This window comes from Vanacampus margaritifer, chromosome 2 (genome assembly GCF_051991255.1).
Source record: "Vanacampus margaritifer isolate UIUO_Vmar chromosome 2, RoL_Vmar_1.0, whole genome shotgun sequence".
NCBI classification, from domain to species: Eukaryota; Metazoa; Chordata; class Actinopteri; order Syngnathiformes; family Syngnathidae; genus Vanacampus; species Vanacampus margaritifer.
Window position 1 is genome coordinate 51044167 of NC_135433.1, and position 144179 is coordinate 51188345.

Here is a 144179-nt window from a genome sequence, read left to right on the forward strand (position 1 = left end):
GTAAACACTCACCACTCTGGACCATATAATGTGCGTTGCCAAAATGTCACTGGGACTGTGGTCAACCTCTACCGCAATGCTGAATAAAAGCTCAACCCCAGCAGAGTGGAGCAGTGGCAGAAACAAACAGCTGCACAGAGAATAGCAGTTATAAGGGAGGTGGCAAAGTGAATGCACAACACTGCCAGGAAGTGTGTTGTTTTTCTCTGTTTATCCATATTCCCATGGAGACTGGCAAGGAGGAATAGAATTAAAATAGTCTTGGTGAATACCAGAAAATTTCTTCACGTCATTATTATCAATCATGGAAAGGGGGGGATAGGCTTCAGCTTTCGAAGTTGTGTCAGGAATATGATTATTTAGATGTACGATTTTGTTAACCTCTGTTTTAATGGGAGGACTCCTACGAGGTCTAAACATGATAACAGGGTTTGTCGAACTGCCAAAACTACAATAGCAAAGGTTCAACAAACATGGAGATGGGGGGCCTGCTTTTATTTGGAAAGTCCAAAATCTGACAGTTGCTGCTGTAACTTTCAGCTTGTCCCATCAGGGGTCGCCATAGCGAGTCAGTTGCATGATTTGTTTGGAACCGTTTTTATGTCGGACACCCTTCCTGACGCTATCCACCATTACCAACAACAACAAAAAGTCTTAACCTTCATTCTACAGCAAGTCAAAGGTTATCTCAAGGTCTGTGATATTTCAAATCCCAAATCAAGTCATCTTATTAGTGCAGTCTTACTTGCAGAAATCTGGTCTTTAAAAAGAGAGCATTTTTCTTCAGAAAGAAAGCATTAATAATAATTTAAAGTCAACCCAATTTTGTTTGTTTTTGACAATAATATGTTCTATGCAGCCCCACTAGTCTAAATACTGTATGTTATTGTCGTGGTTATTACTGTGTTAAAATCCAGCTGTTTTTATCCATTTCAGGGAGCGGCCATTTTGCCACTTGCTGTCGACTGAAGATGACATCAATGTTGCTCAGGTACAACCACCAATCACAGCTCATCTTAAGAAAACAGGTGAGCTGTGATTGGTCGTTGCCTGAGCCCTGAGCAACCTTAATGTCATTTTCAGTTGACAGCAAGTGGCAAAATGGCCGCCCCTGTATTTTGCTTCATTACTCATATTCCAAAAATGTAATATTCATCAGAATGTCATGTTTAGACTAGTGAGGTCACATATAACATATTGTCAAGAAATGTTTAAGGTTGACTTCCACTTTAAGGATAAAAGGAAATTTAATTAATTAATTTATTAATACTAATCCAACATGGTGAACGCACTGACGTATGGCTTGGAACGGTCCACTGGCTCAAGGCGGTGTCTGAAAAGAAAAAAACAGGACAAGAAAACCGTTCTTTATGTTAGATTTCCAAAGGTTTTGTGGTTGCAGTGGTTTGTTTTATGAAATGGGTTCTAATGGCTCTTCGGTTGCCAACCCCAGTGTAAAATGTCCCTTCTCACTTGTGATGTGCCAGCGACAGGCTAACCTCAAAAAGTTCTCAAATGTAGTTTTATTACAATTCATTAATGAATATTTTTTTTAAACTCATATTAATGGTTGGTACTGCTTTTAACTTAAACTTACTTCATTTTAATGTGATGTTTTATTTCATGTGGGGTACTGAATATGTTTTAACTTTATTATTATTATCATTATTATTATTATTATTATTATTATTATTATTATTATTATTATTATTATTATTATTATTATTATTATCTGACATTTACTTCATATTTAAACCATATGCCATTTACTGTTTTTCTTTTTTTTTTATTGAAATAACTGTTTTGGTCAGTGTCCTCTTATTATGTACATGTGGCTCAAGATTCATTACCTGAACAACACTGACCCTAAACTTTGAATCATATCAAGCTAAAAATATGCAAATATACTAAAGCCTGATTAACTGTGCGTGTTTTCTTTACACCAAACTGTCAAGTCTTCATATCTCAAGTCAAATCAAGTAAGAGTCTTTAACTCCCAAGTCCAACTCTGGCCTCAGCTCTTTTATATTTTTGTCATCACAACAGTGACTCGAGTTGACAAGAGTCCAAGTTGCAAAGACTCAAGTCCCCAACTCTGGCCAGTACCATGGTGACACTCGATCATCCAGCTAGCGGCTCTACAGTATTGATGGAGCAAGCTCATGTTACTGTTTATAGAGTGTGTAGTGCTCGTTACAAGTTTTGCATTATAACACAGAGATTATGTTGGGCTTTATTTATTGGCAGAGCCTTAGCGTGGGTTGTCAGCGCCAGTGGTGAGTCAAGTATTTGCACCCTCTAACTAGTTGCCCTCTTAGAGGTTTCTTGGCCCACCAGTCCAGCTTTTAGCTCTTTTTACCTTTTAGGGCCACTGGAGTTGTGGCTCGTGTCCAGCAATGTGATTTGAAACAAGTCCCTAGTATACTGTACATGTTTGCTCTTTTGGAACGCTACAACACTGAAATGTAAATAATGATTACATTATTTCAAATAATACTCAAAGTTAAGAACCAGAGTTTTCCTGAAACCATTTTACAGGTATGTGCATTATTGAACATGCCAAAATTTAGTTTTGTATAAATTCTAATACAAAAAAATGACTTGACATTGTCTCATCTGACATGTGTAAGCAAGTGATTTGTTATTGATGCGCTGCTGTCAGCAGAACAAGAACTAAGATGAGTTCCTCAGATGCGGCCAGAAGATTGAACAGAAGCCAGAGCAAAGCATCCCACTTGGCTTGTTTTGTCTGAACGCGGATACAATCTACACCGATGGGGGCATTTGTTTGTGTCTGTGTAGTTGGTTGACAAATAACAAAGACCAAACAATGATTCCGAGACAGGTGCACTTTACTTTCTCTTTGCATTGTGCGCAAAAAAAAGTCAACTGCAACTACTCTGCCAGTGGAGCAGAACCAAATGTTATCGTAGTGAAACAGATCAAAAGGACAAAGACTGCTTCTTAGTTGGGCTTGTTTACATAGTACAAAAGGGCTTATTGTTGGAGGAAGTGTCGTTAAATCTTCTTGATACTTTTTCTGCTAACATCTGCCTCAATGCTGCGCAGTGTTGTGCTAATTTCAAAGACAGCAGTATGTGTTTACTTAGTTTTTCTTTACAACAGCTCTTTGCTTAATTCTAACAAACAGTGCAAAGTGCTAACGAATAACAACGGTGTTTTAACCCTTAAGGAGCAGATAGTTAAACACAAACAGTAAAGCAACACATGTAGACAATAAGGATAACAACATTTACAGGCATATATTCTTCACCCTTAGCAAAAAGGTTTCAACACACTGCACCTTACTTGCTTGTGCTGATCCTGGGTGGCCAAGGCGTGCACAACAGAATGATGTGCATGTGACATGGGCAATTAGAGACCACCTTGCACAGCAGATCCTGCGTCCGGTGACCCCACCCCAGACTCCGTCAAAGAAGCATCAAACAGCTGAAACTTGGGTAACTACTGATCAGAACACTATTACTCCATTCCTAAAGGTATTACACTGGATGTTTTAGGTCATGAATACATTAAAGAAATGCTGATTGAATATCATGTTAATTGAATAAAAACCCAGACTCTGGGCAATTAGTAGTGTCCAGAGTTGAAAGCAAACATGGTGAATCAGCATTTAGCTGTTATGCTGCATGCAAATGGAACAAGCTGACAACAGAAGTGAAGTTTGTCCCAAGTGTAAATGCTTTTAAGTCCAGGTTAAAAACTATGCTTTCCCCCAATATGTATGAATATGATAAAGGTCTTTTAAAACATTTCTAACATAATAATAAAAAATAAAATAAAATACATATTTTTGTGTGTGGCATATGTTCTGTTGGTAATTTTAGTAAGCTATTTTTTGTATCTCTAAATAACTGGAATTATTTTGTTTGTCAATGCTTTTAAATGTTGTAATTTTAATTATGTAAAACATATTGAGTTATACTGTGTATGAAATGTGCTACATAAATAAAGCTGTCTTGCCTTGCCGTGCCTAATGCTAATCCCATCCATTTCAACGGGAAATGATTGTGTGAGATGCAAACATTTTCAGATATGGCTAAAGAATAAAATATGTTATCACATAACTGACCGTAAACCATAATGCAACAGATCGTCTTGGTAGCAACTATTGTATATGAAAAAAAAAATAATATCGAACAATTCCCCATTTCCCAAAAATACATGGCATTCAATGACTATGCAATAATTCCGCCATTCCTGTTGTTCTAAACTACTGAATTCCTCACGCTCGGTAAACATAAATGATATCCGAGCCCTTTTCCCTCCCTGCTGATCCAGAAAGTCCCTTCCTGAGAAGCACATGGATGGCACAAAAGCAGGAATGCAGTCCTAGTGGGAGTGGGTTCCCGGTTCTCCCGGAGGGGAACTACTACGTCACTCGTGCCCATATTAGGTATGAGGACTTCCTCCACAGAAGGCGACAGGATTTCAACGCATCACTCGGGCTTTTAGTGAACATTCACATAATTCGTGTCAATTAAACATCAAAACATGTAACCTTAAACGATAAAACGCTATTATGTGCCATTGCATTTAAAACTGATGCATTTTTGTAACAAAAAAGAGCCAATTGAATTGGGTATAATTCTACTACCACTTCATTTGTCAAAAAAGCTATATTAAACATCTGAACTGTTAAATTAAAGTTATAAATAAAGTAAAAGGTCTGTATTTATGACGAACGTGTCCGCAGACATGCCTCCGCTGAGTGTCGTCTTGCCTACAGGCTTATTTACAGTCGCTTCTTCCCGGCATCTGCGTCACTTGCGAGGGCGTGGTCTCCGGGTAAACTGGCAAATCAGAACGCAGCATTCCCCTGGCTGCAAGCGTGTGTCCATGTCTATATAAAATGGGCACTATGAAGCCGACTGAACACACCTTCACACGCAGCAACGCGTACACGTCGTCACAGGAGTCGGCAAGTTTTTTGGGGGACTTATCAGGCGCGCGAAGAAATCAACAATCAGACTCGGAGGCGCGCGTTTGTCTTGACTTGTTGGACTCTCACTCATTTTTCAGTTGATGTTGGGACACTGTTGACAAGACGAATTGATGCTCGTTCTCTGCTGACTCTTGACATTTGTTGAGACTGTTTCAATAAGCAGCCGGTAAGCTTACTTTCCCGACTTTATGTCCACAAAGATGGAACAGGGTTTTTATCATGATGACTCTTTTCTGTCGGCTTACGGCCACTCAGACGCCGCCATGCACGACTACAAGCTGCTAAAGCAGAATATGAATTTGAACTTGACAGAGCCCTATCGCAACCTGAAGTCGCACCTGAGGGCCGACACGGACCCGTACCAGGGGGGGCAGCAGGACGTTGGGACCCTGAAGCTCGCGTCCCCGGAGCTCGAGAGGCTCATCATCCAAAACAGTAACGGTGTCATCACCAGCCCGACCCCGGGGCAGTACTTCTACAATCGGGGCATCACCGATGAGCAGGAGGGCTTCGCCGAGGGGTTTGTGAAAGCCTTGGACGAGCTGCACAAAATGAACCAAATGCCTCACTCGGCGTCCTCCATCGGCGCCAGCGGAGTTACCACATGCTCGCCAGCGGCCCCAAGCGTGTTCGGCTCGGGATTGCAGCCCGAACCTCCTATCTACACAACGCTGAACGCCTACTGCCCGAACACCGGCCTCTCTTCGTCCGCCTCAAGCTACCCCACAGCCACCATCAGCTACCTGCCGCCCCACCAACATAGCCACGCGCAGACGTCCGCGCACGGCGCTTTCCAGAACCCACACCCGGGTTCTGGACTTCATCCGCAGCGGCTCGTCGCGCTCAAAGAGGAACCGCAAACCGTCCCGGACCTCCTGAGCAGCGACGGCTCGCCTCCCATGTCTCCTATCAACTTAGAGACCCAGGAGAGGATCAAGGCGGAGCGCAAGAGGCTGAGGAACCGACTGGCGGCGACCAAGTGCCGGCGGCGCAAACTGGAGCGCATCGCCCGCCTGGAGGAGAAGGTGAATGGTTTGAAGAGCGACAACGCGGGCCTGTCCAACACAGCCTCGGTGCTCCGGGACCAGGTGGCTCATCTCAAACAGAAAGTCCTGACCCATGTGAGCAGCGGCTGTCAGCTGATGCTCACAAGTAAGATGGAGGCATTTTAAACACAGAGACTATAAAAAAAAAAGTGACTTTAAGGTGAAAACACTGGAGTCATGTTGTGCATATAGCACCGCAACAACACAAGGCAGGGGGCCGTTGAAGACAATCATTGTGTCTGTTGTGCAAAAGACTGATTGAAATGGTACTTCCGGATGCTGGACACCCTTCAAAGAACCATTCAACACTTCACCAGTGCAGCATTCGGACTGGGCAAGAAGATGCCCTTATTGTGGTTTACTAAATGACAGAAATCAATATGTCTTTGTATATTTGCCATTGATGATATTGTCATGATGTCATCAAATGCTGCATATATTCTTTGTGTAAATTATTGTGGTTTGTCCTGGTTGATCCAGGCAAACTAACCATGTCCAATGTTTACAATGTCCTTTTTTTATGTGTGATGTGTATTTAAGTAAACAGTCTTAAAAACATAATGGCAATGTGTTATTGTTCTAAAGAGGAAATATAGAACCATGGCTTACACCGAAACCAACAAACAAACATACAAAAAAAAATGCAGCACAAACAACAATGGTGACATGAATCTAAAATGATATGGATTAATTTCAGTATGCTATTTTTGTTTTTATATACAGAGGGAAAATGTCACTGGAAGAACCCCTCAATGTACCGTATTGATGACCTTTATACAGCTGAGAAAACTTTTGGCCACAGAAAAAGCCCAAGCACTTACTGTAATTTGATGCCATTAAGAGGTTCATTTGTGGGCAACACTGTGGTTAGCACAATTCTGAAGTTTGTGATTTGAATAATGGCTCCAGTCTTTTGTGTGGAGTTTGGCTCTAAATGTCCTTGGGTGAGAATGTGATCGTGATTGCTGAAGGGAACCAAACCACACCCCTCACCCAAAATCTAAATTCAGCTCACTTGTTTTCTTAATAAATCAAGTGGTATAGGATGGATGGATAGATACAGTGAACATAAGACTCCTGCTGTACCCTTGACAACGTGAGTTTAATATAGCCTATTGCCAAGTGCACGTATCTTATACCACTAATGAGCCAACTAAGCTGAATGAGCTGTCAAATATTAAGACCATCCAAAGTCCCTCCAATAGTTCTGAATGAGAGACATATCAAATCATAAATACAAAACAAAAAACATTTAATTCAATATCCAAAACCTATATATGCAATTCATGTCATTCAATTCAATATATGCGATTCAATTTGATTTTGTGTTGCTATGGTTGACACTGCTGTTAACCCCACTTGCATGGGGTCAGTGGTAATTTATTGCATATAGGGGGGAGGCAGATCCGGGTGACAGTGACTGTTAGGAATGCCTCGGCTCTTGAACGCGCCTCACCACTTGGCAGGGTATCAGGCATGAGTGGGCGGCTGAATCCTACATGGAGCATCTGCGTGGATGCTTGGAGAAGCGCACGCATAGCCAAGGACGACAATGGTTGTGTACGCGTCAGTGCACAAATATGCGCGGCAAAAAAAAGGGGGGCTCAAAGGAAGATTATGTGGAGAGGTTGGGGGAAATCCTGTGGATGAGTAATTCTCTCAGACAAGCGTTTTGGGATAAATTAGGATAAGAATAACAGAGGCCTTCAATGAATTATCTGCTGTGTGATGCTCATACACTGAATGAAAACTGAAGGAAAAAACGTGCAACGAAACAGCTTCAGTGACAGTTGGCCAAGAGAAGCCCAGCACATAAACTGACCCGAAAACCGGAGGGGTATTTTTGTTCTACTAAACAGTCTAGTATAAAGATAAGCAAACACTGATGGAGGAGCCTCTGTATACTTAAAAATACACAGAACAACACAAAAAGTTCGCCCTCAACTTATTTTGAAGAGGAAGCTTTTAGAACACATTTAAATATTCCCTTTCCATCAATAACAAGTCCGTTATTTTTGTCTCACATGTGGAAACAGACCGCCCACACAACTTCTCTTTTTCTATAGTTTTCCTATTTTTGTAAAAAAAAAAAAAAAAAGTATAAAGGAAGTTGGTCTACATGCACACTCTGACCAAAGTTGTCGCACAATTAACAGTAAATAGGTCGCCTCGAGCACTTTGATTACGATCAGAAACATCGCACTATCATCTCCCACTCGAAATAAAGCTCAAGTGTCACTTTAGTGGCAATTTACGCACAAGACTGGTTTACGTGATAATAATGCGCACTGAAAAAACAAGCCAACTAAAGCTTCACTGGCGTTCCGCACGCCTCGGCCCACAACCCACACCGAGTGTGTGGGAACATCTGTGATGTGAACAGTGACGTCTGAAGAGCTCTGGGTGGGTTTAGTTTCCTCTCCGTGAGTCCCCTTTCTCTCCCACAGACACGCAGAACCGCACCGGCTGTTGCCATCTGCACAACCAAACATAATGTAACCAAATATTATAGCCTAATCATATTGCAGATCTTGATTTTGGTCTTAGTCTATTTTGATTGCTAAAGTTACGTAATCTGTACATCGTTTAATAATGTACTTACATTTGATCGTAGGTTGATAGTAAAATGAGGCTTTAGGGATGACGGGTGTGATTAAACACACTCACACAGCATAGTATTGGCCCTGAACCAGCATGTATTTAAAACGTGCCCACGTCTGAATATTTAATATCGGACTGTATTGTGGTCTAAAAAAAAAAAGGCATAGCCCTCAAACGAATGAAGTTTTTTTTTGAAGGGATCTATTGCCATCTAGCGGAGATTTGGAAAAATTGCATACCAAATATAAAATTACCGAATCATACAGTATTTAATAATTTACAAAAAGTAAATATAAGATATGACATAATATAACATAATATAATATAATAATATACAATATAACAGATAAGCTGCTATATATATATATATATATATATATGTGTATATTAGTGCTGTCAAAGTTAAAGTGTTAACTCATTGATTAATCACCAAACATTATCGCATTAATCATACATTTAAAACAGATTTATCACACTATTAATTTTGACCACAGATGATCCTTTAGCTTGACAGCGGATGGTTACATTAAAGGTAGAACATGTGAGCAATAAACATAACTACATGTATTAAAGTAAAGCATTTAATAAATGTTTGCGTATTACATTTTTTCCCCATTTTAAATTATGCAAGGAATTAACTGATTAGAAAAAGAGGAGGATGTGCACATGCAGTGGATCAAAACATTTAGAAGTCGTCATCATAACATTAAATGTAGAAAGAATTAACACATAATTTGGCAGGCATTTTTCTCAAAAAATTTCATTCTAAAATGCGATAAATCTGATTTTTTTTTAAATAATCGTTTGACAGCTCTAATATATATATATATATATATATATATATAAACATCCATCCATTTTCTTAACAGCTTGTCCTCATAAGGATCGCGGGGGGTGCTGGAGCTTATCCCAGCTGGCTTCGGGCAGTAGACGGGGCACACCCTGAACTGGTTGCCAGCCAATCGCAGTATATATATATATATTGGTATCATTGCTATGCAGTTATTTCAGTGTATATTTACTTCCATTTGAAGGTTACATCAGGATTTCAAAAACACTGACCTTTCTCCACAAAAGGCAGTCGCAGTTAACCACCTCTAGGTCGCAGCAGTGTGTAAGAATTGACAAGCTTTAAATAAAATATATTGATAATTGATAATAATATTGAAATACAAAATTGCTCTTCATTTTCAGCCAAGCCAAACCTAACCTTACAGAGGCTGCTCTGAATCCCCGAGGGATATGAGATTAATTTAGAAAGAAACAATTGGGATTCAGATGATTGCACCCTAGATGGGTGATCTGTGGATCTTGCTCAGATCTGCATAGCTGTAAATCCATCCATCCATTTTCTTAACCGCTTTTCCTCACAAGGGTTGCAGGGGGCGCTGGAGCCTATCCCAGCTGGCTACAGGCAGTAGACGGGGTACACCCTGAACTGGTTGCCAGCCAATCGCAGAGCACAGAGACGAATAACCATACTCACAATCACACCTATGGACAATTTGGAGTGTTCAATTAACCTGCCATGCATGTCTTTGGAATGTGGGAGGAAACCGGAGAAAACTCACGCAAGCACGGGGGAGAACATGCAAACTCCACCCAGGAAGGCGGAAGGCCGGACTCGATCTCATGTCCTCTGCAGTGGGAGGCGGACGTGCTAACCACCATGCCGCCTAGCTGTAAAACTTTCAACATAAAAGTTTGATACAATCAACCTTTTTTGTTAAATTAATATATTTTACTCAACTCTATGCAAGATGTTTGATTACGTTGAATTTGGTTTAACAACCAAATAAGTAAATACTAAAAGTGAAGCACAATGTGTAGTAGTAGTAGTAGTCTAGTAGTGTTCAAAATTGTATGCGTGTACTGACAAAGCATACACAAAATGTGCTTATTTTTCCTAAGAGGAAAAATGAAGTATCAAATAATGTACAAGGGATCTGCCATATGTGAAGAAGCTCAATCTATCGTAGCTGATGCCATGTTGTTCTTTCCTGACAAAATGCTTCAAACCTTTCACATTCATTTTTTACACAAGGATTGTATTTAGTTTATTTCATCAATTAAAGTTACAAAAATGTGTTGACGTTCAGAAAGTTTTCTTTATTGAGAACATAATGAAAATGACACAAACACCCATTTTAGAGAACTTTCACTTGAAAAAAAAATCTTCACATCTAATATTACCTCAAGGTGGAGCTACATATTGTAATCAGAATAAAAACTTTTACAGGACATTGAGGATCAAGCTACCAGAATATTATCTCATCCTCGCTGTGGACTTAGTCTATAATTGCTGAGCAGATTTGAATTCTGAATATTAAACCTTCATCTTGGTACTAAGCCTATCTTTTCAGTGTCATCATACCACACAAACTTTTTCTCTTTAAAACACTTCATTACACGCACACCGCACGATATGGTATCACAACAAGTTCAGTTTGGAACTTCTGACTACAGCACATTTTCAGAGATGTCACCAGGGTAAGTGACGTTGACATGATTGTCACCGAAGTTCCTACCGTCAAAGAAGATGGCGCACTGTGCAAAAAACAGCCAATTTCAGAGCCACACAAACACAAATAAAGCTTTACTTTGTAAGCCGGAGATAAAACTTCTATGCAGGTAATATTTCATTAGCAACATTCATGAATCGCCATCTCATCATGCTTCAAATCTGATCATGACAGCTGGGAAACTTAACGAGAGAAGCGAGGTCCAAACTCCACTTTTGATACGTTGTTTAATAAGAGCTAGACAATTATCTCTAATACATTTACTCAACCTTCTTCTCTACAGGCCACTTCCACTTCCCTCCCCGTCGTCCACTATAACCGAACGCTTGCGCAGGACAGAATTGCCCTTCCTGATGCTCCTCGTCTGCGGGGGCAGCTTGGTTTGGCAGGGAGATATATACGGAGGCAGCCCAGATTTGGTGGTATCAAGCTCCTCCGGGTCGTCCTGGTGGGCCCGCAAGGCCGAGATCACATCCTTGTCAGAAGGACTGAGGGTCAGGCAGCCACACGGGCGACCACCGCCGGGGCTGCCATTTGCGCTGGCATCTCCGACTTCCTCAGATGCATCTTCAACAGTCATGAAGGCGTCGCCCCACAAGCTTTCACACAGATCTCTGCCATGTTGATACATCTGAGCACAATAATACAAAGAAGAAAAAGGGGACATACAGTACTATGGAAAATAGATTTTGATATATGGATGATTTTGGCCTCGTCGACAGCTGGAGACTTAAAAACCTAAATAAGAAGGAATTTACCTTCTTTTCCGCTGTGTCTTTTTCAAGAATTGATTATTTTCTTACAAATAACTCTATTGCTGATAAAACTGTTACAAAAATACATCCTATTATTATTAGCGACCATGCACCAGTCTCCCTTTCCCTACAAGTTGATTATACCTTTAAACCACCACCGACATAGCGTTTTAACATCTCACTGCTAAACGACGCAGAGTTTGACAAAATAATAAGGAGAGAGTGGGCAGACTTTTTGGAAATAAATGACTCTCCAGACTTATGTCCATCTCTTCTCTGGGAAGCTGGGAAAGCAGTAATTAGAGGTAAAATGATATCATATTCATCTTATAAAAAGAAACAGGATCAAAAATTTGAAAAAGACTTGGAAGATAAAATTAAACAACTGACGGATGAGTACGCAATAAACCCAAATAACCAAATATGGACTGACTTTCAAAATACAAAAATACAATTAGACGATATGCTAACTAAAAAGACAGAGTTTATAATACAACAATTGAGATACAACAACTTTGAATATAATAACAAATCAGGTAAATTTCTTGCAAACCAACTTCAACGCAATCGGGAAAAATCTCTTATAACAGCTATTAAAGGGACAACTGGTGAATGCACACAATCACCAGAAGAAATTAATCAAATTTTTTATAACTATTATCGCAACCTATACTCAGAAAGTAACCAGCCTAACCCTGAGCATATTGAGGCATTCCTCAGTAGCTTAAATATACCTCAGTTAACTACTGAATATAAAGACATGTTAGATGCGCCACTTACTATAAACGAGTTGTACAGTGCTCTAGATAGTATGCCTAATGGCAAAGCACCTGGCCCGGATGGTTATCCGGCTATATTTTTTAAGCACTTCTGGTTAATGCTTGCTCCACTATTCTTAAGAGTAGTAACAGAAATTAAAACTAAGGGTTACATACGCCCACACATGAATACAGCAGCAATTCAACTTTTATTAAAACCAGAAAAAGACCCCACCCTTCCATTAAGTTAACGTCCGATTTCACTAATTAACACTGATATTAAAATTATCACTAAGGCTTTCACATCTAGACTAGAAACAGTAATCTCGACAATCATTCATAGCGACCAAACAGGCTTTATTAAAGATCGGCACTCTACTAATAATATTAGGAGGCTCTTTAACCTTATTAGCATGTCACAGCGGCATGATAAAAAGGCAGTTATTATATTATTGGATGCAGAAAAAGCTTTCGACAAAGTTAACTGGTCCTTCCTCTTTGCTGTTTTAAATAAATTTGGCTTTGGGAAATCATTTATCCACTGGGTGTCAGTATTATATGATTCTCCTAAAGATACAGTTACTACTAATGGGATTATATCTCAGAGTTTTACTCTACACAGAGGCACAAGACAGGGATGCCCACTGTCCCCTTTATTATTTGCAATATTTATTCAGCCACTTGCATTAGCCAGACGCCAGGAAAGAAGGATACAAGGAATTCACTCTGATGAGCGCTGGAATAATCTTCCCATTTCTCTAATAGGACAAATAGCCACCATTAAAATGAAAGTTTTACCCAAAATAAACTATTTTTTCTCAATGATTCCATTTAAACCTACGGCTAACTGGTTCCAGTTGTTGGACTCAGCCGTTACAAAATTTTACTGGAATAAAAAAAAAAAGCAAAGATTAGTCTACTTAATTAATTAATCTACATTAATCTACTCTTCAGAAAAGTAAATCCAAAGGTGGTCTTGAGGCAACAAATTTTATGTACTACTATATAGCTAACCAGCTACAATATATTATTGTATGGGCACAACCCAACAGAGATACTAACTGTTGGCTGGAACTAGAACAGAAGGATTGTAATAACCTCAGACTTCTAGATTTACTCTTTATTACAACATCGATTCAGCGACATAATTGTTTTAAAAACCCAATGATTTCCGCCACCCTGACTGCCTGGTGGAAGGCACTAGAAATTACAAAAGCCCAAGTGGAGCCCTGTGGGCTTTCTCCCCTATGGCATAACCCCGACTTTCCACTTAACAACCAATCGTTTCATTTAGGTGTGTGGGAGCAGAAAGGAATTACACATCTCCACCCTCTCTTCTCAGATAATATGTTTATATCATATACGTCCTTGCTCCAAAAATACAAAATAAAAAATGGAAATTTTTTACATTATCTACAAGTTAAAAGTATGATAAAGAAATAAATTCCAACACTTCGGGGTACGCTCCAACCGCCTGTTTTAGCTAAAGATATTAAAGCTTTCTCCGACAAAAACAAAAAAACTCTCAAAAATATAAAAGTTACTTTCATATACTGATAAAATGTCTTTACCCATCTCGAAATGGGAGACAGACTTGTCTATAGCTCCGGAATCTGACTTTAGGATTCAAGTTTGTGAAAACGCATTTAAAATGACAAAACACACAAATTTACAACTTATCCAATATAAAATTATTCACAGAACATACATTACTCAATATATGATGAAGAAAATGGGACTCTCAGACTCCGACATTTGTCTCCAGTGTTTACAAAACACGACAGACACTTATTTTCATGCTTTATGGTTATGCACTCCGGTTATGTATTTCTGGACTAAAGTCTTAGAAAAACTTTCCGCTATTTTGGACTGTAGGATACCTTTATCTCCAAGCTTGTGTTTGCTAGGGGACCTAACAACAACTGACTTACCACATAAACAATTTCAATCTACACTTGTAGCCCTTACTATCGCAAAAAAAACCAATTCTTGTTAACTGGAAAAATAAACAAACTCTGAATATCGACCAATGGTCTAACCTCCTCATAAATCACATTTTAATGGCAAAAAGATCTGCCTCAAATAAAAACCAAATATCAAAATTTATAGAAACATGGTCTACGTATATAGAATATTTTAAGCTAATTCTGGTTACTTAATTCTGCCTGTTAGCGAGAGCCACCACATCGTGATAACTTACATTGATGTTTCTGTATTTGGCAATTTGTAACTAATGGTTGTGTTTTTATAGTCAGGAACCAGTTGCTGCCAACAGGATCGAGCAGATTCACCTCCAATGGGCACTAAGGGTTAATACTCGGATTCACTGCATGCCAGGGGGTTAATTCTATAGGCACTGTCCCCCCCTGGCTGGGCGTGGGCGGGTCTGCCCTTCTGTTGGCTGCTGGGTGGCCGCTGCGTCTTGGCCGTTCCCTGGGTCTCTTGGGGGGTGCTGCGTTGCGGGGCTCTCCCTGGTGTCCGGGGCGGCGCCGGTCCGGCGCAGTCCGTCGCTCTGGGCCAACGACGTGGTTCGGGGCCTGTGGGCCGTCGGGGTGCCCCGTGGATCCCTCTCCCCTCCCCCTTCCTCGACCTTGCTGCCTCTCCCTCCTCACCTCTCCCTGCTCGTCCTCCGCCTCCCTGTCCCTTCTCCCTCGTCACCCTTCCTCCTCCTCCTCCTCTCCCCCTCTCTCTGCGGCCCTGCCGCTGCCCCTTGCCCTTCTTGTCGTCTCCTTCCCCCGTGGGGTGGTGGCTGGGGGTGGTGCGCCATCGGTTGGGGCAGACCGCAGTATAGAGCAGTGCCGCGGTCCCCTGTCCGTGTCCCCGACGCAACCCCCCCCCCCTTATTTATTTATTTATTTATTTATTTATTTATTTTCAGGATATTGCACCACATACACTCACTGACATGCCTGGGAGGCGGGTGGATCGGAGCGTGGGGATATCATTGTGCCCCATCCTGCTGCGTTGGGTTGGGGGCGCAGGCCGTGTTGGGGTGGGGGGCGCTCCTGCTCCTGGGTTTGCTCTCCGGCCGGCCCGGGGGTCGTCCTTTGGCGCTGACGTGGCCTGGGGGGCCCTGAGGTGTTGCGCTTGCTCTGTCCTGACAGGGGTCGACGGCTCCCCTCTTTGGTGGAGATTTTCATGCATGCCAGATCCACCACACCAGCATCTATCAAAACTCAGACACAATCTGCTTCTTCCTCAGGTCATTGAATCGGTGGAGGCTACTGTCTGGATCACACTCTGCTTCGTCTGTCCTTCCTTCCTTTCCTCAGTCTCTCCTTTGGTCTCTTGAGGTCTCCCTGATTTGTTGGAATTTAGATGTCTCTGGGGTTGGTGAAGGACTCTGGTTGGTGGCCTGGTGGGTGGTGTCTGGTCGGTTTCATGGATTTCATGATTTCACTTTCCTTTCTTTTCTTTGGTCCTTCCTCGGGTCTCCTGACGGCCTCACGACTCTGGCTGGAAGTGTTCGGTTTAGGTGAACGGTATGTTTTTTTTTTTAATAGGTTTTAGGGGAACTAATGAATACACACACACTCGCACGCACGCACGCACGCACACACGCACATACACATTCTCACACACATAAAAATATAAAAAAAAAAAAAGAGAGCAATGATGATGACATGTCAAATCGGTAAAATTACCGAATGAACAATACTGAGCTCTCCAGAAAAAGAAAAAAAAAGGAAAATAGATTTTGACCGAGGGCATTTTCTATTACGCGGCACCTAACATTTTGGCAACAGAAAGTCCACTAGAATTTAGACCAGCTAAAAGCAGGTCTAAGTTCTGGCTCAGGTTTTCTGCCCTTTCCACCTGCGCCCATCTACCAAAATGCCAAAAGAAAGAAAAGTAAGGACATGCACACAGTTGCGCGAAAAAAGGGCCCATTGAGTTTACTTTGATCCATGACCAAACTCATAAATCCCCGAATCAAATCAGCTTCCCCCATTGTAATTAATTGAAATGCCATAATCAGATGGTTCTGAAACATTTTGTTGAATCTGAACCCTTGGCTCTCCAAGTACCACCATAATGCCCAACAGTAAAATACAGCTGCATCACAGAAGGAAAGGTAAATATAGTTAATATAATGAAATAAATCAATAAAAAAGTCATTAACAAAATTTTTTTAGAAAAACGAGAGTGCTTTAAAAGAAAAAGATAGTGAACTGAAACTACATTTTACGTTTACAAACCTATAGTGACAATGTCCTTCGTCTTTGTCAATTAATTTCATACGTGAGCAATCAGGATTGATTGTAAATGTTTTATTTCGATATACGACTGTACAGAAGAAGGAATATTGATCGTCCGTTTGAGAATTGTACTTTACGTTATTACACAATACTTATCGTGGCATTTTTTTTATCATACACTTGACAAATATACTGTATACCAACAAGACAGTATAAAAAAACTAAAACTAATACTAAAAATAATCAAAAGTAAGCTGAAATTAAGATTTTTTTACAGCTGCGGGCAGCTGTAAAGGGCCCTCGCATCCCGGGCCACTTTGGAGTACTTGCACGTTTGGGTAGTGGCACATTCGAAGCAGAATTTATTTAAAAATGGCATAATAGACCTTTACATATTATGGATTGGTTTTTTTTGCCAGGTGTGATGAGTGTGCAAAGCTCAATGAGTTTTGGTCAATGTTAAGACCCTCAAAAATCAGCCTCCGTTTTATTTTTTGGCAATGAGTTTTAATTTTTTAGTTTTAAATTTAAAGTACATATATACACATCATCGTTAGTTTTACTTACAGCACAATATTGCTTTTATTGTCCATAGAGGACATATTAAATGAAATAAAAGTATATATGAATGGATAAGTCTGATGCCACCAAAAAATTTGAGTGTTCGAAAGTAAAAAAGTATTCATAAATGTATCAACATTTTGTACAAATATGAAAATGCCATGTGTGGGGGTGATTTTTTTTTTTGTCAACCCCAAGGGCTACGTGGTGCTATATTTATAATCGACTACTGTCATAGGGATACCTTCATATCGTGACTATAAACATACATGTGAAGTTTGGGAATTTTTGGAGCATGTACCCAGGAGTTATTACGTATTTCATCTTTCATGGAAAAGGAAAGTTGAAACAAAAAATATGATGCCCCGCCACGTCATATAGTATTTTGAAAATTCAAGATTTTTTCCCCTTTTGTTGACCTCGGTCTTGACTTGATCCAGGCCAAGATTGAAGTCAATTGGATCAAACGTGTAGGAGAAATGAGGAAGAGTATGCCCTCTTTAAATGTGCAAAAATTGGCAACAAACGGACATTTCGTAACTCACTTCCTGTTCATTTTAGCATATGGGTGCAAGAGACTTTTTTTGTAGGTTTTGGGCTCCTTAATATATACCATAATTTTTTCGTAGATCTCGCTTAAACATACAACCGGGGCTGCTCCGCTAAAAAATTCTAGGGGGCGCTAGTGAGTAATTTTTGTAAAAATCGCACAATACATGATAAAATATTGCTCATTTTGCCAGGCCAGATGTGTGTGCCAAGTTTCATGAGTTTCTGTGCATGTTTAGGCCCTCAAAATTGCCGTTGTTTTCTTGGCGAACAGTACCTTGCCACGCCCACAGCTTCCAAACTTCGTGTTATGACATCATGAAGGCTTAAACACTCTTCTGAGCAAATATGAGGTAGATCAAGTTAACGTGGTTGGAGAAAAAAGTAGAAGAAAAAATGTAAAAAAAATAATTAAAAAATGCCAGTAGGTGGCGCTATCAGTACGAATAAATATAAATTCATAGATTCAGACCTTTACCCTCATCAAATGTGTGAAATTTTGAGTAGATAAGATCACCTGGGTCAAGTTAATGCAGCTTTTATTGTCACGGTGAATCATCAAAATTCGCGTCACCGTAACGGCCACGCCCTTTGGCAAAAAGTTACAATATTCGGTGTTGGGCATGATCAACATCTTAAGGCCTTTCTGACAAAATTTCAACTGGATCCCTCAAACGCACTCGGCACAATAGATACAAATGTATAGTATGACATTTCTTGTCACCACTAGGTGGCGCTACATGTTTAACCAAATATTATCATATAGATGTTTTCAGGGCGTGGCCATTAAGATGCATGAGAAGTTTGGGATTTTTTGGAGCTTGTACAGCGGAGTTATTAAGCATCTCCTCTTTTTTGATGAAGGAAATTAAAAGGAGGGCAGCACGGTGGCTGACTGGTTAGCACGTCCGCCTCCCAGTGCAGAGGACGTGAGATCGAGTCCGGGCTTCGGCCTTCCTGGGTGGAGTTTGCATGTTCTCCCCGTGCTTGCGTGGGTTTTCACCGGGTACTCCGGTTTCCTCCCACATTCCAAAGACATGCATGGCAGGTTAATTGAACACTCCAAATTGTCCATAGGTGTGATTGTGAGTATGGTTGTTCGTCTCTGTGTGCCCTGCAATTGGCTGGCAACCAGTTCAGGGTGTACCCCGCCTACTGCCCGAAGCCAGCTGGGATAGGCTCCAGCACCCCCGCGACCCTAGTGAGGAAAAGCGGTCAAGAAAATGGATGGATGGATGGATGAAATTAAAAGGCAAAGTTTGAGGCTCCGCCCCCGTCATATAGTATTTCAAAAAATCCAGATTTTTTCACCAGTTGTTGTCCCAGGTCTTGAGATGATAGTAAATCGGATGAAAACTATTGGCAAATGGGCAAAAAGAATGACCACAGTGAATGTGCAAAAATTAGGCAAAATTGGACATTCAAAAATTCATAGCTCACTTCCTGTACATTTTAGGATATGGCTTCCACTGACTTTTTTGTGTGTCTCGGGGCGCTTCACGTGTCTGCCAATTTTTGTAGCCCTCAGTCAAACATGCCGGGATTGTGCATATTTTTCCACGCTAGGGGGCGCTATATGTTGTTATGTTGTTATGGCAACTTCATAATATAAAATTTTTGGCCGAGCCCGAGGAGTGTGCAAAGTCTGGTGAGAAGAAGAAGAACAAAAAACAATAGGGACCTCGCAGCGGTAGCTGCTCAGTTCCTAATAAAAAATTATAATAAATCTGCTCTAAAAACTAAAAAACTGAGTAAAAAAAAAAAGAATAAGAAAAAAAGCTTAATCCAAAACTATTACCAATATAACCTTGATAGTAGGCCCAAGCACAAGCAATTACAAGCAATGCTTCCGAAAAGTCACCTAAATACTCTTATTTGCTCCCAATGACACCTGTCAGTGCCTTGCATGGCAGCAGCAGACCACTTGTGTAGGAATGTGTGTGTGAATGGTTGATGTGACACATTGTAAAACACTTTGGGCACCATATGGTGTAGAAAGCGCTATGTAAAATCAGTCAATTTACCCTTTAAACCTACAGAAAACTCCCTAGAAGATACCTCGATACTCTTCAACCTAAAAAAAATAGCCCCTCAATCATACTAATACAAACTATTTCATCTTTATACACTGTATATTACAAAAGATGGCTAGAGCATTTGGTGAAACGTTACAATGGCTTGACAATATTGCTTCTTTTGGCTCCATCAGTGCAAGAGTTCAGTTTTACAACACTCCAAAAATAACACCACAATTGTAAGCAAAATTTCAACGTAATTTCAATCAAAATTGAGAATGACTTAACATGCAAATGTACAATTTTTTAATCAATTAAATTTTGCAGGGTCTAACCATTAGGCCAATTAGTTAGTCATCTTTTAATCAGGGCTATAATATGCAAATGACTTGTGAGGAGGTCCAATGCACAACGAAGTGCCTAAAAAGCATAAGTGGCACAAATTGAACTGTTCTTTCTTCAGCAACAATTGCTCCATGCATGTTCTGGGCTAAACACAAATGCAAGTTACAAATATAACCTGAAGATCGTTTTCATTTCATGCACCATATTGCCTTTTCTTGCTTGTTGTAATTTTTTGTCTATCCTTTCAAGTCAGTGCTGTATCTGTAAATAAAACACTACTGTCAGGTATTAGCAGGCTTGGGGAGTAATGGAATACATGTACCGCCATTACGTAATAAGATTTTAAAAACTGTAACTGTTGTATTGCCATACTGTTACAGGAAAAAACATGCAATCAGATTACAGGTACATTTATTTAAAATGGGGATTACTTTGAGGGATTACTATTTCTACGATGAGAGAGAGAGAGAGAGAGAGAGAGAGAGAGAGAGAGAGAGAGAGAGAGAGAGAGAGAGAGAGAGAGAGAGAGTGAGAGTGTGCACGCACGCCTGAGCGTACTAACATTTTTTAGCAGGTAACTTGTAACTGTAACGGAATACATTTTAAAAGTAACCCTCCCAACCCTGGGTATTAGGCTATAGGAGTCTGTCAGCTCTAAAGGTAGATTATTGCAACGGTAAAAGAAAGTAGTAGTAGAAAAACAAAACAAATAAATTGTTTTGACTAGGCTACCACTTTTCCAAAGACTATATTGGGAAAAGGATCATATCAAACCTTACACTCTCTGGAAGAAGTAAAAAAATTAGTGACTTTTCTTTCACGCACCCACACACTCATGCATCTGTTTGTGAGAATTTTAGCCGCTGTTCCCTCTCTGGTGGCTTCCTAATGACCAGCAATTAAGATGTGCTGTCAAGCCACCGTGTACTGCAGCCTATTTGCTCCCCTTTACCCCCCCCCCCCCCCTCTAGTGTATTATTTTCTGTCTCTTGCCAAAATTCTAATTTGTGTACCTCGCTTATTTTCCGTTTCCCCGACAGCGCAATTGCACCTCGACGTCTGCTTCCTTTCAGCTGTTGGGGGATTAAGCCTGAGGCACACAAGATGTTCAGAGGGCAAAAGCTATAATATATTCATCATATTTGAAGGACAAAGAGGATGTCAGCTCTTTCACTGTGTAACATGCCTGACACACATGCACACAAACACTGTGTTCTACCCGAGGCTCACATCGTCGGCTGCTAAAGCTTATTCAGTACAAGCTGAAATTTCCTGGGGCTTTAACCTGTCCTTGACATCTTTAGCTTTATTCAATTCTGCCCTTCTCCATCCCAAATCTTACACTACCTTGCCATATACTGTGATTCCTTATATCCATTATGATTGCTTTATCAAAATCTTTTGGTCTTCTCCTCATTTAGCCAACTTATATAACCAGAATATTAGATTTACATCGTAAAAATGCATTAAAAACTACAAATTTCAAGTCAACAGGTAAAATCTTTCTACAACATACACCAAATGCTTGGGTAAGCGTGTCAATCCCGACACACATGGAAACATGCACGCCCACGCACACTCGCATACCTGCTGATACTGAACACAGGTTCCAGTGCAGTTGTGTCCTCTGGGGTCTGTGGCCCAATTACGAGCACATGTCAGGTCTGTTCTGCAGGCATCAAACCTGCAGAAAAATCAAATACAAATCACACTAATGCCATCGCATGTCAACAATAATATTTCAAATTTTAGTCAGGCTAAACTTCATAGTGTTTTGAGTTTGGATTGACTAAAAACAAATATTTCATTTGTGTATGCATCTAATCTAACCCAGTTCTATTTTCCAGCTTCTGATTTTGGATAACACACGTATATGGCTGTTAGTACATTGGTTGCTAAGTAAAGTAAACACTCATTTGGCTTTTAACTCATTCACTGCCATTGACGGCTATAGATGTCAAAAATTCATTTGAATTATTTCTATTAGTTTAACATTTTTTTCCACTTTTGTTAACAAGAGTATGAAAACCTAGAATTTATTTTTTTTATTGTACATTTAGAACAGATTGATTAATCGCATGATTTCAATAGTTAACTCACGATTAATCACAAATTTTATATCTGTTCTAAATGTACAACAAAAAAAAATCTAGGTTTTCAAATTCTTTTTTACAAAAGTCAAATGAATTTTTGACGTCTATAGCCGTCAATGGCAGTGAATGAGTTAATGATGTGCTTGGCAGTCTCACCAATCCCGGCAGAAGCTGTGGCAGAGAGGCACCGCCTGGATGTAGGAGCGGCGATGAGGATGAGGCCAGCGGGCGGCATCTGGGGAGCAGCGGTAGAAACATGACACACGCTTCAGGAAGCCTTCACACCTAGGGCAGAAAGAGGGGACAGTTATTTCTCATGCCATGTGTCCTGAGATACATACAGTACATATTTACTCAGTGGCCAACAAGGATGGTGGCCAGCCATTCATAGGGCACATAATAGACAAACAACCATCCGCAATTAATGTGACTAGCAAAAAATACAAGCAATTCAATTGCTCTTTCGTTTTCTGTCTGCTAGCTAAATTTCTATTTCAATCAAATTTATTCTCATCATTTAAATTACTTGTCTGCAGTTTAGTGAATCATCTTTCCTTTTGAAGTGAAGAAACACATACTGTACATATTTATTAATTCTTAATCGCAATTAATCGCATGACTTCAATATGGAACTTTTCCCCCCAAAATATCTTTACAGTAGCCTTTTTATTTGACCATTAATGACTGAAATGTCTTCTAATCAGTAGATTAACACTTTAGCTGTTCACAATGGGAAATCCTTCAGAATGGAATCGGGTATGAATTTCCCGCGCTCTGTCTGCGGATGTGACGTCGTGTGCGCGTTGTGTATGTAAAGAAGGGTTTATGGCTATGTGCAGTTTCATTTTTCATCAGCAGGTGACAGTAGCAATTCGAAATTGAATAGTCTACATTCAGTAGCTTTAAGCAACCAAGAACAATCAGTGTACTATAGTTACTTTGGGATAATTTAGTTAAATAGAAAATATTTGTCTGTTTGGAGGCTGGTTTCCCTGCTGGGAATTATGCACATACAGGACTTTATAGCACTAGCCAAAAAGTCATCAGGGATTACATAAATGAATGTACTTATTTAAAGCTTGTCAATTCTTACTCACTGCTGTAACCTAGAGGTGGTTAACTGTAACTGATTTTGGTGGTGAAAGGTCAGTGTTTTTTTGTTGTTGCTCCAGCCTTCCTTTTTGAAGTTTCCAGTCTGAAAACTACTGGCCAGCGGCTTGCAGCAGTACCCAGTGTGAACAGCTAAAGTGCTAATCTGGTCAAATAAAAAGGCAACTGTAAAGATATTTTTGGAGAAAAAAATTCCATATTGCAGCTTTAACTCATGATTAATTGCAAATTTTAGATCTCTTCTAAATGAAACATTTCCATACTCTTGTTAACATGAAAGTGGAAAAAAATGTTAAGATAACAGAAATATGAAAAATATGTACTGTACTGTAAAAAAACAGTGTGATATTGATTTGTGTCAAGGTCATTTTTCTGCCACTAGATGGCATAATTGCATTTGTAAGATGTTAGTGACAGCTCAGAGCATTGTTCTTTTCATATTAAGAGCTATCTAATCTATAACATGAAGTAACTTGTGAAATTCTGCACATTTTTAAAATTTTAAAATACAACTTGAGCCCAGTCTCCACAAGTATATGCATTATTAATATTATTTCATTTTTTTTAAATTCTCATTATTTCATTTATTACTGCAAAATTTTGACGTGGATGTGTCTGCTGCGTTGCGACTGGAATTCCCAAAGAACCAGTTTCCCCAAGTAAGGGGCGGTCATTAAAGGAACTTTAAATTAGAGCTGTCAAACGATTAAATTTTTTAATCAGATTAATCACATCTTAGAATTTTGATTAATCATTATTAATCACTATGCTTTTCAAAACATTTTGCTCGCCAAATTTGAAGAGCACCTGTTATGTGATAATTCTTTCCATATTTAATGTTATGAGGAGGTCTTCCACGTTTTTGATCTACTGCACGCTCTCATCTTCCGCTTTTCCTAATCAGTTAATTATTTGCATAATTTAAAAATAAATAAAAAATTCCCAATATTTTGATTAGAACAAATATTCTGAATGTTATAACCAAATATTTAATAAATGCTATACTTTAATGCATGTAGTTTTATTTACTGCTCAAACACAACCTGCGCCACCTTAAAAGTAACCAACCGCTGTCAAGCTAAAGGATCATCTGCGGTCAAAATATTTAGTGTGATTAATCTGCGTTAATACATGATTAATGCAACAATTATTTGTGGTTAATCGATAAGTTAACGCTTTAACGTTGACAGCCCTACTTTGAATTAACTCAAAATGAACACACACATTTTGACACCTCTAATATTTATTATTTCATATAAATTACATGATATAATAAATGGTTATAATGGAATAGTGTTGGAGGCTTACCCAGGACTCAGGGGCCCACACTTGTCCCAGGGTTCATTCTGATTGCTGGCAGAGGGAAGATGGGAGATGTCGCGTATGTCTTCCTGTGTGCAGCAACTATCTGTCAAACAGAGTACACACAGCCATCTGTCAGTCAAGGTGCCATTGCAGTCTCACTTGCAGTGTTTTTAATGAGCATAATAGGCAGTCACTCACTGTCTGCATAGAGCGTACACCCCCTCAGGTGAGGTTCTGGGCTGGGCACGACCTTGTGCTTGCCATCTTGAAGACACACCCCATCTGAGCTGATTCCACCAATCAGCACAGTTGTCCAATGTGCGTATATCAACAGAAGAGTGCGCAAGAGGACGATCATGTCTATAACCACAAGGAGTTCAATGAATTGGAGAGTAGCTAACATTCAATCCATTATAATATAATACTGTGTATGTAGACATACAGTATAATGCAGTCGATATAACAGTTTTTCAGGCCTTTTGGAAGCTTTCTGATTACAGTATTTTACATCCTAATTTAGGGTGACCAAATTTTCAAAATTAACAAACTGGACACTAAGTTCGCTGAAACCCAAATATACAATAAATTCTCATTAGGAAATATTTATAAGAAATTTAGTCGCTAGTCAATCTGGTGAGCACTGACTAGTGGTTGTGTTATTGCTTTAGCTAATGCTAAATGCTATCTTCTTGACAGTTCAACAGCGCTAAACAAGGAACACACTCACCATTATCCAAACGTTTTTGCTGTGTTCTGGCAGCTATTGGAAGATGGTTGTGCCGTTTACCTTGCGCCGGTCCCGCATTATAACATTAGAAATATGCCATCAGAAAAGCGTTGCGTTGTGTATGCATTAGGCTAGTAGGACTACATTTCCCATGATTCTTATACATGGAAGCAGGAAGTCGTTCTTGTTCTTGTATGACGAAAACATTTTTTTTTTAACACACTTATTTTTTATTTTAGCCCTGTATGACAAAAACATGCTTGTTAGTGATTAGATGTAGTAAGATTAGTTGCATGAATCACTAGGGCTGTGTGATGGACATACACATGGCCCAAACAATTGGCTTGCTGACTGGACAAAGACAAAAACCGAGACGGGACATGAGTAAACACAATGGGGCACAAGCGACACAAAGCTCAAAATGCGTCTGTCCCGATTTAGCCGGGACGTCTGGTCATTCTGTGTTAATTTTTATTAGTAGGTAGGCCTACATACTGTATATCTTTCACATTATCTTAGCATCTTTTGTTAAGTGAAATTCAAGATGGAGGGGAAAGTCAACCCTCCCCCAAAAAATTGGCAAAAATATGTTCTATGCAGCCCCACTAGTCTAAATATGTTATTCTCTGTAATATTGCGTTAGTGGAATATGATTTAAGACGCAAAGTCCAGCCGTTTTTATACATCTCAGCAGACGGCCATTTTGACACTTGCTTTTGACTGAAGAGCAACATGGCCGCCCCCTGAGGTGGATAAAATTGGCTGGATTTTGCTTCATAACTCATATTCCACAAATGTAATATTAATCAGAATGTCATGTTTAGACTAGTTAGGTCATATATAACATAATATTGTCAAGAAATACTTTAGGTTGACTTGCACTTTAATTCATGTTTTATGCATTAGTTTCAAAATAAACAAACTGGGAGACACAAAATGAACAGATTGAAGCTTATTTGGCTAATTTTGCCAACGAGAAAGTGAGAACAGGTGCTTAGGAATACTGTACTTTGAAAAGTAGTATTTTAATAAGTTTAAATGTGTTCAAAATACGTGGGAGGGGTAAATATATACAAAATTATTTTTTGTATTGTATTGTATTCTGTATCGCAAATTGTCATCTCTTATAATTGGGTCTGGTACATATGCCCCGTGATAAACGAGGTCACTGCAATAATGCCTTTTATTCTCTTGCTATCCAAACATTGAAATAATTGTGTCATTAATTTCTCTACAAGCTGCCGGTGTTGTCCGCCCAGTAAGAGTGACTGAGACGTCCAGCAGGCTGTGCTCTCCGCATGTGGTGACCTAATAGCAGGGTGAGCCTAATTAGGTGGGACTGAGACACGGTGATCAGATGAACATGCGTAGTTGTGTAATCTGACAAGCTGCTGCTCCCAGGCATAGGCCTGAGAACACGAATTAAACAAATCAACTGGCAGCATGGCCTCAGGACAAGTCTGACTCACAGTCAGTGTGGGTCATCAGTATCACTGTATACTGTATAGTTTCAAAGCTGTAAATACTTTTGCTCAATTTGAATATTTCTGAGTGGAATGATTTAAAATAACGGATTTGGGCAAGTGCTTTAGCTTTATTTCCTCAGTGACACTGTAACAATGAAGAAGAAGAATTCTGATCATTAATGCCACTACAATGTGGACAATGGCATCAACTACAAGCATATCATAATACAAAGCAAAATGCCTTGGAAAAAAAAGACCACAAATCACACATTTTTCAAGATAAAAATAGAGATTAACTTTGTTGTTCCTTTGTTGAAAATTGAAAAGCAGATACACATTCTGATAGTTACTATATATATTACTTTAGTTGAATTATTACTTTAGAGTGCTTTCATTCTTTTGAAAAATCATCTGAGGTACAAAATATCATCACATGATCTTTGTTTCTGTGAGAGCAACAAGTACTTCTTAAAATTATGATTTATAAAATTACTTAGATATGTTTACCTGGTGTTTGTCCCAAAATATGTTCCAGTGGATTAGATCCCAAGCTATTTTTCTCTCTCTGTCTCGTTCAAATGGGTTTGCTGAGAAAGATGCTCCTGTCTCGTGCGCTCGTGCTGGCTGGGGCTGTGTGCTGCTTGTTGTTTCCTGGCTTATATGAAGAACATTTCACTCCCATCCATTCGGCAACCAACTGTCCCCCCCACTCCCCTCTCTCTATCTCTCTCTCTCTCTCTCTCTCTCTCTCTCTCTCACTCTCTCTCTCTCTCTCTCTCTCTCTCTCTCTCTCTCTCTCTCTCTCTCTCTCTCTCTGACTGGGCACCCTCGCTGTTAATCTCCCAATGAAGACGTTTACCAAATCCCCCTGTTGACAGTCTTATTTCAGCAGCACTTGATCTGCGCACCGACCAAAACAATGCAATTAGATTTCTCAAATTGATTTCAAGACCAAACCATATCCCATTGGTTCTGAGTCACACTGGTCTTCCAATCTTTCTGTCCACACACACATAAACACTGAGGTCATGGCTTTTTCCGCATGACAAGGTTAGAGGAGGTATGTGAGATTTAATACTGGATGCTAAGGTGAGGACTGAGAGCACAAATCTCTACTGAACTAACTAAATTGACCTCGCCGCCAGGATGTGACATGTAGCAAAAGCCTTCCGGCTAGCACCAGTTGACTTAAACCTATTGCACAGGATGGGTTTATTTTTACCACCTGAGCCCAAATACATGCCTCAGGATGCACATGGGTGATCAGCAAAGCTGTAACCTTGCCAACAATGCTGTGTGGTCTAACGGTGTAATCCCCCCCAAAATACTTGCTTATCCTTTCCATTTTGAGATCACACAATGTAAACATCCTTTTTGGGAGACCTAAAATGTGGATGACTGGCAATGCGTTGACATTACATAGTGTGTTTTTCTACGGCTTGTGTTTATTAATGCTTGCATGTTTTAATATCACCTCTACTTGGACCCGGTGTGCCATCGTAATCCCTTGGTGCAGCAGCTCTCTTTCCTACAGTGCCCTGCTAAAGCTTTTGGCCACAAAGGAGCAGATGGAGAGCATCTTGTGGCCTACATACGCCGAGTCCTAAAACCAAAGATTGTGAAACGGGAGACATGCCTTGGACCTGATTGATTATAGCAGCAAAATAGCAGTGGCAAGAAAAGCACAGAAATAGAAGCCGTGAAATAACCACATAGCCCTAAAATATGAACATTTCCAAGAAAGTTTTCATGAGAAGTTTTTTAGAAATATATAAATATTTTGTTTGGCAAAATTGGATACGTAATGACTACATTACATATGAAAGATGTGTACATGCACCCAAAACATAAGTGACTGAAAGCAACTTAAAAATGCAATTGAGACACCTTTGCACTCCAAGCATTTTTAAGATACACACAGTACATTTTGTAGAGTTTAATCTGAAAAAGGCTATATTCAGTCTCAGTCTAAACAGAGTAAACTTTATATTCGGAAGAGAGTAAAATATTTCACACACAAAAAAAAGCACCGAACCTTCAGGTTCAATGTAACCACTGACCCATGTCAATCCTGCTCTGTATCAATATATCGCAAGTGTCAGGTGGAATCCTCGTAACTCCATTTTTGGTCAAATCATTTTCTCCACGAATGTTTTGTTCAGACGAAAATCAAACTAAAACTAAAATAGAAGCCATTCATTGAGACGATAACGATATCTAAAATTGACTGACAATTTCGTCAATGACTAAAACGAAAATGAAAACAACACAGTGACGAAAATTCACACGATCCAATCAGAAGGAATGAAAAGCTGGTGGGAGAAAAAAAACACTCGGAAATTGTTCAGTGTTCACTGAACTTTATTTTAATGTTCAAACATATTTTCATTCATTGTGCAGCTGTAAGATTTAGCTCAAGCAAGTACAGTATGCACTTTTTTTTTATTTAGGTGAAAACTAAGTTATAAGACGGCATATTTTTTGTCACTTCAACATGTTTCATTGAAACAATTATTTAAGACACAGTTGTTAAACGTGTCTTGCATGTCAAAGTACAGTTACAAATAGGTGTGTTATAATTTTCTGGCTAAAAGGTTAAATGTATTCTGAAGGAAAACGACTAAATTGTCAATTTAGTCGACGGAAATTGCTTTTTATTTTCGTAGACTAAAATTGGATTAAAACTAAAATACAATCAGATGACTAAATTATGACTAAAACTTTAATTAGTTTTAGTCAAAATACTATGACTAAAACTACATTAAAATTGGTCAGAATTAACACTGGACGCCCCGAATTTTTAATAATCTATAAATTGCGTCGGGCGATTAAAATTTTGAATTGTAATTAATCGCATGACTTCAATAGTTAACTCACGATTAATCACACATGTTATATCTGTTCTAAATGTACAATAAATAAAAAAATCTAGGTTTTCATACTCTTGTTAACAAAAGTGAGATTTTTTTTTAAACTAATAGAAATAATTCAAATGAATTTTTGACGTCTATAGCCGTCAATAGCAGTGAATGAGTTAAGAGTGGGACAGAATATAGTCTTTTTTAGAGTAAAATTTACTCTATGAAATTTACTGTGCACATATACCGAAAAATTGCCACAATTATTTTATTTTCTCCATATTCCGAACAAAGTCAGGCAAAGGTCCAATTGTCACATGTCTCTGATAGATTTGTTCTGACTGATTATCCTGTGGTGTGGGTGTGGTAAGGATTTTATTTTCCTGAGCTGCTTGGAAAACAGTCAGGAGTCCAGGACCAAACATCTTAAATGTGAAACTTGTTCAATATTTCCGTTTGTACGATAAATCTTAATTCTGTAATTGTACCATAAAAAAAATTATCAGTCCAATCCCATTAAATCCTAATGAGATTAAACAACACAATGGTCTCAGGCAAGAAGTGCTTTACAGTTTATCTCATAAATTTCAGAAGAATAGCGGAATCAGAAAGGAGGGACCACTTTGTCCCAGCAGACTGTTTCATAACTGCACAAGGGTCATCACCACTTTATTCCTGGGGGTGAGAGCAGAGGAGCGGGGGGAACACAAACAGTTCACCATCTGGTAATTAGAGGAGAAATAACGATATCCTTTGTGCAAGAGCTATTCAGGGAAACAGAGAGAGGGAGGACAAAGCAGGCCATCGCTGCTCCCTGTGTACCCTCGCTGTCGTTCTCATTTAACAGAGTTGGATCACGGCCTGTCTTGGAGCCTCCGGCTGGCCCTCAGCTGGCAAACATTGCCACCCATCTTTATTGACTCACTAAATGACAGGCATTCATGCAGTATCCACCATTTGGAATGCCTTTGATACGTTCCACTGACCTATTCTCCTCACTGGCATTTATCTGGAAAGGTGAAAGTGGAGGACACGTCTGGCAGTCTGTGATCTCATGAAGAAGAATGAGAAACACAAGATTTCTGAATGAATTGTTCTTGTTGTTCAACAGTGTATTTAATAAGAGTGTGTGCTGGGATGATACCTTACTGTCTTAACTCGCTTTTATAGTCATTTAAACAAATGTCTTATATTGTAGTGTTGTTTCAGCAATGATGACAATATATACAGTGACTAAAAAGCCACTCAGAATAACACAGCCCTCCACCTAGGCTTAACTTTACGTCTAAGAAACATACATAACACTAGGCTGATTCCTCATGTCGCAAATTTTATATATATTTTTTAAATCTATAGTATTGGTCTACATGTGTGGTTGTTATAGTCACAAATTATGGACCAATCTAAAGTGATGAACGTGGCTTGCTCTTTTCACTGATGTAATGTTAATGGTTGAACAAGCATGCCAATTTTGGGATCTCCTGATAAGTGAACATTTTGGAAGTGCAAGGTTTCAGCCTAATGCCAACAGTATTTCATGTATGGGTCATACATCCCTGAATATTTCAGCTTCCTCCATTTTTAGGTTAATTAAAGACTTAATATTCTCCATCAGTGTGAATTGTCGTAACTCCAGAGGTGCCTGGTAATTGATTGGCAAGACAACAACTCCAGTGACTCAAGTGGGATAGGCTCCAGCTCACCTCTGACCCTGATTGCCCTTTCACAAACCATGCCCCCAAACGACCAAGTTCTCCACACCGTTTAAATTCGTTGTAAAATCAGTCCACAAAACTGCAGCCATAAAACCCTACCAAAAAAAGTTCTAACAATCTGTGGATCGCCAACAAGAAAAATGGTGAAGCACATGGATTGTTTAAATGGGACATGAGGAAACCCAAGAGTTTGTCGGGTGGAGCCATATTCTTTCCATTACCAAAGACAAAAACAAAATAGAGCAACGTCTTCAATGGATAACACAATGTGGACGGCCTCGCACCCCGGCTAAATGTCTCCAAAACAAGTACTTCCTACGTCTGCTCCAAGGTAAAATTACAAAAGCCAGGGGTCTGCAACTTGCATCTCTGGAGCCACATGTGGCTCTCTAAAAAAAGAAAAAAGAAAGAAAAAAAGGGTATATGTATATATATATATATATATATATATATATATATTTAATATTAATTATTCCTTAAATTAATTAATAATTTAGATTTAAATTACCAAGAATGTCAGAGAATTGAATAAACAAAAAACAAAAACTCCAGAAAAGAAAAAGTTCAAAACATGACCATAAAATGTCCAAAAACAAAAAGAGAAATCCCAGAACTTACCATAGAATGTCTTTAGAAATGCCAAAAGACTGAAAATGTATTTAAGGTTTTTAAAGTAGCTATAAAATGTATCCCAAAAAAATTGTCCTCAAAATTACCTTAAAATGTCCTTAGAAAATTGATTTAAGAATAGGCCGTAATTTTTTTCTTCAAAACGTAGTCATAAAATGTCTAAAAACAAAAGAAGAAATTACGAAAATGACCATAAAATGACACCCCCCCCAAAAAAAAATTGACAAAAATGTTAGTAAATTGATAACAAAAAAGGCAGAACTAAATGTCAAAAATAGCCATAAAATGCTAAAAAAAAAAAAAAAAAGTTTGACAGAACTGCAGAAAAGTCAAATAATGTATGAAAAACAAGGTCTGAAAAGTTATATATATATCCAAAAATGGAAGACGAAACGTAGAGAAAAAAAATCTCTACGTATTGGATGCTGCATATTTTTTATGGTGCTCTTACACCCTCAGTACTTTAACCATAACACACTGTTTCCTTTATCACAATGTTCAAATGTTTTGCGGCTCCAGAGAGATTTTTGGCTATTTATTTGGCTTAAAATGGCTCTTTAGACAGGAAAGGTTGCTGACACCTGGGCAATAGGCTAAAGGTAACTAGCAATCAAACGAGCTAAAAGGCAGCTTTTAGCATGGCATATTTTATTCATGTCATTTTCATATTTTTGTGTGAGTGCAGAGTTCAAAGCAATCGAACAGACAGTGCGACCATACTGCTCCACCATTGTCTCACTAAATGTGGTAAAATGTCACACATGATTGCTGTTCTCTCTTAATTTACTTCAAAGTAAACATTGAGATTAGCCAAAGAAAATGTTTATCATTGAGCATGAAAAATTTGTTGAACTAACTTTATAACAAAGGGCTTTATTTTCGTAGACAGGCACACGGGATAACGTTTAGGAATAACCAGTTTATTGCTGTGATAAAAATCAATCAAACAATCAACACACGGAAAGTCTAAAAGTTTAAAAACAAGTTTCAATAAGTTTCAATACACACATCAAATATTAAAATCACACTAATAGCAAGGGATAAAGTGATGAAAATTGAAAGCTAACACATGTTCAAGTTCTCCTCCCAGTGGTTAACCTGCACTATTGCATGCAAAGAACCAATAATGTTTATAAGATCAACTCTAACATTTATTTAATGTATTAAATCAATGTTTCAGTTGGTCTAATTCGTCACTTTTGTTGGAATAGAGTCTGAATGTTACTGTGACATTTTTGTATTATTATTTATTTATTATTATTTATTTATTTATTATATTGAATTATCAGTTATCATTATGTCAGTAGCATCTGCAGGGGCTTTTATACATCAGATTAACAAGATTCCCGAAATTCCAACTCATTTTTTCAATAGAGCACTGAAGAAAAACAATGACAACTGAAACTAAATGCTGTACATGATAAATAAATAAATACACACTTGCAGCACCTCCTCTGTGTCAAAACTGTCATGGTCCTTGTGCTGGCTGCCTGCTGTTCCAGCAGTGACCTGTTGGTGGTCTCGAGCTGCATGACATTGTGGTCAGAGAGTAGAACAGCACAGCTCCCTTCAAATTGCATACAGGAGGTTCATAGTTTTAGTCCCTTAAATTTCACTGTCATCTTGTGGGAAGTTATATTGAAGAAGACGGACGCATGAAATAACAGTCTGATTGAAGTCGAGATGCATTGCTCCCGTCACTCGGCTTCTGAGATGACATTTAGAAGAGGTCAAAGCAGATAGTATACACGGAACACAAAGCCACAACAGCTGTTAGGCACTTTGGTGATGTTGTTGTGTACTCTTGCAGGACTCTTTGCATCACTGTAATAGGCTTAGTTCTGTGTATCGTCTGTGTTCGAAAGTCTTTTCATCTACTGGTTGGTTCTTGCCAAGTCTGCTTTGAGGCTGCATCCAATTACCATTCATACGAAAGACTAAAACACTGGTGCACACACTCACATGCAGGCCCCCAAGCTCTTCTTTGCTCAGAACACGTTTTGGCCTTTTGTTCTCTGTGTGGCTTTATTGACTGTTTTCCTCATGCAGCTTTGGCATAGAAAAAAGAAAATACAACAAAAGCTGTGTACATTTTTTGTGTGCGTGTGTGTCAATCTGTTCCTTCACAAATCGACTGATGCCATTCATGGGTGACAGCAAAATACCTTCATGCTTGAAAGGCCCTGCTTAACTCCTTCACTGCCATTGACGGTTATAGACGTCAAAAATTCATTTGTACTATTTCTATTAGTTTAGCATTTTTTCCACTTTTGTTAGCAAGAGTATGAAAACCTATATATTTTTTTGTTGTACATTTAGAACAGATATAAAATTAGTGATTAATCGTGAGTTAACTAGTGAAGTCATGCGATTAATTACAATTATCAATTTAATCGCCTGACGTGATTAAAAAAAGATTATTAAAAATAAGGGGCGTCGGGCGATTCAAATTTGTAATCGTAATTAATCGCATGACTTCCCTAGTTAACTCCTGATTAATCACAAATGTTATATCTGTTCTAAATGTACAATAAAAAATTATAGGTTTTCATACACTTGTTAACAAAAGTGGAAAAAAACGTTAAACTAATAGAAATAGTTCAAATTAATTTATGGCAGTGAATTAGTTAAGAACAGTTTCATGGTAATTTTTTTTAAAAATAATAATAATAATGCATATTTGCAGTCTATTTATTCTCTATAGAGTTCTCTATAGAAGTTGAATCTCAGATTCAGGAGGAGGAACGTGGTTTTTGTCCCAGTTGTGAAACAGTGGACTAGCTGTTTTTGTTTTTGTCTCCACTCCGCTGTGTGTCAATTTTTCACACGGTAGGGTCCTCTAGGGTGCATGGGAGTTCGCCCAACAAGTCTACATGTGTTTTGTGGGCTACGAAAGAGTCAAAGAATGGACCTATCATTGCCAAATAGGTTTCAAATATACACACTGGGCCCTGTGATAAGTGGTAGATAATGGATGGATGGATAGATATTTTTATTTTTTAATAAGAAACAGCACACCACCAAACAAAAATGTTACAAAGACTTAGATAAGGACAAATAGCCTAACTGTATTAATTGTAAATTTTCCATTTAGTGTAAGGGCATTTACATTTCTGCCTGTGTGTGCCACTGGCATACAGTAGCTAGACCATAAAGGAACATTATTTGGTATAAAGAAATGTTTTTGAGCAATGAGTGTAAGTCAAATTAGATATTTCCTACAACATTAGCGCAAAAGCATAAGATGTCTTAAAATTATAGATCTTTTTTGTTGAAAATGTTTTAATTTCTGCCTCTGACCTCAAATGCTCAGGTGTGTTTCAGTGAATGTGTCAATCCATTCGTGTGCATTTGTGTTTTGGCGCTCTGGTCAGAGTTATAGCAATCCTCTTATGGTGTCCCTGCTCTATGGAGGCAGGCAAGAAGGCTGTTATCCAGTACTGAGGAGGATTTAAGGACATCCTGCTGGGTGCATGCGGCCTGAGGGCTGCCAGCAGGAGAGGCGCTCCTGATTCTGAACGGAACGCTGTGGAAATCAGGATTCAATGTCCGCTGTGAGCTGTCCTACTCTCAGACAGAGAAGGATGGGGGTAATACACAAGATGCAAACTACAAATGATAGTCTAGTATGATGACAGTCTCCCAATGAAACAGATTTTAAAATGACGCTGCATGTGTTTTTTCTATACTGTACCCTGTAGAGCTGGTTCTGTTGTTGTAATACAATCATCAACCACAAGAGGGTAGTGGTTTACTGATGTAGGGGGCGCACACCACTGATCTGAATATATGACTGGATAGCCGATAGCCCATACACGCTCGTGCAAGCCGTTGCGGCCATTTTTCTCCCCCCATCTCACGAGCAGACTATGGTGTATACAATATACGGTATACGTACAGATTAGACATGTTACTGTTTTTAACAAGTTTTTTTTTATTTTAATTAACAAGTGGACGGTATGTGCTGCTTTGAAGACCCCCCTTTTTCTTTTATCGCTCAGTTCCTTAAACCCCAATATTAGATCATTTGGCAGAGGCATCTTTTGTCGAATTGCAGTTATAATATAATTATATATATATAGTATAATTAAATAAACATAAAAAATATATATACAAGTTTCCTCCTGTAAACATCATTAAGCATATAATTTATGCATGCATTTAAGGCAAGTTGTAAAATTTAAATATCATAAATAATGCTGTTTTTTACTAAGTATGGTCTCAAATGTTCTCCAATTTTGATACTGCAAATGTATAGTATCGTATGTCGAGAAACGTTTCTTGGGACGAGCAATATGGCGGCCTCGCGGCTTCAAAAGTCTTTGCCTATCGGCTATCCAGTAATATATTCAGATCAGTGGCGCACACGCACGCAACGCACACACACAGAGACCCACCCACGCGCACAAACACACTTCCTTACTCAGTTGGTGAAAATAAAAAAAAATAAAATAAAAAAAACAACTAACCAAAACTAGCTAAAGCTAACACAAACCAAAACAGAACATTCATGGGATTTCACATGCACATTTATTATTACAATTATATCAACAAGCCTGAGCAGTTGTCACCCTCCAAACTCGAAAGGTTTACCCGACGTATGCGGATATGACAGCGCCATGGTCTCTTGTGTGTTCAGAAGCTGCTCAACTCATTCCACAACCATAATGAGGCCATTGTGAAACTCAATTAAATGCTTCCCTTTGGGCCCAACTTCCACCTGCACTTGGCTTTTTACGTTTCTGTGCCACAGCACTAATCTGTAACCTCATTTGTCCACCATGTGTCCTCTGGAGTGAAGCCCAAGCATGTTTATTTTGATTTTGTTTTGATGGAGCTGAAAGGGTTGGGGTTGATGGTTACCGTGAAGGTGTGTGTGTTGGGGTTTGCACAGCTTGCCTACAGGCCACAAAACAGAGCCCCAATGTCAACACAGAAATGGTCTGGCTCCTTCACTGTCAACCAGATGGCCCTCATAGCGCCATTTAATCTGACACACACAACAGCAAGCATACTTAATGGATCATTTTCCTGGCTACATCTGAGTACATTCTGTCACTAATTCTGTCAAAATTAAGGTTCATTTACTCATAGTCAAACCTTTCACTGAGCCCAAGCTTGCTTTAATGGAGTCACAGATATAGCTATTATTATTGATTAAAGTGGAAGTCAACCCAGAGATTGACAATAATTTGTTATATGTTACCTCACTAGTCCAAACATTACATTCTGATTAATATTACATTTGCGGAATATGAGTTATGAAGCAAAATCCAGCTGTTTTTATCCATAACAATCAATCTGAAGCTGCGCTGTGATTGGTTGTTACCTGAGACCTGAGCAACATTGATGTCATCTTCAGTCAACAACAAGTGGCAAAATGGGAGCCCCGAGATTTTTCTGCTTAAAGGTGTATTCGAGGATCTTTTGTCTCTGCGTCTTCCGGGTAGATCATCTTAACGATTAGTTCTCAATCCATTCGATCTGCCGTAACGACGTTGTGCGTGCTCTGAAGAAAACCCGTCCAAGCATGAGGAGAACACACATTTCAGTGGAGATTTGAACACATGTCACTTGAGAGTACGTACGGCAAATACGCTAACAACTAATCCACCATTACCCAACTGAAAGAAAATCCAAACATGTACACTTTTTGGCAGTACTGGCAGTATTGAATGTTATGTTATCATTGTACAGGAAATACATTTAGAGGTCATTTAAAAGACTCCATGTGGCCAATCTATTAATTTGCCTTCTGGAAGGGTTAGATGGGCCTGAAAAGCTGGTGACAATATGTTATATAAAACCTGTGCGAAAGACCTAATCCCCCCAAAGGCCATTATGTAATAGCAATGACCTCCATCTGTTTTTTTTAGCAGCTACAAAATAAACACATTTATTGGGACATTTTGCTATCTATTACACCTGTTATGATCTGTGTTTAAAGAGATTTAATTAAATTTTGTTTCATGTTATGTACTGTTTTTTCATGTTCCATGTTAATGAACTATCGTACTTGTTAGGTTTTCGCTACCACCCCCTTGTCAGCCCAGTCCATTTATTTTAATCAGCCACCCCAGTTACGTGTGTCTTGTTTGCTTTGTTTGCTTTTATTTAGTTCCATGTTTTCTGTCAGCTAGTTGTCGGTTCATGTATGTTGCTGTCAGTGGTCTTGTAATTTTTGTCATGTCATGCTTCCTGTATGATGTTTGGCAAAACGCTGGAGGACCAAAGCGCAAGAAGTGAAGCAGGGAGGCGAGTTTCACATCATTTTTTTTTTTAAAAGACAACAAATATGGAATCAAAAACCATTAACAAAGTCTAAACCCGGGTCACCAAGTCCGATCCTCAAGAGCCCCATATCCAGCCTCCTCCAGCACACCTGAATCAAATGATCAGTTCATCAGCAAGCTCTGCAGAAGAAGAGAAATCAAAATTAACAAATCAAAATTCAAAGTTGCTCTGAGATTAGCTGCCGACTGGTTTAAGGTGTGCTGCGTCTCATTCTCAATATCAGCTGGTAGACTCCAGCACACCAGTGATCCTAGTGAGGAAAAGCAGTAGCCTACAGAAAATGGACAGATGGAAAATGTACAATAATTATTTTTTCTAATGCCAGTGTAAGATGTATCCACACTTGAGGGAAATTTTGCTATCTATCTATCTATCTATCTATCTATCTATCTATCTATCTATCTATCTATCTATCTATCTATCTATCTATCTATCTATCTATCCATCCATCCATCCATCCATCCATCCATCCATCCATCCATCCATCCATCCATCCATCCATCTATCTATCTATCTATCTATCTATCTATCTATCTATCTATCTATCTATCTATCTATCTATCTATCTATCTATCTATCTATCTATCTATCTATCTATCTATCTATCCATCTACGTATCTATCTATGGTGCTGAATTTAGCCAGTTTACGCGCAGCCTGGTGGAGCAAATGTGGACCAAAACCGGGACGTGATGACGCATTATCGTGCACGTTGCGTGAAGCTCCAATGATGTGAGGAGAGCGTGAGCAGTTCACGCGGAGGAGGGGGAAGAGTAGAGGAGGGGCGAGAGGGAATCCCAGAAAGGAGTCACTCAAATATCGCGTTGGTGCTACTGCTGCTCCAGCTTCCCCGGTTTTATTGAAAGTGCAGATGGACGACTGAACGGGGAAATTGTGCTTTATCGAGGAGAGTTATGTGTGTCAGGCCGACCGAGGAGCTCCGGGATGAGTAAGCGGCTCTTGGCTGCCCTTCTGCGGGACGTCAAATAGGCATTTGGCCCAGCTCGCTTTCCAAGTCGCAATTCTCGCGTGGAAAGAAGCTCGCGTTTCTTGTGAGTGCTGTTGTGACACAGCAGGACGTAAGTCAAGACCAGGTTAGTGCTCCTAAATTGGAGTCACAACTACCTCCAGAACCGTATCCAGACGGACTAACCTCTGGCGTGTTGTCAAGGATGCTCGGACAGCAACTGCGCGACTGTCAACAGTGAGATTTCGCTTGGTGGCTTCTTTTTAGTGACATACATTTAGAGCAGACACAATGGGGCCGCTTACATTTGTGTCATGACGTGCTCCTCCTCGACGTGACACCGGACCCCCCAGCTCAGGACTTTGCTGCTTCTGTTGCAGTTCGGCTGGAAGCTGAAGTCACGTTCGGGCCAAATAGAACAGAGGGAGCTGATTATTTTATTGCCATTGCACTTGATGAAGACATGGATGACTCGGGCATAATACGACGCCGGAGGCTGCAGGTGAGCTCATGCTGGACATCGCCTCTCTCTCTGACGAGATCCTCGATCTATTATTGCGTACTGTAGAGGTTCCTCATCCTATTTGGCAGAATCTTGTTGTTGTTGCTGTTGTTTTTTAAATAATACAAATATTGTACATAAAGATGTTACTGTTGTTTCCGTATAATACTGTAGTAGCTCAACTTTGACCTACATCAGCAGTTTATTAAGAGAGATAGATTATCATAACATTACTTAATAAAACATATGTAATTTAGTACTATAACAGTTATAATCAATATATTATTCTTTTACAAACTCTAATTTAAGTATGATATAATGTGTATGTATGTATGTATGTATGTAAGTATGTATGTATGTATGGCCACGGTCTATCTATCTATCTAGCTATACATATAATACATATTAATAACAAATAACAATTCAAGAACACCATTATTTTTGATCATATAAATACATCGACATGGTGTAGTCTCTCGAAATTGATTTCCTTCATACAGTACCGTATACCCTATGAACAACATAATTATCATTTCTACAGTGCAGTTTCTTAACGATAACGGTGACTAATATTACGAACAGTGACAATTATATTATTCTACTGTCATTTCTAAATATGTAGCCTATAACAATGAATGAGTGAAGCACATTAAATGCAACAGGATAAATACAAAACCCAAATTCAAACCAAAAGTTAAATCCATATTACTGTAACATTCCATTATATTGCTTAACTTGCTATCAGTGCCCCTGCCCTGATGGTGCCAAATATGGATGGACACTAGACAAGAGGCATGGGGTTGTTCAAGGTATGCATTAGCCCATCGTTGTTGCTGTAAGGTTCTCCCGCCCTAGCAGGTTCATGAGTATGATTAGAGGAGCTTATGTAGGCCAACACTGTGTTTGACAAAATGCTGCAAATGAATTGTACCCCGTGCGTGCTGATTCAGACCACTGTGCTCATCCGATATGAAGCTTCCTGCTTAATCATGGTTCATACACCCCCCACCCCCAATCTCTGCATGATTCAGTCAAGTGTACTGAGCAAAGATGAGCAGCCTGCCGGGCGGAGTGCAGCCTCCTGTGCGCATGCGACGTGTGTTTCTCGGTTTGCATTTATTTCCATTTATTCATTCAGTTTAGCGACGTGTCGACCACAACATTAACATTGCTAGCAAAGGCTTGAAATTGTACTTTGAATCTGGTTAGTGGCAAATTGACCCCTATTACAAAAGAGAGAGGACGGAGAGAATATTAACGTATCAAGGAAGGATTAGTGCTGAAGTGTGCTGATGGTTTCATGTCTCATTATCCCCACGACTAAGCCCCTCGCTGTGCTACCATGATGTATAACGAGCTGCAGGGAAATTTATCATCATAGTGTCATGGCTCACAAAATTCATTTTTAGGTGATGCAATCAATGATTGTGTGGCTAATTTCTGCATGTATAAGAAAATATGTGTAATAGAGTGTTGACTTTTAGCTCTTATGGTGCCTGTGTTTGGCCTGCGTGTGCGTGCAGTGTAAAATTGTGTGTTGACATCTGATTGGCTGCTTTGTCATTCCCTTGGGTCTCATCAACCCAATTGTCATGCACTCTCTTTCTCTTTCACATACGCACATTTCTTTGTGCACCATATGGTGACACATCCCACTCCCCCGCACTAAGGGCGGGGTCAGGGGTCGCACATCCACAATGCATTGCCTCAAAATGACTAAAATGAATTTGGGATCATGCCTCGCTGTGCTGGCACTCATTGATGTCACCGTGTGACTAAAGAGTTACGACAGTGCACAATCTAATTAAATCTGAAACGCGTGTGAGGATACAAACTAGAAATGTGCTGTCAGTTTCCATGAATGTATTTCTGATGGTGGTAACCTCCAAGTATTACACCACGAGTGATTTATGACCTTTTCCCACAACAGTCATTTTGACATAGTATAACAGTAAGCAGTAGGACAGATACAGCTAGCAGAACCCAAAAATCAGAAAACCGAAAACTAATTACGTTGTTAGTTCTGCATCTGGATCTAGATTAAGGTTTTGGTCTCGGGTTAAAATCTTGCCTCAGACCCTCCTGTGTGGCATCTGCATATTCTCCCTGTGTTTTAGTGGGTTTCGTATGGGTACTCTGTTTACACATATTCAATAATAACATATGAAGAGAGACTATTGAGATTGGATGGATGAAACCGCATTTTGATGACAGTAAATCGTCCCTTTGATTATAATTCATTTTCTTGCCATTTTATTCATTTAGACAAGTTAGTGCTCTAAATTAAGGGAGTGTTGATGTCGAGACCTTGGCAACAGTTCTCTGATCTCACCCCCATACCACAATGTTTATCATGCAAATTTCTGTAGATAATAGCTAGACTTTACATGACACCATCAGGGTTTTTGGGGCTGATCACCGGTCAGTAAGTTTAAATGAACCGATCACCAATCTGATCACAAGATGGAGCTATGTGTCTATTTACAGTATATAACTTCTCTATTTACTGCATATACTTGTCGTCTGTTTATGGAATATCACAAAAGTATTTTCAATTATTCTTTTGCCCGTGTTTAATCATCTTTGCCATGTAAGAGTGGGATCTGAATATGAAATTCACAAACACTTTATAACTGTTTACTGTAAATGTGGACAATGCAATTGAGTAAACAGAGTTACGCTCTCTAAAATGTTCGTGAGGGCAGAAAAAAAATAAAACCAATTGCCATGCGTAGCCCGGTGCGACAGCTTTGGTTTGCTTCCCGTAATAGTCATTTTGCAGCGTAATCTAAAAATCTGAATATCCTGACCACTGTACGTACTGGTAAGCTTTGACCAACATGAAATGGTGTTTCCAAGTGAGAATACACACAAAGATCAGGAGACAGCCATTACACCTGCTGGAGTGACATGGGTGATCAATACTTTTTGATAGGGCTGGGACGATCCACTTCTGTCGCAATCCAATCTGGATCTCGATACTTTGGTGGCGATCCGATCTTGTATTGCGATACTTTAAAAAAAAAAGTTATATTTTTGGGCTTTTTTTGGGCTAGTATTAACCTTAACGTGTATTTTTTAAGCCTGCACTGCTATACACTTGTGGCCTTAAACATTTCTGGCAGAAAGACAGATGTTTGCCCCGCGATTGCTGCATCGGCGGCGTTTGGTAGCTGCAACCCAAGGCATATTAGGCTAGTAGGCTACACTCTAGTTTGTATCTTTTTTTGAGTTGCCTTTAAACTGCGGTGGCGCAGTGCTGCCACCTATCGACTTGGCAGATTAAGATATGACAGGCTCTGAGGTGCAGGTGCTGCACGGCAATATAAGGTATCCAAAAGTATGTAAGTAAGTATTTAATGGATCGATACTGCGGATCGGTACGATCTGTGTGACTATGGGGCTGTCATCAAACATGAATTTGCATCGATGGAATCTCGACCATTCACTATAATCACCTTCGCCAGACGCCCATGCTCACATTTGTAGTGTTAGTGGAGGTCAGGTGAAATGAAGGATGTACCTCGACTTGGGAGCAGCAGCCATTCTATCTGATAATCAACTGGAACTGTTGCAATTTTTTTTTTACAAAAAAAAAAGGTATATTAAATACTTTTTTTTTTTTTTGCTTGAGGGTGAGTGACTTTTCAAATGACACCTCAAGACTGGTGACTCAAATCATGAGAACATGTCCTGGCAATCCGCACAATTGTATGAGTGCCAGGGTTTAATCATAAATGAGGTTACTCATTGCCAAAGTCAACATGCTTTGACAGAAACAGGGCATCTGCAGGTGACGTATCGAAAAGCCCACATGCAAAATATCATGTTGTAAAAAAAAAATATATATTTTTTATAGGTAACGACTATGCTGTCGACAGTAGGCATACGTCATTTTAAAGGAGAAAAATAGTTCACATAGTATAAAAAGTGGAGCTTTAAATTCCTAAAGTCATGATTGGGACCCAAAACTGGTCAGAATTTTTAAAGGGTTTAGGGTTATCATTATTATTAAACGGCTTGAAAGAGACACGTGTTCTCCTGACAAAATGCCCCAAAACAAGCTTTGATTGGAATGACTTAATTAGTTGAAATGAGTTGTCACTTTCTGACTTATGTGCAAATGAAAGTGGATTTTAGATAAAGAATGAACTGTGTGAAAGGGAATCCAAGCTGACAGTTGCAGACAATACAAAGAGGAAGTGATGGAGAATTAATGTCGTTGAATTTTTAGTAGGCTAATTAAGGCCATGTTTGGAATGAAGATTTGATTTTAGAGCACACAGTCTGTGGCCCGGTTGGACTCACTCCATGGTTTTAAGTTGACTTAATTATGCAACTGTGTCTGCAGGAGCAGCACTTGTTCATTCTGCGCATACTCAAACTAGTGAATATGAGAAAGAGAGGACTGCGTGAGCTCTTATGATTGTATTTCCAAGGCTCAGGTGGCGCAAGCATGTATTGGAAACGCTGCTTATTCATCCATGTAACCCATTTCTTAATTTCATTTCCATCCCAGTCAGGTGGGTTGGTCAATTTAATTGTTCCGTCACAACAACAGTTGTTGAAGACGAACAAAAAGAACAACACGGACAGTCAAGCTGATCTTTGCCTCTTGTGTTTGCTTTGACATGTTCATCTGATGTGGTTGTAAAATGATTATGCAGATTATTGAGTACAGTGTGGAGCAATCATAACTGTGTCCCATCTGGCAGTGGTTGTTTATTCCTCCTGCCAAAAAGAACCAGAAAGATGCCCTACAGGGGCGATCACAACATTTAATAAATGCGGGCTGACCTCAATTTCCCTTCAAGTTCCTGAAGTGGAAAACCACGGCCTTTAGACCGCTGCACTTTGTTTAATGTGCCAACTTGTTATTGCCTAGACATGCCTGAAGAGTCAAGAGTCCCTCACAGGGACAGTGAGCAGATGTTCACAGGTTTGATTTATACAAAAGTCGCTAGGTAACTATTGTCTGCTCTGTTGTTTGAGAAATGCTTGAATTGTTATTTTGCACATTCTTATGGTTTACCCAAAGACAGCCCTGACTTAGAACATTTTACAGATCCAATAAGCAACGTAGAAAGAAAACTTTGAGCTCTAGTTTCGTAGACGCGCCTCCTGCACCTTGATGCCAGTGCCGGCACATCCTGATTTTTTGTATCAGCGCAAGGCTTGCTTGCACATGATTGCCTGGTCTCTGCTAAGAGCAGCGGTGACAGAGAGTTGCTCAGACCATGTCTAAAAACTGGTCCATTGAGTCTAATGCGATTTTGGTGAATTTGATTGGGGACACTGGAAGACAGATTTGGTGCTCTGTGGTCATGTGTAGTAGATGCCAGATGCATTTAATTCAGAAATATGTCAACAGCAGGCTTGAAAACCTCTGAATCACTGTGGAATATTTTTAAAAACATCCCACTGGGCGGCAAGGCTTTATCAGGATTTGTTTTGTTAGAAAACTTACTCTTACTGCTTGGTTGGTCTTATTGGTGCCTTGAAATACAAGCTCTATTTGTTCTTTGTCCATGCTTGTAACTCAAAATACTCATATTCCAAATGATCTTTGCCAATTCAAATGAATGGAAATGCCATTAATCCGATAAAAAAGAAAGAAAGAAAGAAATTGGAAGTATTTTTTTTAAATAATAAAAATATTACCCCAAAATATTATACTTATAAATACAATAACAATGCAATTTTACTTTTTTTTTTTTTTTTTACATTTAGTGGACATTACACTACTCCTTCTGGTTTTCACATCTCGGCTACTTGGGGCAGTGTAATACATATACATGGAAACAGTCACAAATTGCTCCTTTGTATGCCACACTAGTCGTTCTTTGCAGGCATTATATCTTTGCATAACATTATTTTTATTATTTTATTATGCAGTACTGCTTTACTGTGTTTAAAATACTGTTGGTTAAAGGATTATAAGACCTCAACGCTTACGCTATATTTTTGTCTGTGTCTAGTGTATTGCAATAATTATTAGCATTAAGCCAAACAAACTTTTCTAAGGAAAAGCTATATGGGTTTTAAATGCATAATTCTGTGTAATTCTCTTTCTTTTATGCTTAGTCTGACAGTAAACAACTTAAACTTAGCCTGTTTTTTGTCTTACTGTCTGCTGAACTGCTGCGTGTTGTGAAGTGAATTTAATTGGGTTCATTGTCACCAGTGTTTGAATTTCAAACTTGCTCAAGTCAAAGAAAAAAGAAATCATCCGAATGATGGCACTTATCGCTTATAACTCGTATGTCAGATCACTCGTATTTCAAGCCAACAATATACATTTATGAAAGACATTCTGTGCTTCCCGAAACGCTAGTATAATCTTTTGATGGTGGAATTATTTCCAATCTTTTTAAAAATACTTTGTATCGTTAACCCTCTTCATTGGTGCAAAGCCTGCGGCACTTCCTTTTGCTTTTGGAAATCGTCTCGTTGGCTCTGTCGGCTCAGGGTCAATTAGCCTGATCAATGAAGGACAAAGTGAGGAGGGATCAGTGGCTCGAATATTCGGTCGTCCTTGTGAAGATGGATTTGTTAACATGTACTGTAAAACACTCAGGGACATGTTGGCGTAAGGGAAGTGCACTCACGGAGATGCTTTGATCAAATGGAGAAAAAGTTGATTTATTGAGATGACTCTCAGCCCTTGCCTCCACAGGCAATTATTGACCACATATAGCACCCATAAATATACACACACACGCACGGACGCACACAAGCAATCACTATGCTAATTATTACACAGTCTGTGGTTACTGGTTAGTCGATATGTGGCTAACAGCACCTTAACTTCCATGTGACAAGGGGAAGGTGTGATACATTCATCGTATCTAACACTAATATGTTGTGCCTTTCTTATCCGAGACCATCAAGCATAAGTAGAAGAAGCACATAGAGAGCCAGGCTATTTCCAAGGCTTAAAGAAAAGACCTCAGGCATGATCTCTCACTTGTTTACTTGTTTGTGTGAGTCGGGTTTTGTTGGCATGGTATGACTCTTGCGGTGTTCCCTGTCCATATGGACACAGGAGGGGCAGGATGGAGAAAGTCTGGCTGAAATTAATGACTATACATGCAAATAAATGTTTGTTTACATGTGATGTTGCTTTGTGTGATCATGGCTTTGTACAGTATGAACTAGGAGAAGGAAAACATTTCACATTCACATCATAAACAACGTTAAAAAGCTTTAAAATGCCAGTATGTTTTCTTCAAATGTATTTTCACATTATTTAACAGAAAACATAATTACTAAAACATTTATTAAAAAAAGCATAAAACTTAAATAAATATCTACAGTATATACTCATTTGGCAGCAAAAAAACAATTTTTGCTTTCTGTTCTATTTTTTTTTTAAGTCTGAAATGACCTAAATTACCAGATTTAGTTCATTTTATTCTGTTTTCTACAACCTTCTTTCATTGTCTACCTATGTGATTGTTAAATGATCCCATACTATTTTGTGCTTCATAGAACAGTTTTTTTTTAGATTCAATTTTCAAACAGTTATATAGAAATAGATATTACCTAACAAAAAGGCTGTTTGGTGCAATGCATTCACGACTGTATCAGTGTTGATACATTAAATCAACAATGTGTAATAGTATTGGCTTAAAAAGAGTCTCACTTAAATACAAGAATAGCATTTCTTTCATTCTGGTGTTCTCTAATATTGATGTGTTAGCACTTCCTGTTGTGTGTCTTTTGTGTACAGAATTTACCTGCATCGATATTGGTGATTTTTCTGTACCTGATCTCTTTTGTTGTGTTTGTGTTTCTTCTAGAAGGATTTGCCACTGCCTCGCAAGAGCAGCAGGTGAGTGTTATTTCCACTTCTCCCTTCTTTTTGTCCTCACTCTCTCCATCGTTGCTCTTGACCCTGAAGAGTGTTTCTTAAAGGAAGCTCAGTGGTGTTTGTGGTTTTGGAATGTCGTGTGGCTGTGAAGTAGATGGAGTGATGCTGTTTGTCTGTCAGAGTCTGGATGCTGTCCTTGGTGCTGAAAGCCAGTAGTGTTTTTTCCGGTTGCTCAATTTCACCTCACGCATCTCCTTTTTGCTCTCTTATTAAGCAGTTCAAGTCAAGTATCCACATGGAATTCCCAGTTTAGAAAAAAAAAATTCTTTCATTTTATATGCTTCCCGTGTTTGTGGCATTGCTCAGTTCTTCTTGATACCTGTACAAAAATGTAGGGGTAGTCAGTGGTAGTGGTTCACATAATGACCTAAGCTTAATCATCTTACGATGACATAATGACCAGCCTAAAGTGTAGTCTGCCTTTTGCCCAAGTCTGTTGAACAAGGCTGTGCTTCCTCCACATCATAGAGTCGTATAGAAAATGAATAGATGATTGGAAAGCAAATGATGTCATCATATTTGTATGTCTAATCCTTTGCCACACAAGAATGAAGAAGCATGCCTGAAAAAAGTGCATCGCTATCAGTCCTTTTTTCAAAAGACATGATAAAAACAGATTGAATTTTCATGATTTGTTGTTTGAATCGAATAGATTATTGTTAGCGATAACCAGCAAGCATCCGTCTACTTTATGTAAGTGCTGTGTGAAAATAACCAGTATGGATTAAAAAAAAAAATCCAGTCGTGAGAGCTGTAACAATTTTCCAATCTATTTCACGGCCGCATCGTGTTAAGTCTTTCCCTTGGGGTCAGCCCACAGAACCCCACCCCCATGGTCGTCTCTTTTGCCCCTCTGGTCATCTCCTCTCCTGTTCCTAGGAGTCACGATGAGTAATCAAATCTGAATTGAACTCTTTGCAATGCACCGATTGCTTGCCTTTGCACCATTACTGACATTTTTCTTTCAATGGTTTCATTTAAATGCAGGCTGGGCTTCATACTCCATCCTATCTCCCCTTGTAGGACATGAGCAGCCACCATACATTATAGATGAGTTCATTGGCTTCATCCATTCATGGGTAAACCCTGCAGACCCATTCTGAGAATAAATAGTGCGCATTGTCACCAGCTTTGCCCTTCTTCAAAATCTTTAAGTCTGTTCAACATGTTACGCAACAGTCCACATGACCTTGCATCTCCATTTGCTCGCATCATCATCCATTCATTCAAAGATTCCATTGCCTGCAGTACAAGCTTTTAACTCATCTTTAAGTGCACCCAAGTGAAAGAAGAGGGAAAGAAAAGCGTCATAAATGTCACAACCATACCTTGGGAAAATGACCCACAATCCCTTGTTGCCTCTTTGTTCCCATGCACAGCCTTGATTTTCCGCAAACATACCAGTGCACTTTTAAATAAGGTTGGAGCTCTGTGGTGCATTGGGATACCTGCTGCGTTCTGACAGCTCGCGTCACAATCAGCTGCACCCAACATGCTCCGACACGCTAAAAGGAATGAGAGGCAAAGACAGGAAGCTGATGGTGTGTTGTATGGTAACCTGCGTCATTGCTCTTTCAAGAGTGACCTTTTATAGCGCCTTTAAAGTGGGGTTAAAAGGCATAATTAAGTGGCCACTTATCACAGTATGCAGTAGCATTATGTATTACGAGTGGAATTATAGTGAAAAGAATGACGCAGACCACAAAATTGTTTTGAGATGTTTTTTTCATTGTGTGCATGCTGACATTCATTCACAGAATTTTTTTATTCAATAATAGCAAGTGAGAAACAAATAGTTAATCTTTTAGCCCAGAGGACAAATTTGAGATTTAGTAATTGTCATGTTGTGCCCTGCGAGCTGCAGTGTTTGTGTATGTGCTTTGCATCACTTTTGGGAGAATTGAATCGCCTTGTATGCTGTTTTAATTTAATGATCATATTATAGCCATAAGTCAAAAATGATTGATCATGCTTAAAGTTGCTCTATGAAGCAAATTTTACAAAAATATGTTTACTATAGCCTTTTTATTTATTTTTTTGAAACAATCATCTTCTAATTAGCAGATTAACACCAAAGCTCTTTACATAAGGTACTCCAGCAAGCCTCTGGTCAATAGTTGTCAGGCTGGATTCGGCTTCGAATTTCCCGCCCTTTGTCTGCGGATGTGACGTCAAGAGTGTGTACGTGAAGAAGGGAGTGTGCAGTTCCGTTTTTTGGCCACACGTGGCAGTAGCGATTCAAAATTGTATTTCCTGCATTGAGCAACTTTAAGGTATGCATTTAAACAAAATACTGTATTAATCAACACTAGCCTTTTTGTGTTCCATGTATTTTTGCAATAGCATGTCTGCACATCAAATTAGAATGTTTCAAACACTGCAATGGAACTAGAAATGGCAAATGAGAAGAATAGAAAAAAATGCCATTCATTTTAATATAATTTTAAGGAAAAATGCCATATTGATATATATGTATATAGGTCTTTCTTCAAAATTATCTGCCGCTTTATTTTTTGGTGGGGGGATTTTATGTATCAAAAGTGTTCGTTTTATTGGCTTCTTTGACTACTCAAGAGCTGAGTACTCATACTGACATCGGTCTGTATCCAACATACCTAATTATGTGGTTTTCTTTACACTGTATAATACCTTCATTCAAATTCTCTTTGGAATAGCTGCTAAACCATGAGCTGCATCTCGTAGTTCAACAATGAAAATACTATTCTCGTTGTTCGTAATTCATAGTTCAACAATGAAAATGCTATTCTCTCCTATTGTAAATATCAGTGTGACACGTAAACATAAATGAAGTAATGAGTATTTATTCTTTTAATGCATTGCACTTTATATCGCAAAGCATCTCCAATAAAGCCGTCTTCACAGCAATGTATATCCACTTGTACTGTTTTATGATAATTGACATTTCAGATTGGCTTGTTTGAGGAAATATTTAACGAGGACACAAAAGTGATTTTTTTCGGTTTTATGAAGACGTGATTGCAACAATAAAGTCTTGTGTCAAACATCAATACGCTCGCCATCATTTTGTTTCTTAAATTAATTGAACTCTTTGCAGTATTTTATCTCTATGGTATCAACAGGGTGAAAATATGAGATGGCATTAAAACACTTTTTATTTTTTTCTTTCGACAGTGGCACTATTGGGAATTGGATGTCATGTTGAGCATTTCGCAATGATTTGATTTGCCCCCTACTGATCAAGGAATAAAGCAGGATTCCATTATGGAACAAAAGTTTGACCAGAGACAAAGTTTACCACAGTGCTATGGCACAACTGAGCCCCAATGCAGAGCACTTTTAATATCTGCCCAACTCTATTCTTCAAACTCGTGAGGCCTTTTTTTAAATACTCATTTAATTTGTTCAAAGAACTAATTATCTGAATATAATATCATTCGGGTCATGGGTGTGTTGGAGCCTATCATCCTGGACTGCATCCATCCAATCACAATGAATATGATTAGATGTCGTGAAAAGAGTCAACAGTTCAACAACACTGCTCTTGTAAAAATAAATAAATAAATAATAATAATAATAAAGTTCTCACTGGCTATATGGCATCAAGATATGTGCACTGTACTCCCAACTCCCAAGATGCAGATGAGAGTGAAGTCTAAGGATGATGAACGCACAGAGGGTGGAAAAAGCGGGAGGTTATGCAAGAGGTGAAGGATGGAAAGACTGAGATAGAGTGAAAGGCCCTTGGGTGATATCTGTGTCCGCTCTCCCATTAGGGCTCAGCTCGCCGAGGTTGCATGCGCATACACGACAACACGCATACTAGCTTTTACTGTCTCACTCTTTTATCCTTTATCATTTGCTCCTGCTACTTTGTTTTGGTCTCCTGAGTCCTTTTATTCATTCACATTCATGCACAGCACAGCCAGGAGCCAAAAGGTCCAGTCGTAATGCACATGTTAAAAACAATAATACCACGATGTGTAGCGCCCCACCGTGGTCCTATCTGTTGTATTTGAAGGTACTTACTGCACATGTCAAATTTATCCTGCTCAGAAATAGAAATACATATTTCAAAATATTTTGAATTTATTAACAATATTGTTCTTATTTTTCTTTTCTTATAAAAACTGGAATGTGGTGACCAACATACATGGCCTTTTCCCTTGTTAATTATTATATGTCTGTATAATGTAGGACATGTAGGTGCGGTGGCCAAGTGGTAAGGCGTTGGTCTCGTAAACCAAAGATCATGGGTTCGAATCCCGTCCGTACCTTAAGATCGTGAAAGTGTTGTGTTGGAACTGTAAGCAGTCAGTATTTTGCCAGCGTCTTAGTTGTAGAAATTGTGTTATTTTGGCTGCCACACACTCTCAAACATGACAAGAACTACCATTATATTACCACAAACGCTGACACGCAAGATCTCTGAATTTTCTCAAAATTATCATGCATTTATGTATTTATGCACCACTAAGAAATCTCTCCTTCTTTGTATCCCCGCATGTGGTGTATTTCATGCCACTCAATTTAGCCAGCAAAGTACAATAATGTAAAATACAATCATGTAAAAACATGTTCGTTAACACTGCTGTACGTGCTGTCTTCTGTTTGATTTCGTGTTAAGGGTCATATTATGCTACATTGTTGACTTTTACTGTATATAAATCATTTGTGAAATGACGTAGTGGCGAGGAACTACGGGTTTATTTCACGCAGGTTCCCTGGGACAAAAACACATTAGCTAATGATGCACATGCTTATCACTTATTTTCATACACTTTGACTATAATTTTAACCTTTCGGGTACTGAGAAATAAAATTCGAGGCCTTATGGAAGGTAAGCTTATTTTTGAAGAAATCTCAAAACAAAAGTTTTTGACCACCTGATCCATTTTTGTCAAACACACGAAACTTTACTTGGCGACATGTGGACCCTTTAGCCAGACTGGATCACATTTGGGGGTGATGCCAGGACATGTTTGTGTGTACGGCTATCTCTTCTGAAGCCACACACGTCCCTTACTAAACTAAATAAGCCGCGAGACTTCACTCAGCCATTTATGGGCAAACCATCGTGAGGCAGTCACCTGAAACACACAGAAGGAGAATCTCTTTTGTAAAGTGCTGCTTTTCCCTCAAGAGGATCTCAGAATCCCTTGCAAACAAGGTGCATCCTCTACCGTCGGAACTTGAATTTCAGGGCCCTCTTCTCATCTTTCCTCTCTGAGAAGTGAAACTATAGTATTCCGTTTGATCTTCTCTTTCATGCACCATCACTCTCTCTCTCACTTAGCTTGTCACAGTGGAGAGGACGTTTGAGGATAGACGCTTCCCAACAGCACTAAATGTATCCATGTTTGATAGATATTGCTGCTGTCAGCTACAGTGTAAGACCCCAGACTGAACCGAAGATTTGAATGTTTGACAATATACTGTATACTAGAGCTCGGACTGGCACCCAAAATCTGCATTTGCTATTAGTTGACTGTTAAAGCAGTGAATCCCAAATCAACTCTGTCGTGGCTAAATCCAAATTAAAGCCACTGAGGGGGCGAGACAGGCAGACATGTTTCTGGTTGTATGCGCTTGACCTCACTTTACAAATAAATGTGTTGTTTCATTTGTGTGAAACATGTGTTTTTATTTAAACACGTTATTCATTGTCGAACTTGGTGACCTACATGTACTATATGTACAAAAAATGTCTCCTACAATTTTGAATGGCTACCAAGACCATAGGTGTCCGATGCACAGCCACGTCAACCTACAGAAGGTTTTCCTTGTTAGCTCAAATAACTTACTTGCAGTACACTGGTCAATGGTAAAACCCAGAGTGTTTTTTCCCTTTCGGTAAAGTTTGAAATCCATCTGTGTTCTGTCGTACCAGCTAGCTACGCTAAGGTAACCTGGGAGGGTTTATCTTTCCGGTCCATCGTCCAAGTTTGCAAACTCCCTCCGTGCGTCAGAGAACAACAGCAAAGTAATGACAAAGGCATTGATACGCCCCCTTGATAGGCTTTATTGACTGATTGCTTAACAGTTTAATGTTAGCTGGCTAAACATTCCCATACGTGTACAAACATTTCCGAGTGTCCCTCTCCCGAAGAGCTGAAGTTGAAATGCTTTCAGCGATGTTCAGGGTGCCTGACTCCTGAGGGTTAGGCCAAGTGGGAGGGATAGAGGTCATAGTAAAGGTCATTGTGTCTGACCTTTGTCCCGGTTATCTCTTCAGTGACTCAGTGGATGATTCTGACATTTAACACTGCTAAGAGCCGTGATCAGATGGAATGAAGGGAATTCTGCTTCCAGCTTTTACACTTCTAGCCTTTCCTTTGTACTCACCAAAGCAAATACTGTAAAAGAATAGAATACTACATACAACAGCTTTTTGGCCGCATTTTGCAATATATGCAGTATATATGAAAGTAACTCAAAAGCATACCACAGTTTCAAAATACAGATAAGCAGACTCAGAAATGCTGCATATTTTATCGTGCAAATGTTGTTTGATATTTTTGCAAATTGCCACAGCATTCATCCAGTCAAAAATACTACCCCTTTTGTATTGATACAGTTTATGTATATGCTATTTAAACTTATGAGCACAACTGTTTATGTACAAATGCTAAAGGCCATTTAGTGTCAGAAAAATGCTGTGACTCGTCATCAAAATTCACATGCACATCTCTACTCGTGTCCACTTCAACCTCTGAAAATATCAGGACAATTGCCACAGTGTTTTGTTATTAGGCCTTTTTCTCACCATACAGTTGTGCTCATAAGTTTACATACCTTGGCCTAAGGTAAATTTGCAAGCACATTCACATTGACATTCACTGGACACCACATTGGGTACCTCCACATAATCTATTGAGATTTAGTATATCAGTTTCTGTTTATTTTATGCTTGATAACGTCAGAGAGTTATCTATTTAATTGACTTACACTATGAGGATGAGGTGTACAGTACTCTTTTTTCTTTCTTTCTTTTTTCTTTTTTTTTAGCAGAGGGTTGATCACTTTTAGCAACATAGTCAAAGCTAAGTGCATATTCCCTCATATGTTTGCAATCTGGTAGCAAGGTGTACTCGTGGAACTTACCATGCATGCATGTTAGGCTCTACATTGTTTTCTAGGTGCAAATGTGAGTTGCGTGGATGATTGTTTGTCTATACGTGCCCTGTGGTTACCTGGGGACCAGTCCAGGGTGTAATCTGTGTCTCGTGCAGTCAGATGGGATGGGCTCTAGCTCATCCATGACTGTGACCCTAAGGAGGGAAATCAGCATAGAACAGAGGTGGGCATCGAGGGCCGAAGTCCTGCAGGTTTTGCATGTTGCCCTTCTCCAATACAGCTGATATATGATCAGCTCATCAGCAAGCTCTGCATAAGCCTGATAACGATCCTGTTGATTGGAATCAGCTTGTGTTGGAAGTGAGAAACCTCCAAAACCTGGAGGACTACGGCCCTCGAGGACCGAGATTGCCCACCTCTGGCATAGAACATTTGTGTGGTCTGGTGTGAACTGTATGGTCTGTTTTGATTCATGTTAATTGCTGGCAAAGAAGCATACAGAGGATAAAGGCTCCTTTTTGCATGGCTTTATAAGAGCATGAGCAGTCTATTTTTTCAATTACATTATACACCGTCCACACCATTGCATTCTGTCGTGTTTGTCCGCTGTGAATATACTTCCCACCAAGTGTATATGTGTGTGTGTGAGAGAGATAAGACTCTGTCATGTTTACTGTGTGCCTATAGGTATAATGATCACTACTGGGAATGCTTTGAGTTGCCTTATTTTCCTTGTTTTATGCAAAATTGCCCTCTATTCCTTTTTCTGAATTGATAGTCCCTCCATTCCCTCCTGAGATACTGTACTTATGCAACTCTCAGGTCAGAATTAAGCACAACTAATCCCCCTACCATTATATACTGTCCTTCTATTTCTTCATCATCACACATCCTTTGTGACTGCTCGTATTCTCCAGCCTTGTTTCAATGAGTGCCTCTCTCCCTTTTGTCCTCACTTGATCTGGAACAACCACTAAAGGACTCTTAACATCACTTTGAAAGCTGCATCTTAAAGAGACAGTTTGTGTTGCTCTGTGGACTTGCCTGAGGGAAATACACAATGCTAGTAGTTAGTGTATAATCATGTTTTCTATTGATTTATCACAGCACTGAAAGTCCATTAAAAAAGTTCAACTGCTTTCCTTTGTTATTTTTTTCTACCCTACAGAAGAAGTAAGTAAATGGAAGTCTATGGTGATATGTTGAATTTGTGCATGCACACGTTTCGTGAGATTCAGCTTCACTTGAGCATCCCAAGGGCAGGGGCAGTTGCTGTGTACCGTAAATGTTAGGATATAATGTAATTGACCCAGTTCAGAAAGCGCCATATAGCACTTATGCATTTAAATGTATTTATTTGTTCATGTTCAGTTCAAACTACAGTATTAATGGCATTCATGATCGATGTCCATGAGGCTAGTTATAGATATAATCGATCAGGATATTCTTGGTTGGGTAAGGCACTGAGAGACCTCAAAGTAATATTTTGCATCGGAAACAGGAATAAACATGTTGTGGTCAATTGAGTATATGTCACATTCATTTGCAGACACACAAATGATAAAATGAAAGCCAGCTTAGCCACTCGATGCAGTATTTGATGTAGGTGTTTTTGTTATAAATATATCCAAATAAATAAAACATTTCTTTGTATTGTATCTATATCTACAGTATATTGCACCTCTGTATTGCAGCCCATCAATCCAATGTTGAGTGAGGTTGTTTTTGTAAGTGTAAGGGCCATAGCCATTTTTTCCTTATTCAGATCCATTCAATAAACAAGCTACCTCAGTTTGTTTGTGGACTGGCTCCAGTTGTATTTGATATAAAAACTGGAAGCCACAGTAATGTGGAATTTTCTATATTTCTACCCCGTCACAATTTATTCTCTCTCTCATGTGTCTTGTCACTTTCTTTTCAATCTTTGAAAATGCACATGATGATGGAATGAGCCAGTGTTTTTCAACCTTTTTTGAGCCACGGCACACTTTTTTCATCGGCACACCACTCATAGAAAATAGGAAAAAAAACAACAACTATTAACTAAACTAAAATGGCTATGGCGTTTCATTTTTTTTAACGTTTGTATTATATCTATTGTATATCATTGAACAAGTTCACATAACTTGGAAAAGCGCAAATAATTTCTTAAAACCAAATGTGCAAATATTCTTACAGGTGCATTATGCACATTATAACCAAAATATATAAAAGAAATTGCCAATGCTAAGAAATATGCAGTGCTTAATCCTATTATGACCAAGATCATTGGCATAACTACTACTCCAATCATCAGCTTCCACTTGATCGCTCTGAAAAACATACTTATGTACACTTTCAATTAAGAGAGTATGGTAATATATCTTTAATTTATAATTCTTTACATTTAAAGACATGTTTAATGATTGATTTAAATCAGGAAACTGCCCAACTTTAGGCTTAACATGCATCGTTCACTATTTCACATACAAACGTTATATAACTGTACACCGTTTTTCACCTTAATTCATTCGGCGCTCCCGACAGACCTCGACTCCATCCCTCTCTATGAGTATAATTTGTCGAGACAGCATATTTCTTTCAACACTTTTTATTTGTATAGAACTTGTGAAACGCTTGTCGAATGACGACTTATAGTTCACCACCGCTTTTGTGCAGAAAGTCAGAATATTGGTTTGCATGGTCATTTAATTTGCTGTGATTCCATCCATCCATTTTCCAAACTGTTTATCCTCACAAGGGTCCCAGCTTTTAGATGGTAAATGCTTTGCATTTTCGCTTTAGTCAATGTCAACACTTTCACTAGCATAGATATCAATGTTTGCTAGCGTCTAAAACAGGATGTGACATGAAGCTTTCTTCTTCGTGAGTTCAGCTTCAACAAAAGAGCTTTTGTCTACTGCCTTTGCAGCCATTTCGGACGAAATAACCGCCCCTCCAAAAGTGGATGCATTTTAGTAATGTATTTGTTGCGGAAAAGTTGCGATGTTTGGACAAAGTTGCGTGTAAGTGCGATTTCGCAGGATTTTCTTGAGTTACTCGACAACGACACACTATTTGCGGATAATAATTAATTTGTTGTTGCCAATTATGTGGAATTGGACAATTTCCCACGGCACACCAGACATTAGCTCACGAAACACTAGTGTGCCCCAGCACAGTGCTTGAGAAACACTAGAATGAGCAACATTTTCACACACTTTTACCACAATACTGTATTTGAACCTGGATGCAGATACATATTGGGATGCATAAACCCAACAGTGTTAATGTATGGTAACAATACTGTATGTATGTATTTCTGATTTTATTTGTAGCTGTCGAACAAGCAACAGGAAAAGCCTCATCTTGACCACTACCTCCCCTACTCTGCCCCGCCCACACTCTCCTCTGCCTCTCCCTGGACACCTTGGTAAGTACAGTAGCAGTAGCACACCACACTTCAGCTAGGATAATTATTTCAATTTTATTTTTCTTCTTTTAAAATTCCAGCAAACAGCACAATCTTTTTTTTGGACAAAGTTACAATCGTATAAAATTTGCAGTAGAGAAGGCTTACTGATCACAAAGTGTTGAGAAATGTCACTATTCTATGTTTACACCAACAATTAGTTAATTAACAATTCGTTCCAGTAGCTCATTTTTCCTGTTAGTGTCTTGTGTTTCATCGTCCTTGTTGTCCCTGCAGGAAGCAGCCCACTGGACAGCCCAAGAAACTTCTCACCAAGCAACCCTGTGCACTTCTCCTTTGCCTCCTCCAGAAGGTCACTATAAATATTTAAGTGTATCAAGTGTGATGCGTACTCATTTATGTTTATTGGGTAGAGGCAGGCAACAGCAACAACAAGTGCACATGGGATAAGGGATCCAGGAGGTGTTGTTGTGTGAGGTTTTACACATGCTGGCAAACAGGCAGCCTCTCGCTGTATTCACAGCTTCTGGCAGCCGAGCAGGCTGACTCATATGTGACTGGGACTAGCCATTACATTCACAGACACTCTTTGTTTACTGACTCCCCACAGTACTGGTGTGAGTGGACAGGTGGTTTTGTAAAAGTGAATTGAACATTTGAACCATTTCAGAGTACGTGCACAATCGCTACTGGCTTTAAGCATTGTATTGAACACAAAGAACAGTGTCAATGACATTCCATTCTGATCTGAAGCAATGATTGCGAGCCAGTCATATGGAGTAGATCATTGTTGACTACTGCATTCACCTGAAGAGATTCCTTAACATCTTGCTGTAAATGCACAAGACAATCAAGAATAGCATGTGAATCACACATAAAGCTGCACTGGGTGGATGGCTGGATGGATGGATGATTTTTTTTTGGTTATATATAACAAAGAGACAGAAGAGTGTTTGGGGGTAGATGATGCTATTCGGCCTCATGAATAGCAGCAGGGGGTGTTTGATGATTCATTGCAGCGAGACGTGATTCTGTGTGAGAGCAGCAGGTGACGCAGTAGCTTTGAGGCTTTGATCCGCTTCTTGTGACACATGACCGTTGCCAAACAAACGTGTATATACAGTGTGAGACTTGAATGGTTTGTGATTACACCAGTAAGTCCCCAGTCAGACACATTGCTGAACTTCCTTCTTGATCAAATGTGTCTGCTTGCCTGCCACTGTAAAGTAAGGAATCCGTTTTTGGCAGAACTGTCAAAACTAAAAAAATAGAGACTACTGTGACATGTTGCTTACGGTGAAAGAAAGAGCGACGCGAAACTCTTGGGAACCAGGGGGGAAAGCAAACTGGGAGGTGATTACCAATTGCTCCCAGGTGCGCACATCCAAGACTAGGAGCTGATTGGCAATCCCAGGTGATTTCCTCCTTGCTCACGCCACCCAACTCATTGCGCCCCCTAAAGGAACCAAGAAAAACATACCGTAGGGTAAGAGACAGCTGACAACTAAAACGAAACAGAACGTGACAAAAAAATAAATAAACTTCTGAGTGAATAAATAACTGTGGCAAGTGAATTCATTTGAAATGGCTTAAGTGTTTTCGCATTTGTGTTTTCAACAGGGCTGACGGACGACGTTGGTCTTTGGCATCTTTGCCCTCGTCTGGTTATGGCACAAACACTCCCAGCTCAACAGTAAGTAGCTGATTAAAGTCATCATTTATTCCAGTTAAAGTGGCACAATGACTACGTGAAAACTTTGAAAGACATCCATCCATTTTCAACTTGCTCATTCTGTTCATGGTAATTGGTAAGCTGAAGACTGAGAGAAGGATTCAGACCCGATTCAGTAGGCTGGCATAGAGACCAATAACCATTCATACTGTCATTCAGACATCTTGTAAATCCTTAATGTAATAGTTCAAACTCAATAACCCAACTTTTGTCTTTGGACTATGTAAAGCAGTTGTAGTACCAAGAAAAAAAAACATGCAAGCACAAGAGGAAGGCATACGAGCATCTACTTAACCATATTAAATCATGCAGAGCAGCAACGTCTGAGAAGATTAGAAACTGAAATTATTTAGCTCATTTTCACATTGTCATACATTAGATAGATTAACAGCTAGAAGTTAAGTACACGCATCATGTTAAAATTATAAACCCGAATTGTGGCAGGAATTGACCAATAGTAGCAAAAAATGTTACATATGATTAAATTCCCCACAAAAAAATATCTTCATTTAATGTGTCCAAGACAAATCATTTCAAAAGTTTTTCCACCATTAATTTTAGTTAAGAAATATTTTAGAAAGCCAGGGGAAGTCAAAATAAACAATTGGGATAATGATATTGCACAACTGTGGACATGGTCTTATAATTAGGGATGTGACTGTGTTCGCACTTAACACTAGTCATATTGGAACTCATTAAATTGGAGTCAGCACACACCACTCTCCATTTAAAGTGCCTTTGATTAATACCAAATGAATTCAGTTCAGCTGTTCTATTAGGCTTTTCCTGATATAGAGCTTCCGCAGTATCAGAAAGATTTCATTGTTTGAAGGTATTATTCAGGAGAAGAGAGTAACATAATTTCCAAGGCGTTAAATATACCATGGAAGACAGTGAAGGCAGTCATTATCAGGTGGAGAAATGTCTCAACAGTGACACCAAGAACTACACGTCCCTCCAAAATTGATGTAAAGACCAGAGAAATACTAGTTGGAAATAGACAAAAATAACAACAAAAAAGAAAAAAAATACAATTTAAAATTTCTCAGACATTTGTGGAAAAATGTATTATGATCCGATGAAACCAAGTTTGAGCTTTTTGGCTATAATTCCAAAAGGAAAGTTCGGCACCAACACAACAATGCTCATCACCAAAACAAGACCATAGCTACAGTGAAGCATATTGGTGGCAGCATCATGCTTTGGGACTTTTTACCTTCATAATTCGGAATTGGAGCGTTATGAATTATGAGCATTTGTGAATATGAAAAGCCTATTAGCCAACACCTGACTTAATTTTTTTAATCAGAAACACTTTAAATGGTGACAGGTGTATGTTGACTCCCGTACAGGAACATGAGTTTAAATGTCATTAATTCTGAACACGGACACATCCCCAGTTATATGAGCCGGTACATACTTGTGCAATCATATCATCTAAGTATTTTAGTTTTATTTCCACTCGCTCAAAGTTTTTATTTGTATTATTGTTTTGTATTGTTTTATTTGAGTTGTACATGTCTTAAATCGCTTTAGCGGTGGAAACACTTTTGAATATTTTTTTTAAATATCACAATAATCTGAGATTCAAGCAGGGGTGTGTAGACTTTTTATGTCCACAGCATATAATAATCACAATTACACACTTTCAACCAAGTAACCAAGTGTATTGTTAACATGAATACATTATACTGTAAATTAATGAAATTGCTGAAAACCTCTCAATGTTTCAATGTCATGGTGGCCAAGTTCAGTCCTCGAGAGTCACTATCCAGCCTGTTTTCCATGTCTCCCTCCTTCAGCACAGCTGAATCTAATGACCGAACTTGGCCACCCCTGTTTTAATGAATGAAAACAGTCCCTGGATCAGCACCTTTATATGGATGCAGTCTAAATGTAATTGCGTCTTCCTATTAGCTATACTGTAGTCTCTATGCTGAGCCTCACTGTATTTTGGTATGTGTCTTATTGCGGAAGTTTGCATCACAGACTTGGGAGCAACTCGCCATCTGGCTGTGATTGGAGGAAAGAGGAGGAAGAGGGGGGAGTGTTTAGCGCCAGGCTGGTGGAACAAGTGGGACGTGATAAGGGTGGCACAGAGGGCACAAGCTCTCTTGAGGTGCAGCCCACTTTGTTTCAAAGGACTTTAACCAGGGTGGATATGCACTCCCGGACCGCTGAGTACATGCCCAATATAGTAAGACCCTATGCAGAATATCTGCAAAATCTTTTGACCAAATGTGTTTTTATTTTGCTATTGGGATTTATTTAAAGCTTGGTGTTAATAGTTATTTCCACGACCCTGAACAGGATAATAGAAAATGGATGGATGGTTACATATGATAATACCAAGATGTCATTCGGTTAGCAAGTGTGTAGGAGCCAGTGTCATTGTTTTTCTGAAGTGCGTGAATGTACTCAACAGTCTTTTGTTTTATTTGTTGCCATACATGCTCTTGTACTGTTTGTTTTCCTGATTAACCAAATTTTTGTTTCCCTTCCTATTCAACATTTGCCTCCCCTTCCTTTCCCCATCCCGTTGTGCTTCCGGTTCCTCCTCCGCCCTTGGCCCTCCCCTCCTCTTCGTCCCATGTCACGCTATTCTGCAGTCGTCCAGCTCCTCTCATGAGCGGCTGCACCAGCTGCCGTTCCAGCCCACCATGGATGAGCTCCACTTCTTATCCAAGCACTTTGGCAGCACGGAGAGCATCACAGATGATGATGGCGGACGCTCATCTCCACAAATGCGTCCGCGCTCTCGCAGTCTCAGGTCAGCAGCGCCATCATGATAGCAGAAGTTCAATAAATGCGCAGACGGGTCTTTTGTCTCAGAGATTTGTGTGTTCCTGTGCTGTGTTTTATTACAAAAGATGAGATTCCACTTTTCACTTCTTTGATAACTCCTTCCAGCCCGGGACGATCCTCTTCCTGCTATGATAACGAGATAGTCATGATGAACCATGTATACAAGGAACGCTTTCCAAAGGTGAGACTCACATGCAAAAGGAAAGTAGCTAAAAGCCCCCCCCCCCTCTCACACACACACACACACACACACACACACACGCACACACACAAAATAGCCACTTATGCAGTTGTAGTAAACGTTTGGAGACAAATCATTTCAAGTTGAAATTGTATGGACTAATCGACTCAAAATGGAAATCCCTTTCCTACCGTTGTGTCCGTGTTCATTTGTGTTTGGCTACTGAGTGAGCCCAGATGGGCCTGACGCATTACTGTTCTCAACCCCTGCCCTTTCTTTCCACTAGGCCACTGCGCAGATGGAAGGGAGGCTTGCAGAGTTTATCCATGCTTACGCTCCTGAAAATGTTCTCCCGCTGGCCGATGGAGTTATCAGCTTCATCCACCATCAGATCGCTGAGCTGTCTCGGGACTGCCTGACCAAATCGTGCGAGGGACTCATCACATCTGTCTACTTCTTTGAGCTGCAGGAGAACCTGGAGAAGCTTCTTCATGATGTAGGTGGAAGTAAACAACATCATAAGAGGAGTCTGACTAATCTAATTACAAAGTCATTTCATAATTTGGCTTATAAATGTTGCAAGTACTGGAAGACCATGCGGACTCGTTCAAACAGGCCATGATTTGAACCTCAGACTTCAGAACTGCGGGGCAGATGTGCTAGACACTTGTTCCCTGTGTTGCAAAATATCTTTGAACTGCAAATGAAGGCAGTACCACTCTACATTCTCATTTATCCATTACCACATTTCTCACGTGCCTATATATTTAAGTGCAAAGGATATATGATTGCACAATGCATGCAACAAAAATGTCATTCATAATTTCCCCTCTGGAGATAAACAGTCACAATAAATTAATTAAAACGTTTCATTAATTTGCTGTCTGAGATGCAAGCATCGAGTGGGTGCACTAAATGATAAGCGGAAGCCGATGCGCTTCATGTTTTATCTTCACTTCAATTTGGAATGCTTGGTTGCATTGCTGTGATCACCCATGGGAACCTGACTCATTCTATCTCTCTGTATCTTCAATTGTTCTCACCGATTGAGATCTTGCTTTCGTCTCTTTTTGTCTCTGTTTAAATGACAGGCCTTTGAACGTTCAGAGAGCTCTGAGGTGGCTTTTGTCACGGAGTTGGTGAAAAAGCTTCTCATCATCATATCCCGACCTGCTAGGCTCTTGGAGTGTCTGGTAAGATGACTCTCGCTCTCTTAGCTTATTTCACCAAACTGTTTTTGCAAATCATGGACATTGTGTCCTAGGAGCCAAAGAGGAAAAGAACCACACTGAATATTATCAGCACAAAGTTCAAAAAGCACCGTTAATGCTGAAAGGAGCAACGGGCTGCTATTCAAGCATCTTTTTCTTTTTCCTTACTTATTTCAGCAATACAATGCCCAGCCACATTTGTGTTACAACAGCATGGCTTCATAGTAAAATAGTATGAATACGAGACTGGCCTGCTAACAGTACAGACCCACCATCTCCAATTGAAAACGTGCTGTGCATTATGAAGTGCAAAATACAACAACGCAGACCCCAGACTGTTGAGGAACTGAAATTGTACATCAAGCAATTAATTATAACGCTCCAATATAAATATGTAACTTGACAAGATCCAGTTCCAATATCCCACACCTGCATTTTTGTGCATAGAGATACCTCACAAGATTGGTGAGTCGAGAGCTTTTTGAGAGTTGATGTATTCATGCAAAAAAAAAAAAAAAAGTAGAACTTAATGCGTGGATCTTCAAATAAACATTGGCACTTATCTGCCCATTTTACAAATTTAAGCATCCTAACGCATGCTTCAGATGCTGGGGGCAGAAAATTCAAACGTTTAACATGATCTGGTGAAAAAAAAAAAACATCTGTTTATCTGGATGGTATTTGCATTAAGATTAAAATTTGCCCTGGCATAGTGTGGCTAGTCCTTGGCAGCAACCGTATGCTGCTCGCTGCCTTCTCATCTGAGTCAGACAGACCATGACAACGGTGCCATTTAGAGTTGCAAGAGGCCTTTTTGAGGATGTCTGGGGATTACATTCCTTTGTGACGTCTATCAATCCCTTCACCTTGACGAGTCACACACTGATGCAGCATTTGATGGACGGTGACACATGCAGAGAAATGGTTCATCATTCTCAACTTTCCCCCATTTTCTAAATGTCACTGCTTTTGGGTTTATGCGATTATACATTGCACATTTTGGGGATTGTTAACAATTATCAGCAGCTCGTGTTGTCTTACCTGCTTTCTGTAGACATTCACACAATACAGTACTTCAAGCTGCTCATTTGCCAATATAGTGCAGTGAACTTTAGTACAAAAAGAATTATTGACTGATTCCACTGATTAAATATTTCCCCGCCCATAAGAAATCTGCAGAAAATGTATTAATATTATTGTAAACCACAGTTGCATTATGCACAGTTGGAACATTAATACTTTCCCAAATTACAGTATATGAAAATGGTAAAAAAACAACAATGGATAAACTGATTTTTTTCAAATCCAATAGACATTAACGCTACTGAAGCAGGAAATTTCATTTCCAATTGCTACCACAACCTGTTGACAAAAAAATGAAACTGCACACTTCCTTCTTCACCTACACAATGCGCACATGACGTCACATCCGCAGACAGAGGGCGGGAAATTCAAACCTGAATTCAGTCTGAAAACTATTGGACATTATCTTGCAGCATTGCGAACTGCTAAATTGTTAATCTACTAATTTGACGTTTCAGTCATAAATGGTTAAATAAAAAGGTTATTATAAAGTTATTTTGGGCCAAATTGTTACATAGAACAGCTTTAAAGTAAAAATAAATATTGGACCTGAAATAATATTATAATTATTATTTTTTAAACAGTTCCTAATGATTAAATGCAAATGTATTGAACTCAAAATTATTACGCGTACCGCACCACAGAAAACAAAATTAGTCCCCATTATATGTATTATTGCAGTTTCTGTAAACTTTTTTTTTGACCTTGTGTGTACTGTAATCATTCATTCGCAAAATAAAACCCTGCAAAGTTTAAAACTCATCTTAAGTCTAACCAGCCATCAATTCCTACATGTGATTTTATTGTGATGCCGTCACCTGCTGCATCATTCATGGTGTTACATTGTACTACCCAGGAATTCAACCCTGAGGAGTTCTACCATCTGCTGGAGGCTGCGGAGGATGTTGCCAAGGAGGGTCACCTAATGAAAACTGACATTCCTCGTTACATTGTCAGCCAGTTGGGACTCACCAGAGACCCAATTGAAGGTGAGGGGCAAGGCAAGAACTACACTTAAGGCAAAAGTATTGGGTCACCTACAAATTTCATCTTAAGCTGTAGGATGTCCCAGTATAAATCCGTTTGTTTGATTTGTAGCCTTTTAATTGTGATTCAATCCACTTCTTCTAAAAGAACATTTTTGAGGTCACTGTTGTTGGATGATTGGGTCTGGCTCACAGTGTCTGCTACACAGTATTTCATCCCAAAGATTGTTGAGCTGATGTGAACCTCAAGTTTTTATGCATAAAAATCATCAAAGGACATGAAGAGGGCCTTTCCCTAAAGTATTAGAAGTTTGCCCTTGTTCAAAATAGAGAGGTTGATGTGGACCCCCGAAGAACAAGCATTAGTGTTTCATCACACCACAAAACTGGGAAGTTGGACATTTCTGACATGTGACGAGGTAAAGTGCATCAGAATGCCACAATGTGACTGTTCCTATTCACAATGTCATGTTAACATGACTAGTTTTATGTCGCGTAACAATGAGGGTTGCCGGTGTAATGTGTCAATGTCAGTTAAGATATATAGATTGTATTTATCTTAATTTTTCTAGTCTTTATTTGATGTTTATACTACATGCCAGCCTTGAAAAAAAATATTTCATATTAGATAACTCATACAGGCTGCATATCTGTCCTGCACAATCAACTACTGCAAAAACTAAAATCTTAAGTAAGATATAATTTCTTAAATTCAACCTAAATTTGCTTTATTTAAATTTGACAAGTTATTTTTACATAAAATGAAATTGTCAGGCAAGATCATTGTGCTTATTTTAAGATAATTATTACTTAATTATCTTATTTGATCAAGCAGTCTTGGTATTGAGTGTTAACAGCCAGTTTTAAGTACTGTGAGGATTAAAACAAGCATTTCCCACATTTTAAGATGACAACTACCCAACATCAAAGGCCCTGAACTGGGCTTTCATAAGTTTTCTTATTTTAAGAGTTTGCATAATCTAGTAATAAGATAAATGGGGAAAAAAAAGTATGAAAACAATCAGACGAGTGCAATATGGCTCATTTCGTTATATTTACTAAACTCATTTTTCCTTGTGTCAGTGCCTACCCTCAGACTTGAAGGTTGTGGGTTCAAATCCTGGCTGGGTCATGACAATGAAAATGGGACCTGTTACCTCCCTGCTTGACACTCAGGCTAAGTTATCCAAGCGTAAAAAAAACTCATGCATTTTAAGAAAATAGTTCTATTTATTACAGCTTAAAAAAAAGTTGACATTACTAAATAAAAATACTATTTTCAAGATCGTAGTGGTTGATATGGGCCTAGTATTATTTTCTTATTTTTCAAAATTCTACAGGTACATTTTCTTGTTCTGTTGGCACATAATTTTGCTTATTTGAATGAATAATTTTCTCATTTTACTATATTTTTTTTCTTAAATTTTCTACAGTCCTTTTTGCAGATGACCGCAAATGACAAGCTTATCAAGGGTGTCCTCCATGTTTTTTGTTTACTTTTGACTGGAATGTTTTGTGGTCAGACACAGCAGTCTGAAATGCAGCATATCCAATACTTGCGGATGTGAATGCACCTGCTCAACTATAGAAGTACGGGTAAATGTCATGACGATCCAGTGAGTAGTTTTTAAGGGGGTGTTCATAAAATTTGAACCCAACACTTTTGTGAATCTGTGTAAAAAGTGGAATGACGCACATATTTAACAAACAGTTGATTCTGATTTGATATATTTTCTTCATCAGATATGGTAAACCTTGATAGTTATGACAGTGAAGGACCTCTAACTCCTGAAACAGATGACTCGACAGAGGTGAGCTAGTTTTTCCAGTGTATTTCTCATGTGAAGCATACTCTTTATAGTCAATTAAATTAAAATTGTCTTATTTATACAAAATAAACTCAGCCTCTCCAGTGTTTAGTCGCAACCTTGGTCTCTGTCTTTCATATTCAAATGAAAACCGTCTTTGCTTTGCTCCATTCCCAAGCAACTTCATGCTTAAGGATGATTGTGTGTATTTGAATAGCCATGTTGCTAGGCAGATATTGACTCAATCTGTTTTCCAAAGGGTAAGATTAGAACAATGAAGCCACCAGGTGAAGCAGACTTCCAGTCCATCAAGCTCATTAGCCATGGAGCATATGGGTAAGTAGAGCAGCTGCTTCACTAATGATGATGAACCACAAAAGACAAGTAATGGGTCGTGAAAATAATCATGCACGTGAATGGATGTTTTTCTTTTCTTTTCTCTTTTTTGATCAGTGCTGTGCATCTGGTGCGACACCTGGAGACACGCCAGCGTTTTGCCATGAAGAAAATTAACAAGCAAAACCTGATCCTAAGGAACCAGATCCAGCAGGCCTTCGTCGAGAGAGACATCCTCACATTTGCCGAGAACCCCTTTGTGGTGTCCATGTTCTGTTCCTTTGAGACCCGTCGGCACTTGTGTATGGTCATGGAATATGTTGAAGGTGAGAAAATGAAAAACTCAACCTTTCATGGCAGCAAGGCAGTAGTGACACACGAGCAACTAAAAAACAAGCACATTGTGGCTGATTCAATTTCAACACGCACACTCATCTTGGTCAGCTGTTTGACTAGTAAGCAATGGGAATCCGTGACGGCCATATTGGTGGGGGCAACGTTCTCATCGAAGCAAATTCATGTCAATTGAAAATAAGTCATAACTTGCTAATATCTCAACTGATTTTCAAGAGGAAGACTTTTGAAGGCCAGAGATTCGCCTACATATGAATTTTCACTATCATATTAACACCATAAAACATGTCAGAAATGCTAATAAATAATGCAAACGTCACTCTTAAAAGGTGGAAGTTAATGATTGTTATGTAAGAGCAGCTACTTGCTGGTGCAATAAATGCAATTTACATAATAATGATCTGTTTAGTTGACTGATCGCAAAAATCATCAGTGATTACTGATTAGTCGATTATCAGCAAGATGCTTTAACCTCTTGCTACCAAAATAAAATGAAATATAATATAATAGCACAGCAACATTTTCGTGGGAGAATAATGTACAGTATTAGTTCGTCATCATTGTTATTTTGGTGATACACTTAACAAGTTCTGAATTCCACTGTCAGGAGGAGACTGTGCCACTCTGCTGAAGAACATTGGGGCTCTGCCAGTGGAAATGGCTCGAATGTACTTTGCTGAAACTGTCCTTGCGCTGGAATACTTGCACAACTATGGCATTGTCCACCGTGACCTCAAGCCTGACAAGTAAGACACTTTACGAAAATTCATGCCTAAATGTACAGTAAATAACATATGGAGCAGTGTTTACTTAGTTACACATTGGAAATAATGGTACAGTATACCTAATACATTGTATCTACTGTACGCTTTTTCACCTCAGCCTTCTAATAACATCAATGGGCCACATCAAGCTTACCGACTTCGGCCTGTCTAAAATGGGTCTGATGAGTCTGACCACCAACTTGTATGAAGGACACATCGAAAAGGACACTCGTGAGTTCTTGGATAAACAGGTAGGTGAGCACATACAAATCTTACACATCTTGATGTGAACATCTGCGATATAGCTAAAGATTTGTTTAATGGGTGTATGTTAGATGTTAGTATTCCCTACTAGTATACATACATACATACAGTGTGAATGTGTTAGTGCAAATCGTCTTTGACTGTCTAGAAGAGCGCTATATAAATCTGATTTATTATTATTATTATTAATGTACGGTATGTACATGACATTCACACGCTCGCTTATTTTTAAACCTCAGGTTTAAACTTTTTCTTGACGCTGCTGCAGTGACAAGTGCAGTCCAACAAAAATGTAAAACCTGTTTTTGCGTGTAGGTGTGTGGAACTCCAGAGTATATCGCTCCTGAGGTGATTCTTCGTCAAGGGTACGGAAAGCCAGTAGACTGGTGGGCTATGGGTATCATCTTATATGAGTTCTTGGTGGGGTGTGTGCCTTTCTTTGGAGACACTCCGGAGGAGCTGTTTGGACAGGTTATAACAGGTGAAACATCAAATGTTAAATGCATCCATGTCCACCATTATATTTTTATCATTCCCATTGTTTGACCTCTCTTGCAATTATGTGTGACTTGTTATGTCCCCCCACAGATGACATAGTATGGCCTGAAGGAGATGAGGCGCTCCCTGTTGATGCCCAACATCTCATCTCCTCTCTTTTACAAACAAATTCACTTGTTCGACTAGGAACAGGTCAATAAGTTAGTTTGACATTCTCGCACACTGCATTTAAAAGAAAATTGTGATTGAAATTAAGAATTATTAGAAGGCAATATAATATAATAATACAGCTATGTAAGTTCATTCAAATAATACAATTAATGATATGAAGTGAGGATGCACTGTATGCTCACGGTAGCAAGTGGTGAGTCATTGAGCATGAGCATCTGAGCAGTACGGTAGTTAGTAACTACAGCACATGTATATAAGTGGGGACATTGTGTTAACTCATTCACTGCCCTTGACAGCTATAGACGTCAAAATTCATCTGAACTATTTCTTATAGAGAACTCTATAGAAAATAAATAGATTGCAATTATGCATTATTATTATTATTATTTATTGATGTTTTACCATGAAACTGTTCTTAACTCATTCACTGCCATAAATTCATTTAAACTATTTCTATTAGTTTAACATTTTTTTCCACTTTTGTTAACAAGAGTATGAAAACCTAGATTTTTTTTGTACATTTAGAACAGATATAAAATTTGTGATTACTCGTGAGTTAACTAGTGAAGTCATCCGATTAATTACGATTACAAATTTTAATTGCCTGATGCCCCTAATTTTTAATAATCTTTTCTTTTTCCTTTTAAATTTTTAATTTTTCATAATCTTTTTTTATTAATAAGGAAAAGATTATTAAAAATTAGGGGCGTCAGGCGATTACAATTTTTAATCATAATTAATCGCATGACTTTACTAGTTAACTCACGATTAATCACAGATTTTATATCTGTTCTAATACAATTTAAAAAAATCTATGTTTTCATACTCTTGTTAACAAATGTGGGAAAAAAATGTTAAACTAATAGAAATAGTTCAAATGAATTTTTGACGTCTATAGCCGTCAATGGCAGTGAATGAGTTAAACATAAAAACAGAATACTGTACAATGATTTGCAAATCATGTTCAACCTATATTTATGTGAATACACTACAAAGACAAGATATTTAATGTTCCAACGGATAAACTTGTTTTTAGCAAATAATCATTAACTGCAGTGATTCACTCTCCTTCTCCCTCTTCTCTATATACGCCCACCTGCTTCCACCCCAATCTTTGCCTAGTAGGGGGCGCTTTTGAAGTGAAGCAGCACTCCTTCTTCACAGAGGTGAACTGGAACAGCTTGCTGAGACAAAAGGCCGAGTTCATCCCTCACCTGGAGTCAGAGGAAGACACCAGTTATTTTGACAGTAAGTTCCCTGCTGTGATTTCAGGGTATGACCTTAAAGTAGCACACCAACCAAAGTAATACCTTTGCTTTCGGCCAATTCTAATTATTATTGTATTATCTCCCTATATTAGCACGGTCTGAGCGCTACCATCATGTGCATTCATACGATGAAGATGATACCAATGATGATGAGCCAGTAGAGTTACATCGCTTCTCTTCATGTTCACCACGCTTCAGTAAGGTCAGTATACAGTTTTGAAACGCCTAGCATTCTTCAGCTGTTTATGTGGGAATTCACTCATAGCTAGAATGTTCTTTGCAAATGTAGGTGTACAGCAGTATGGAGCATCTGTCCCAGCTGGAGCATAAACCCCCAAATGTAACTTTACGGGAGCACAAAGTTCCAAGAGAGGACCGAATGGCCAAGAGAGAAAGTCTGGGTAGTTTTACACTCAGGGACAAGAGCTGGAGGACTGGATCACCTGAGATGTGAGTGCTGAATGCTGCTAAGAGGGACGATGAGAAGACAAAATAATCGATCCATTTTTCCCTGTGATGCAGTAAAATTGTTAGCTGATTCCATTTTTAAAGAAAGCTACGATTGTTTAGAACTTAAACAAATAAGTAAATTGGCAAAAAGCATTTGACTCATTCAAACCCAAAAACATATAAATGTTTTTTAATACTTTGTTCTTTACTCCCAAGAATGTGTTAATACGTTTTTATGTTGTTGTTTTTTTGAGGTCTGTAGAGGTCGCTTAAAGCAATGGTATTTATTTCAAAAAATGACCAGCAGGTGGCAGTAGAGTATAAGAGATCAACCAGGGCCATGTTTTAACCCCAGTGTTTTCAACAGGTTTCTGAATAATAATGACATTTTGCTATATTCTTTTTTTTTTTTTCCTTTTAGTTTCAGTTTTATTTTATTGAATGGACATCAGACAAATATATTATCACATGTTCACAGCAGCCAGCCATAATGCTGCAACATTAATTGATCATAAATATAAGATATGTTAAGCGTTGTAACACGAATAATAACAAAATCAGCTACAGACAGTTGAGCATGCACCTCCTTAATGCTAAAGAGCTTAAACATGAGCCTCACACACGAACTGTATTCCACTTGTTACCTTCATTCAACCTTAGTTCGTCACAATTGGATGGCAAACTGCCTTTTGAAATGTGCATTTCCTGAGTGTACATAAAGCGGTGGTAAACGAACAAGCCAGACATTTTGCTATATTCTAATGTTTATTGCTTCAAAACGGAGAGCGATACAAATACTTTTTTTCCAGATGAAAGAAGAGACTTTAATCTTTCTTTTGGTGGGTTCCATGTTTTTATAGCAATCAAACACAATATTCTGTGGGCCTTGCAAAATCAGTCAAAATCCAGTAAAACAGCCGGAAGTGAAGGGGGCTGCTTCAGTGTTGACTGGGACTGAATGAGTTAATAAAGTTTGTTTTCGTTTTTTTAAAGAACCAATTCTATTTATTTATTTATTTTTAGGAAGCGTTTGTCCTGCTCAGAGTCTTCTTTCACAGAGAGCGACTACAGCCCTCCATCTGGGGCCCGAAGGCGCTTCTCTGCCCTCATGGACACGCACCGCTTGGCTTCACCTCTCGAGGTGGACTCTGAACAGTCCCTATCTAGGGGCCAGCCCCAAGTGAAGGCCAGGGGCACCTCTCTGGAAGGAGCCATGAGTGCCATCTCCTCGCAAGGCGATCTGAGGACATTCCTCAAAGAGAGCAATGGCTTCACAGCTGGAGGTAAGAAATGGAGATCACAATTGAAGTATGACCTGAAATGTTTATGTAAAATGCAAATGTTTTCTTTACCAGCCAGTGCTGCTGTTCTGGGGCTCCCGGAGCCCCAAGGGCCCAGAGGGGCCACCACGGACTTGGTGCTGCGGAGAGTTCGGCACCAGCAGCTCTCAGCTGAGGGAGAAAAACTCAACTCACGTCCAGGAAATAAAGTAATCAAATCTGCTTCTGCTACAGCTTTATCTGTCATCATTCCTGCAGGTAAGACATTATAATGATTTTTTTTTTTTAAGTATCAAACCAAATATGTTTTTAAATCACGAATTATGATATATTGAGTGTTACTTAATTCTCCTCCCCTCAGTGGAGCAACATGGCGCCTCTCCCCTCGCGAGTCCCATGTCTCCTCGCTCCCTCTCATCCAATCCATCCTCTCGGGACTCTTCACCCAGTCGAGACTACTGCCCAGTGGTAAATGTCCTGCATTCCCCCATCACCATCCACCGCTCTGGGAAGAAGTATGGCTTTACTCTTCGAGCAATACGAGTCTACATAGGAGACAGTGATGTCTACAGCGTACACCATATGGTCTGGGTGAGTGAGCGTGACGTGCGGCCTGTTTCAAATGTGATCAGCACAGGGTGTAGTCTGCCTCTTGTCAAGGCAGCCAGAAAAGAATAGACTGTGGCCTATGATGTCATACCTACTTCCGGGTGGCAACACCACATGCTAACGCCAATTACAACACATGCTAACGCCAATTGCACCACTAGTAAACAAACATTTACAGTAGTGCTTGACAGTTTACATACCCTGTATGCTGCGCTGTGATTGGTTGTTACCTGAGACCTGAGCAACTATGATACAATTTTCACTCGACAGCAAGTGGCAAAATGGCCGCCTTCTGATATTGATAAAAACTGCTGGATTTTGTTGCTTAACTCATACTCCACTAGCGCAATAATAATCAGAATACTGTATTTAAACCAATGGGGCTGCATAGAACATATTATTGTCAATATTTTGGGGGGGGTTGACTTCCCCTTTAACAAGTCATTTTATTTGTACTTTCAGCACGTGGAGGACGGAGGCCCCGCCCAGGAGGCTGGACTTAGTGCTGGTGATCTCATCACCCATGTAAATGGAGAGTCAGTTCACGGTCTGGTCCATACAGAGGTGGTGGAGCTCATCCTGAAGGTGAGGTGGAGTTATATCTACTTGACTCCAATAAATAAGTAAATTAACATGAGTAATATTTTATCTTCAGAGTGGAAACAAGGTGACCGTTACAACAACTCCCTTTGAGAACACCTCTATAAAAGTGGGACCTGCACGCAAGACCAGCTATAAATGCAAAATGGCACGACGCAGCAAAAGGCCAGGAACCAAAGAGGGGCAAGAGTGCGACATGCAATCATAAGCATGCAATGATAAACACTTTTTAATTTGTCTGAAGTCACATCATTGCTTGCTTATATTCCATTTGTTTTGTTTTGTTCCAGTAAGAAGCGCAGTTCCCTGTTCAGAAAAATCACCAAGCAATCCAATTTGCTGCACACAAGTCGCAGCCTCTCCTCTTTGAATCGCTCTCTTTCATCTGGAGACAGTCTACCCGCATCTCCCACCCACAGCTTCTGTGCCCGCTCACCCACACAAAGTTATCGATCCACTCTGGAATCGCCATACGTGGGTTAGTTGCTAATCTATCAACTTCAATGCAAACAGTTACTGTACACTAATCCTAATGACGTGTACGTGTTGTCATAATGGCCCCTAAGATATGACGTTCTCTCCGTAGGCACTTCCTCACAGAGCAGCTCCCCAGCATCAAGCACCCCCAACTCCCCAGCCACATCCCACCACATGAGGCCCAGCTCTCTTCATGGCTTATCGCCCAAACTTCACCGCCAGTACCGCTCTGCTCGCTGCAAATCTGCTGGCAACATCCCCTTGTCGCCTCTAGCCCACACCCCGTCCCCCACCACGTCTTCCCCTCCACCTCTGAGCGGCCACACAGTAGGCAGCTCCAACACCGTGCAGATGTTCCCCGTCAAGCTACACTCGTCGCCACCCGTCGCCCGCCCTCGCCCCAAGAGCGCCGAGCCACCCAGATCCCCCCTCCTGCAGCGAGTGCAATCGGCAGAGAAGCTTGGAGCGCTTGTTCTGCCTTCCTCCTCGTCATCATCGTCGTCACCTTCTCCTCTGACGGGAGGGGTGAGTCTACGCAAGCACAGCCTGGAGGTAACACATGGCGACTACAGAAGAGAGTCTTTCCACTGTGAGCACAGCCTACAGAGTCTGCTTGAAATGGAGGGAGAGAATGGACCTGCTCCACCTTCTCCCTCCTCCTCCTCCTCTCCTTCTCCACCTTTGGGAGGGGAAAGCAGTAGTTTGAAGCCTGTCAGAAGGCTGGGAAGGCAAGAATCACCACTTAGTCGTGACACGTTGGTACCAGTAGCGGAGAAAGATTCTCAAACCGCGGCTTCTGAGCTTGCTGGATCCAATACTGAGACCAAAACGACAAAAAGTGAATCAACCATTGACCCCAAAAAAACATTATCCACCTCTGGGGTTCTACGGAGCTCAGCTGCAATTGAGACCACCTCTTCTCTTGTAGTAACCCCGCTCGCCACTGAGACCAAACTGAAGCAGGGGGTCAAACCTCAAAATGCTATGACTTCTGAGGCTACTGTCTCTAAAAGCAAATTTTGTGAGAAAGTCGCCACTCCAGGGACAACTAAGTGCCTCCAACCGCAAGAAAGAAAGCAAAAGGATGCTCACATTGAAAGCGTCTCTTCAACTAAAGTTTATGCTGAAGACAAAACCAAATATGTAGCAGGTGCAGACAAAGGCGGCTGTCGCAAAGGATCGACTACCGAGTCATCCAAACCTCGTAAAGCCACAGTGTCTGCTGAGAAAGAAGGCAGTGGTGGTGAGAAAAAAACAGAGGCAACCAGGGTTAAAGGTCCTGCGCCTCCAGTTCCGACCCCAGTGCAGGTCCACAGTGCATCAAACGTACCAGCAGCTGTCGGTTCCAAAGTGGAGAGAGCTTCAAAGAGCTACCGGGGAGTGAAGGAGGACAGGACGCACCTGGAGGTGTTGGAAGAAAACCCCATGTCCCCGTCGTCTAACGCATCCTCACCTTGTTCTAGCAAGCCGCGCGCCATGTCCCCTGGGGATAGAGCCAGCTTTGTCACGCAGCTCACAAGTGTCGCCAAAACGGTACTCGCGCCGATGAAAGGGGGGTCGCAAGACTGTTCCAAGGTCAAAGACCCCTATAAGTCAAGTGAGGAAAAACGAGGCAGCTCCGCGGCAAAAGTGGAGGCTTCAGGTGGGGCTGGACGCCGTGGGGCTCAAACGATGGCTGGAAGTGCTCTCCAGTTAGATAAAGGAAACAGTCGGGGCTCAAAGCATCATTCGTGATCGAGAAGCAGAAGAAGCCAATCCTCCAATGCATTGCCTTTTACTGTAGAAGCATCCAAACATATCATATCATATCAATTAACACCTTTTTAATCAAACATAAATGCCTGAAGAGTAAGAAAACTGCATATGTGACTTTGGGCATAATGAGAAAAAAAAACAAGATGCATCAACTACTGTTTGAAAATGTCTGTGCACTAGCATATTATAGGCCTGTGGATGTCTCTGTCAAAAAGTACTGTAGATATAATTAAAAAACAAAATGCATGTTGTACATGGAAAATCTAAGACATTTAAAAAGCAGATGAAAATGAAAAAAAAAATAAAAATACTGAAGACCATGAGGTAGTTAACACTGTGAACAACTTTGCAACCATCTCAACATGCAAACCACATTCCATTTAACTTAGTTTGGTTAAGTTTAGTTAGCACTGCAGAATGATAAAATATAGCCTAGTCATGTATCATAGTAAAAGCAGGAGAAAAAAACGAATAAATCTATCATACTAGAGCCTGGACCGAAATACTTGTCAAAGGAGCTGGCAGGTGTATTGATTGGTTAAAGGGCTGAATTCCAGTGGGATTCAAGTATGAGATGAACTTGCACAGGGCAGGGCACTATGCAATGTGCTAATAATGCAACTTTAGGTGTCCAGGATAACTAAGTTTACATTGTTTTATTGACGAGTAAAAATGTAAAAGAAGTCATTGCAATAAGCCAAGCAAATCTGTTTTGCTTTTAAAGTTGTCCCATTTGATGTGTGCAATTGCTATTGTATGTGAATTCATTGTGTGTTATAGCGTTATTGAGGACTAAAGGGTCATAATTACCACTTAAAAAGTTGGTTGAATACACTTAAGGTTTTTCTACATATGCTGGTATAATTCATTTTATCATTCCTAATTTATTGTAGAAAATGTGGTGTTTTGTTTAAAGTTAGAAAACATTGGTGTCTGCTAAATGTACATGAAAAAAAACCGAATGCATGTAATGTGTTCTGGACGGTTCATCTGAATTGGTTTAACTTAAAAGATTCTCCCATGCGAGGGGTAAGGACTATAATACAACACTGACTGTCTGATCAGATTTCCTCCTCGGCATCACTGCAATTTGAAAAAGAAGACAAATCTTCTATAGCGCATGCATTGCCACAATGCAAAGTGTAAACCAAACATTACTTTCTGGTTACAAAAGCCTGAAGACTTTGTGACGTTATTGTAAAAAGACCATATATGCACGTTTGCTTTTTAACATTTGGCCAGAGTCTGTAGACTGGTGCAATTTGCTGCGCATAAGATTGTAGAGATTTAGGTCAATTTCTAACTCAAGAGATTGAAGTTGAATCATAGAAATGCTGTGTAAAAGCGCAGGTTTAGCGATAAACTGCGTTTCGAATTCGTGTTAGGAACGGAAGTGTGTCGTAAACTGAGGATGCCCTTTCAGTAGTCCTCGAGCTCAGTGTTTGTTTCTCCACCCTGGTCTCTTGAAGTCAATATCACCTGTAAAAAAACCTCGTGTGCAGTTTTAACATTACAGTTTATAATTTCAAGATACGACTTAAGTGTGTTCATGTAAGTCTTTAATGTTGCATCGTACTTACCTTACACTGCCATCTTGTGGATGACCTACCACAAAGGCTGATTTGTGTAGGTTTAGTGAGAAATCTGATGTCTACAATTATATTCATAAGTCTAATGTCAGTGAAGATGTTTACGTTATTTCTTAAGTTTTTTTCAAGCTTGTGACTTTTTATTTCATCCAATGTGCTGTGTAGGGGTTCAAAGTGGAATCGGTTGTTTTCGCATTAAACACAAATGTTTGGTGTGTCATGAGTTGCACTTTTTTTCAGATTTTGTCTCGTGTTTACAAACCAGAATTATATATTTTTTTGTTAATGAATTCATATGTAATTACACTGTTAGTTACTTGGGAACAATGGAATTATCATTAATGTACGTTGAGTACAAATAGGAACTTGTATGCCAAGTAAAAAGAAGTATACTGTAGACACCATTGTTTACTTGTAAGCAGAGACGCCTGGAAAATGTTACATTAAAATCAGTATAATTTCGATTTAGATGTCAGTAGATGTTCGGTATATATGTCAATTTGAGATGGGTTACAGGCCTATCATGCCATGGGTCTGTCCATTCAATAGTCCTACACTCGATCCTGTGGAGTACTGTGAGTCATATTTTTTTATGTATGACAAAGAGGATGTGTATTTTAAGTTCCTGTGTTGCAAGAAAAATAAAAACAGACGAAATGGTCATTTGTTTGTTTACTTTTGGAGAAACCAATTTCATCTGTCGTAAATAGACCAGGAAGTTGAGGAGAGTACGTTTTAGGAAGCTCATTGGCTCAGTCTCTGCCAATCACAATAGAGCTTAGGACCGTTCCCTGCATAAACAAGGAAGTAGAAGCTGATGGACAACTACAACTACTGTACACTACTTGTATCAACGATACAATCTCCCTGAGCTTCAGTGACTGATTTGGCTCTTTTAATTTAACAGAAAGATAATGTCTGAAAGAAGGTAAAAACAACACCGTCATTTTCTAGCGATGTAGTGCACTTGATTGGCGAGTTTGCGTTACTAACTTGAAGGGAATGTTCGATATTTAGCGCCGGTGATTGAAAAAAAATGTTTGGAAACAAGTAGCTATAATTAGTTGGCATTTCATAGCTAATCATAGTTAACACGTAGGTCAGGTATTTTTTATACTAAGCTATAGGCTCTTTAGTATTACCATTTCAGCTTGTCACATAGAAATGTTATGAAACAGATTAATTAGAACTAGAATTTTTTTTATCATTATTTATTTTTTATTTCGGTATGAATATGTTAATACTAGTTTATTAACAGATGATGTAATAAGATTTTTTTCTTCTTCTGATATTGACTTTTACTTTTTGTAGCATAAACTGTGTCCTTTCATACTGTGGGCAGAAGACTAATAAACCACCAGCAGCTCTTTTACTGGAAGTAAATATCTGAAATTCCTTGAGTCACAGGGTGCAGTCACATGGTCTCCCTCTCTTAACTACCATAGCCACGAGTAGTTATCCAATTCGTCTAAAGGCACATAATCACGTTAAATAACGGTTGTTGCCGTAAATAAATAAAATAAATAAATACTAAGGATGTATTATTTTCATATGTCAGCAGTGCTTTGTTATGTTTGTTCTTCATCTGCATATAGCTGCTCAGTCTGTAAGGAGTGTTCCCTCATGGCCAGTCTTGTTCAAATAAGATGGTTATGAATCCCGGTGCTTCCTCAACTAACTCTCAGAGCCAGTCTGCTGCAGATGAATATATGGACGACTGGCACTTCCTCCCTTCTACTACCTCAGCAGCTTATCTGTGCCATGAAGAAGAGAGAAGAGAAGACACTGAGGAAAGAGGCAAAATCAAATCCAAGTTGGTCTCAGCGTGGAATAGTGTCAAATATGGTTTGTTTAAGCTGCCAAACTACATTACAACTACAAGTGTGTATTTGGTCTCTTGATGTCTTGTTTCTCGTGTATTAGGCTTGTCCTTCAAGCAGAAATCAAATTTGAGCAAGAGCTCTCCTGTGATGATGTTTGGAAAGTCATATCAGCTCAGGGATCGAGGTGAAGTTGCATTTGCAATTTCAAGCAGATAACTTAAACACGATGCTTCATTGCTTTGCAAGATAATCTAATTTGTGTTTTATTATTTCAATGTCAGGGGAGAACGAGTGTTTCCACCACTCCTTTGCAGCTCTGCTGTGGTTGACGTACAGACGAGGTTTCCCTCAGCTGACAGGTTGTTCTCTGACCACTGACAGTGGCTGGGGATGTCTTCTCCGTACAGGGCAGATGCTGTTAGCGCGAGGACTACTTTTACACCTGATGCCACAAGGTGACACAGCACCGCAATGTAAACCATATAAAAGATCCAAAGGATTGCAAATGTGTAGTCGTATACTTTGGAAAGCTTACGTTCTAGTGGATCGGCGGCATTTCTAATAAGGTGTCAAAATGTGTTAAATTATTAGTGGTCTAGCCATTCTCAGTATGACAATTCACAATGCTGGATGTAAAGAATACTAAACCGTTTTTATGAGACTTCCTGGCCATCCTAAATTGTTGTGAAATACAGTTTGGGTTTTCAAATTTGCCACACCCTTTTCTCACATGCCTCATGGAGCCAACATAAAAACAATGCTGACCATCTTTTCTTTATCCTTTCCAGGCTTGACATGTTCTGTGAGCCATCACATATTCAAAGACGATATGGATCTCCCAGAGGTCCGCCCGGAAGCCAGACCGGTGTCTACACAGAATTCCAAAGGGCTCAGAAAGAGTGTCCGAAAGCTGAGCTTGGGTTCCCTCCTGGACAGACGCATGGAGTCCACAAACAGGAAGGTTGTGTCATGGTTTGCGGATCATCCCTCAGCTCCTTTTGGGATACATCAGCTGGTAGAGTTTGGCAGAAGTTTAGGGAAGAAAGCAGGGGACTGGTACGGACCCTCAATTGTGGCGCATATTCTGCGGTCAGTAATTATTCCATTTGTAGATCAGCTTGCTACATTACTGCTGACTCACTCTGAAAATTCTTTATAATTTTGTTTTAGGAAAGCTGCAGAAGCATCATCTGACCTTCCCAATCTTGTCATCTATGTTGCACAAGATTGCACCAGTTAGTGCTTGGGGAATCATTTAATTTAATTCAATTCCTCAGGGACCGGTATCCAGCATGTTTTCCATGCCTCCCACAGCCAACACAGGTGGAGATCATTATCAGCCTTCTCCAGAGATGGTTGATTAGCTGATGATATGAATCACCTGTGTTGGCTGTGGGAGGCATGGGAAACAGGCTGGCTACCGGTTCCTGAGGACCAGGGTTGGGGACCTCTGATTTAGTCAATGTCACCCACTTCTGATTTACCAGTAGAACTTTAACCAGGACAGACATGGTTCATTTATGCACAGTGTTGTCCAGTCTACATAGATGATGTGAAAGACTTGTGTGGGCGGCGTCTTTCCGGAATCTCTGCTGCATCTATTCAGCCCTGGAAGGCCATCATCCTCCTGGTGCCTGTGCGACTTGGAGGACAAGAGCTCAATCCTGCCTATATCACCTGTGTCAAGGTAGTATGATGTCTGTTATTGGTGGGGGAGGGTTGGGCTGTAATGGGATGACCCGCAATTGCATTGAAAAAATTGTATATCAACGGTATTTTTCTAACCAAACACAATTCTTCAATAAGCAGGGATAAAGCTCCAATACGTGTTTTCCACTAAAAAGTCTACAGAGGTCCACTGTATGTTTTTTTTTATTTTATGTCTCAGTAAAAACATGGTCAGTGTAACTATACTGGATTATTCTACAATGAAACAAGCCTATTAGTAAATTAATAGGCAATGTTGCATTTCAAGTGTATTATTATTCTTTTGTAGCTTTTAATTTCACATATAGATTTAGTCGCGGGTAGGGCTGGGTATCGATTCAGATTTCCAAAATCGATTTGATTCAATTCAGAAGGCTCCGATTCAATTCGATTCACAATTCACATTGATTATTTGATTCAGTTAAGGATATCGTTCAGTATCAATTTTAATTTTATATGGAAAACATTCTCAGGAGTACCAATGCTGTAACTAGTAGAAACTTTTTGCTCTTACTTGATGAATTAGTATGAAAAAAATATTAATATTTACATTTAAAATTGAATCCAATGCAGTTACATGAATCATGTATTTTTTTATTGAACATGGCCTGATCAAAACAAATAATAAATGAAATCGGAATTGAACAAAATTCTAATTGAAAAATTCGAAATGGAAAAAATATGAAAAAATAATAATCAATAAAATATAAATATAATAAATGAAATAATTTAAAAATAATTAATACAAATAATACACAAATAACAAAATTAAAAAAAAATTAGAAATTGAAAAATAAGAATATTTACATTTAAAATTGAATCCATTGCAGTTACATTAATCATACGTTTTATTGAACATGACCTGATCAAAACAATAAATAATAATTGAAATTGATTACAACCACAGCACTATGTAAATAAAGTGGCAAAAACACTGGGCTTTTTTGTAGAATAAATGTCCCTGTGACGCGAGAAGGCACATTAATTTATGTTGAGGGGCATATTCATGGTTTTATGAAGTGATATCAGGCTATGAAAAGGAATATCGATTCTATATCGATATATAGATTTTTAAAACCCAGCCCTAATCGCGGGTATTGAGGCCTGTAATTACTTCAGTGTCTACAATTAACAAAACGTTTTCCACTCATTTTTGCAATAGAAAATCTTGACGTTAGAATACTGCATTGGTATCATCGGGGGCAAACCAAAGCACTCTCTCTACTTTGTTGGTTTTCAAGGTATGTCCACTTCCATGCATTGTCTTGCAATTATTTAAATCGCCTGTATGAACATTTTTTACTTACCTTATAAATTTCTGCTTTGTTGAAGATGACCATCTGTTGTACTTGGACCCTCATTACTGTCAAACCACGGTGGATATAACAAAGAGCAACTTTCCTCTAGAGGTAACCAGAAATGTTGGCACTCTTCTCCTTTAAGCTTGTCTTAGGCCACCACCAATAGATTTGCTTTTTGGCAATGCTATAATTAGTTACCATACACCAGGTGTGCCAAACTCATTTCATTTCAGGGGCCATGTTTACCCAAATTTGATCTCAAGTGGGATGATGAACCAGTATGTCCGTGGCCTAATAAGCTATCAATAACTACAGGTCAAAAATATTTACTGTTTTTTTAATACAAATTTAATATTCCCATTTATTATCTTAGTGCAGAGTCACGTGAAATTTCTACATGAAAATTAGTGCAAAATTATTGCAACAAATCCTGCAGAGCAGCCAAATTTCAGAATGTCATTTATGTGGTTGGCAATGCGCCCTCCAGAGGACAAAATTAGCAACGACAGTTCATTTGAGTGAAAACCTGCTGTTTGTGGTCTGTCCTCATAGGCCAGATTGGGTCCCCTGATGGGCCAATTCTGGCCAGCGAGCCATATGTTTGACACCTCTGCCATAAACAGTATAACTACATTGACACTCAGCAGAGCACAGACCTCCACCAAGGCCAAACTGTTAACAAAATGGGAAATGTGTCATGGAATGCTGTTTGTTTATCCCTCTGTTTATTAGTAGGCAGGTCGTGTCGTGTTTTAATGGAGGATGTTGGTGGAGCTAATAAGGTTCTGGTGGTGGATGGTTCTATTGATGCCATTGTTACAAATTAAATTAAAAAAAATAATAATAATTATCGTACCTTCACATTAGATCCAGTTCCACTGCACTAAAAAGTTTTGTGAGAATTGGTTTTGTATTTTTTTGCGTAATACTGCTTTTTAAATAATGTGATGAATAATGTGAATCATGTCAAAATGACCCCTGTGCAAAAAGCACCCCAGCTAGTGGTGACCCAGAGCCAAGACTTTGACTCAGTCTTATACGAAAAGGACAATTTCAACGTTTTGCATTTTCACCTCTACATGTTGCAGTCATTTCACTGTAAATCTCCAAGGAAAATGCCTTTCTCTCGCATGGATCCCAGCTGCACTATCGGATTCTACGCGAAAGGCCAAAAGGACTTTGAAATGCTTTGCAGAGTTGTCGATGAGGTAGGCGGATATGTGGAACTCTTACATGCAACTTGATAATTGTGGCAGTTTTGTCATTGCTGCCTCCCTCGCCCTCCAGGCTGTCTCCACATCTGCAGAGACGTACCCCATGTTCATATTTGCTGAAGGTCATAGTCGAGTGGAGGAGGAGGAACGCCAGACCTCCGGCAACAACATCACGTATATCCAGAGGAAGAGCAAGCTGAGGAGGGTCGACACTAGTGACAGCATGGATGAGTTTGTTCTTTTGTGAGCCAACATCTGATATGGCTTGAGGAAAAATATGCTCAAACTAAAACCCCAATATCTTCAAGTGGAAGTCAACCTTAAACATTTCTTAACAATAATATGTTATATGTGACCTCACTAGTCTAAACATGACATTCTGATTAATATGACAATTTTGGAATATGAGTAATGAAGCAAAATACAGCGTTTTTTATCCATCTAAGGGGGCGGCCATTTTGCCTCTTGCTCTCGACTGAAGATGACATCACTTTTGCTCAGGCAACAACTAGTCAGAGCTCACCTGTTTTCTGAAGCTGCACTGTGATTGGTTGTTACCTGAGACCTGAGCAACTGTGATGTCATCGTAAGTCGACAGCAAGTGGCAAAATGGCCGCCCCGTGAGATGGATAAAAATGGTTGGATTTGGCTGCTTAACTTATATTCCACAAACGCATATGCCATATTTAGACTAGTGGGACTGCATAGAACATATTATTTTGAAAAACAATTGGGAGGTTGACTTCCCCTTTAAACTGAGACCATCGCGAAAAATTTGTGGTCAACACATCTGCCTCACATTTATGATATATTTTTTTAAATTTAGCTTCTCATACATCCAAAACATGCATGTACGGTTAATTAAAGACTCTAAAATGCCAATATACAATATGCGAGTTATAGTTGTGAATAAGAGTATGAGGTCAAAGTCAGGAGCTCCCCTTTGCTATACAAAAATGGATGGATGGATGGATCTGAAACTGACCAATGGCATGATACATAGTTTTATGGTTATATGTATTCTTTCACAAGGTTAAACTTCATATTGCTCTTGGGCAATGTATTATTTTTCTAATGCTTTATTCAAAAACATAAAATGAGTACTGTACTAGCAAGAATGAACAATAGATCTGGAAGCGTTACTGCAACAAATATAGCCTTTCGCTGTTTAACAGCGTGTGACTTTCTTTAAATGGAGGAGGAAAAAGTCTTATGGACAACACGTGACACTAAAATAACCTAATGCTGTCATGGATGTAGCTGATTACGCGTCCTTAAATTTTGTAACTGGCCTCAGGAAAAACAAATATAAGCTCATATTTTTGGGTCTTTGTTGAACTGTACTGTACAATTTTTCTCAAGGAGGATTCGGAATAAAGTTGATGAAAATATTCGTCTCTTAGCATATATTGTTTTGCTTCTTTGGTTCCTGCGAAAAAGTTCGAGGTAAAAAAGCTTCGTGGGTTTATTCGCGGAAGCACTTGGACGCGCTCCCATCCCCCCGCTTCCATTCCAGCATTCGTTGCTGCCGTCACGGGGCCCACAGGGCGCGAGATGCGCTGAAAGGGGGCGCTGTTGAGCTGTACATGTAGTTCCATTTTACTCAGCGAGGGGAGGGGTGTGGAAAAAACGACTGGGTAGGTCGCTCTTTGTTTTCTGGCAGGGAGGAAAACCAAGAGACTTTGAGACCGGCAAGATTTTATACACCGCTGTTCACCGTTTGTGTAAGTCCAAATCGATGTTGTTAGTAGATTGAACGGGTGACATTTGTGAACAACAAGACAGTTCAAGGATGGTTTGGTGTTTGTAGGATGTGTTCTGTCTGAGAAAAGACGGACACCGCAGTTAACCGGCGGTGGCGCGACTCTGAGCAATGAATGAAAATTATATTTGGAAATGTGTTGTGAGCGGAGCAGAGACCGAGGGTACGGGTGGCGCTTTGGATCAATCAACGAAAGCGGCGAGAGATGCGCCAAACTTTGGCTCTCCGCTGCTTTAAAACAAACTGCTGGTCTAATTTATTTTTTCCCCTGTAATTGGCCCGAAAAAGCATGGCCGGCTAGGCTAACTCTGCTAACCCGCTAGCATGTTAGCTCTCGTCATCAGATAACTTGTGTTGTTATCTCAATGTTTTGTTTTGTTTTTACGCGCTTACTAATGTGTGGGGTGTATTTTTCGAAAGTCCGGTTGTATGTGACGTTAGTGGTTGTAGGATTTAAACAGTTCATGATGAAACTAGTGTTATATAGTCGAACAGTTCTGTGAACCGACACAAAGTAACGTTGACAATGAAATAAGCTAGGCCTAGCTGACGTTAGCTTAGCTAAATATGACAATAATTTGGAGAAGAATATCCACCGCAACGGTTATAAATGTTTACGCATTGCGCAAACGGATTTTTAAAAGTGTGGATTTATCTGTTTCTGGGACGTTTAACTTCTAAACTGTCGCTCACTTGCGCTGAAACCGAACTGACTCTTGTTTAAAGGGGGTTTGACCTACTATGTAATAGATCCATCAAATAATAACTCAACTTTTCTTTTGTTATGGGGACGTCATTCTTTTTTAATATGAGCTGTATGCGTTTTAGAATATTTTTGATGGGTCAATTACTTATGCTTGTATAGACAGACGTCTGCGAACAATGCAAATGACTGATCATTTTATTATTTGACAAATAAAAAGTTTAGCCCTGACAAATGTGTCTCTTAATATTTCCATCCATCCATTTACCTAACTGCTTATCGTCATTGTTTAAATAAATGGCAGGAACGTTTAAAAAAATAATAATAATAATAATGAAGCAATAAAAACATTTCTGACTTCTTCTATTTTTCATTCGGGTTCCCCATGCAACTATAAAATGTCCTAAAAGGCACGATTTTTAAAAAGACCTTAATTGGTTGTAGAATGTCATAAATCAACCTTTCAAAAATGCTAACACATAAATAGCATTTGATGTTTTTGAATAGTCTCAAATTTCAAAATGAATAAATATTCTTTAAAAAAAAAAAAAAGAATCATTTTCCAAATCACTCTCGTCGTAACATCATACAATCATGATAGCAGAACCAACAAAACAGTGATGTTGATTTAGTCGTGACTCTTAAGAGAAAATGCATGCCATTTGTAGGCTTCAACAACTTTGCAGAACATGGGAGATTTGAAAGATGGTTTTACAGTAATATTTTTCCCCCAAAATGGTATTAATAAGTATTGACTTTAACTTGCCTTAAGCTGTAGGAATCATGTCCTGTCATTATTGAAGGAATCTAACCGCATTTCTAATAAGACACACTCTTCTTCACAGTTTCTTTCCTATTTTATCATTCTTCATAGGGGTCCTTGTTGCTGCTTCACATCCCCACTCTCACCTGAGAGATGTCCACTCCTGACCCCCCAATGGGAGGGACACCTCGGCCCGGTCCCTCCCCAGGCCCAGGGCTGTCTCCAGGTGGTATGATGGGCCCAAGTCCAGGTCCTTCCCCAGGCTCTGCCCATAGTATGATGGGGCCCAGTCCAGGACCTCCTGGATCTGGACACCCACACCCTCCACAGGGACCCTCGGGATATCCTCAGGAAAACATGCACCAGATGCACAAAGTAAATAAGTTATTTTGCATTTTCAAATCTTTTATTTATTGTAAATATTCGGTCAGTATTGAAAAATGGTGACCTTGAATGCCGTAACATGCCAAAAAGCCTTTGCTATTTTGTTATCATTCCTAATTCACGTTCCTCGATGTTGAATAAATTAAGCTATGGTTCGTTTAATTTAAACCAGATTTGTCATTGTCCTAATTTTACTTGCTTGCTTATGAGTTTATAGTTGGTGCTTTTTTTCTTTCTTTCTTTCTTGTTTATTTTTTAAACTAAATACATTTATTAAGATAGAGTGACCAGAATATAGTTAAAAATAAATGAGTCTGTCTTTCAGTCCATTGTGTGATAATTCTGTATCTTTAACTTAGCCAATGGATGCCATGCATGAGAAGGGCATGCCCGATGACCCTCGCTACAGTCAAATGAAAGGCATGGGCATGAGACCAGGAGGGCTCAGTGGGATGGGGCCTCCTCCAAGTCCCATGGATCAACATTCCCAAGGTACTGCATCACATATGTGTCTCTGGATTCAAGTGACTTTTGAACCATCCCATCATCGTGATGGATGTACTGCTCTCAGGAGTCAGAATAGAATCAATTTTCTTGAATAATATAGTCACCTTTTTAAAATAATGACATAAGTCATATTTTGACTATTATTATTATTATCATCATCAACATTATTATTATTTTTGCTTTAAACATCTAAGGATGCTGGACACCTCTGCTAAAATCAGCTACATCTTTAGTTAAAATAGATCATTCAGTTCAACCCCACAAAGTTGTGTTAAGTCGCAGCAGGTAAAAAAAAAAATGTATCTTATTTTTGGATATCGGATAACTAATAGCAGGCAGCCCAGCATGAGTTAGTAGTAGTGATAAAAACTGGTTCAAATTAAAGATCAGACAAAACAATTATTTGCACTTAGTTGAGGAAATATCTGAAAGAAAATCAAGGTTGGTTAATTGTTTGCAACTCTCATAGTTTAGTCTTCTCACTATCACTTAGCCGTCAGCATATAGTTTATGGAACTGTTCCATTGAATGTAACGAGTGAAACTCACCCGTGCTTTGGAATGTCGCTGCAACTCATTGCCTTAATTGCTCACTACTTTGAGACAATTGCCATGTTGTGAATGGAAATAAATAAGTCCCCACTCTCCTCTGTATTGCTGATGCACTAAACAAAATGCAACTAATCTAAATCCACCACATTAGTTAGGATAATCTGATTTTGCCTATATTCAAAAAGATGAACATTGCACAGACATTATCAGGTGGACCTGTGCCTTCAAGGTTCTTTAGTTTGACCCAATTTACAATGAGTTTTGTTTGTTTGGTTTTTTTTAAGTATAAAGTGTATTCCTGAATGGATATACATAGTTAGAATAGACAAGCCAGTCATCCAGAGAGACAGTAAAAGGAAAGGTGAGTGAGCGAGAGAGACATCAAGAACACATCTAGCCGGTTTTTCTTGTGCTGTAAATTTGGCAGCCTGAGCAGACGGTTTACGTGAAGACAACTGGAGGGCCGACTTCCATTTTCATACAACACAAATTATAGTTGCTAAAGAAGAAGACTGAGGTGAACTAAAAGGGACAACATTATTACATCAACCAATTTGTAAATGTGTGACTTTATGTTGGGATTCATATATATAATATATGTAATAAGCCGTGAGAGTGAAATTTTTACAAAGTAATGTCGTGTTATTTAGCAAAACTAAGGAAGCGCATCGGTTTTAGTCTGCTCCTCTGCATTTTTAGACTATTGTAACAATCCAGGGAAAACTTTTTCTTCAAGATGACTGTATAAATTCCCTGTACCAAAAACTGTACTTAAAATTGAATCTAATCCCTGTATTCTTGCTCCCAAGGTTATCCCTCGCCGTTGGGAGGCTCGGAGCATGCACCTAGCCCGGTCCCAGCTAATGGTCCTCCGTCTGGCCCCATGATGCCTGGTGGTCCATCCGGTCCGGGGGCTGGCCCAATCGAGGGCACTGGTGACCCTAATCAGGGAATGGGACAGCCGAACCGTGGGGGTCCACCAGGTCCAGGTGGACCAGGTGGTGCTGTAAGTGGACCAGGGGGTTCAGCAGGACCCACGCCTTTCAACCAGAACCAGTTGCACCAACTCAGGGCTCAGATTATGGCCTACAAGATGCTGGCACGCAGTCAGCCCTTACCGGACCACTTGCAGATGGCCGTGCAAGGGAAGAGGCCCATGCCAGGAATGCAACAGCAGTCCATGCCCAACATGCCCCCCTCTGCCGGTCCTGTAGGCGGGCCAGGGCCAGGACCAGCTCAGGCCAACTACAACAGACCTCATGGTGAGCAGAGGAGAAACATTTTATGTTTACTTTTTGTGATATGCTGAAATGCAAAAAAAAAACATTTAAAGTGTTGCAAATAAACATAACTTGTTTTCTTTTCCATGTTTGACCAGTCTGGCACGGGTAATTTTGTTTTCCTTATTGAGGCTGATGAAATGAAATGTTGAAATTAAAATGTTTACCCTTTCAGGTATGGTTGGTCCCAATATGCCACCCCCTGGACCGGCGGGAGTTCCCCCAGGCATGCAAGGCCAGCCTGCCAATGGACCTCCTAAATCGTGGCCTGAAGGTACAGTTTGTCCCAACGCTGACCTAGTTACTATGTATCTATGAATTCAACAACAATTACCTCATTTCTAAAAAGTGGCACATGCAAGATTGCTTCACAAATTTGTCAAGCGTTAATTAAAAAGACGACAACCACGCATTTTCACCCTGATTGTCAAGTGACAGCTTGTTGATAAAGTGCCACAAGTGAAACTGCAATCAATGCTTAGACTGTCTTTATGTGGGTAAAGTTTTTCCTTGAAAGTAAAATTTGTTTACAAGTACTTTTTCATTCGGCACTCGTAACATTCTGCCTGTGGTTGTGATGGTAACGAAAATCCATACTTGTCCTGGCACACCCCATAATGGTGGGTGGAACATGGAGTCATTTGCATCCGATTGGACAGCTCGCACAAACCCATCCGATTTCAACCGACCGTAAGAGGATAACTGGTGCTGTGTGCTTCCCGATTCTTTGAGTATTCACAGCCGAAGCATGTCAGAAACATTTGAATACACCTGGAAATAGTTTATTTTTTTGTGGGGGAGGGGATCACACGGATGAATAAAACAACCTGCCGGTAGTGACTTCAGAGACTTTTGTGTTTTAACTTGTCTTGCATACAAATGCCATCTGGTCGCTCTCTTATAGGACCAATGGTGAATGCTGCCGCGCCATCCAATCCTCCGCAGAAGCTGATTCCTCCTCAGCCCACAGGCAGACCGTCTCCTGCTCCTCCCTCTGTGCCACCTGCTGCCTCACCTGTAATGCCCCCTCAGACGCAGTCTCCTGGTCAGCCTGCACAGCCCCCTCCCATGATGCTTCACCATAAACAGAATCGCATAACCCCTATACAAAAACCCAGAGGGCTGGACCCAGTGGAGATCCTCCAGGAGAGGGAGTACAGGTGAAAACATTTGGTCTCTTGTTTAACAGTCATTATCACATTGACTGTTTTTGTTACGTTTAGAAATTCAGTATTTGCACTTGCAATATATTCTTAAAGATGTTTCTGTTCCTTGTTTTGCAGGCTACAAGCCCGTATTGCTCACCGCATTCAGGAACTAGAGAACCTACCTGGTTCCCTAGCAGGTGATCTTCGTACCAAAGCAAACATTGAGCTCAAAGCCCTGAGGCTGCTTAACTTTCAGAGACAGGTATGCATGCTGACAAACTAAATTAGCTAGACCATACATGACTGTTAGCTAAATCCAATAGGGCTGGGTTTAAATTGTTTTTGAATAATTGATATCTAATCGATTGTCGATATATAGATTCATAAAACCATGAAATGATTATGTCGATAACTCTTTTAACCATAAGTTCTCAAGAAAATAGATTTTTTCTTAGATTTCTTGAAATTACTGTTCACATGAATTGAAAAGCATTTTCTTACATTTAGAAGAATTGATGTTCCATAATTAATCTGTATCAGATTTAAGTGAAGTGAATCAAATCAAATCGGAAAAAATAAAAAACTGAAGACTCTTGAATCGATTGAGGAAATTCAAATCAATACCCAGTCTTAAAAATCCACTTTTCATGTTTTTTCCTTGTTCAGCTACGACAAGAGGTGGTGGTCTGCATGCGTCGTGACACTGCTCTCGAAACTGCCCTTAATGCCAAGGCCTACAAGCGCAGCAAGCGCCAGTCTTTACGCGAGGCCCGTATCACAGAGAAGCTTGAAAAACAACAGAAGATTGAACAAGAACGGAAACGTCGACAGAAACACCAGGTATGCAGTGCGAGGTGAAGGAAAGTCAAGTGGCAAAAAATGTGCCTTGTTGTGAAACAATTTAAATGATTGGAGACCAAGTACAGAATAAAACAAAGTTCAGGGTGGAATTTGAGTTTCTGGTTTTGTCTATTGTTCATAGGAATACCTCAACAGCATCCTGCAGCATGCAAAGGACTTTAAGGAGTACCATCGGTCTATCACAGCAAAGATCCAGAAGGCCACCAAAGCGATCGCCACCTACCACGCAAACACTGAGCGTGAGCAGAAGAAAGAGAATGAGCGCATTGAGAAAGAAAGAATGCGCAGGCTGATGGTGAGATGTCCCTCAAAAATCTTTTTCACACAGATACTTATGTACAATAAATTCCAGTGAGTGCATTCAGCCGGTCCATCACCGTATGTAATGTTTTCATCTATCAGGCTGAAGATGAAGAGGGCTATCGTAAACTTATTGACCAGAAGAAAGATAAGCGTCTGGCCTACCTCTTGCAGCAGACAGATGAATATGTGGCCAATCTCACTGAGCTGGTGCGAGCCCACAAAGCTGCACAGGCTCTCAAGGAGAAGAAAAAGAAGAAGAAAAAGAAGGTGCCTGTTTATTCACCTTAAATTAAGACAATAATGGTTGTTTTTTTTTTTTAAATGTTAGTTATTGTCTTTGTATCGTTAATGGGTTCAGAAGCCGGAGCCTGCAGAGGGAGGTGCTGCTGCACTTGGACCTGATGGAGAGGTGGGTGAGATAGGATATTGGAAATCTGTCAGCAAAATAGCAATTGTGATTGAAGTCTTCTTGCTTTTAAATGGGATGAAGCTAGATTTGTGACCACCAGTTTTGGTCCACGTGTCTCCTTGATACATTGTTGCATTTGGTTCAAGAAACTAGTTGGAGACAATATATTGTATTATGTATATACATATTTACCTGTGCCTAAAGGCATGTGCCATAATATCCTGTATTAAGAAGAGTTGAGTTATCTCCAGACAACATTTGTACAATTGTGGTAATTTTGTCTTGCCTCCTAGCCATTGGATGAGACCAGTCAAATGAGTGACCTCCCAGTGAAAATCATCCATGTGGACAGTGGGAAAATCCTGACTGGCGTTGATGCACCTAAGGCGGGTCAGCTAGAAACTTGGCTTGAAATGAACCCAGGGTCAGTGCAATGCTTAAAGTCTGTCTCATTTATACACTACTGTATTTTGTCATAATGTTAAAATATTTGTTTTCAACTATAGACTCTTTGGACAGAATAAGCAACATTATGTCTTGAGTAATTTGTCTTTTTGTAGGTATGAAGTAGCACCACGTTCAGACAGTGAAGACAGTGGCTCAGAGGAGGAGGAGGAGGAAGAGGTACGCTACTCAACTTTTTCTTCATAACCAGAGCAGAAAGGTGCTTCGGATTGCTCTCACTGACCTTTTCTCCTCCTTTTGTTTGAAGGGTGAGGAAGAGAAACCTCATTCTTCTGCAGCTCAGAATGAGGAGAAAAAGAAGATCCCTGATCCAGACAGTGAAGACGTATCTGAAGTGGATGTTCGGCACATCATTGAGTAAGACGCCATTATTATGCTTGGAAATGTCTCCCTTACACTAGAGACCATTTTTTTGTCATTGTATTAAATGGAATCTTATATATCAAAAGTAGTTGGAGTGGAAAAAAATGGTATTGGACACCCCTAGTTTCTGCCATGTGACTCACTGTTTTTATTTTCCTCAGGCATGCCAAGCAGGATGTGGATGATGAGTACGGAAGTGCATCTTTCAACCGAGGCCTGCAGTCCTACTACGCTGTGGCTCATGCAGTCACAGAGAAAGTAGATAGACAGTCTACGCTGTTGGTCAACGGGCAGCTCAAACAATACCAGGTATACAATCAAGTGGTGAAAAAACAGAATTAGCTCATTTCTTTCATTGAAACTTAACGTGAATACTGAGCCTAACTTGTTTCCCCCCCCCTATCTTTTGGTTCTTTTTTTATATCTAGATCAAAGGGCTAGAGTGGCTGGTGTCACTTTACAACAACAATTTAAATGGCATCCTGGCTGATGAGATGGGTTTAGGAAAAACTATCCAGACCATTGCCCTGATTACCTACCTCATGGAATACAAGCGCATCAACGGGCCTTTCCTCATCATCGTACCACTCTCGTGAGTCCACAAATTGTCAGTGATGTGTGGATTATTGGAACAATATGTATTTATACGCAGGAAGAATAGTTGGTACTCTTCTGTTATATAAAGGAAAGAAAAGAATGTTAAAAAGCCACAAAGCTTCTGGGAGAATTTAGTTTGGACAGATGAGGCAAAATGTTGCTGATTCTGAATCCTGTCAGCTACTTGTGGCCCCACCACCTGTGAAAGGCAGCTCCTATGTCACCATTGTTCTTTTTTTCTCTGGATCTGTTAAATTCCTTCTTTTTAACTTTTGTTGCTAACTGGTGGCAAATATTACACTATTGCCTCAGCAAGGGATGAGGGACCCCTTTCCTTATGACAGTTATAACAAAGCTGCCAAAAAGTGTTTTGTTTTGTTTATTGAAAACTCCTCCAAGGTACCGGTACAATAATTTTTATCCAGACTGCTTTTATTGTTTAGTTTTTTAGTAATGCTAGAAAGCCATAAAAAAGTCAAATTTTCTTCTGTTAATTTTCAACCTTTTTTTTTTTGTGCTTATTTCAGTGACTCGTTTATTTAATCTACTGTAATGCACTTATCAATTCACCGGGAGTCAGCATTAATCCTCTTAATTTAAACTTCTGAATTGATTCATAGAACTCTGTCAAACTGGGTGTACGAGTTTGATAAGTGGGCGCCATCTGTTGTGAAGATCTCCTACAAGGTCAGTTTTCCGATTATTATATCAAGCTCCAATTCTGAAATATGAATCATGCAGCATGTGTAAGTACTAGTTCTTTAGAACTTCATAGCAAAAAAATTGAAGGATTCTGCTCATTTTTTCAGGGCTCTCCAGCTGCTCGTCGTGCATTCGTTCCCATTCTGCGCAGTGGCAAATTCAATGTGCTGCTCACCACATACGAGTACATCATCAAAGATAAGCAGGTGCTAGCAAAGGTATGTGTCTACTGTCAAGTCAGAACCATGAGAATTTGTGGTTCGTTTATTACATTTCTATCATGTCCTCCTAAAGCTTCGTTGGAAGTATATGATTGTGGACGAGGGCCATCGTATGAAGAACCACCACTGTAAGCTGACCCAGGTGTTGAACACCCACTACCTGGCCCCACGGCGGGTGCTGCTCACGGGCACTCCTCTGCAGAACAAGCTCCCTGAGCTCTGGGCCCTGCTTAACTTCCTCCTGCCCACCATTTTCAAGAGCTGCAACACCTTTGAACAATGGTTCAATGCCCCATTCGCCATGACTGGAGAGAAAGTAAGCATTCTTTGTGAGATTGCAGAAAATGAGATGGAGGCACACAAACTGATATTCCTCTTAAGCCACATCACAACTTAACTACTGTATCCAGTGACATTAACAAACATGCTTGATGGATAGATATTGTATACGTAAATAGACACTGAACCCATGTAGACTATAGATGTTTTGAATGAGTCTTGTCTTGCAGGTTGACCTCAATGAAGAAGAGACCATTCTCATTATTCGACGTCTACACAAGGTGCTGCGGCCCTTCTTACTACGCCGGCTCAAAAAGGAGGTTGAGGCCCAGCTGCCAGAGAAGGTTTGGTTCCTTCTGGTTGTTAATAAAATGGATTTGTTTACTGAATTAAAAACACACACAGATTATTTCAGTGTTTTAAATTAGCATAAAAAGCATTTCTCTCTCTGGCTCTCACACACACCGAAGTTGAAGTTTCCTGATTTAACGTTGACCCTTTTGTGTTGTTTTTTTAGGTGGAGTATGTGATCAAATGTGACATGTCAGCCCTTCAGAGAGTATTGTATAGACACATGCAGGCGAAGGGGGTCTTGCTCACAGATGGATCAGAGAAAGATAAGAAGGCAAGTAAAATAAAGTGATTTTAAATATAGTAGTTGAAATATTAATATTTCAGTAAATTTTATTTGAGCAAATAAAGTTAATAGACTTGTATATCGCATTGTTTTCCTCTAGGGTAAAGGCGGCACGAAGACTCTGATGAACACCATTATGCAGCTGAGAAAGATTTGCAATCACCCCTACATGTTTCAACACATTGAGGTACATTTTTTGGGCTTGAAATTCAGTGCGAAATTAAGAATAAGTTACACGTAAATAATACATGTGGTGACTGAAGATAAAATGTTATATGATATGTTTGTACAGGAGTCTTTCTCTGAACATCTGGGTTATTCTGGCGGCGTAGTGTCTGGGTATGTATAGCATAAACTGTGTTTTCTGCATCTGCATGACTGCATTGAGTACCATAAGTAATACTGTGACATACAATACACGGCACGCCATCTCATTCTTGATTATAATCTTCCTGTTCCATCTGTCCAGTCCTGACTTGTACCGCTCCTCTGGGAAATTTGAGCTGCTGGATCGTATCCTGCCCAAGCTGAGGGTCACCAACCACAAAGTGCTGCTCTTCTGTCAAATGACTACACTCATGACCATCATGGAAGACTACTTTGCCTACCGTAACTTCAAGTACCTGCGTCTAGATGGTGAGAACCTGTTTTTTTCTTTAACAAAGAAAATGCGTCATGATTAACAAATTTTCTCCCAAAAACGTATTAATACGTTCTATTTTAAATATTTTAAGTGTCCCAAGGACATATTTATATGTTTTTTATTACAAAAACGGCCAGCAAGTGGCAATAGCATATAAGAGATCAACCAGGGCCATGTTGCATAAAGATCTTTTCCCCACTGTCAGATTTGTGAATAATGATGAAACTTAGCTATATTCTAATGCTAATTGCTGCAAAACGGAAACAGATAGAGATATACTTTTTTTCTTGATTAAAATCAGTCCAAATCCAGTAAAACAGCCAGGAGCGAAGAGGGTTGCTTCAGTGAAAAATGGCTGGGAGTGAATGAGTTAATTTAATATGGTTGACTACCAACGTGCAAATTTTGTGAATCTATTTATCTGTTCATCTCCAAGTAGGGATGCACGGTAATGGTATTTTCAACCAATACTGATAAACCAATAATTTAGAACGTGTCGATGTCGATAACCAATAAGTAAGCTGATAATTGTTTGCAAAATTAACTTGAATACAAATATACTTTCGAGTCCTACTAGAAGTACAAATACATCAAAACATTTGTAACGCACCATGAAGCTGAATTTGATTGATATCTCTGCTTCAAAGACAACCAGTAACTAATTTTGAGTTTGCCAAAACAAAAGTCTATGTTTTAAAAATTCAACAAAAAACTGTGAGGGTAATATTTTGAGGTGACACACTCTTGAGCTCCAACCACAACAGATGGACCAACACGGCAAGTCTATTATTATCGGCGGATTTCTTAATTATCTAGTTTATCTGTATAACGTCAAAATGGTTGATAATTGCTGATAATTATCGACTGATTTCTTTATTATCTTCTTTATCTGTTTGACATCAAATTGGTTGATAATTGCCGATAATTATCGACCACCGATATTATCGTGCATCCCTATCTGCAAGTGTGGTTGTCGAAGTATCGTTTAAACCCAGGCACATAAGTGTATTGGGTATTTTCCCCCATTGCTATTTCAATATAGATGCTTTGTATATAGATCATATGTAGAACATTGCAGGAGAAAGAAATTTAAACTCACTTAACTGTAACAAAGTTTCAAGTAAAGAACCTATAAATTTCAAAATTGCTGTGAGTGACCTACACTTTCACATTACAATATCTATAATACCGCCTATCCTGATTATCGCTGCTGACTTTTGGGCAATAGTTGGGGTACACCTTATATTGGTTGCCAGTCAATCGCATGGCACATATTAAAACCATTCACACCTGTGGACACTTTAGAGTCCTCAATTATCATGAATATTTTTGGAGTGTGGGAGAAGGTAGGGAAAACCCACTCAAGCAGAGGCGCAACTCCACACAGGAGGTTCTTAACCAAACCCAGAACCTGTTGATTGTAAGGCTTACGTGTTGACCATTTGTCCACTGTGCTTTCCCCACCTCTAAACAGAGCATATTAAATTTAATAATACTAGTCGTCTGCGTGATATAAAAATGTCTTAATGTCCTCCTCACAGGAACCACAAAAGCGGAGGACCGTGGAATGCTGTTGAAAACTTTCAATGACCCAGCTTCTGAGTACTTTGTGTTTCTGCTCAGCACCCGAGCAGGAGGCTTGGGACTCAATCTGCAATCTGCTGACACTGTTGTAATATATGACAGTGACTGGAACCCACATCAGGTAATGTACTGTCAGGTTTGTTGGATTGTGAACAATCCTAATCTGTGACTGGAATAAGGGGTTTTGAAGGGGTTTTCTTTTTGTATACAGTATATATCACACTTCAATAAAGCAGTGGTCCGGTGCCGGGCCGTTGGCCACTTTGGACCGGGCCGCACAGTTGAAAGAATAAAAAACGTACTATACTTCTGGTTAATTGATTAACCGAGGCTTAAAAATATTTTATTTCGAAAAGTGACCGGATTCTCTCTGTTTACGGCGGACTGTTGACACATGTCAAGATGCTAATTATCTCAGTCGCGTAGCGCTGATGCTAATCGACAAGTTAGCAAAATTTGTATAAAACATACATATTTGGAAAGTTTCTTTGCAACGGAAAAAAGGCCCAGTGATGAGAAAACACAGGAGCCTATGACCAAGAAGATAAAGAAGGGTGTATGGACTTGCAGCGACAGGTGATTCCCACGCATGATGGGGCTCTGTGGCGAGCGGCTCTTAATTTAGCGTTATGGCGAGTGAGTTACTCATGAACTTTAGATTTGTCCTGTGGTGCCTTGTTATGTTGGCGGCACCAACATATGCCCTCCTTAAATCTATCGATCTCTTAAATCTCTCCTCGTTTAGGGAGGGCGCTGCTAATGTAGTTCCATAAAAATGTGGGTTCACATTTATGGTTATATCTACAAAATACCCCAGCTTTTGTGTTGCTCGTATCATTCATAAGCATAACCATAGTGACCTCACCATATTAAAGCGTTGTTGTTACCCTTGTGATGTTTGTGCTTCTAGTACAGGTACATAAAAATACATAGTGGATTTGCATTTGTTGTTGTAGCCCCCCCACTAACCCCAACCCACTAGGTTGCCGGTCCGCAAAAGTTGTGGACTTGTCTGAACCGGTGGGGACCAAAAACTATCCTTAAATTGTTTTCTTTTCAGGACATTTTTAAATGTGATAGATATGCTGGAAGGGGAAGAAACCTACAATTTTTTTGTTTATCTTACAGGATCTGCAAGCTCAGGACAGGGCCCATCGTATAGGTCAGCAGAATGAGGTGCGCGTCCTTCGGCTGTGCACTGTCAACAGTGTGGAGGAGAAGATCCTGGCGGCAGCCAAGTACAAACTGAACGTGGACCAGAAGGTCATCCAGGCGGGAATGTTTGACCAGAAGTCATCAGGCTGTGAGCGCCGGGCCTTTTTACAGGCCATTCTGGAGCACGAGGAACAGGACGAGGTCGGGGCTCGTGGAGGCTGCCGCACTAGGGGGGCGTGGGTGGGTGTGATCCGAACATTGCTACATTGCCCACCCACCCACATCTCCCTGTGCGCTGTTCCCACATCTTTATTCTCCGTATTTTTTTCTTCCCCCTATTTCACTTCCTCTTTTCTCAGGATTTCATCAATCCAGACTTTTGCTTTTCTCTTTTGTATTTTTGCTTCTGTCGTTGATGGTTAATGTAATAGTTTATTTAATACTTGACCTTCTACTTTGTTTCCTCTCTTTCTGCTGTCCCTGTTTAATTTTTGTTTGGTTTATTTGACATGGTCGCTTACTCAATAATTGTTCTGCTTTATTGAAGTTGGTCTGTAGCTGAAAGAGGTGACTGACTCTGAGGTACCGCGATATTCTGCTGGTTGCCTTGTCTTACTATCACTGTCTAATCTTTCTGCAGGAGGAAGATGAAGTGCCTGATGATGAGACAGTCAATCAGATGATTGCCAGAAGTGAAGAAGAGTTTGAACAGTTCATGGTTAATCTCACCCCACTTTCAATCATCAGATAGATTATCATTGAATAATCTTTGAGTCCTCTAACCATCTTGCGTTGCTGTCGTGTTTAGCGCATGGATCTCGACAGGCGGCGTGAGGATGCCCGCAACCCCAAGAGAAAACCCCGTCTGATGGAGGAGGATGATCTCCCCAGCTGGATTTTGAAAGATGACGCTGAGGTTGAGAGGCTTACTTGCGAAGAGGAGGAGGAGAAGATGTTTGGCCGAGGATCCCGCCAGCGTAAGGAGGTGGACTACAGCGACTCACTCACTGAGAAACAGTGGTTAAAGGTATGTCAAAATGAAAGACCATTTCAAATAGCACCTGTGCTTTTGTCCTGAGTCAAATCACTCATCTTTTCCTTCCAATAGGCCATAGAAGAGGGTAATTTGGAAGACATTGAGGAGGAAGTGCGCCACAAGAAGACAACCAGAAAGCGCAAGCGAGACCGTGATCATGACGGCCCCTCTACACCCAGCTCCAGCAGCGGGCGCGGCCGCGACAAGGACGACGACGTGAAGAAAGCAAAGAAACGTGGTCGGCCACCTGCTGAGAAACTCTCTCCTAACCCGCTGTCCCTCACCAAGAAGATGAAGAAGATAGTTGATGCTGTCATCAAATACAAGGACGGGTAAGCTCACTTGATTTTTTTGGGGAGATTAGTAAACGACTATTATGAGAAAAATTGAAAAAGAAAAGACAAAAAATGGCCAAAATTCAATGCCTACTGGGCCAGCCATTGCTGCCAGCAGAAATGCAATGATATAGTTGTCGGAACTAATGGATGCACATTCTCTTATCACCTTAGTAGTAATGGACGACAACTGAGTGAGGTTTTCATCCAACTGCCTTCCCGCAAGGAGCTTCCCGAGTACTATGAGCTTATCCGCAAGCCCGTAGACTTTAGGAAGATCAAGGTACATACTCAGATGTCCTAGTTTTGTTTTCACATGCCAATCTATATCTGACTTTCACTTCTCCGTCTATCAGGAGAGGATCCGCAGCCATAAGTACCGCAGCTTGAATGACCTGGAGAAGGACGTGATGCTGTTGTGTCAGAACGCTCAGACTTTCAACCTGGAGGGATCTCTGGTTGGTGTCAACTTCCAGCTACTTTTCACAAATACCTTGACTCATGAGAACAACAGTGGCCCATGCGCGCCAAGCTGTTTATTGAATAGGAAAACAATCAAACATGCGTAGTAAATGAAATCGCAGACATTCACACTCAAACTAATACAATAAGTCAACAGTTCTGGACTAACTTTTCTCCTTTCTTCAAACCATCAGATCTACGAAGACTCCATTGTGCTTCAATCTGTGTTCACCAGTGTAAGACAAAAGATTGAGAAGGAAGAGGACAGTGAAGGAGAAGAGAGTGAAGAAGAAGAGGAAGAGATTGATGAAGGCTCAGAGTCTGAATGTAAGAATCAGGAACAGAAAATGGTTTGTACAAAATCATGTTTAGTGGTCATAACAAGCTGTGTTCCCTCCCAGCCCGTTCTGTGAAGGTTAAGATTAAACTGAGCCGAAAAGAAAAGGGGGAACGTAGTGGGAAAGGACAGCGGCGGAGGGGCCGTGGCATGCGGGCTAAACCTGTGGTGAGCGACGACGACAGTGAGGATGAACAGGAAGAGGTGAGACATGTTTATGTACTGATTAAAAGAAGCAAAGGTTGACCTCTCTCTTTGCTAATACCGTATTTTCACGACCATAAGGCGCTGTCACAGTTACGAGTGCTATTTCTGTGGTTAACACACACATAAGGCGCACGCATGGTTAAACATACGCTAGCTCAAAACATATGGTAGCATGCTATTATGCCAAAACATATGCTAGTGCTAGCGCATGTTTTTAAAAAGGCAGCGAACGGAACAAAACTGAGTTCGGTTGAAGTAACAATGTAAACTGTGAGTTCAATTGTACTTGAAGTATGTAACAATGTACTCGCGTTGCTTTTGATCAATCCTAATCCACAAATCAATCATAGTCCTCGTGATCTTCTGTATCAGAAACCAACAACTGGGCAAAATCTCCATCAAATACGCTGTCTCATTGTCAGTCAGTCTCTTTGTCGTGTCCTCGGAAATTATGCCGGCTTTTGCGTTCGCCCAAGCATTCACGATGCATTGAGGGAGATGGGGAAAAAACAATCTGGTGTCTTTAGTATGTGGTGTGATCTGTTTAGCTACTCTGTGTAGACTTGCACTACTTCAAAGTGACTTTTGCGATGTCTGTTGCTAAAAGTGAACGTTGTTCAATAAAGCATTTAAAAAATAAATAAAAAAAATTAAAAAAAGGAAGCAAGATTAGAGGGCGAGGAGGGGCTGGAGAACTCACCACCAAGTTGACTCCTCTGTGCTCTCACGTCTGCCCTCAATCAGGTCCGCCTTTCTTGTATATAAGCAATGTGTGCGGGAAATCCTCTCATACAGTCAGTCAGATTTCGGCCCTTGGTCCACATACAAGGCACACCTCACTATTTATTAGGCGCACCGTCGATTTTTGTGAAAATGTAAGATTTTAAAGTGAGCCTTATAGTCGCGAAAATACGGTACTTTGAAAAATTGGTAATTCAGTACAATAGTTTAAAATTCACATACAGCATAAAGTTGCTCAAGAAACAGTATCTCAGGTAACAACCAATCAGCTCAGCCTCAGAAAACAGGTGAATTGTGATCGTTTGTTTCTTGTTCCTTTAGACATTGTGATGTAATTTTCAGTCGACAGTAAGGGGCCAAATGAGATAGCGAAAAACAGGTGTATTTTGTTGCTTAACTCATATTCCACAAACACAATATTAATCAGAATACCATGTTTAGACTACTGGGGCTGCATCGATCATATTGTAAAAAAAACAAAACAAATTGTTTTCTACTTTGTTTTCTTTAACCGAATTTGCCATTGCTATAGTTCACTGTTGCTCTGTAACTGTTCATGCAGTTTTGTATAAATTGCCCTTGACTCAAGTCAAGTTTATTTATATCGCTCGTAATAACACAAGAGTTTCAAAGGGCTTCACATGCCCTCAGTTAACAAATATCAACGACATCCCCAATCGAACCACAAGAGGGCAAGGAAAAACTCCAAAAACCCTATCAGGCGAAAAATTAGAAACCTTGAGAAGCAAATGTGGTAATCCCTCTTCCAGGATGATCAGGCTGCAATGGATGCGGAATGGGCAACATTTTACATAGTTTGTGTCTTTGTGTTGCTAAACATTATTATCTAGAATAGTGCGAAAGTCCAATTAAATAGTTGCTAAATGAATAATTCAAATTAATTAGCCTGACTGAGTTTCACAGCATGTCCTTATATCATTATCACTATTACTTTCTAATATTTACATTTAAACTGTACCCTGCCAAGCATACTGCAAAAAAAGTTATTTGCCAAATTGCAATCTTCCCTCACTTTTCGCTAGTGATGAGTTCCAAGCCCCTCTCACAATTGGTCAATATCAGTAAAGGAGAGTTTTACTTTTTTGTCCTTTTTTTTATTTTATTTTTCTTGCCTCTCTATTAAGCCATCACAAACGCCCCGCACGGCTCCCGCCCTTCTAAACACTTGTAACACTTAATAAGTTTAACTTTTAAAATGCAAACTCTAGAATTAATGCCGGGCTGTTAATTGTAGACTGCATTCATAAATTGATTTGAGCAGATGTGTGCTCTGCACCCTGGCAACACGACACGTCTGCAAAATAACTGTTCAAGTTTTTCTTTTAAATGTTAAAAAATGCTTACAAATGAAAAGCCACGATAGAGTGAATCCTCAATAACGCGAAGTAGCTAGGAAACACTATAGTGTATGTGCGTCTGATCCACTCCACCTCCGCTCCCCACAAAAAAAAGTATTTTTTATTTTATTTTTTTACTTTAAGCCCTGCTCTTTGTAGCCCCTCTCAAGTTCTATTTTGGTGGGGGCCGTCAGTCAGTGCCCATTGCACAGCCATCCCTAAGAACATTTGTCAGGTCTCCGATGTTTGACAAGAGAACTTGGCTCACAATCTCTGTTGTCTGTTTTCTGTTTTCTGCCAGAGGTATTAAAGCTTGATTACGAAGATCTCTCTCTAATAAATTCTTCTACTTCAAACTCATGCAAGCATGTTTTTCCAAACATGTTCCCAGCCAATATAGAGTTGTCCAAAAGTCGAGTAACGAATAGCGAAGCTCGACCCCTTATGGACTAAAGAAGTGCTGAAAAAGTTTATCCTGAAGCGTTTCTGAAATATTCTTTAAAGCATGTTATTAACTCGTAGCAAAATTGACATTTGTGTTTGTTTCAGGAGCATTCGGTTAGCGGCAGCGAAGAGGACTGAACATGAACCACTCCTAAATGGACCAACAGCCCACTGAGCTACTTGACTGGAACGTAGATATTTTCCTTTAGGTACAGCTGGGAGACGTTGAGTGGGAAAGCCGAGTTTTACCTACATCAGATTTTTTTTCTTCCTCCTTTTCTTTAGTGAGACTTGTATTCTCATTAAAGTATATCATTGATGTAAAAGCAAAAAAAAAAAAAATCAAGCTGATACAAACTATCCACTTCCATATTTAAACATGTTTTCTTATGATCAGTAGCGTGTCCTTTTTTTTGTTTTGTTTTTTTCCTCCTCAATTGGAAGATTGACAGAGCCTGACTTGTAGACTGATCATGGGCCATATAGACAAGTTTTTTTTTTGTTTTTTTTTTTAAAGTTGTGTTAGTTTGTCATCCATTTGAGAAGTGAATCAAGAGTCACTGTCTTCCCCTGAAATCCCGTTTTGAATGCATGTTGCGCGTTGTAGAAATGCACCTGGATGTGTCTTTGTTATTATCTTTGCGTAATTTAAGACTACAAGCGGAATCATGGTACGGCCCACCTGCAGCCCCTCCCTCTCAGGTTGTGTATGTAAACAGGGAGGGAGGGACGGGACCATTTTCTCGTGTCGGTGTCACTGGATTCCAAAAAGTTCAATAAAGGTTTCTCATAAGACCCTCCGTGTCCCTGCAAGCTGATTTTTATTTGTATTTTTCCTGACCACTAGGTGGCCTACTAACCACAGTTTGCTCTTTATTACCAGTTTAGTCCTACTCTTGAGGTTTATTTGCTAAGCAGCTTTAATTATTTTACAGAAAACTATTGGAAGCCTGTTACGTAACATTACTGTCATCGAAATGTTCATTTAATTGGTATGAGATGACATGCAATTATTTAAAATTTGGGTTTTTACATTTCAGCTTTAATTTAAATCGTTTGCCATTTCAAGCATTCATCTCATGTATTTAGCTCTCTCATGTTTGTCTATTTCTATGTAGCCTATATTGTAAATCAGGGGTCACCAACCTTGAAAATGAGCGATTCTTCTTGGGTGCTGATTAATGCAAAGGGTTACCAATTTCGTATGTACATCTGAAATAAATTTGCTCAAAATACCTTCAATAATGTTATTAATATTTATTTTTGTGGAGACATTGATCATGTTAATGATTTCTTAAAAATAATTAGGAAACAAAAATGTCAATATGCAGCACTTTATTACTATAAATCTATACCAGTGTTTACATTTCAAATGATCACTTCTGCAACATTCCTTGAAAGTCATAATGTCCCATCATGGGTTTTAGCTATAGAATATGCCTGCGGGCCACTCATGGGTTGGTGAATCTTCCTGTTAATGCATCATATAAATTTAATTATTCGTTTTCAAATGCATATCTTGACTGTGGAAATGAAAAGATTTATTTGTTTGCTCCAGCCTCCGTTATATATTGGTTCATTACATTTTTGTAGTAACAATATTGAATTATTCCGTAAATGTGATCATGCTATTTACTAAATATCCTGGATATATTTTTTACTCACATTTTTTAATAGAGCACTTTGTAGCTATAACTAAGTGCTGTGCTTGAGATCGAACATAAAACGCAATCAATAATAAATATGTGCTATTTAAAATATATTTGCATTTGGTTCAGATTTATAAACCATTTGTAGTCTCTGCTTGCATGGACTATAATAAATTCTTCATTCACCACAATAGCTGAGGTGACGAGGAGAATGTCCCCTGAAATATTTCCAATATTCAGCAGGTGGACATCCTCTTTTCACCTCCAGAGACTAACAGCGTGTAAGGACACAGCATGTTCCAGCAACAAAATGATTTCACGAGAGGATTTGTCCAACAATTTTCACTGCCAGTGAAGTTAATGCACGATCTATTTGTTCAGCTGTGCTTTTCATTATGGCATTAGCAAACTTCGACATTGAATCTTTACCTTGCAGGTTCTTTGTTGACATTTGCCGCTCTGGCGCTCAAGTCTTATCTTTTTCAAGGTGATGAGATCAAAGTGTATATTCACTGGGCGGCTAAACCCAACTGAGCTGCCACTCCCAATCCACCAGCAATCTGCAACTGCACTTTTCAAATGAGTAAGATCAACCGGCAAAGAAAATGTATGATGTGAATTTCACAGCCACTGACTGTACATGACCCATAAATTAGGAAAATATTTCCATCTCAAGTTGAAAACAGACTGACTTCATATTGATATCCTTATTTAGTGATTCTAATGGAGAAGCTGCATAAGACGTGATCAAACCACAAAACGCTTCAGTGAGTCAAAAGAAGAAGACGAAGCAGTCTGAATTGCATCAAGGGAACCTGAATGAACATTCAGGGGAGGAGGAGACAGGCAACAGATTGTTCAACATATGTAAACAGGCCGTTTGAAAGTGACTGCGTAACATGCGTGTAAACATACCGGGAGAACCAGGAAAAGTTTTCATGAGAGAGCCATAATTTCTCAAAAAAGGGTGTGTTTTACAATAGGACCTCCGGATTTGGATCTGCTTTTGTTTTTGCTTCAGTTTTTTTTTCCTTCCCCGACAAATTGGATGTGTGATATAGCAACGGTGGATCCACCTGCGTTGAGAAGTTAGCTTTAAATTCCCTATTTTCAATGCCTTGTGGGTAGATTTGATCAAAGCTGTTTATTGCTGAAAAATATACAAATTTATTTGTGAAAATGGTGACACCAACCATTTTGGTGATACTCCAGCAAAAACACTCTTCTCTGTTTCTGCTGATGTGCCTTTTTCCAATGACAATCTTTTATATACAAATGATTTTTTTTTTTTAAATAATTTAAAAAAAGTCTACACAGCCCTATTCAAATGCATTGTTTGTGTTGTATAAAAACAAATAAGATCAAGATATATTTCTTTCAAAAACTTTTCCAAAGATGAATGTAACCTACAACCTGTATAACTCGTAAACACATATTATCCCACGTGTTTCAAAGATTTTGTAATGGTTTAATGAAACCAATGTTGAACATTTTGGCCATAATTCCAAAAGGTTTGATTGGCATGGCACAGGCACAACAACACCATACCCATCGAAAAACAAGGTGCTGCTGTTCCTCAGTTGGAAATTAGACAAGGTGGAGGGAATAATGGGCACTTAAAAATAGCAGTGAGTGCAAAACAAAAACCCTCAGGACTCTACTAGAAAGCAACCTAAATGACAGGAAAAGATTACTAGAACATCTGAGCTTCATTTGGGGTTAATCAAACGCACGTATACTTTAATATTACTGTTGAATACCGCGAAAGCCTTGCATGTTATTACTGTGTTGCTGTGATATTCCAAGAAATTGCTGTGATATTCCAGGCCTTTTTGTAATATCACAGGGTTTTTTGATTGCCGGATTGTACTATAAGATGACAGTTAAATACTCTCAAATCCAAGGATGCTGTAGTTTATACAGGTATTCATTGGGTTATTACAAGGAAACACAAGAAATTACTGTAAAATAATACTGCTAATTATTGTGAAATGCTGGTAACTTTTTTTTTTACAGTGTGCACTTTAACTGCCCGTGCTCTAAGTATTGTGTATAGTTAACGCCTCTGAACGTTTACAATTTTGAAGCTGCGTGTAATCACACACTTTTTTTTTTTTTGCCCATGAACATTTCCCATGTATTAGAGAGCTGATGTTCGCCATATTGTTTCCCAACTTAACCACATCTATTCAAAAAATGTTGGTGATGGAATTTAACTTTATGTCTGTTTTAAATGCTTTCTGGTAAATTGTAACATAAACCTTCTCTTTTTGAATGAATGGCAGGCTTGCTCCACGTGGTAAACCCCGAGGTTACATACTGTATGTAGATGTAGAAGTCTTTTGGTCATAAACCTTGACGATGCCACGTTCGTGACCTGCTGAATGTTATAAAGGGGGGAGCCTCTTCACTTTAGGAATTCTGCCATCATCCAGCTGTCTGTTGTGGTCTTCCACTACATTCCTACTTTTAAACACACATTTGCTCTCATGAGTCTGATAAAGTTACTGTTACTGGATGTGAGGCAATTCTGACTAACACACTGTAACGTTTTGGTAGAAACATTGAAACTTGCACAAAATATGACCAAGCAACATTTATTTTAAATGTTTTTTATTACAGTAAAGATCCCTGTCCTGCACCAATGCCAAGGCTGTATTGCACAAGGGTCAAAATTCAACTTTCAGAGAGAGAAGAAAAACCCGGCAGTGTTTCCATGTGCCACGTGCGCACGTGAGCCTTCTGCGAAGGGGTTAAAGTTACTCATAGTAAAAAATCATCTCAAGTGGGGAGCTCCGCCTCTGGATTGTTGAGTCTGCTGCGGCTCACAAATCACACCACTTCAAATCCCGCCTTCCTAACTGCAGGCCCCCCTGCACCCCATCGGTCCCACCCACCAGCATTGAAATGGGTCTCGTGTTGTTGCCAAACATTGCAGAGTGAGCGCAGGACCATCTCTTTCGTCAGCATCACATATCACGTCACTTTGCTCTGTTGAGATTCGAAATTAGAATTAGTCCAAAAGTAGACTTTTGTGCATGTGCAGTGTGCGTGGAAGCCATGGAACCGCTCCATATGTTGGTGGCATTTCTAATCTACTCTCAAATTCAAACAAGTAAGTTCAAATTAATTTCTCTTTTTTTTATAACAAATTTCAAACTCTTCTGTTTGTTAGGATTCATAATATTTTAAATGTATATATATATATATATATATATATATATATATATATATATATATATATATATATATAGATGATGAGGTGAAGGGGGAGGGAGAGGGGGAGGGCTGTCGGGACTCGCTTTCCCAGAATGTAGGTCAATCGTTCCCACTCTTTTTCTTCACCGTGATGAAAATATTATTAGCCTCGCAAGTTTCCTTGATTTATTAGTATCAACAAATAAACCGGCATGCTATCAGTCTATTCCATCATTTTTGTTTCAATGGTCTTTAAATGTGATCTGCTTTTCGTTTATTGGCACTCAGGTTCTGCAGCTAGTCAGCTTCTATGAGTGGGAGAGGACAGTAAGCCATTCGTAAAGTGGAAGTGGACCCCACTTGCCTTTTGTTGAACTCATAAAATCCACATTGGGAATAATTTGGATGCAGTATTGTGTTAGTCCAACATGATGCAACATGAAGACTGGTTGGTTTCTTCGTGTCACATCCAAAAGGCCGACCCCCCTAGTTGCCTCCTTTTTTAAAATCTTGAAATGAATATGAATGGAATTCCTCCCGCCCACCCTCCAATACAAACACTGTCTCAGTTTTGGTCACACATGGTCAGACTTGTTCCCAGAACCTGCTGGTTCTGAGAAAAAGTGAGTTGTAAAACGTGTTCAAACTGGCAATCAATTTAATTACATGCAGCCTACCTGAAAACTTGACCTTAAGATAATATATGTGCAAAGAAGCCTAAATCCGATATGGCTTTATTTTTTGTCATTCATTTCCCTTCAGTAAGTCAAGTCCTCACATGTTTGTTTTTTTATGTGTGTACTTGTGTTTAATGCCCTTACCAGAAAAGTCCACACAGTGTTTGTTGTAGGACGTGTTTCTCGCAAGTGACTGATCAGTAAATTACAGCAGAATTTGGCAGCACATTTCTTCTCCCAATATTGGTTTATTTCCCCGTCAATAAGGCCAGCAATGAGATTATGTTGTCTTTCGAGGTCTGAACTTTAAGCTCAGTGGATAAATAATGTGCATCCGTGGTGGGAAGTAACAAAGTACAAATACTTTGTTACTGTACTTATAGATTTTTCAAGTATCTCTACTTGAGTATATATTTTTCAGACGACTTTTTACTTTTACTCCCTGCATTTGAAACGATACATTGTACACTTTATTTTGTCCGAATAGGATTGTTACTTATCTTAAAGTCTTGGCCTTTTGTCAGTATTTGATTGTTTCTTATTGATATTTTTCCAGGTAAACAGTAGTATTTGAACACACATGAAAGCACAATTTCAAGTTTCATAGCTTTTAGACATAAACTAGATTCAGAGATATGGCTAAATGCTTAAGAACTTAAGCATACAGATTTTTCCACAACAGCCCGTCCAAAGGCACCAGATGTTTGTCTTGTGATTTACAGTTCTGAAAGATATCCAGAGCAATAAAGAGTCAAATTCTTCCAAGTCACGTTTCCATTCAACGTGGAACAAAATCAAACATATGTAAAGATTTCACTATATTACCAATGTGTTCATTTCATCTTTTGTATAGCACGCTATTACCAATTTGGCGCTGGGGGGTTCACCGCAAAGCCCCGACCGAAACAGGTGTCTCATTTGGATTTCAAGCCCTCAAGGCTTGTCGTGCCTTTTCATAAATGGTCTGTGCAATGCACTGAACAGTTGGTGTGGTGCTTTCAGTTCAGTGGCTCCATTATAGATGGAGGTTAGTGGGGCAACCTATTTCTTCATCAGATGACTCGTTTGGCACAGGGACCTTACGCTACAGAAAGTGACATTCTTTTTGTAATTTGTTAATTATTATTATTATTAATAATTATTTTTGACTTGGTGGTGTTTAGACAAGTATTGACATGTATGACTCACCAGGTAAGTTATTGCCCAACTCTGGCAGCTCTGTGCTAAACATTGAGACATCGGTTCATTACTGACACTTATACTCACACCTGTGTACAATCGTCAATTAATTTACAATGCAGGTCTAAGGAAAGTGCGAGGAAGCCAGAAAACCTACACATTTTTGTTTACAGGAATCATGAACCTGTCATGGATGAATTAGCATAAATTGACATTTGGATTCTATCTGTGTGCAGCAGGTGCACTGACGACATGCGGAAGCAAACATTTCCCATGTGGGAATGGGAGATGTATCACAGCCAAGTGGATGTGTGACGGCACAGATGACTGCGGAGATGGCACGGACGAGCTTCCTGATAATTGCTGTAAGTATGAAAATACATAGACGTAGGTTCCATAATCCCTCAGTGTGATGATTTATAACATCTCAAACACTGGATTGTTTTTGTGTGCGTCTTCCAGTGGCCAAAACATGTCGACCAACAGACTTCAGTTGCGCCGACCGCTTTCACCAGTGCATACCGAGCACTTGGCGCTGTGATGGGAAAGCAGACTGTGAAAATGGAGCTGATGAAGAGCACTGTGGTGAGGAATCTGCACACAGTATAGACACACACTGAATTGGACATGAGGACACGTGTGGGACAGATGACTAAAGCAGTGGTTCTTAACCTGGGTTCGATCAAACTCCAGGGGTTCGGTGGAGGTCAAGACACATATCTGACTCAAATGATTTGTGATGATATGCCCCCGCTTGGCTATCATTAACTGCAGTGAATTTGGAGCAGTCAGTTGTCGACTTGTGGCTGTTGTGATGGTACATTGTGTGATTTATTTATTATTGTAATCTTTTCATATTAACAAAGTCAAGCACAAAAAAAAAAAGTGGTCGGAACGGAATGTACGGTGTTTTACAGGGTTCAATTCTGGGGCCTCTGCTGTTTTTATTTATCTGCTGCCACTAAGTTCCTAACCTTGCTCTCACAAGATGTATTCTTGCGGTATTTGTGAGTTCACAAACTCCCAAGAATCCATCTTGTACTCTTTCCATTGATTTCCACCAATATGAACCACTGGTGGTTCGGACCAATCACAGAGCAACATTGTAATTGGGGGCGGAATATGCAGCTGTGACGAAAACAAGAAGCGCCGAAGCTGTGGGAAGAAACAAACCAAACATGGCGACACCGGTGGACAAATGTGTGGACGCTGCAAGGAATTCTGTTTTCGCTGAATTAGTCTCTTGTATTCGCATATCAACATTGCAAAACCAACAACATAAACTCAACGCCATGATATCAGCGAGTCACAACAGTCGCATGCAGGAAAAAGTTCCCCACGGGGAAAATAAAAGTATATCGTATCGTATCGTATCGTATGTCAGTGACGACATTTTCATCCTTTGCCGTGATTGGTTGGAACAAAAGTTTCACGATTCTGCTTTGTCCAATCAGCTCGAAGTGTTGTACAGCATGCCCCGCCTTTCCCGAGCAAATAGATTGTGGAGAACTCCCTCGAGTGAAGTTCTATCTTAAGAAAACAGCAGTGGTGGTTTTAACACAACCTCACAGATGGGAGATGACTACTCTACAAGTTGAGCCATGCCACCCCCAATATGGAGTTGAGTGATAGGAGTCATAGTCCTAACTGCATTATTTGAAATGCCAAGTTGAGCAATTCTAGTCCAGTACAGCTAGCTATCTAGCACAATTAAAGCAACACTTCCTTAAGATACCTGGGGATGGGGAATACAAGAACACGCTTTCTGAACTAAAGGTGAAGAGAGCCAGATTCGATAGAAAGGCTGCTCTTCCTGTTCATTTTGTTTAGCAGTAAACCCAAGCCAAGAGACCTGAGTGCAAATCTGATATTGGCAAACACTACTATTCAGAAATCTGTGACTGTGGAGCAATTGTTTTCTTTGAGGTGACCCAATGCTTCTGCCCAGTCGTGGCAAGTAACAAAGTATTTGTACTTCATTAGTGTACTTTCAAGTACTTGTGGTTTGAGTCATTATTTATGACTTTTTACTTTCACTTCAACAGATGAAAACGGATATCTATATTTTTTTACATACTGGTACATAAAGTGAAGCAAAGTCAAAATGTTGATCAGATGTTGACTCAATACTTACACTCTCACCACAGCCTTTAAAAAAAAACTTCTATAAAGAATATGCCATACTTTCGCCCCCTCTGTTTATGTTCATTTAATGGCGCAATTCCTCTGTGTCTGACAAGGTTGACTTCTACGATCTCTCTTTGATCACTGGCTTCTTCACTGTGTCTCGTGTCTCTTAGAACCCAAAAACTGCACAAACGCAGAATTCCGCTGCACAAACGGCCAGTGTGTGTCCACCTCCTTTGTGTGTGACGAGGAAGCAGACTGCGATGACGGCAGTGACGAGGCCTCCTGTCCGCCGGTTACGTGCAGCAGTGTTTCTTTCCAGTGCAATAACAGCGTTTGCATTCCGCGTCTGTGGGCTTGCGACGGCGATGCCGACTGCGCAGACGGCTCGGACGAGTGGGTCCACAACTGTGGTACGTCGGCACGTGCCTCTACTCCAGCTCACCGCTGCTCTCCCCTGGAATTCCACTGTGGTAGTGGGGAGTGCATTCACGGGAACTGGAGGTGCGATGGAGGAGCTGACTGCCTTGATCGATCAGATGAAGCCGACTGTGGTATGTGTGATTGTTTGTTTCAAATGCTGCTTTACTCTTTTGACGTGTATAGCCGTCAATGGCAGCGAACGGCTTCAGAACTGGGATATCAACAGAATGCCTGTCTGATTGCATCTCTCTAGTCCGTCCCACTTGCCGTCCTGATGAGTTTCAATGTGATGATGGCACTTGCATTCATGGAAGCCACCAATGCAATTATCGGAATGACTGCAGAGACACGAGTGATGAGAGAGGCTGCGTCAATGGTACGAAGCGACTCCGCTGCAGCCAATTTGGCCACACTTTAACTTCCCTTTTGCTGATGTTGTTTTATTTCTGTATGCACAGCAAGTGAATGTGACGGCATGAGCAGATTTAAGTGTCGCAGCGGGGAGTGTATCAGCATGGATAAAGTCTGTAATAAGGAACGGGATTGTCAGGATTGGTCAGATGAGCCTCTGAGGGAATGTGGTGAGTACTGAGATCCTCATTCATAACAACTCAGGATAACTAATACCGACGGTGTCGACCTGTTATGTCCTCAGAAAGATCATTGTAAAGCTTTTCTGTCTTCAGGTTTCAATGAATGTCTCTTCAACAATGGAGGCTGCTCTCATATCTGCAACAACCTGAAAATTGGTTTTGAGTGTCTTTGTCCCACTGGATATCAACTGACCAACAAAAATTACTGTGAAGGTAAAAATAAAATAAAAAATACACCATTGACGCCTCAACAAAGGAGAATTTCATGCGGTTTTCATTTTTCATCAGATATTGATGAGTGCCTCATCCCAGACACCTGCAGCCAGATCTGCATTAACCAGATGGGCAGCTACAAATGCGAGTGTGAAGAAGGTTACCAGGTTGACCCCTCAACCAAAGCCTGCAAGGCCATTGGTAAAAAAACAACTCTCCATCTTCTCTCAATGAATATTAACTGTACAACATATAGAGTTTTGCATGACTAAAGCATCCACTGTCATCTTGTAGGTACAATTGCCTACCTTTTTTTCACCAATCGCCATGAAGTCAGAAAAATGACCTTGGACAAAAGTGAGTACACGCAGGTCATTCCTCGTCTGAAGAACGTTGTGGCTTTGGACATGAACATGGCCACGAAAGAAATCTACTGGTCAGATATATCGCAAAAGAAGATTTACAGGTGAGGGAGATTTGATCTTTCTTTTTTTTATATTTAAGTTGACCCGGTGGGATAATGGGTCAGGGGTTTAGGTTTTATTTTTATTTTTTTCACTTCGATTCCAGAGCACAAATGGATTCAGCGGAAGACTCTTCTCACCACACTGTACTGATTTCTAATGACATCGACGCACCTGAGGGTATTGCCTTCGACTGGATCCATCGCAACCTGTATTGGACAGATAGCATCCGCGGCACTATCTCTGTGGCAACTGCTGATGGCAACCGTCGTAAGACTCTCTTCTCCCACGGCTTATCTAAACCCAGAGCAATTGTGGTCGACCCTTACAGCAAGTAAGCTACCCTCCGATACCAACTTGACAGATGGTTCTCATTTCAATGTGTTGATTGCAATAATTTGTGCATGTGTTTGTACGGCCAGCTTTGTTTACTGGACTGACTGGGGGAATCCTGCTAAAATTGAAAAAGGCGGTCTGAATGGAGGTGACCGCATCGCTCTGGTTACTGACAACATTGTGTGGCCCAATGGAATAACACTCGGTACGCCCAACCTTCCGGTTCCTCTGTACTTTCTTGTCTGTATTTGAAGCATGACGGACTGACCTGTTTCCCCAACTGCTCACATTCCCTAGACCTGTTGAACCAGCGGCTCTACTGGGTGGACTCAAAGTTACACAGCCTGTCCAGTATCGACGTGCAGGGTGGGGGGCGGCACACCCTCATTATTGATGAGCACAAGCTCACACACCCGTTGGGACTCACCGTGTTTGAGGTACTGTACTTATTTACAGCCAGATCAAAATGGATCCATACATGTTGTGTCTATAGTGTTGTCATGCATATCTTCACTTCAGGAAAGAGTGTTCTGGACAGACGTCAGTAACAGTGCCATCCTCAGTGCTAACAGACTGACTGGCGAAGACATCATTCCAGTGGCAGAGCACCTGACATCTCCAGAGGACATTATTCTGTATCATAACCTTAAACAGCCTGCGGGTATGTGAGAACTTTTGGCATTACTGTTTGTGATGATCACTTAGTCATCAGCTTTGGCTGATAAAGCTTTGCATTAGTGTGGTAGATTAGACCTATGGATGGGTGAAGATTTAGCATTTAAAAAAATATCTACAAAGCTCCATTAATTACAAAATAATCTGCCAACTAATTTTGCAGGGAGAGACTGGTGTCAGGTGTCTAATGGTGGCTGTGAATTCATGTGCCTGGGAGCACCACAAGTGGGCAGACATCCCCCTAAATACACCTGTGTCTGTCCTGATAACATGATGCTAGCAAGGGATATGAGGAGATGTGTGCCAGGTATGTCAATTACCAAATATCTGCCCTAAATTCCATTTACAGTTGATTATGATATTCCAGTCATTCACTGACTCTTAATTTTATTCATCAGAAGTGCCAACACCTGCAGCTTCCGTGCATCCCCAGATTCCAACCACCAACCAGCCCCCACTGTCCACAGTCCCACCCAAATCCCACACCTCCATTTTTCCCATTACAAGCACAAGACTTGTGATCGCGCCAATACCAAGCACCTCAAGGCCTCTGGTCAGAACCACCACACCTGAATTTAAGACCATTTCACCACAGCCAGCGAAACCTAAAGCCCCCCAGACCACTACTCAAACGCCAGTCACCTCTCAAGGTAAAAGCCAGATTGGTGAAAGCCATTTTCAAATCATTCATAGGCAAAACATATCAATTATGACAGTATATGTACATGAAATGTACCAGTAAACAAAGACCCCAGAGACTACTTAACGATTTGAGTTGGTGAATAAAATCATGTATGTAAATGCTAATTTCTGGCTACAGCATCTGCATCAGTGATAGAAAATAGATGGAAGGTTATCTGATTATGTCCATTTCTTCTTCAGACATTCACCATGAGTTTGCTGGGGTGCGACCTACGACATCTTCCAGCACCCCAATTGCTTTGTACATTGTCTTACCTCTGGGTGAGTAGCTTTAGTCACAGAAAGCAATATTGCTATGCTAACCCATTGTAGCAAACTTGACTCTGTATCTTTGTGTAGCAATCACTTGTATGCTTGCTTTCGCTGGCGTACTGCTATGGAAGAACTACAAGCTAAAGAACACCAACACGATCCACTTTGACAACCCCGTATATCAAAAAACTACGGAGGACCAAGTGCACATTTGGAGGAACCACAGCTCTGATGGGTATTCCTACCCAAAAGTAAGTATATGGGATGGTTTTAGCCACTCATTATTTACTGTACATCAGGGCTATTATAGTTTTTTAATTTTGATTTTAGTTAGTTTTTTTTTTTTTAGTTTTTGTTTCTTAAATGTAGTTAGTTTTAATTAGTTTCCAGGGTGGTTCTGTTAGTTTTTATTAGTTTAGTTATTTAAAAAAATGCTTAGTTTTAGTTAGTTTCAGCATTAGTTTTCATCTTCTTTTTTTTTCCTTTTTCTTTTTTTTAAAGTGTATTGTGCACAGAAGTGGCAAATCCAGGTCCAGAAAATAAAAACCTTGCCACAGTTTGGCTTTAGCCATTGATGCTCCCTAGCAGGTAAACGAGCATCATGGGACCTAGCCAAGGAGCTAGCTAGCTAGCACCTGGGGTTAAAGCTAAACTATGAGAGGGTTTTTGCTTTCTGGACCTGGATTTGCCACCTCTGCTTGTGCGCAAAATTTATTAAACACCATGGTAATATGAAAAAAGTAACAAATTTCTTACCTAGAATTTCATTGTCGCCTCGGAGCGACGTCATCTGAAGGTGCTTTTCTATTGGCTGCTGCTAGATGACGTCACTTCTGTATGACACGTTCAATTATTTCCTTATCCATCCTTATTTCGGTTAAATAAATATGCTTAAAATCTTATTTAAAATCATCCCCAAAGGCTCATGCATTAAATTAATTACCAACGACTAAAACAAAGGACATTTTTGTTATAATTAATTTTAGTTAGTTTTGTAGACATAAAATTTAGTTTCAGTTAATTTAAAAAATTTTTTAAAGCATTTTTGATTTTATTTTATTTCGTTAATGAATTTTTTTTTTTAATTTTAGTTTTTGTTTTTTGGTTAACTAAAATAACCTTGCTTTACATAGACTTTGCATTAGTAATTTTTTACAGCCCAAGTCGATCAAATTAAATTTTGAGTCCTTACTGTGGCCATCTTGAAGTCACATGCCAAGAAGTAAAATACAGGAGATTTTGCGACATCACAGCTGATACTTTCTATACGGCAGCAGCTTTCACACTCTATGTTAACGCAAAATGCAGTAAATGAGCCGAAACAGTACTGTGCAATGGAAAGATATTTTCCAAAAGACAACTATATAAAAGAGCATTCACTGCTATTACTTTGTTTTTATTGAGACAAGTTTAGTAATATTGCCAGTTAATTTGTTTTCTGCGGTTTAAATTTGCTGTACATACAATACGTGCATTTATGTCTGATAATATTCTTTGTCTTATCAGAAACAGGTTGTGAGCTTGGATGAAGAGGCGGACAACCCAACATTCACTGAAAACTAGCTAAACCTCACATGGCATGTGGGATGGAATTCAAAGGCATTATCAGTCAACTATATCTTTACACAGCAACAAAAACCTCGAAGAAATTCAGGTTCAATTCATTTCGGTCATTTTCATTTTTGTTGTGTTTTTTTCTATGGATACTTTATACTGTAAACATTTTACTGAACTCATCTAACCAGGCTCTCCCAGAGCCCTAAATATAGTTTTATTGGGTTAACATGGTCAATGATGCTACTATGTTACAGTATTATAATATTTCCATTTTTCAGAGGGGAAAAAAAATGAATTTTTGCTTTGACTATGAAAGTAGAAGTGGAGACTATCAGGTTAGCATAGCCTTATTTAGCTCATCTTACCTGGTTAGCCTACAAGTTCCTTCTATAAAGTTTTCTCGAAATGAAATATTCAATTAGATATAGCAGAGAGAGAGTCAATTGTTTTTACTACAGTCTACTCTTCAAGAAGAAGAACAACAACAACTGACTGTAAAATAAGATAGTTACTAAAGTGGACCTTCAAGACAACATAGCTTAAGCTGTATTTTTTAAATATATTTTTTCTATGACAGGCTTAAGTATGTGACACGTTATTCTGTCTATTTACATGTGGATTGAAGCAGCCCTTTAAGCTACTAAATTCAATGCAAGTTATGCACTTTATGATCAAAGTCCCGCTTGAAATGTACCAAAATCTTTCATTTTAAAGTGTACTGTTTATAGCTTCTTAGTGAAATATGAATGAACTAATGATTGTTTCTCAAAATGTTTGTGTATTCACTCTCTTCTTGAATCAGAAACAAGATGGTTTTATTCGAAACCAAGCCAAGAAGCCGTGTGGACTGTTCGTCCAAACTACTTTGCCTCATATCTTTATGTGTAATTATTATACCAGCAATCACCTCAGTATTGATGGAAAATAATCACTTTTCAAGTGCCAGGACCTCAGGTAATGCTGCAGAAATGGCAGGGTTTCGCTTGTCAGCTACATGTTGCTCCTTTCTTCTGATCTTTTTATTGGAGCGACTTGCTTCAATTTCAACTTGTGTCTGGAGATGACCGATGCATTCCTCAGAATAGCTTTGATGCAATCACGTGTGACCAGTGGCGACCAGCCTAAAGCGCTGTACTATAACACTTGTATATTTATAGCCTCCCTTAGGGGAACTTATAGCATTCCTGACGGAAGGAAAACACGTGCCTCAGCACAGTCTTTTGGCGCTCCTGGTCTTTGTATTGTGAGTGAATGGTGCTTTTTATTGTTGCCCAAAAGGCCATGTTGCTGTTATTGTACTGGAGAGGATTTGTACAAAATCATTGGCTATGTACCGTGACTGACTTGTTACTTACTATACCGTTGTGATGTTCACGGTTATTGGACTTCCAGGTGGAAGATACAGAATCTCAATTGTTCTTCTTGGTGTAAATAAATGTAGTTTTTTTTTTTACATTCACCTGCTAGCAGTCCAGGTTATATCTATGTAAATAGGGTGTTCATGAATGTAAATATTTGTTGTGTTTTTAAGAAATGGTACCTGTTCTGCAACCTTTGTTGTCAACATTTGCTGTATATAAATAAATACCTCTATTTATTACAGAACCTCTTTGGACTCTTGTATTTGTATTTAGTGTACAGTATACAGTTTTCAGATTTCAGCTCTTTGTTACCCACAGCTAAATATAGTGTTGATTTGCTTTATCTTGCAAATTATATATATATATATATATATATATACGCTAACCAAACCCAGAAGACAGGTGAGCCGTGATTGGTCTATTTTCTCAGTCGACAGCAAGTGAAAAATGTTTTTTATTGGTATTAATTGTACATGAAAAAAACCGTTATAAAATTAATTCTGGTGAAAATATTAACTTTTTACTGCTGAAAATGTCTCAATGAGTCAAGTATCCCTTTAAAGAAAGAAGCAAAAAAACTTGATTGGGAGATCCTTTGGCATGCAGCAAGGTGATGACCAAAAACACATTAAAAAAATCAACAGTGGAATTCATCAGGGGCAAGAAGTGCAAGATTTTAAACTCATCCATTCAATCTTTAGACTTCAAGTTCAGTCCTCGAGAGCCCCGATCCAGTCTGTTTTGCATGTTTCTCACCACTAACACACCTGATTCATGATCAGGATCGTTATCAGGCTTCTGCAAAGCTTGCTGATGAGCTGATCGTTAGATTTAGCTGCGCCTGAAGGAGGAGACATTGAAAACAGGCTGGATAGGGGATCACGAGGACCCAACTTGGCCACTCCTGCAATAGAAAATTACTTGTTTTACGTGTTATAGCAGAGACTAACAACAACAACTGAAAGAAGCAGAAAAAGACATCAGAAATCAACAGCTTTGTGATATCAATGGGCCACAGGCATGATTAAGTTATCAAGCAAATGATTTGCAGCAAACCCTCCATCCATCCATCCATTTTCTTAACTGCTAGTCCTCACAAGGGTCACGGGGGTCGCTGGAGCCTATCCCAGCTGGCTTCGGGCAGTAGACGGGGTACACCCTGAACTGGTTGCCAGCCAATCGCAGGGCACACAGTGACGAACAACCATCCACACTCCCAATCACACCTATGGACAACTTAGAGAGTTCAATTAACCTGACATGCATGTCTTTGGAATGTGGGAGGAAACCGGAGTACCCGGAGAAAACCCACGCAAGCACAGGGAGAACATGCAAACTCCACCCAGGAAAGCCGAAATCATAAAATTTAAATTATTTTTTACTCACTTCTGTTAAACCTGTGTTGTGTACCCAATACACATATGCATACTGTAACTGGTAATAATAGCTGAAATGATAATCTCTTGTCTCACGTTCATCTTTTGATGCCAAACCCAAATCTTTTGGGCTTTACTGTTCCAATAGTTTTGTAAGTATATTGTTGAATTTAATCGCTATAAAAGAGTCAGTCAAAACCGAGCCTATTTTTATGCTCAGTGCAAGTCGTGCTTGGCCAGTTTAGCACCTTTACCCTCACTCAGCCTCTTTAGCAAGGTAGTAGTCATCTTGGATGTGTTTGGTGTCATTATCATGTTGGAATACTGCCCTGCAGCCCAGTTCCCGGAGAGAGGGCATAATGCTCTGCTTCAGCAAGCCACAGTTCATGGTGACATTCATGGTTCCCTCATCAAACTGTACCTCCCCAATGCCGGCAGCACTCGTGCAGCCCCAGACCATGATATTCCCACCGCCATGCTTGACTGTAGGCAAGACACACTTGCTTTGCACTCCTCACCAGATTACCGCCACACACACGCTTGACACCATCTAAACCTTTATCTTGGTCTCGTCAGACCACAGGCCAATTAACGATTAATAGCTTTATTTTGAGTTATTTTGAGGGAGCAATCAATTTGCACTCTTATATAAGCTGTACACTGACTACTTTTGTGTTAAAGTGTCATTTCTTCAGCATTGTCCAATGAAAAGATACACTTGGAATGTGAGGGGTGTACTAATTTTTGTGAGATGCAGTCAAAGGCGTAGCTTGCCATTAGGCAAACCAGGCAATTGCTTGGGGCATACAGATTTCACACAAACCGCATATCTTACTCTTTCACATTAGGAGTGCCAAGGTGCGATGACAATTGACGGTCTCAAATTCACTAAAGGGGCCCCGCGAGCCAAACTCGTTCCTCTCCGTGCACTTGTTGCTCATCAGTCACAGTGTGCGTGCTCTAGTGTAAACAAATAGGGTGACAAGAGATTCTCCGACAAGACTTACAGGTTGAAGAGGAGATATCCATCTGGGAGTGAAGAACAAAATAAAAAAAGAAGGAGAAGAGAAATGAAAACAAGACAGTGGTGAATATTGAATAGACAGTGCAGGCCATAAGTTTGGACACACTTTCTTATTCAATGCATTTGCTTTCTTCTCATGGCTGGTTACTTTGTAGATTGTCACTGAAGGCATCAAAACTATGTATGAACTGATGAGGAGATATGTACTGTGGTGGATACCCTTACCACCACCATCTAATGTCAGTATTTTTTGAGTTTGCTTTAGATTAATTACTAAATTCTTTAATATTTTCAGCCAATATTAAGTCAGTAGCTTTGTTTGGAGACATCTTTTCTAAGGGGTGCACACTTAAGTTAATATTTGTCTGAATATTTACTGCATTTGTTCTTGTTTGAGGGAAGCAACCAGGCTGGGCGGTGGGAGGAGTGAAGATCTGGCACCTGCCATTGTTCAAGACTGGAGGGGGCAATGTATTTGTTTAATCATTTGTTTGGAGTATTTCTTTTTGTTAATTTGGTTTAAATGCACTTTAGTTTTCACTTGTTAGTGTTGATTTTTTTTTTTTGTTAATGTGTCCTATAAAATTAAGTTGGTCATTTTTGTTTGATTTGTAATCATACCTCCTTCTTGTGTCCCTTTTTAACACACCTGGGTTGTTTGTCTGGCGGTCAGTCCAGTTTGAGTTGTGTTATGTTAAGTTGACCTCTTTTAAACTGGGCCCAAAACTTTAGCTATTACCTGTAGTTGATGTTGGTATTTTTTGTTAAATCTTTTTGCTCTGATTTGATTCAATGGAATCTTTTTTGAAGTGCCTGTGTCCTTGTCCACGTTAGGGCCACTGCAGTACTTAACAAAAAAAAGGTGAAATAACTGAAAACACGTTTTATATTATAGATTCTTCAAAATAGCCATCCTTTGCTCTGGTTACTTACTTCTTACATCTGGGAACTCCTTAAAAACAGTTGGAAAACCCTTCCAGATGAAAACTTTTTTGAAACTCATCGAGAGAATGCAAAAAAAGTAATCAGACAAAGAGGGTGGGTATTTATTTATGTATTTATTCTATTATTTTCACCTTTTTTGTTAAGTACATAACTGCACATGTGTGCGATAGTTGTCATAGTTGTTTTCATAGTTTTGATACCTTCAGTGAGAATCTACAATGTGCATAGTCATGAAAATAAAGCATAGTGCTGTATTCTATTTTTGGTTCCAAATGTTGTTTGTTTATTTTTATTATTATTATTTTTTTTTCTTTTTCTTTTCTGGAGAGCTCAGTATTGTTCATTTGGTAATTTTATTGATTTGACATGTCATCATCATTGCTTTCTCTTTTTTATTTATTTTATTTTTATTTATTTTTATTGTTATGTATGTGGGTGAGTATGTGTATGTGTGTGCGCGTGTGTGAGTGCGTATTCATTAGTTCACCTAAAACCTATTAAAAAATCCCATACCGTTTACCCAAACCGAACACTTCCAGCCAGAGTCGTGAGACCATCAGGAGATCCGAGGAAGGACCAAAGAAAATAAAATGTTGTTTTTTTAAATAAATGTAGGCCCCTATGTGTAGTAATAGTATTGTATTATTGTTTTTATTTTGTTTCAACAAGTTATTTGAATGAAGCACAATTCATGTTGATTCTTTAAGATGCAGATGTGCAATTTTAAAATTCAACAACATGCATCTGACGAATGGTTGTCTGTTGTGCCCCATGCCAACCCCCCCCACCCCCACCCACATCCCATCTGCCAGGGCCCCCAATCCCTTCTTGCTTGGGGCCCCTGGGGACCCTTGCAACGGCAGTGGATACAGTATTTGATATTTGAAATAATATGAAGGAAAGCCCTTCACTATAGCTGCAGTTACATTTTTATCGTTTTTTATTTTGAGCCTGGCTTCTTAGAAATGTCATGGTGGAGACAGAAAATGTCTCCCATTCTGAAATGACCCATGTATAGTTTATTTCAAAACAAAAAGTGGATGATTACATATTTGGCATCATCCTTGAGTGGAATCTGTTTTTAGAAATCTCGTTGCACACATTTTACAACACTGAAAGCACATATGGAAGGCATATACTTTGTTGGTTTTATATGCTCATCGTCTTTCTTCTTCGTCTTTCTTCATTTTATGTGTTGCACCACATGGACCACACTGTCTAAGATATTTGTGTGTCAGTTTTAATATACTGCACTGTTCACTATATGCAGCAGCTTATTCCACAGTTTAACAGCTGTGCGATGCAGACACGACTGAAAACGTGACATGTTTTTTTTAACGTTCTCCTTTCGGGGAGGGTGAACTGAGCTTCTTTGGAAAGAAGAGCCTTTTCCTAGAAAGTCCGGATGTCACTCTGCAAGGCAAAAGCCAAAGGCTTTCATTCTTCTTGAAAATCCTCCCACACTGTGAGAACATGTTTATATGAAATAAAAACACAGCTTTTTTTTTTAAATTAAGTTATTAGGTCCACATGCACAAATGAATGCTATCCAAGAAGCAAGTTTTTAATGCCTGTGAATATTCTGATTCACCCTGGTTATTTCATTCTGAGAGTTTCCTACATGCAATTTAAACTGAAATGATGTGGCAGAGTTTGAATGAAAGAAGGAGAACTTTGGTGATAACGACAGAGTAGCAAACAGCCCATCACATGGTGCCCTTAACCCGCCTACAGCTTTTCTGTTGCTCCTTGGGCCAGCCTCTTCCACTTCCCTCCACCCCACCCTTTCCGCCCCCGCTGGGGTCTTCTCAGTGGTGGGCGTTGGGTCCCTCGATAGCCTTGTTGTGGGTGTCAGTAATCCATCCCTGCGTGTGAGTAATTTGGCAGGGGCGGAGCCAGAGATGTTTAAGTGGGGTGGTCAGGATGGCACACTCACAGTTGGGGCTGGGTCAATGTGGCGCCCTAGGTGAGATTTTACCTAGTTCCCTCCTACATTAACAATTTTACATACGCTTTTGGTACAAAATGAATCAAATTGTTAACATTGCCTTTAATTTTGAAGATAATGTGGAACCGATGCTTAATTTCATCGTCAAACAAATCATGCGAGTAACACATAATTATACAAACCAAAGGAGCAACTGATCCTTTCCCTCCCCTTTTTTTCTTTCTGTACTCTATTTTTGTTCATTTTGACATGATTGCAAAATTCTCTGGGGAGACATCAATAAATGTTCTCCTCCCCCACAGAAAGCGAGCAGCATACCAATTAGTCAGAGGAGGGAGTATTATCATTTGTAGCAATACAATTGTATAATATAAATTGGGCATTGCTTTAAATCTTGAGCAGGTACAATAGCTGTTCCATGTTCACAGTTAAGTGACAAGTTATTGTAAATATGTACAGCTTCCCGAGAGATTCATTCATCTACAGAAGATATCTATGAAAGTTTGACGACTCATCAAGAAGTTTCATTCTTTAGTCACTGGCAATGAGGTGCATGTGGATTTGCATTTGAGTTAGATTTAGGACTTTAAAATCGACAAAATAATATGAGAAAATATGTTTTTGTAAATAAGTATAAGTGTTAGCAGAAACAAAATACATCATTTTTTAAATTTCTAAAACAGCTTTATATTTATTAATATTTTACTTTTCTCCATAATAAATGAGACTCACTGTTATTTTAACTTACTAGTTTAACAGCAAATGTGTTTACATGTTGCACTTAATATGATATATTTTTGTTAAAATTTTGTTACTCACTTATGGAATTATTTATCATATACCATACAATGGCCTCTCAAGTGTTATCTCAACGCAGGTGATGGCAACGTACAGCCGCTGCTCTGCCTGGGCAAGGAATGCTGATTTCAAATTAATTCACCTTGCTCCGTTTCACGTATGTAATAGTTTTTATTCATTTAAATTCACTCTTCTTTACTTTTGATCTGAAATTAAGAGTTAATAGTAATAATTCACAAAGGTAGCTGCGTCTTTTAAATTTTGCTGGTCTGTTATTCTTCATTTGCCAGCGTCACCCGCCTCCATCGCTAATCTATCATTATTTCAAGCCGACCAAATCTACATTAGTCCGTCACTCTGTCATATTTATTTTAACTGCACTTCGGCCATTGCTAAATTACAGTTTGTCACTGCCATTTTTTTCCATCACCGCTACTTTTATTCCCCCGAGCCAGGCTGTCTAATCGACGTCGAGAACATACTACTTGCTATGTCACAAAAGTTCACAGCACACATATAAAGACTTTTTTCCACCGCTGGTCAAGAATCCAGGAGAGCTCTCGCATAATCAACACACGTGAAGATGAAGATAACCAGGCTCTTCCAGGTATGCGCCGATTGTTGCCGTCTGCTGGCGAAGAGAACCGGCGGCGGGAACTACTTGCTTTGGAAAATACTCCCTGCCGTCTGGGAAACCCACATTTATACAAAAAAATTGCATCAGGTATGCAGCCAACTGCCCGTAGATGGCTGGTATCGCTTCCACCAGACCCACGACCCTAGTGAGGGAGAATAAGCGGTTGAGAAAAACGACACCGTGGGATAAAATAAATGGTGGACAACACAATTTTTGATAGACAAACCAAATGCGTTTAATGTGATTGTTCATGCAGGGCCCTTCCTGTGGCTCGAACCCACACGACCACCATCCACTGAGTTGGCCTTAAAAAGTGTGTGTGAAACCGCAAGGCTGAAAGCTCAGCCTGCTAACCAGACAACCAGCACTTTCTTTTGTAAGGATCCCGACGAGTTTAGTTTGACCAACTTACGCTTCCCAGCGTGAGATGATGCTCGCTCGCTCTATCAACTCTCCAAACGATCTCAAACTATAATAAAGACTACTGTACTTTAACACATTTCAAATGCTTGTTTACACACGACACTATCTTTGCCCAAGCTCTGAGCTGACCACAAATGTTGTCGACTTATACTGTTTGTTGTCATGTGCAAAGTTCAAGGTAGGCATGAACGGAAACATAGAGCCTGATAACCTAAGTGAGGTGTGAGGGACCACCATGTCTGCAGGCTACAGGCTCAGGCTACAGTCTTTCTCTAATTTTCAACATGAACTGTAGCACACCCTGACTATACAGGAACGAAAACAGATTCTGAGTCTAGAGGTAAAATTTGTTTTTCTTGGCACTGACGGCAGGGATCCGCTGTTTTTTCAAACTGTTGCATGTGATCCCTTGACATTATTAATCATTAATTGGGCTGCACAAGGTTACGTGTCACTGCCCTATTATTCCAGTGAAATGGCTTGAAGTGATGTTTTCACTGCAGCACGCTGTTGAATAATTATTCAAATTAGAGCTATCAAACCAACAACCACCAAATCACATCTTAGAATTTTGATTAATCACAATTAATCGCTTAATAAAAAAGGCTTTTTTATCCAAATTTTTTTTCCAGAGCACCGGTTATGTGTTAATTCTTTTCACATTTAATGTTTTGAGTGATCACACTCTCATTGTCCTATTTTTCTAATCAGTTAATTACTTGCATAATTTAAAATGGGGAAAAAATTACCCCAATATTTTGACATAAAATAAACAAATATTCTAAATGTGATACGCATTTATTAAATGCTTTACTTTAATGCATGTAATTATGTTTATTGCTCAAACACAACCTGTCCTACCTTAAACGTAGCCATCTGCTGTCACGCTAAAGGATAATCTATGGTCAAAATTAATAGTGCGATTAATCTGCATCAATTCATGATTAATGTGTTACTTTTTTTGCGATGAATTAATCAGTTAACGCTTTAACTGTGACAGCACTACCACAACTTGTCCCCCCTACAAATATCAGTAAAACTGTGTTACGTGTTACAATGTTTTTTAGTATATAAGCTTGAAGTTGGAAAAAAAATCTAAACTGCTAACCTTTTGGTTACAGAGGAGATATAATGGCAGGGAACTGTGAAGGCATATTAGGGTCAAGCATAATTTTTTTAGATGGGGTAATATTCTGAGTTTCACTTTGTTCCAATTTATATTTATTGTTGTGAATGCTGGAATTATAACCCATGCGATGTGACAGGCAGTATTTGCACACAAGCTTAGCTGGTTGCTTCCTTTTTAAGAAATTAATAATCAACGTTGTTGGTGGTAAAACATTAGCATCTGAAGACATTAGCATCAAGAGATTAATTTTCAGGCTTCAGTTTATATTCTGAAATTACGTTGTTAATGTCAATTACATCCTAATGATTTCAAATGAATTAAAATATCTGAACACGTCTGCATTTTACCCTGTAAGCAAATTCACATAATCAGATATTGTTGCAGTCGCTAATAGGGATGGGCGAGTACTGATTCCAGGTATCGGTATCGGTGCCAATACCAGCCTTATTTTAAGGTATCGGTACTCGTGAAGGTGGCTGATACCAGTATCGGCCAGCCTCTTGTGGACGTTTTACAATCAGGAACTTGAAATTAAAAATTTGAGGAATAGAAAATTGCCATTCATTTCATTTTTTTAAAAAGGAAAAATACTATATTTGAATATATAGGTCTTTCTTTGAAACTATATGTCATTTTGGCAATGTTTCACTCTTGTGTGCTTCACAGTCCTGTGTTTAAACCTGGCTCAGGCCCTCCTGTGTGAGGTTGGAACCTTTTTTTTCAGGTGCTCTCTCACATCCAAAAAACATCCATATTGAAGACTTTAAGATGCCCATAAATGTGAATGTAAGTGTGAATGTGCCCTGCAATGGTTTCACAACACTTCTCGGATGATAAGGACAAGTTCTGTACACAATGAAACGGGTGGCATTATTGCTGCTAAGCTTTATCAGGAACTGAAGTTAAGTTCTAAGTATGCTTTGTTATTTGTCATTGGACATGTGTTTACAATTTGCTTCATCACAGGCCGTTCACCTACAGTCCGTGGACAGTCAATATTTAGTGCACATCATTCACCTCAGCAGTCACTTACATATTTCTGAGTGTAGATGTTTTTTTTGTTTTGCTTTTTAAGGGATAGCCTGAATGCAAAGCTTCTTTTGTATGCTCATCCACATATGTTCATCCACACTACTGATGTTTAGCCTATTTATTTATTTACTTTAAAGGTTCACTTTCATGGGCAAGCCTTCTGAATATAATGCATTTGTCAAGAAGCTAAGGATAATTGCAGATGTTTCAAATATCTTTTCTCTCCCATCATACTGAGGATAACCAGCACCTAAGCAGTTACAGTATTTGTTTTGCAATGTGATCACACCACCACTATGATCACATACGTCACTTGGCCTTGCCTACAGAGATAAACACAGGAGAAACAGAAGTGACAGGACTGCAAAGAGGCTTTCTTTACTTTTTTATTGCGCAATAATACCCAAAAGCATTGAAAACATTCACATCAACATCACCAAACAAAATGTCATGAAATAAAATGACATCAAATGTGAATACTGTACATGGGTTAACATTGTATGGTGAAAGATCATTTAATTGTTCTGCCTGTCACCATAAGTCACTGGCATAAATAGATGAACAAAGATGCAATATTTATATAAAATAAAATAAATCATTACTAATGTGGTTTTAGTTACATCAGCTGTCACAACTGAGTCTCCAGATAAGACAGACATGGCAGCACAAGTTGAAATGTGATTGGACAAAAATAAATACATAAATAAATAAATAAATAAATAAAATCTAACATACACATACAGTGCAGCCAAAAGAAATTGTAAGAAATGAAGACAATAGATTGTTGGAATTGGAATCAATTAATGCGCTTCCGCCTTTTTGCCCCTTGGTTGCACGTTCCTGTCTATGGGTGCGTGGCTGCGAATGTGTAGTGTCTGTCTCAGTGTCCGAAGCATTTCAGATAGCCGAGACGCCCTCCCGCTGATGAGCAGGAGCGCTCGGTTGGGGGCCACAGGGGTGGGGGTGCGTGGGTTGGAACGCAGTGGCCGGAAACGGCGCTGATGTGTAAAACCCGGATGTCGGAAGTCCGTGGCATCTACCCCATAATTCCCAAATTCCAATAAAATGTGTATGTTATGTAAAATGTTAAGAAAACAGAGTAAAAACACACATACAACAGTAATAAAATGTATAATATTTGATTATTTGATTTTATTTCCAGAAGTCTTATCTTATCCATACAAAGCAAGAGTGTAAAAACGTCACTTCAGATGTGAGTACGCCATCTACGGGACCACTAGGGTACGTGCACCGGAAACCACGTGCTCTACGCACGCACTTGTCCACTGTGATGCTAGTTTGACTAGTTTCTGGATTATAAACACGTCCTAAAGCCAAACCGTATCATGTCTGACGAAGTAGGTTTTACAATCAACACCGAATTCGCAAAGAAATATGACATATACAGACAGAAGGAAGAACTGCAGAAGCGTAAGTGTTATAATGTTAGCTAACGCTGGCTAAATTAATCGTGGCGTGTGCTAACGTAGAAAGAAGCTAGCTGGTTGCTATTTCTCAAAGATGTGCAGTCTTTGACTTATTTTGTGTATTGTTGTGCAGTAAAGGATCGATTTGGAGACCGAGAAGTGGACTATGAATCCGAATCGTCCGAGTCCAGTTCAGACGACAGTGATGTGGTAAGCATCGCTTTCCCCTTAACACGTTGTCAACAAGAGTAAAGTAAATCATTGTGGTTAACTGTATGCCGACTCTCTAGGAGTTGGATCCAGACGTTGAAAGGGACTTCTACAGGACACTGTCACTCTTGAAGAAGAAAGACCCGAAAATCTATCAGAAACATGTGAAATTCTACTCAGAAGGTGCTAAAACAATTTTTGTTTAGTTTGTCTTTAATCCTAATTTTCATATATTGGGTATTCTCCCTGACTTTACTCCTTACTAAGCAATTTATGTTTCTTTCTCTCAGACGCACCCAACACTGATGTGAAACCATCCACCTCAAAGTCAAAAGTGAAGCCCATGTACCTGAAGGACTATGAGCGTAAAGTCATACTGGAGAAGGAAGGGTATGTGACCTACTAAATGTGATTACCTATACTATTTGAATGCAGCACTGTCAGGGATTGCGTGTGTGTATTTGATTCTTCAGAAAATACGATGACGAGGATAGTGACAGTGATGATGAGGAGGCGGCCAAAAGACGACAGGTGGGCATTGTCATGAACTCAGATTTCTGCCAAGCAGTTTGGACATGTTTGTAATTGTTCTTTTCCTTCCTCAGAGGGCCTCTTCACCCAGCTACATTCATGAGCAGAAGCAGTTGAAAGAAAGGTACCACCCATGTTTTTGAGGTCAAATAAATCAAGTCAACGCTTGTTTTTTTTTTTAAACAAGCCAACCACATGTGTTAATAAAAGCAGCTAACATAAACCCTGATCACAACGATTTCTTTCAGTTTCCAAAAGTTCGTCCAAGACAGTGATGATGACAACAACAATGGCAGTGAGGAAGAAGGGCTGCTAACGAGGAGGTTGAAAACGCAGGAAGAAAAGGTCAGAGCGGAGAATGTGTCAGAAGTTGTGCTGTTATACCCTGTCTAGCGGTGTATGTAACATAAAATCATTTATTTAGACAATAAGGATAGATGGTATTTAACATGCATTCTATAATTAACCAAAATGCTTTTAGGGCAGTGGTTGTCAAACGTTTGACACTAAATACCACCTATAAAAATGGTTGCTCTCCAAGTAAAACCAGAATGACCAACATTATAATGCAGAAGAAGTGTAGTAGACCTAGTTGTTCATCAAAAACAAGACATAGGTTTCAGTTCAAACATTAACACTGTGCTTTAAAAAAGATGGAAACATAATTAATGAATGCATTAAAAAGTATTCCACATAAAAGTTAAATAAAAATGTCTCCTAAATAGAGATGTGAAGACAAACATTCTTGATACCGATTCGCTGTTACGACGCAATGTTTGTCTTGCATTTCAATTTACCAACTAATCTGTCTTTAAAAAGAAAGCAGGAAAATACATCCTGCATAACTGCTTGAACTGAATAACAAAACACTCAAAGGCGCAGTGAGTGGAATTTAGTGCCATCATAATCTAGTAGAATGCAAGGACCTGATTTCGAAGCGCTTGCATTTTGAAGCACGCACATTTCGCAATCCTACCATCAATTATTACGTTCGCAAAATTCTTTAACTGCGGGTATCCATAGCAGAAAGATGGCAGTGAAACATACCGGCCTCCTGGAAGGTGCAGCTCAACCTATGTAAAATAATTAGTGATTACTAGACCTACGATTATATTAAAAAATGTACGTTGATGTGATAGTACATATTGCATATTACTGAAATTAATAGTGTTTTTTATTTTTTTATTAATGGACATTGGAAAATTCTGCATATTTCGCTTTTAAGACCTCAGTCATAACAGTCCCGAAATGTGTACAAAAGCCCCATAAACATCTCAACATGTTCATGTGTTTATAGGACAGAGAGGAGGCCGACTATGTGGAGTGGCTGAAAGGGCAGGCGGATTTTGATGCATCTGAGGAAGTGAAGGACATGGTGAGTAAATGCAGATTAACAGAACTGACATAGACACGAGCATTTAGATGCTGTCCAGTTAACAACCCTTGTGAGTGGATCGCGGGTTATGTAGTTTCCTATGGTCTGAACGGGCCTTGAATGCAACACAGACTATTTTATTTATTTTTTGCTAAGCTACGCATGTTAGCCTTGTTGTTTTCTGGCGTGGACGGGTAACTTTTAATAATTGGGGGGCGTCGAAGTGTGTGCGCTACTTGACCACACTGATTGGCTGTCTCCATGATTTAAAGAAATCATTGTCCACATAAAATGTATCATAAGTATTGTAATGAACGTGGCTTCTTGTGCCACGTCACCACCCATACTTGCACTGCTGGGTATACTAAGTTCAGCGCAAACCTTTCATAACCTTGATATATTTTGAGTTGGATCTGCCCTAAACCAAGGACCCTCTGTTAATGTGGAGGAGCTGATTGTCGTTTGCCCGAAGGATGCCGCGCTCCCTGCTGTGTTCTGAGTTACATTGTACTTTTATTGTAAATGTCAAACAACTGATGGAGATGAAGACAAGTCTACCCTGTTCTGAACAGTACGCGTGGCCACACTAATAATAATACAAAAAGGATGCATGGCAACAACGCCTCTGAAAATGACTTTTAGTGTGTACACGCTCAGATGCCCCCCCCCCCTTTTTTTTTTTACTGCTTTGATAATGAAACAAAGTGGTTTGTTAATGTTGTGACAGAAATACCTACGAGACTACTGGAATGACCCAGAACTGGACGAAAAAGAATGTTTCCTCCGAGACTATGTTCTAAACAAACGCTACAAAGATGAAGACGACGATGATGATGACAAGAGGTAGGATGTATTTATATTTTATATTTATTTCCCTTGATTTCTCTTTCTATTAGTCACTGACAGTATGTAGTGGTTTACTTGTCTGATTTATGTGCAGCATGGCTCACTTTCCTCTCAGTGACTGTATGAGTTTGAGGGTGAATGGCTATCTGTATCTGCATGTGCCGTGTGATTGACGGGCAACCAGTCAAGAGTGGAGTCTGCCTTCTTTTATTTATTTATTTACTTATATATTTATTTAAGCTGGGATAAACGCCAGCTCCGACAACTACAGTATGTAGTAAAAATATGTATGAACAATCACACAATGCAATTTATTGTTTGGAGGATCCCAACCTATGAGGAGGTGGTTCAGGAGGATGAGGAGGATTCCGAAGAGGAAGGCGAGAGTTTCTTGGAGCAACAGCAGAGCTTTGAGAGAAGCTACAACTTTCGTTTTGAGGAGCCCGATGCTCATCAGATCAAGACTTACCCTCGCAACATTGCCACTTCGGTGCGCTCCAAAGACGATCGCAGAAAATGCAAAAGGGATGAAGTGAAAGAAAGGAAGAAAATGGTATGTAAATAAAAGTACTGCAAGACAGGGTGGTCCTTTGAGCGCAGGAGTATATAAGCCACATTCAAGTCTTTTTTTAAAAAGTGTTTTCACACACAAGCCGCACATGAAACATACAAATATGACAGAAAGTAAAAAACTGCCAATCTTGTACAGGAAATAAATGATAGTGAAACAGCACAAAGTGGCAATATTTAAATATTCAAAGCCCCTAACCCTAATAATTGGTAAATAAAATCACAATTTTAAAAACTGTATTTTATGTTTACTTGGGACTTAGGTTAACGTTGCCTTAATTTTGTTTGATGATCTTAAATATTCAAGTGGGCAAAATAAGCGAAAAGTACGAATTTGATAAGAGGGCAAATGTTATTCATGACACACTACGCCATCCTCGTTATAGGAGAAGCAGCAAAAACAGGAGCAGCTGAAGCAACTGAAGAACTTGAAACGAAACGAGATCATGGAGAAGCTGAAGACACTTCAGACGCTTACTGGCAATGATGATCTGTCTTTTAGTCAGGCTGATCTGGAAGGAGACTTTGATCCACAACATCATGACCAACTCATGCAGGTGGGTGCACAATCGTACATGAAAGCACAAACTCTATATTTTGGAACATTGCTTTGGACCCTGAACACTTTTGTACTTGACAGCCAGCGCTTTGAAGTGTTATTGTTTTTAGAATCAGTTTTGTACTAGTTAGCGTCGGATCAATTTTAAAAAGGGCACATGCACAATAATTCTGACCAATCAGAAGCAGCCTTCCAGCCTAGCAACAAGGATGTTTTGTTTACACCACGAAGGCTTGTATTAACGGCCTCTTGTTGTAATGGCCCGTACATGTAATGAGGTAGATTTGAATTCAAAGTCAGTGCTAATCTAGTCATCAAAATTTTAAATATTGATTCAAAAGCTTATTTTCTCAATGGGTGCACATGACTCATTTATGTTAAGCAATGTACAGTACAAGAGTAGTTATATTCAGTATTATTTAATGAATGCCTTTCTTATTGTATCAATGAAGACCGATCATTATCTATAGATTGATCGCTCGATCGATCCTGCTCACCTGTTAGTACCCACTACCCTAATGAGGAGAAGCTGAATAGAATATGTCTGGCTGGTTTCTAAATGCTACAGTAGTGCAAGCCATAGCAGTCAGTTGTGGCTACCATTGAGTTTTGTAATGCATTTGCTTAGAGCACTATTGCACTGAAAGGCCTCAGGTCATCCTTTTTTGGGTGGGAAGAGTCAGCCCTCCTGCAGGTGCATTTTATTTGTCTAATTGACTATTTGACTAATGAACTGGACTTTATGATCAAATGATGAGCACCTTGTTGTGTCCTATCAGAAAGCGAATGCCTCACATGTTAAGCTGTTGGTTGAATCTCTTACGCTGTAAAGGACCCTTCTCTGTATTTGCAGAAGTTCTTTGGAGATACTTACTATGAAGAGCAAGAAGATGAGAAGCCTCAGTTTGAGGACGACGATAAAGTTGAGGGTAAAGTCTGCTAATTCATCACTTAACCAGTTGACGGGGTGGGGGCAGCAATGTACTAAATGTGGCCCGTCTGCTGGAAATCCAAAGATAAGCATTCAAACACTGTGGTTGCAGTTTCTTTAGGAATCTAAATTAATATCATAGCCAGCTGGCCAGCCAGGAGTATGTGGGGGTTCTCCAACTAGTTTGGCTATGATTCCAAATGTTTGTTTGTTGTACCAGTTTTAGGAACACTCTCAGCCAATCAAAATGACAGGTTATATCATTTAATTATATTTGTGCATACCAAGCGATATACAGCCCATTCCCGCCATAATATACCGAGATAAATGGATTCATTAAATACTAAGCTATATTTATAATTTCATATGTACCTGTGACTAAAAAGTGAAGCGTTAGGTCGTATGTGGATATCTTAATTTAATCCAAGTCTTCATAATTAAGGTGTTTTGTTGTCTATGTAAAACAGAGCACTGGAACTGGGATATGTGGACTGGAGAAAAGCAAGAAGAAACATTTGAAGACGAGGCTGGCTATGATCCCTCAGAGCCGCACTGTGATGACCAGGATTTCATTGTAAGTGAATCCATGGTTACCAGAAGCCTCACCACACAACTATCATAGTCATCATACTCTGTCTGTCATATGTAGCTCATGGCTCACTCACAACCTGCCCCAAGTGTTTGAAACGCGTGCGGGTGGATTTGGTACCTTGAGGCAGGGCTGCTGCATGGTTGCTTTGAACCTGGAGGAAAGTTTGTGGGCAATGTACTTGTCATGTTTAGGTAGCACAACTGACTTCCGTTAGGCATTTGGTTAATCTTTTTTATGTGCTAGCATGCGTTGTGCTTTTGATGCACGTAACAGTCACACCTGTTGTAGAGCTGCAATGATGAATTTGATTACAAAACGGTTTAAGCAGTTTTTAATACTGTTAAAGCGTTTAATATTGCAAAATCAATTTATGGGAGAGTTCTCAATTAAAAAACATTTAATAGCCCTACTTACACTTGTTTGGATTGGGTAGAAAAGGCCTTTGTCTTTTGACTGTAGTTGAAAAGTTTCAGTTAAAAATGTGCCTGAGAAAAAGTGAACGGTAGACAGTCTTGCCCATCATGTTTTGCGTGCTCTGGTTTTAAGGCAAAGAGGGGGATGACGGATACGGACTAAGTATGGATAAGATGGATTCTGTCTTGGGGTTGGCCCATGTAAATAGTAAGTGTGGAGTACTTGAGTATGACTTTTGAGGTCCACCGCTCTTCCAAAGCTTCAGCTAACTGTGCTTCTAACTTTAGCCAAACCCAATGTACGTGTTGTTGATTATTCCTCACAAGACCTGTAGTATTTGCATGTGTAGTACCAATAACTTCCACAGCCAGTCTGCGACTTTTGGCGACTTTTGCCTTAGGCTTTAGTGAGAGGTCTACTCTAAATTTTTGAGACATCTTCCCATATATTGAAACAGATGGATGCTGACTACGACCCCAGCCAGCACAGTGTGTCTAAAATAAATAAAAAGAATAAAAAGGAGAAGAGGAAAATGAAGAAGGCAGATATACCTCAAATGGGCAAGAAGAAAAGGAAGTCTCACTTTGCAGAAGTGGTCACAAAAAGCAAACCTTTGTTTGATCCACGTAAGTGGCAGGCTTTCCATCACGCACATATTACTTGACAATTTTAATGCTGCGTTTGTCTGAATGAATATTTTTGTCATGTCAGAGGAGAAAAGCTTTGAGCAGTACCTGGATGAATACTATAAATTGGACTATGAGGACATCATTGACGACATCCCATGCAGGTTTCGTTACAGGCAGGTCCTGCCCAATGACTTTGGTCTGTCCACTGGTGAGGTAGGCATAGAAACACTTCGGCTGTCTAGAAAGGCACTGGCAAGTGCGGACCTCTCAAAGTCCTCAACAGAAGCTGATCTTATAATGCCACACATTGTCTCAAAAGACTCGTTCAAATATACAGTGGTACCTCGAAGTTTGAACATAATTTGTTTCTGCGAAGTGTTCGAAGTCCGAATTTTTTTCCCTCAAGGATATATTGTAAATGCAATTAATCCGTTCCCAAGCTCCAAAAACAGAAATTCCTATTTTAATTTCTATTTATGTTTTTTACATTTACAGTATAGTACAGTATTCAAACAATAAAAATACCTTAACTTACCTGTTGTGGTGTGATGGCATCAGTGGATGATAAATGCTATGTTAATGCTAGCTTTAGTTCAGTGCTGAGTTTTGTGTATTTTACATTGGGCATATTGTTAGACTACTAAGCGGTCCTTGCATGCGTTTTTTTAAACTTCAGGCATGTTGTTGAACAGCTAAGGGGGTCCTCATGCCAGTATTTACAGAAGTAGTCACGGTAGTTACATCTGCGCGATAATCTCCTTCCTAATTCCACTGTGGTTCGTAGCACTGTATGTTTTTCTTTACTACCGCTGGCACTGTTGTCTTTCTTTGGGCCCACGGCGAAGAAAATTGTCGTGGAAAAATCTAAATGCACTTGCGAGTATGGAGCACCTCCGGGAGTATTAACGATCTGACTGGAAATGAGCAGTGCAATCGTCTCAACTACCGCAACGTGAGCATTCGGCTTCGCTCAGCTAGCCGTTTTCCCGTTTTCAAGGTATGTTGGTCTTAGCTTGCTTTGCTTGGGTGTTCGAACTCCGAAAATGAGTTCAAATTCCGAGGCATGTTTTACTATTTTTGGTTGAAGTCTGAATTGTACGAGTTCTGAGACGTTCAAACTCCGAGGTTCCACTGTAGATTACATTTTTCTTCTTCTTCATATCGTCGCTGCTATGTGAAAAACATTTATGCCCGTTTTTGTCATTTAATTATTTAAAAAATAATAATTGGGGATGAAACTGAATGCAGACATCCCAGAAATGTAAAAACACAGAAAATGAAAAAAAAAATGGACATGTTTTTCACATAGCAAACAGACTTCAAAATATTGTGTTAAAATATGCTATTAGCAGTGTAAGATGAGACAAATGTGACTTCCACTAAAACGTTTCCAGAATGGTTGATGGTCCCAATGGTCATGCCGGTGGGGTTTAACATGAATCTGCAGTGATGAGCCTTCTAGATGACCTGGTATTGCCTCCTTAATGGGAGAGCTCTGGCCAGGGAATGATTGTAAACTTCAATCTAATCTTCTCTCTGAGCAGACCACAGAGTGTCTAACTACGTGACTCTCAAATGCTTCGTCACACTTGATGATGGACTCTCTAAATTCCACAGATCTTAAATGCTGATGATAAGGATCTCAATCGATGGTGCTCTCTGAAGAAGACCTGCATGCACAGGTATTGTGGCTTACAGTAACAGTCCATGCATTAGGTAATGGGGTGTTAATACACCTGTCTTAATCAACCTCTTAATACCTTGCAATTATAAAAGTCAGTACTATACAATAACGCAACAGTGGCATGCAACTGTTCCACATACGTCATATGGCGCAGTTCAAAGTCAATATTTATATGATAAACATCAATTTGTACAAAGTCATGCATAGTGTTTAGGCCTTCGCCTTGCTGGCCCTGATGGCTCCCCCACTACAGTTATTTACTGTGATTTGCAGCTCTTAGATATATGCGTCAGCTAACTGATGATCAATTATTTTGTTCCCACCAGATCTGACCAGGAAGAGATGAATGATTTGAGGAACTACAAAATGAAATCAAAGAATGATAAGAAGAAAAGAGAAATACTGATTTCTTTGTATTCTGAGTGAGTTGAACACACTGCTATTTTTCTACCCTCATTTATGGCTGATGACATTTGTGGCATCTTTATCTCCTTCGGACCACCAGAAATGATAATGAGGTGGCACATACGAAACCCATGATGGGAAAGAAGCGCCGCGACCGTGTGAAAAATGCTGAAAGGCACAACGGAGAAGTCGAGGACAGCGGCACGGCCTCTATGATGGACACATCGGACGAGGCTGCACAAGCTCATCAGCAGTTTGGCTCGGATGTAAAGGAACCAGAAGATGAGTTTCTCACAAAAAAGATCAAACTAGAAGAGGAACCCCAGCCCCTTCCTACTAATGAAGAGGTTCAGGTCAGAAATGAATTTCCCAATAAAAAGATCAAACCCCAGCCACTCTCTACTGAAAAAGAGGTTCAGATTCAAGACGAGGCGAAGACAAAATGGGCCAAAAAGAAGCACAAGCTATCAGGTGGACACAGCAAACAAGGAGCAGTTGGGGTTAAAATTGGAGGCCAGGAGTTTAGTAAGCAGAGACTGAAGGCATACGGTTTGAATCCCAAGAGACTATTCTTCAGACAGCTGGGAAGGCAAAAACGGAAAGATCAAGAGAAGAAGAAGACTGCCAAACAGAGTCACTAGTTACTGCGGCAGTGGCCTAAAATGTTTTTGTCTAAGTTTTCTACTCTTGTTAACAAAAAAGTAGATTTTTTTTTAACTAATAGAAATATGGCTGCATCTTTTAGTCACTGATACAGTAATTTCATAATTCATATAATTAAGTTAAAATTAAAAAGATGTACTGTTATGTAAAAAAAACGAGTGTGATATTGATTTGTGTTGAGGTCATATTTCTGCCACTAGATGGCATAATTGCATTTGTAAGACGGTGACAGCTCAGTGCATTTTTTAAATCTAATCTTTAACATGAAGTAACTTGTGAAATTCTGCACATTTTTAAAACTGTAAAATACAACTTGACCCCAGTCCTCACAAATATATGCATTTTTATCACATTTATTACTCCTAAATTTTGACGTGGACGTGTCTGCTGCGTTACGACTGGAATTCCCCCAGTACAAGTTTTCCAAGTAAGGCGTGGCCATTAATCGTACATTTAAAAAATTTGTGGTGTTAAAAGAACTTTAAATCAGCTAAAAATGAACACACTAATTTTGACGCTCCTAAAAACACCCAATGAAAACAATACCCAAATGAGTCATACACAAAACAAATATTACTCAATAATTAAATATACATGCTTTCGTTGCCAATTTGTGTTTATAATTGTTCCTCGACAGCAGACAGCAAAAAGGCTGAGTAGTTCAAGTTACACTTTAAATTTCGGCCACCAGGGGACTTTGTGTGCACCAGTTTGATAGATTGCTTCAAGCTTTATCTGTCACGCCATGTCAGGTCACACGACTTGTTCTTTTGGATTAGACGAGAGAAATAAATAATGTGCCTCATTTGAGTTTCCCTTGCCACATAACCAATTTTGGCTCATTCAACCTATGAAATATTTCCTCAGGACTGTTGAATCAGTAACCCAATTCAGACATTTACCAATCTTAATTTGTTTAAAAAGAAGTTATTCCGTGCATGCGTGTGTGTTAGAGCGTCAAAGTTTTCAAAGCGAAGACGTTTTAAATCCACTGCAGTTTTGCTTTTCTCCAGCAGAGGACCCTATAACTGAAGCTTCAAAAACTCATACCATTTTCAAAGCAATTCGTCCAAGCGGTTCGATGCTTCACAAAAGCTTCATTAAATTACCATAATTAAATTGCATGTCATATATTTGTCTTTTACGTTAACTTGCATCACGCAATTAGACACGACATTCCCAATTGGAATTTCGTGCCGTGCCTGCTCACTCCTGTGCAACAGAGGGCGACAGCAGGACAGCAGGCCGTCCAACTTCCAGCACAGCGCAGTAAAGAAGAAAGGTCGCGGGCGCCTATTTTGAATCAAAACAAGAAACAACACGGTAGGTGGTCTACTAGTTGGTCGTTTTACTCTAAAATACTCAAGTTAACATTTTCACTCGTCATACATAAAGGCAGGGGCGTGACAACTGCGACATTTGTGGTTTATCATAGTTCAAGCATCGCCGTAACGATGAACCACGACGATAGAAACATGCGTTTAAATGTGCCTGGTGGAGAGGGTCATTTCCATCGATGGCGTTTAAGTTTTTCATAATAACTAAAAACAAAAGGCTTACCTAGAATAGATAAACGTTTGAGGTTACAGTTTACTCTGTGAACATTTATGTACCGCAACTGTTATTTGTATAAGTGGCACAAGTACGTCACCTGTACAAGGCAGTGGTTATTTTGCCGTGACCGTTAACGTTCCTGCTAGCGTTATTTTTGCCGTGAACGGCCCTGATTGGTCAATAGCCGTACGCCGCTTTGTGGAGACGATCACGCCTCTCGAGCACTTGTAATTAGCATCGCAAAGGCACGTCAACTTTCGCTGTAAAAAAAAAAAAAAGAAGAAGCTTGCTTCCTCTCGCCGTGACGCCCGTCAACGGAAACTCAGAGCCTCTGCAGTGTTGTAAAATCGTCATTAATTGAGACCCGTGTCGAAGTATGTAAATATGAAAGTCCGTGACTGGTACGCATCTATCGGCGCTGTTTTGTATTTGTAGTGCTTACGTAATTCACGGCAAATTACCGCTAGTTTTTTTTTTTAGTTTTTTTAAACTTTGTTGCAATTTACAAACCAAACTTGGCAACAGTAAAGTTATTTTTGCATGTATGTAAACAACATGGAGAGATTGCCAAAAGGAACATCAAATCAAATCAATACAAATATGATTTAACATCACAAAAATTAAAAATTTATCAATAATAGAATTACAAAAGCATCAATAGCCTAATAAGGAATTACAAATTACAGAAGTATGCAAACAAAATATGAAAATGAAATGAAAATAACACACATGGGAAGAAAATACATTTTGATCTTACACATTACACAATTCAGTAGGGAATTCTTTTAAATATCCATATATATATTTTTGTGCTTTGATATCGTTTACTAATTTCAGAGATTTCACATATAAACTGAATTTGCTTAGAAAAAACAACAAATTAGTGAAATGATTTTAAAATCATATTGTTATGAACAAAAACACTTTGAAAGACAGAGAATTACATTACAGCAGATTTCATCATCTTTGTTTCCTAGTCAAATTAACACTTGATGCGAGTTGCCGCTCCGGTCACGGCAAAATGACCATTAACCCTTACCCCAAAAAAGAAGAAGAAGAAAGAAACTTTAGAAGTGCTGGTTTAACACATTATGCAAAAGTATAAACTTTGAAACGTACTTGAGTGTAATCAAATCAAATAAAAATAAATGATGCTCTGAATGTGGTGAGTCGACTGGTTGCACCCCCCAACCCCCATCTATTAAGTTCATGATCTTGACTGCAATTTAATTTTTCTTTAATCATCCACGGAAATTGAAAAAAGTCAAAGGAAGTAATATAGTACAATAAAAGCCTATGTGTATGATGGTTAGGTTCTTGGTACTTCAGTTCCCATCAATAATAGTTGTTTGTGCTTTCTTTCCTTTTGTGCAGTGTTAATGGATAAATACGAGGAATTTCAAGAGTCTCTGGATACACTGCTGGACTTCAGCAGCAGTCAACCTGAGTCACTAACCCGAATGGGGAAGGAGCAGCAGGCCTTTTTTAATCGCTACATGGAGACAAGAGGGACAGTGGCGCAGATTTTGAAAGGCATGGATTCATACAAATTGGAATGACTTTATTTTCTAAATGCTCTTAATTGCCATCTTCTGATTTGTACCATATCGGACTCCAGCTTCCGTCTTCAGCAACCATATATCTTCTGTTGTGGCTCTGACTAGTCGGCATGCATCTATTTAGATTTGATCTTCAGGCAATTTGGGGGGCAGCTCTTTATTACAATTCCTTTTCTCTCAGATATGGTTCAGCAAGAGGAGTGCGCGGCCCACCGGCTTGCTGCCATGGAGGAGAAGAAGCTGCTACAGTCGAAAAAAATGGAGAGCTTGGATGAGCAGCTGAGGCAATGCACGGCCAAAAATCAACTGTCTGACTCCGAATTACAGTATCCTTTAACACGGCAGGTTTTTGCTACATACACTTAATTTGTGGCCACACACACCTGGCTCTAAAAGCTTTCTTCAACTGTTATCTGACTAGTGCTGCATTGTGAGATCAATCATGAATTCCACAAGTTTTCTTTGTTAGCATCCTGAAGCCCTACCTCAGATATCTACGGAGCGAGATGGAACGACTGAGGAGCCCTGACAACGAGCTTGCAACTTTGCAGAAGGAGGTGGAAGAAGACACCACCGAGGTCATCCCGTCAACAATGTGGGTTTGCACTTTTCAGTCATCACTGTGGCGACGCCGCCCGTCCTTCAGTTACCGCATTCATTCTTACTTAAGATTTGTCTCCTAATG

General features: G+C 39.6%; 8 protein-coding genes and 2 non-coding genes across 20 annotated transcripts in view; 9 read left to right on the top strand and 1 right to left on the bottom strand.

Moving 5' to 3' along the window:
* Positions 1-4911: 4911 nt before the first annotated feature.
* Positions 4912-6573, top strand: junbb (JunB proto-oncogene, AP-1 transcription factor subunit b). Its single transcript, XM_077559008.1, has one exon. It carries the CDS (start codon positions 5155-5157, stop codon positions 6136-6138), a length of 984 nt encoding a protein of 327 aa, XP_077415134.1. The 5' UTR covers positions 4912-5154; the 3' UTR covers positions 6139-6573.
* A 4128-nt stretch (positions 6574-10701) lies between these two features.
* Positions 10702-27721, bottom strand: rtbdn (retbindin). Of its 2 annotated transcripts, none has more exons than XM_077557253.1 (6): positions 27526-27721; positions 25024-25185; positions 24829-24928; positions 22567-22695; positions 21905-22001; positions 10702-11766 (listed from the first exon to the last, which is right to left on the bottom strand). In XM_077557253.1, exons 2-6 carry the CDS (start codon positions 25181-25183, stop codon positions 11413-11415), a joined length of 840 nt encoding a protein of 279 aa, XP_077413379.1. In that variant the 5' UTR covers positions 25184-25185; positions 27526-27721; the 3' UTR covers positions 10702-11412. The 2 variants fall into 2 exon arrangements, with proteins under 2 accessions (XP_077413379.1, XP_077413380.1); XM_077557254.1 differs by lacking the exon at positions 27526-27721 and adding an exon at positions 25553-25712.
* An 11587-nt stretch (positions 27722-39308) lies between these two features.
* LOC144043517 (microtubule-associated serine/threonine-protein kinase 1-like) lies at positions 39309-79206 on the top strand. 4 transcript variants are annotated; one of them, XM_077557231.1, is made up of 27 exons: positions 39309-39983; positions 47786-47817; positions 58230-58324; positions 58601-58676; positions 59945-60017; positions 62666-62826; positions 62967-63042; positions 63329-63538; positions 64134-64235; positions 66193-66325; positions 68066-68133; positions 68390-68466; positions 68584-68792; positions 69428-69566; positions 69703-69835; positions 70164-70329; positions 70437-70538; positions 71643-71765; positions 71878-71987; positions 72075-72235; positions 73259-73518; positions 73591-73773; positions 73877-74106; positions 74587-74709; positions 74780-74913; positions 75015-75202; positions 75311-79206. In XM_077557231.1, exons 1-27 carry the CDS (start codon positions 39945-39947, stop codon positions 76933-76935), a joined length of 5028 nt encoding a protein of 1675 aa, XP_077413357.1. In that variant the 5' UTR covers positions 39309-39944; the 3' UTR covers positions 76936-79206. The 4 variants fall into 4 exon arrangements, with proteins under 4 accessions (XP_077413357.1, XP_077413358.1, XP_077413355.1 ...); XM_077557232.1 differs by having other exon boundaries at positions 74780-74907; XM_077557229.1 differs by having other exon boundaries at positions 73259-73773.
* trnat-cgu (transfer RNA threonine (anticodon CGU)) lies at positions 52041-52112 on the top strand. The gene has a single exon. It is a non-coding gene; the product is annotated as a tRNA-Thr (tRNA).
* Positions 79207-79328: 122 nt separating the features above from the next.
* LOC144042914 (cysteine protease atg4da-like) lies at positions 79329-85997 on the top strand. Of its 2 annotated transcripts, none has more exons than XM_077556002.1 (11): positions 79329-79473; positions 80141-80390; positions 80469-80552; positions 80650-80823; positions 81157-81457; positions 81539-81603; positions 81907-82055; positions 83238-83316; positions 83408-83484; positions 84465-84584; positions 84664-85997. In XM_077556002.1, the coding sequence occupies exons 2-11, from the start codon at positions 80192-80194 to the stop codon at positions 84835-84837; spliced, it is 1422 nt and encodes a 473-aa protein (XP_077412128.1). In that variant the 5' UTR covers positions 79329-79473; positions 80141-80191; the 3' UTR covers positions 84838-85997. The 2 variants fall into 2 exon arrangements, with proteins under 2 accessions (XP_077412128.1, XP_077412129.1); XM_077556003.1 differs by having other exon boundaries at positions 84518-84584; positions 84664-84811.
* A 167-nt stretch (positions 85998-86164) lies between these two features.
* Positions 86165-105622, top strand: smarca4a (SWI/SNF related BAF chromatin remodeling complex subunit ATPase 4a). Of its 4 annotated transcripts, none has more exons than XM_077555998.1 (34): positions 86165-86314; positions 87930-88193; positions 88562-88694; positions 90070-90522; positions 90716-90814; positions 91445-91700; positions 91824-91950; positions 92355-92528; positions 92671-92844; positions 92952-93119; positions 93211-93261; positions 93555-93685; positions 93822-93885; positions 93974-94083; positions 94251-94398; positions 94518-94681; positions 95307-95373; positions 95496-95606; positions 95683-95925; positions 96119-96232; positions 96406-96513; positions 96626-96712; positions 96818-96864; positions 96995-97161; positions 98710-98873; positions 99881-100147; positions 100548-100625; positions 100716-100934; positions 101016-101275; positions 101453-101561; positions 101635-101736; positions 101935-102067; positions 102142-102281; positions 104933-105622. In XM_077555998.1, exons 2-34 carry the CDS (start codon positions 87972-87974, stop codon positions 104963-104965), a joined length of 4923 nt encoding a protein of 1640 aa, XP_077412124.1. In that variant the 5' UTR covers positions 86165-86314; positions 87930-87971; the 3' UTR covers positions 104966-105622. The 4 variants fall into 4 exon arrangements, with proteins under 4 accessions (XP_077412124.1, XP_077412125.1, XP_077412126.1 ...); XM_077555999.1 differs by having other exon boundaries at positions 101456-101561; XM_077556000.1 differs by having other exon boundaries at positions 99881-100108.
* A 3763-nt stretch (positions 105623-109385) lies between these two features.
* ldlra (low density lipoprotein receptor a) lies at positions 109386-120477 on the top strand. The gene is made up of 18 exons (XM_077557596.1): positions 109386-109591; positions 111767-111895; positions 111993-112115; positions 113831-114211; positions 114334-114456; positions 114539-114661; positions 114767-114886; positions 114962-115087; positions 115181-115352; positions 115457-115684; positions 115773-115891; positions 115984-116123; positions 116206-116347; positions 116525-116668; positions 116760-117011; positions 117244-117324; positions 117403-117566; positions 118822-120477. The coding sequence occupies exons 1-18, from the start codon at positions 109537-109539 to the stop codon at positions 118876-118878; spliced, it is 2679 nt and encodes an 892-aa protein (XP_077413722.1). The 5' UTR covers positions 109386-109536; the 3' UTR covers positions 118879-120477.
* Positions 120478-130776: 10299 nt separating this feature from the next.
* On the top strand, positions 130777-140630 carry kri1 (KRI1 homolog). Its single transcript, XM_077559501.1, has 18 exons — positions 130777-130976; positions 131106-131182; positions 131263-131365; positions 131473-131572; positions 131656-131713; positions 131788-131837; positions 131962-132058; positions 133011-133088; positions 133816-133931; positions 134259-134487; positions 134891-135061; positions 135917-135992; positions 136462-136568; positions 137458-137626; positions 137712-137842; positions 139247-139311; positions 139640-139735; positions 139819-140630. The coding sequence occupies exons 1-18, from the start codon at positions 130892-130894 to the stop codon at positions 140357-140359; spliced, it is 2349 nt and encodes a 782-aa protein (XP_077415627.1). The 5' UTR covers positions 130777-130891; the 3' UTR covers positions 140360-140630.
* On the top strand, positions 139071-139173 carry LOC144047468 (Z30 small nucleolar RNA). The gene has a single exon (XR_013293038.1). It is a non-coding gene; the product is annotated as a Z30 small nucleolar RNA (small nucleolar RNA).
* Positions 140631-141572: 942 nt separating the features above from the next.
* The window catches only part of spc24 (SPC24 component of NDC80 kinetochore complex), a 5045-nt gene continuing 2438 nt past the window's right edge, over positions 141573-144179 (top strand). The window contains exons 1-4 of one of the 3 annotated variants that reach the window (XM_077558005.1): positions 141573-141704; positions 143310-143468; positions 143676-143820; positions 143985-144089. In XM_077558005.1, coding sequence (XP_077414131.1) covers positions 143315-143468; positions 143676-143820; positions 143985-144089 — 404 coding nt within the window. In that variant the 5' untranslated portion in view covers positions 141573-141704; positions 143310-143314. Of the gene's footprint in view, positions 141705-142152; positions 142337-143309; positions 143469-143675; positions 143821-143984; positions 144090-144179 lie in introns of those variants that run through there. The other 2 variants (XM_077558004.1, XM_077558006.1) reach the window with 2 other exon arrangements.

Coding starts and splice junctions, on each gene's coding strand:
- junbb (XM_077559008.1), top strand. CDS start 5,155: ATGTCCACAAAGATGGAACAGGGTTTTTATCATGATGACTCTTTTCTG.
- rtbdn (XM_077557253.1), bottom strand. CDS start 25,183: ATGATCGTCCTCTTGCGCACTCTTCTGTTGATATACGCACATTGGACA. Junction 24,929..25,023: donor GTGTACGCTCTATGCAGACA/GTGAGTGACTGC, acceptor TCTGTTTGACAG/ATAGTTGCTGCACACAGGAA. Junction 22,002..22,566: donor CACAGCTTCTGCCGGGATTG/GTGAGACTGCCA, acceptor ATTTTTCTGCAG/GTTTGATGCCTGCAGAACAG.
- LOC144043517 (XM_077557229.1), top strand. CDS start 39,945: ATGGATGACTCGGGCATAATACGACGCCGGAGGCTGCAG. Junction 63,539..64,133: donor TGGAGAAGCTTCTTCATGAT/GTAGGTGGAAGT, acceptor TTTAAATGACAG/GCCTTTGAACGTTCAGAGAG. Junction 70,330..70,436: donor GTTTGGACAGGTTATAACAG/GTGAAACATCAA, acceptor GTCCCCCCACAG/ATGACATAGTATGGCCTGAA.
- LOC144042914 (XM_077556002.1), top strand. CDS start 80,192: ATGGTTATGAATCCCGGTGCTTCCTCAACTAACTCTCAGAGCCAGTCT. Junction 81,458..81,538: donor ATTGTGGCGCATATTCTGCG/GTCAGTAATTAT, acceptor ATTTTGTTTTAG/GAAAGCTGCAGAAGCATCAT. Junction 83,317..83,407: donor CTACTTTGTTGGTTTTCAAG/GTATGTCCACTT, acceptor GCTTTGTTGAAG/ATGACCATCTGTTGTACTTG.
- smarca4a (XM_077555998.1), top strand. CDS start 87,972: ATGTCCACTCCTGACCCCCCAATGGGAGGGACACCTCGGCCCGGTCCC. Junction 92,529..92,670: donor AACGTCGACAGAAACACCAG/GTATGCAGTGCG, acceptor TATTGTTCATAG/GAATACCTCAACAGCATCCT. Junction 95,374..95,495: donor TTGTGAAGATCTCCTACAAG/GTCAGTTTTCCG, acceptor TCATTTTTTCAG/GGCTCTCCAGCTGCTCGTCG.
- ldlra (XM_077557596.1), top strand. CDS start 109,537: ATGGAACCGCTCCATATGTTGGTGGCATTTCTAATCTACTCTCAAATT. Junction 116,348..116,524: donor TAACCTTAAACAGCCTGCGG/GTATGTGAGAAC, acceptor CTAATTTTGCAG/GGAGAGACTGGTGTCAGGTG. Junction 117,012..117,243: donor AACGCCAGTCACCTCTCAAG/GTAAAAGCCAGA, acceptor TTTCTTCTTCAG/ACATTCACCATGAGTTTGCT.
- kri1 (XM_077559501.1), top strand. CDS start 130,892: ATGTCTGACGAAGTAGGTTTTACAATCAACACCGAATTCGCAAAGAAA. Junction 130,977..131,105: donor GAAGGAAGAACTGCAGAAGC/GTAAGTGTTATA, acceptor ATTGTTGTGCAG/TAAAGGATCGATTTGGAGAC. Junction 131,183..131,262: donor GTTCAGACGACAGTGATGTG/GTAAGCATCGCT, acceptor CCGACTCTCTAG/GAGTTGGATCCAGACGTTGA.